Source organism: Lissotriton vulgaris, chromosome 6 (genome assembly GCF_964263255.1).
Source record: "Lissotriton vulgaris chromosome 6, aLisVul1.2, whole genome shotgun sequence".
Lineage (NCBI taxonomy): Eukaryota > Metazoa > Chordata > Amphibia > Caudata > Salamandridae > Lissotriton > Lissotriton vulgaris.
This window is the reverse complement of record NC_141694.1, coordinates 1,745,133,060-1,745,277,238: the sequence shown is the minus strand read 5'-3', so window position 1 is coordinate 1,745,277,238 and position 144,179 is coordinate 1,745,133,060.

Sequence of the window (144,179 nt, the reverse complement as noted above, 5' to 3'; positions counted from 1 at the left end):
TTCCAAACATATTTTTTTCAAGTATTTTTATAAAGAAAACATATATAGACCGACTTTCAGTCAGCCCTCTTCATACATTGGTCTGGCAAAGGGACAACCTTACCTTTTTCTCCAACTTGATGTTTTCCCCAAAAACTATAATTAAAGGATACATACAAATATATGTATATGGTAGTCTCAAACAGCAAACACATAAATGACCTCTACACCCCTGGAGAAAACTCCCAGCATGTCATTGACAGTTATTCTTTGTTTTACGAAAACTAACTCCTTCCAAATAACGTTGCTTGCTCTGCAAGTGCATTGAACATGGCTCCTGTACAGCAAGGCTAAAGTACCTTCAGGTGGCAGCTCCTCAAACAATACAGAGGTCACCACCTGGCAAGCAAACATCCCTAAATATGGTGGGCTGTAGCCTGCCTTGCCTGTGGAGTACATCCCTCTATTGGCATTGACGGAGTGCATCCCTCCGTTGCTCTGGTGGAACAGAGTATAGCCAGGGTTTAAATAAGGCCCATAGTCTCTGAACAGCTAATGAAGAATTTACAGTTACTATATAGCAAGCTGGATTAAAAACCGTCTGGCTTTAGAATGCTTTAGAGATGCGTAGAAGGACCATCTTGATAAGCAACGAACGAGGGATCAGCATTAGAGTTCGTGGACCCTTCCAAAACATTCAATATACATTTTATCATTATAGGAGTGTAAGAGAAATCCATCTATAATAACCCTGGGAGTAGTTCGCATAGTAGCGCTACGCGTAGCTACGCAAAGTGCACTTCGCACTATGTGAGCTACGCATAGCTACGCAAACTGCGTAGTGCACTGTGCAAAATGCTGTTCTTACTGATTGCACAGTGCCGGATATATACTCCAATGTGTATTGGTGATTTAGTGGGTGTATGAGTGTCTGTCTGGGTGATTCAGTGGGTGTGTGACTGTTTAAGTGAGAGTGTAGGTGTCTCAGTGAGTGGCTGATTGTGTGAATGTCTGTATCAGTCTATCAGTTGGTGTCTAAGTGGCTGTATGGGTGTGTGAGTGGGTACGCTAGTGGCTGCATGCTTTGTTTCTGAGTACTTGTGTGGTTGTCTGATTGTCTCTGTGGGTGAGTGAGTGAGTGTGTGACTACTGATATGGATGAGAGAGTGGGTGAATCAGTGACTCTATAGTTTACTGAGTGTGTGTGTTAGGGACTGTATGGGTGAGTGAGTGTGTGTATGGCTGTGTGAGTGAGTGGATGTGTCAGTGGTATAAGGGTGAGTAAATGAGTATGTGAAAAACAATATAGATGAGCAATAAGGTATATGAGTGACTATATGGGGTAGTGAGTGAATATGAGAGTAGCTGTATGAGTGAGTGTGGACTTGTGTCAGTGACTGTATAGGTGAGTGAGTATGTGTTCATATCTGTGTGAGTAAGTGAGCGGGTGTGTATATCTGTATGGGTGAATAAGTGGATGTGTGATTGACTGAATGGGTGAGTGACTAGGTGTGTGAGTAACTCTGTGGGTGACTGACAGTGTGTGAGGGGCTTTATGGGTGTATGAGTGGATATGTCAGTGACTGTATTAGGGAATGAGTGGCTGTATGAGTGGCTGTATGGGTGAGTGAGTCAATATGTTTATAAGTCTGTGAATCAGTGAATGGGTGTGTAAGTACTAGTATGGGTGTTTAAATGTGTTTGTGATTGGTTGTGTGGGAGTGGGTATATGAAAGGTTCAATGGGGTGTGAGTGGATGTATCAGTGATTCTGTGGATGATATTATCAGTGCTGTGTGGGTGTGTTTGTGTGTGTGTGTGTGTGTGTGTGTATATATATATATATCATGAAAAAACAAAGGTTACAGGGATCAGGGATGTTATAGATAGGCTCGGTGTCACTCATCCAAAACCAGTGAGATTCAGCAGTTATATATTTACCTGAGCAACCAATAATATATGCCCCTGCTATGCACTGCTTGTGACTGCACATATTACATCCCTCATGACACGTTTCATCACTTATGGCATCTCAAATGACATCACTGATTACATAAACTGATGACTTCAGTGTTTTCTAAACGTTTATGAGTGTTAAATTAGAATATTGCGTGTACTTGTAATGAGTGATACTACTTCTAACTTATGTAATGTACGTGGCTGTATGGGTGTGTGAATGGGTGAGTGAGTGGTTATATGGGTGAATAAGTGGGTGGGAGAGTCACTGTATTGGTAAATAGGTGGGTGTGTGAGTAGCTGTATTGTTGAGTGAGTGGCTGTATTGGTGAGTGAGGGGTTGTGTGAGTGACTGTATGGGTCTGTGAGTGGGTGTGTGCGTGGATTTATGAGTGGAGTGGGTGAGTGGGTGGCTGTATAGATGATTGAGTGGTTGAGTGAGTGGCGGTATGGGTGAGCGACTGTGTGTGTAAGTGACTGTATGGTGAACTTGTGGCTGTTTGAGTGACTGTTTGTTTAATTGAATGGCTGGGTGAGTTGCTGTATTGGAGAGTGAGTGTCTGAATGAGTGGTTGTATGGATTTGTGAGGACTTGTATGGATGTGTGAATGTGTATGGAAGTGGTTGTATGGGTGTAAGTGGCTCTGTTTAGAGGCTGAATGGGTGAGTGGGTGGGTATGTGAGTGGCTGTGTGGATAAATTAATAGGAGAAGGAATAGCTGTATAAGTGAGTGAGTGGCTGTGTGAGTGACTATATGGGTGAGTACGTGGCTGTGTGAGTAGGAGTATGGGTAAGTGAGTGGCTCTGTGAGTGATTGTATCGGCGAGTGAGTGTGTGTGTGTGAGTGGCTGTATGGATGAATGAGTGGGTGTGTGGGTGGTTCTGTAGATGATGTCATCAGTTAAGTCACTGACCATGTCATGTGTGATATAATATGTGAAATCTTAAGCAGTGCATTGTGAGAGCATAAGTTATAATTAGACCTGGTAACTATAACTGCTGAATTTTTATGGTTTGGTGTTTGTAAAATCTGAACCACACTATAACGTCCCTGCAACCTTTGTTTTCTTAATGGAATTTCTACGTTTTTATTAATACCATTTCCAAACAATAATGGCCCTGTTACTGTTGTTGAGTAGGTTGAGGACTTCTGAGTGGGTTAGTTAGTGTCTAAGTGGACCTGTCACTGTGTATGTTAGTGTCTGACTGGGCCTGTGAGTGGATGCATTAGTGTTTGAGTGGATCTGTAAGTGAGTTTGTCAATCTGTGAGTGGGTCTGTTACTGGGTGTGTTACTGTCTGACTGGGTCTGTGAGTGGGTTCAATAGTGGTTGTTTGGATCTGTAATTGGGTGTGTTAGTCTCTGAGTAGGTCTGTGAGTGGGTACATAAGTGTCTGAGTGGGTCTCTGAAAGGGTGATTTTGTATGTGACTGGGACTATAAGTGGGTGCATTAGTGTTTGAGTGGGTGTAAGAAAGGATGCATGCCTATGTCAGTCGGTCTGCGACTGGGTGCATGAGTGTTTTAGTGGGTCTGTGAATGGGTGCATCAGTCTCTGAGTGGTGCTGTGACTGGGTGCATGAGTGCCTGAGTGGCTCTGTGAGTAGCTGCATGAGTGTTTGATGAATCTGTAAGGAGGTGTATGAGTCTCTGAGTGGGTCTGTGAGTGGGTGCATGAGTGTCTGAATGGGTCTCTGACTGGGTGCTTTAGTATCTGATGGGGTTTGTAAGTGGGTGCATTAGTGTTTGAGTGGGTCTGTAAGTGGGTGCATGACCGTGTGAGTGGATCCCTTACTGGGTGCATGAGTGTCTCAATGGGTCATGAGTGTATACGTCCATGTCTCATTGGGTCTGTGGCCGGGTGCATGATTGTTTGAGTGAATCTCTGAGTGGGTGTGTCAGTGTCTGGGTCTATGCCTGGTTGTGTAAGTGTCTGAGTGAGCCTGTGACTGGGCATATGACTGTCTGAGTTAGTATGTGATTGAATGTAACTCTGCAAGTGGGTGAATGAGTGTCTGATTGCATCTCTGATCGGATGCATGAGTCTGTGACTGGACCTGTGAGGGGGTGTGCGAGTGTCTGTGTGGATCTGTGACTGGGCGTATAACTGTTGGAGGGAGTCTGTGAGTGAGTGTATGACTGTCGGATTGGGGCTATCACTGCGTGAATAAGTGTCTGACTGGGTCTGTGAGTGGATGCATTAGTGTTTGAGTAGATCTGTAAGTGGGCATGTCAATCTCTGAGTAGGTTTGTGACTGGATGAATGAGTGCCTGAGTAGGTCTATGAGTGGGTGCATAAATGTCTGAGTGGGTCTGTGAGTAGATAAATGAGTGTCTGAGTGGGTCTGTAACTGGGTAAATGAGTGTCTGAGTTGGTATGGGAATGGTTGCATGAGTGTGTGAGTGGGCCTGGGAATAGGTGCATGAGTGTATAAGTGGGTCTGTGAGTGCATGTATGAGTCTGTGAGTGGGTCTATGAGTGGGTGCATAAGTGTCAGGGTACACAAGTATCTGAGTGGGTGCATGAGTGTCTGAGTGGGTCTGTGAGTCAGTGCATGAGTCTGTGAATGGGTCGGTGAGTCGGTGCGAAACTATCTAAGAGGGTCTGTGAATGGGCACATGAGTGTCTAAGTGGGGCTCTGATTTGGTATGTAAGTGTCTGAGTGAGCGCATAAGTGTCTTAGTGGGTTCTATGAGTGTCTTGGTGGGTCTGTGAATGGGTGCATTAGTTTCTGAGTGGATCCATGAGTGGGTGCATGAGTCTGTGAGTGGGTCTGTGAGTGGCTGCAAGAGGTTCTGAGTGATCTGTGACTGGGCGCACAAGTGTCTGAGTCGTTCAGTGAGTGGGTGCGTAAGTGTCTGAGTGGGTGAATAAGTGTCCGAATGAGCCAGCGAATGGATGCATGAGTGTCTGAGTAGGTCTGTTAGTAGGTGAATGAGTCTCTGAGTGGGTTTGTGTGTGGGTACAGGACTGTCTGAGTAGGTTTGTGAGTGGGTGCATGAGTGTCTGAGTTGATCTTTGAGTTGGTGTGTGCATCTCCGAGTGGGTCTGTGAGTGGGTGCATGAGTGCCTGAGTGGGTCTGTGACTGCATGCAATAGTGTGTGCATATGCATATGTTTTTTTATTTTTTCGCAAAGGTTTGCGACTCTGGCACAACTCTACATGGGAGGGCCACACTGAGTTTCGAGAAGCATCTGTGATGCTAGCATGCGGAAAAAAATGGGTTAGGGCATTTTGATGCTCTTAAGGGGTCACTCTGAGACCCCTACAATGCACACATGGGGTCAGGGTACCCCTATTCTGACTGCTTCTATAGTTTATAATATTTATTTTTACCCCTGATACCATGTCCTGGTATATAAAATAGAAGGTGCAAATGTCTCCACAGTTTGCGATCAGCCAATCATAGCACTGCTCCCGGCATGTGGGTCATGAAGCTTTGTGTAGGTGTCACAAATGATCTGCATCGCTATATTTACAAACTAAAATAGGTTTAAAACTACTGAATGAATTTAGACCAAACAACAAAAAGCCCTCTTTCTGGACAAGGAGCTAGGTTTCTGCCAAATGTGATGTAATTTCATCGAGCAGTTTGGGACTTTGGGACCCTCTGGGGAACTTCCAGAAGAACTTCCAGATGATTGGAGAAGTTTGGAGCAACTTTGGAAAAAAGCTCCATAAGTGGACCGACTTGACATGGCCAGCCAAGCTGGCAGCCCTCAACCGCAAGCCGGCCTGCTGTCCAGGTTCATCCCGCTGAAAAGCTCCGGAGGTCCGTCTTCTAGACTTTGACCAGGAGCAGGAAGAAACCCAAACAAGCAAACCCTCACCGAAGCTGGCATGGTTAAGAGGGACCCCTGAAGAAAAATGTCAATGAAAGTTTCTAAGTCCAAACGTAGAAAAGGTGACCGGGACCAACCTTGAGAGCCAAGCTGCCCACCTTCAACTGCGAGCCGGCCTGGATCACTGGTTCGTCCCACTGGAAAGCTTCAGAGACGGGACTTCCATAGGGTTGATCGGGAGCTCGCAAGGCAAGCTGGCGAACCCTGGCCGAATTCGGACTGGTTGGAAGCTTCAAGGGACCCTGGAAGAAAAACTCCAGAAAAGTTTCTAAGTCAGAAGGATAAAACTTTGACTGAGCCCTTACGCGAGGGGTAGCAGCGCAGGGCTCCATCGCGGTCGGCCTGAAACTTTTACTTTGACCCTGTGTAGCACACCCAGATGTTCCAATAGCTGCTATAGATTTCTATGTGCTATATAGTGATAAATGATTAAAAAATCATGTTTTCGATTCCCTACGTTGTATTTTTTTTTCGTTTTGGTGTCATTTAATTTTTTTTCTATTTTTATAATTTAGTGTTGGATTTTTATTGTGTGTTGTGTCTTAATTATTTACTGAATTGGTGTTTTTAAATGCTGTACATACCTGACTTTGAAGTTAAGCCTGCCTGTTTGCAGCCAAGCTACCAAGGGTTGAGCATGGGAATCATTTTCTAAGACCTGTACTGAGCTCTATATTGTGGCTGTGGCCTTCTTTCCAGAGGCAGATATACATTTGCCTATACTTATAACCCAATATCCAACAAGTGCACACTACTGTGGTGCATGCTATCATTTTAAATGCCAGTCCTGCCTTGAAGGCTGTTTTTAAATTGAACCTATATGGAAATTCGACTTTGGAATTATAGGTACTTCCAAAGTCCCAAACTACCTTATCTTTTTCCTATGTTACTCCCTAGGATCTCCCCTAGATTCCCCCAGGGGTAGGGTGCCTTCTATTTATGAGCAGGGACATTATAAATATATTTTATTAGCCCTGGAGAGTTAAAAACTACCAAATTTGTTTTTCCTCATTGTAAAAAACTTGTTCCATAGGCAAACATAGATATATTTTAAGTAGTATAAATGTTGACAGGAGTGAGCTAGAAATGTCATTCAAAAACTTAAAATTAAAGTTATGATAAATTCAACAGTTTGCCACTGTTAGATTTATAATACCTATTACTGAAAAGACGTTATAGAACGTTCTCTTCTGTCAGTCAAAATCCAGTCTTCCAGCTTCTTTCTCCTGATTAGCCAGCCTCTGCCAGGCTGAATCAAGCTGTCCTAATGAGGTGTGACGTTACCTGCTAGAGAGACAAAGGAATTCCTGTGGGTAGAGAACTGCAGCTGCAGAAGCAAAAGGCATGATGTGGGTGGAGTGCCCAAACTGGTCTTCAGAGGGAGAATGACACTTTAGGACAGCACAGGCTCACATCCACATCCTGCACCCCCAGTCACACAGGAACACCTGTAATTTGATTAGTAAAGGGACTGGAAGGGGAGTGCTAGTTTAATTTAGCCACACCAATGTGTTGGCTTATCCAGATCTACCCTTCCAGGAGAACATTCTATCTATTTGGGTTTTTGGAAGAATAATGCTTTCTGGGACAAAAATATGCCACGCTTTGGAGGAAGTGGTCTTACCTAAGGGTGGCACCCTGCATCCCATTGGTCAGGGGTGCCTTCCTGCTTGACACCCAGTAACACTGAATACATATGGGAGAGTTGCCAAGCATCTCAGATCTGGTGCTTGAAACAACAAGGAGAAGAAGGACTGCCCTGCTGGAACCCTGATCCTCACCCCAAGGCTGCACTTTGAAGACCTGCACCTGCTGCACAATCTGGCACTACAGACCTAAGGACTTTGCCTGGCTGCACAATGATTAAGAAGTTGGCTCCCGAACACTACAGGTTAACAGAGCCCACCTGCATCATCTCCACCAAGAAGTCCCCAGCCTGGAGTGCGTCCAGTGGACTTTTAAGTATTTAGCTCAGTGCATTGCTGGAATAGTAGTCCCACGTCCCAAGGACTATCTCAGTGATTCTAAACCCATGAATTGGCGTTGGGGACACTTTGAACCCATAAGAGTAACTTCAAAAAGAACCTCCAGAAGTTTGGAGCAACGTTTGTAAAAAGTTACATAATTTGACCAGGTGCATTGTGGGAATTGCAGTCCCAGGCACCAAGAGGCAAACCAGGACACTACATTCCTGGGCTGGTGCTGTAGACCACTTTCCTGAATCAAAAAACACTTCTGGAAGTAAGCGAAAAAGTTTTAAATTGCGGGTGGCCTGAACTCTGCACTTTGTCCTGCTCCTGTGCCGCTTTTTAAAACCGTTTGAGTGCTATTTGTTTTTAAGCACTAGTTTTGCTTTTAATTTTGAAAAAATTCATATCTCTGGTTCCCTACATTGGACTTTTGTCATTTTGGTGTCATTTTAATCATACATGTATTTCCTATTTTTATAAATTAGTGTTGGATTATTGTGTGCTGTGTCTTACTTATTTAATGTACTGGTCTTTTAAAATGCTTTACACACCTGTCTCCTAAGTTAGGCCTGCCTGCTTGCGCCCAGCTACCAAGTTTTGAGCAAGGGAACACATTATTTAGACCTTGACAGGCCCTTTTGTTGTGAAGGTGGCCTTATTACTAGTGGTAGGTCCCTACATCCTCTGCATGTAATGCTGTGTAGAACTCATGGAAAACATCCAAATCCTCATAGGTGTTTGACACCACCTGACCGAGGGCTTCCTAGTACTAGTTATCACATTCTTAGAATGACAAGTATAAGACCCATTTCTTCACTGTTCTCAACGCAAGATGCCTTCTTATTCTGCCATTTTTGCAAGCCTAGCCCAGACCTTTTCTGATTCATCATCCAACCAGAGATTAATTGTTCAAATGTCCGCTATGCATGATGTGCAGGAGGATTAGACTGACAGTAAGAGTATTCTAATTCTAGTTTTGCAAGGTCAGTACATAATTGAGATTTTAAATTTCTGTTCCTGGCAATTTTGCAGGATCAAACAGCAGCTAAGTGTCTGTCCCCTAATCGTGGCTTTAAGAAGCCATAACAGTAACATAGGCTGCATCCTGTAATGTAATAACTTGCAATCAAATGACCAGTGCAAAGGCCCTTTTCCACAGGTAGCAGAGTTGTGGCTGAAAAAAAAAGTGAGAGAGCACTATGATCCCAGAGGATTTGTGGGTGTCTCCTGGCCCAAAGAGATGAGATGATGGAAGGACTAGCTATAATCATATCTTTCCATAACATCATATCATGTGGGGTTGAATAAAATGTGAAGCTCAGCTTTAGCTCCAGACAAGTCCACCATACATCCTGAAGGGCATGCAAGTCCATAACCTGATAAAGAGTGTACCATGAACCCCTTATCCGTCTAGAAGCTAATTCAGTCCAAGAAGTTGAATTCAAATCAGACTCAAATATCAGATTAAAATCCTCACTGATTATATAATTGGGTCTTCCCACTGGCTTAATTCCAAAAGATTTTTTTAAAGGTATCACCTGTGTTAGGAGCAGAAGGTGAGTTGAAAGTGAGCTTTCCTTACTTACTTGAGCAATAAGCCAGCTGCCCATTTCTCGTAAAGTAACTGTAGAAAAACTGACCACTCATGATTCCTAGCCAGTAGAATGGCACCCTTCTGTGATCCCTCGCTGCCAGAATCTGCAATTTTTCTGTAGCTACGATTCTCCACTTTCGTAACCTCATGTAAACAAAGATTGGTCTCCTGTAGGAATACCAGCTGTGGGTTGAGCATGATTAGCTCTTACCTAACATATTGGCACGTGGAGGTTGCTCTCAGACCATTCAAGTTCCAGCTGACTCCCCCTTCTACCATGCTCAACCATCAGAAATACATTTTGGATCTCTTCTTATGAGAAACAAATTTGCGACCATGATTGATACTTTCCCATTTTGAAACATTTCCACCCCACAAGTGAATCCAGTTGACCCTATAACAGTTGAAGGGATATTTTGGGCTCCTTGGGCTGACAACTCTTTGGTCTCCCTGGGCTTTGTATTATCTATAACAGGCCTTCTTGGGCTTCCTCGAGTTCTTTAGACCATGCTCCATGTCGGGTGCCCACTGCTGCCACAGTCCTCCTCATTGACACCAGCTGATATTACTGGCTTGCTGCTGCCTCTAGCACACCTCCTCTTCTTGGGTTAGCCAGCTATGGCCTGGTGCATCTGACAGCACTCCTGCCTCCCAGCCAAAGCAACATAGCCAGAGGTAAGGGCTATGCTCACCCAGCATGCCCTCCTGCAATACCTCACCCTGCCTGAGCAGGTGGGAACAATCGACAGCGTGGTCCAACAGGCAATTAGCAGCGGCCTGCATATAACCAGAAACAAGACCACAGCTCACCGGTGAGTACTGCCATAAACAGTACCATCAGAATTTCATGGTCACATAGCAGTGTAAGGTCCTGGCGCCCTCAACATTCCACTTAGAAGCAGGCAGAGCTGGCCCTAAATTGGATTGACCGGGACAGCGCCCTGGGTGTGAGGAAGATGGGAGGAGGGCGTAGGTTTGATAGGGTGCTAACAATTACGCTGAGGTGCAGTAAGGGCTGATTACATAGGGCCTCATTTATGAGGCCGTGCATCACTTTTACGCCGCCAGTGCGTCACTTTTTGTGACGCACCAGCAGCGTAAAAAATGTGCTCTGTTGCACCATATGTACAAAGTGACGCATCTAGGTAGATGCATCACTTTGTAAACCCCTGCGCCACATTATACCTGCGCTAGGTATAATGTATGCAAGGGGGGCGTTTTGACGCAAGAAAGGGTCATGGAAGTGACGCAGTGAAATCTATAAGATTTCACTGCGCCACTTCTAGGACACAAATGCTTCAATTTCTTACGCCTGCCTCACAGCAAGGGTAAGACTGACGTAGGCCCTTTCACATGGGGCTTGCCCCATTTGAAAGGAACCATTGCTGGAGTTGCGTCACTTTTGCGCTTACAGATACGTCAGAAATACTGACGTATCTGTAACTCCTTGCGACAGGATGCGACATACATTAAATATGACGCATCTGGAATGTCGCAAGGAGTGCGCACTGAGAAGTGACGCATCGCTGCTTTCACGCAGCTATGCGTCATTTCTCATAAATGAGACCCATAGTCTTTTGGGACTTAATTGAGACCAAGTGGGATGGGAAAGCTGCTGTTTGCATAACATTAAGTCACGCAGCTCTCTGCTGCGCCCCTCAGAATAACGGCGCCCAGGGCCTGGGCCAGCTCCACCATGCCCAAGCAGCCGCGCAGCTAGGGGGGCGGGGGGGGGGCGGTCCGCCCCAGGCGGCATGATTTTGGGGGCGACAGCCTTTATAATTTATTTGGGGAAACTCAGAGTCAGTGTCCACAAATAAATTATAAAGGCCGCCGACACTGGGGCCCGCGCGCGGCCCCCGTGTGAAGGAGCAAGCACGCTTGATTGTAACTTATGCATGCGCGACATATTCTGTATATTATGGGTCTCGTCCCAGGGCCGTCAATCTGGTAGCGCGCGAAAGCGCTACCAATGACGGCCCTGGGCGTAATGTTTGGTCAGCCCTTGCGTTGCGCTGAAAAGTAGCGCGGCCGTGACGTATCACGCACCAAGCGCTCGCCTCTTTTCCGGCCCAGGCAGGACAAGGATGTTGCTGCAGGGGTGATTTTCTGCTCACGGCGGTTCGTGTTGGGTCCATCAGCTGGAGGAGAGAAGGTGTTATAGGTGAGCCGCCCGTGACTTTCATGCCACGGTCTCCCTCTGATTTCCATTCAGAGCCTCTGAAGTAAAAGAATTCTACTTTTAAATACTAAGCAAGAGCTAAGACACAAGCCACCAATCACTAGCAGCTTAAAGGCAGCACCACACCATACTTCAGACAACTCTTGCGATGTCAGTTAGCAAGTAAACAGTTAGACCCAGGCACGCCGGCACAGGTAACAGCGGTAGGGTGGGGTGGTGGGGAAGTGGATAGGCCGTGGAATAGGGAAATTTAAATAAAACCACGTGCCCTGCGCTTGCCGCATCGCCAAGTCGGCGAAGCAGCAAGAGGAAGGTACGTGTTTTTTTTGTATCTTACTGTCTGTCCCCTTCCCCTCTCACAGCCCCACCCCACCTCTGTTACCTGTGCCAGCAGTGATTGTTTAGACCGCAATGCTTGTGTTTGATGCATGCTTTGGCAGGAACTGCCCGTGTAGCAGCACCATTCTGCATGAAGCCGCCAGTTTCTGCTGAATGAGCTGCACCACTACATCATCTTAAGAGCAGAAGGAGTTTCACTTATAGAGTGAGTGGTAATTTGCGAGTCCCCTCTTTTAATATTTCAGAAAGTGATACCTATATCTAGGTGTTGTGTCTGAGCGTGCCGAGGGATTAGGGCATCATGTTATGAGAAGGACTTTATCTGCTCGTGTTCCAGTTATTAAAGTTTGTAGAACTGCCTGTGAGCATGCCCTAATGATTAATGTCTCATGCAAATGAAATCGCTTTCTGACAATTTTAGTTTTCATTCATGCTTGACGGTCATTGCCAAAAAAGCTACTTTTTCAAAAGAATTAGTCAAATTTTGTGTTGCGAGATAGATGTGCTATTTTTCCCTCAGTTTGCAAGGTCAGATGCCTTGGGTAATGTTGTAGGTTATGTCTGACCATGCTTGAATAAATGGAAGTGGTAATTTATCAATGCACAGAGAGAGACCGAAGCAGCTTACCTTTGGTCTTTTTGGAGCTGTTCGGTTTGACTGCCCTAGCTGCATTGTGATATTAGCCCTGATACTCCTTGTACAAGCAGTGCGTCTCACACGCTGAGTGTATTTAACTTGTGCGTAGCCTCTTTAAAGGAGCCCAAGGATTAAGTTGATGCATGCTGATACTATATATACAAGTCTTCATTCAGGCACACCACTGTCCTGTCCTTTTGTATGGGTGCTTTCTCTGAACAAGTCCTGGTGACCAATATCTTATATTTATAAGGAGTCATCTCTAAGCACGTATTAGTGACACATGGATAATGTTATAAAAGGAAACCTTCATGGGGTTGTCTTTCAACATGTACTCATTCATGTTTCATTAGTGTTTCATGTTCTATGAGGGTTTTGCACTATTTTTTTGTCTGAACATGTGGTAGTAATTGCTGTAATAGGATTTAAGATGGGGCTTGTATTGTTTTGATTTATGAAAGTGTGCCTTATATTCGTTTTTTAAACCCTGCATCCCCACACCCGGTGTAATTTCCACATTGCAGCTGAAGTACCTCCCGGCAATTCCATGTGGAGGAAGCCCCTTTCCCGCTAGTTGAATCTCTATAGTTCTGACCTCCATACAAATATACTGGAGAGCCTTTACTATGTCAGACTTTTATTGCAGTGACAACTCCACTTACTAGCCCAAACTCACGGCAGTGTTACTTTTGTGCTATCATATTTAACGAATACAGCTGGGGTAAGGTAGGTGGTCCTTAACCTCATGCAAAAAAGAAAAAACATCCTAAAAAAGGTCTGCTTCTTTGTTGTACCTGAAAGGACACTTTGTCACATAATGGCCAAAAGAACTGTGAAACGGGGTAGCCCACTCATTACCGACAGATCACCAGTGCTTCAAACTATGAATTTCACGCCTCTCATGTGCAAGGCTCATGTCTATCTAAGTGTAACCCTAATGCTCTGGGTGTCTGGATTTTCCATGGATGAACAGTTTCGAATACGTTTACAAGTTCTGACTGGTTCGCAGTAAAAGCAAACCAGAAGCCATTAACAGGGTTAGTGGTACACCGTTACCTTCAGAGATTATAAAACTGGAGACAAAGCCATGTTTCTCATAAAACTTGACAGGGGAGTTTTAAAGCAATGGCCATTATCTGTATGACCTGGTACTGCCTAAGTTCCCTTTTCTTTAAAACCCAAGACCGTGGCGTGGACAATGTAATTAAGGGCGTGGCTTAAAACACGTAAGCTAAAAATCTGTGTTTAGCATAGTGTGCCACCCGACTTGTATTTTGCTGTTTCTGTCATTGTATCTAGATGTATGATGTAACATCATGCCCGTTTAGGATGAATTGAGATATTTATAAAAGCAGAACTTGATGCATGGTTGGTAAATGTTATATGGATTTTAAATTGGTGGGCTTGCAATTGGAGATTATATAGGGTTGAAATGTAAAAATATTAAACAAGTCTTCTCTAATACTAGATCTTTCATCTATTCACATGGTTGAATTATTCGCCATTGTCATGCCATGAACTTTTGGTAAACAATGTAAACATAGCAGTGTACATTATGACTCAATAACATTGGGAGACACTGATACAAGTTCAGAGCGTGAGCAGCGGGAAGCATTGGACTCACAAGTTTCACCCAATAGTGAACACTTGTCGGATCTGACTGGACCTGACGGTAGTCCCTTTGAACAGGCGTTGCATCAGTCTTGGGTCTGAAAATTCTCCTCCCCCCCCCCGTTGGCTGCACACATGCACATTGTGTAGTAGTAACGTGTACGACAGAGAAAGGGTTTTTGTTCTTTCTTCTTGTCCTCACGATGTTGAGAGTACACATTGGGCTCCCCTGTCTAGACTCTGCACGCACCACACATACCTAAATGAAACTGTGTCAACTGTAACTATGCTGCAGTGTTAGTGCTTTGTATTTTTTGTTGATGGAAAACTGAATAATCAGATTAAAAGAAACGCTCAACAGAAAATTACAAATACTCTGGGTGCTGTGCGCAGCCGCGAGTTCAGATAGTTAACACTTACTTGCACTAGTTAAAAGACCAATGAAAAACTAGCATTCCAATGATACACGTGGGAAATATTTGGGCTCGAAATTTGACAGTGAGGTGAGATTGAAAATTCGAGTCCGAGACTTAAGCTCACACAATCACAGGGCCACGGATGCCATGGACGGCAATCTGAGGGATAGCCCCGGGCACCACAAGCTCTAGCTACGCCCCTGTGCCCAAGGCTGGCCCTGCAAGCAGGAGCTTTTCCGAGGGTCTTCCAAAAGGCCCCCTATAAAAGGAATGGGAGATTCGGGGGCCGGGAGGCTCTCTAGGGCCCGGCTGATAGAGAGACGATCAACCACACTCCTTCATATTTTTCAGCTGTGCGAAAATCTCTGTCTTCTAAACTGTTTCTCTTAATGAGTAAACTCTTCCCCTATGGTATCCGTTTCAAATGCAGCCTTTGTTAAACACCAAATGGCACTTTTTTATTTCCGGACCCGCCCATGTTCAGAAAGCGTCCCTTCAATGGCTTAACAAGATGCCTGCTGAAAATGCAAATCTGTAGCAACAGCTCTTGTTCTCAAAATAGTACCGATCCGAGGGGATTTAATGCAACGCTTGCAATTTTCATTTAAAATATCCGTGCAGTTCTCCAGAGCATTAGCGCGCAGTAGTTAAACTAAATCATCAAGGATTCAGAAAATGAGTCTGCCTCACATAAATCGGAAAAACACTCGCAACACCGTTCCTGGATAATGATTCAATTATTTGTTTATGTACTTTGTTGTTACATAGTGCCGCGAGCCTGGCCTTGCATCGACCTCAGAGCTATGTCGTGCGGCTTTCATGGCGTTTAGTGCTGAGGTCGAGCAAAGTAGCAGCAGTTTTTACCTTCCTTTACAAAAAGGCAAATAACTGGGGATTCTCTTGCATCAAATTTTCACAAAAACATTTCATTTGACAAGTTGGTGTGGTCCTGCAGGCAAAGGCGGATGGTAAACCCATCCAACTGCAAACTGGGCAAAGAAGGACTTATGCAAAATGTATCCACATCGATAAGAAAATGTTCGTCCTTCCCCTTCCTTTGATAGTGGCTTCTGTGGAAATGTTATTTGGAAGGAAGATATTTCTGAGACTGAGCTTGATTACGAGAACATGGATGAAAATATGAAATGCAGACGTGTGGTCTTTTGTATTTCAGATCATGTTTGAATTGATGTTTTGGCTGCCGGTGCTTCACTGTGACATTGATCGCCAGCCGGGGTTGATCCCCTTTTGAGTACATTATTTATCTGGACTATTTCCTGGAGAGTTGCATTGCTAATGTATATCACTGTGGCCAATGATTAGTGGGTGTGCACGCTTGTGTGTTCTTAAAAATGAATACAAGTGTTGGATACTATAATTTGTTTTTACTATGTGTTATGGTCATGTGTGTTAATCACTGCAATGTTTTTATTCCGGTCTAATGATGTGCTTTACATTGGGATACTGTTGGGTGTAATAGTACCCTCAATAATGTTTAAACACTAAGGGACCCATTAGAATGTCAGGCTGATTGCCCCCGCCAGGCTGGCGGTAACAACCGCCCGCCTGGCTGGGGCAATCCGCCCGACATCCTCTCCTCAATGTCCCCCCGCCATATTAGTATGGCGGGGGGACCGCGGCGGACGGAAAGACCGTCCGCCGCTTTTCCGCCCCGGTCGCCTTGCGGCCAGGGCGGAAAAGGTTTAATATGGTGGCAGTGTCAGTTTGACACCGCCAGCCATATTACAATGGGCCCAATCTGATGCCTCATTGCCGCCACAGAAAGGCATGCGGTCTTCACCTCAGGGGCCCCCTGCGGGCCCCCATGGTGAAGGGGGATGTGGTGGGTGCACACTGGTGGTACCTGGGGTACCCCCCTACATTTGCATACGCAATGCGGCTGGCACCGCGCAGTGCCTGCCGCTTTGTGTATGCAAATACATACATGCATTCTTAGCATTGTGGCGGGCGGTGCTGAGAGCCCCGCCCGCCACAATGTTATGATTGCAAGATGCTCCCGCCACTGTGGCGGGCGCATCCTAATGTCCAGTGTGGGATCGCCGCTCAGCTCGCGGGCAGTCCCGTTTTCCGCAAGGGTGGTGGGCGGGCAAAGTCCGCCCGCCATCCTAATGGGGGCCTAATTTCTAAACAATCCCAGCCTAACTGATCTCCTCTTTGTATTTAATATGTTGCAAATATTGTTAATAGTTATTTGCTGGAATAATGTAAATAATTTTTACAGTTTAAATAATAATGCATATGTTGAATTTATTTTCAAACTAAGTTTAATAACTTTATTAGAATAAACTTCTCTTTACATTTTAAATTATATATGCTTCTATTGTTTTCTGAGGGAGTGTATTGCAGTACCAGTCTGTGCTCATGTATTGTGGTTGACTTACCCCAAGAGTACATTAACACCTGCTGTGACATCTTTGTGGTTGTAGTACCGTTTTAATTGTAAGTTCTGAATAGCAATGGTGTTTCCTTTTGTGCATATGTGCTTGTGATAGTGTGCCCTTCCCGAAATCCCTCTTTACATTTTAATAAACCCCTCCCATTTAGTAAGTAAGTATTTTCTTTTCCTCATTCGCCTCTAACCCCAGCTAACTGGAGATCCGAAGGTCGCCACTGTTACTCACTTTGGAGGGGTAGGTTGTTTGTTTGTTTGGGGTACTGCCCCATCAGTCTGTCGCCCGCCTACCACTAGCGAACCAACTTCCTTCCTGTTGCTGACCTCTCGTTGTTAATGAGAGGGTGGTCATGCTCTCTACTGATTTCAAGGAAACAAAGACTGTTGCTGTAAACCCACCTCAAATCACCATAACCTGAGACCCCAGTGATAATGACAGTGATAACAGCAGGGTCCAGCACAATCTGAGAGCTTCCCATGAGGATTAATCATAGGACAAAAGAAAAAATTTTTACAAAAAAGATTAATCAAAAACATAATAGTAATGGCTGTCTAGGCTGGAGTCCAATTTAGCAGGCAATCCCAAATGGCACTCTTCTTACTATTTTTTAATCTGGCCAGATCGGTTATAGATGTTCTATACACAGAAGAGAGCCAGTCCGAATGTACAGGAGGAGAGGACTCAGCTCATCTCTTGCATATTTCTCGTCTGGCCAGCAATATGGCAAAAAATAGAAAACCTCTATTGGAGCCTGTGATTTAAGTTTGGATGCCAAAAATTATTAAACTAAAGGTAATGTGTACTGAGTATCCTAAAATTGACTTTAAGGTGATCCCAACTTTCTCCCAGTATTCCGAAATGGCAGGTCCAGAACATAGGTGTATCAGGATTGTTTTCCATGTTACATTTTTTACATCTAGCTGGTGGGTCATTGGACATCTTGGAAAGTCTTGCCGGGTTAGATAAGCCCCATATGTGGTGAAGTAATGGTTTCTTCTCAGCCACGCTGGCTCCACAACTGAGAAAAAAGTGCTATAAGAAGTCTGCCATAGCTCAGTCCAGTCCAACTCCAGAATGGGTTCTCCCCATAACTCGCCCGCTAGTCTAAAATCCCAGTCAACAGCCCCCTCAATTGTCCAATAGTAAAAAGATCCCTCCTTCTTCCCTGCTAGCTTTTTTACCAGATGTTCTTCTAGAGCATTCCCCAGCCCAATTTGTTTTTTTAGGTGCTGGGACCTGCTCTTTAATTGTAGGTATTTGAATCTGGACATGCCCTCTTCAATTTTCTCATTAAATGTTGCCCAAGGAAGGAGAGAACCATCTGCAGCCAAGTCTCACATTGTGGATAACCCAGCTGTTTTTAAAGGTACAGCCAGCATGTCTTTCAGGCAACTCAGTGCCCCCGGGCTATCCCACAATGGAGCTAGTCTTGATTGGTATTCTAGACCTATTAAGGCTTCAATTCTGGCCCATATTTGGGCTGCGCCCCATAAAACCTCCAGCCTTACTTTCGGGAAAAAAAAATGTCACCATATTTTAAAAGAAAAACTTCATGTGGAAGCCCCGCCTGATCTAACATGGCTTTGTACATCTTCCCTCTGCCTCACAAGTTTGGAGATTTTAGCAACATTCTTGAGTGGGTTAGTTGAAACGCCCATGCATAATACTGAACATCTGGAAGTGCAAGCCCACCCTTTTCCCTTCTCTGCCGTAGCTTTTTCCAGGAGATCCTAGTTGCTTTATAGGCCCACACAAATGAATTGATAGATTGTTGAAATCTGTCAATTAATTGTTTCTCAAAATATAATGGGATGGTATTAAAAAGGAATGTTGCTTTTGGTAAGATTGTCATCTTTATCAGGTTAACTCTACCTAAAATGGTCAGGGGAAGGTGGACCCAGGATCTCATTAGTTTTTGGCCCTCTTTTAGGATGTTAAAGAGATTCACCTTGGCTATCTTCTCTGTGTTAGGGACGATTTTTACACTACCTAATCTCGTCTTTGGTTTGGTATCAACTCTTCGGCAGGTTCCAAGTTATAATCTTGGTCTTTCCTGCGTTAACTTCATAGCCGGAAACTCAACCAAACTTCTCTGCTAAACTGATGACCTGAGGGAGTGATGACTCTAGGTCTGGCGAAAGAATAAGTATGTCGTCAGCATACAGGGCTACCTTCCTCTCCAATGTGCCACTCTTAAATGGTAAAATATCTTGACTCCTCCCTAAGACACTAGGCAAATTGCTCTATGTACAAGTCAAAGAGGAGGGGAGAGAGGGGGCAGCCCTGTCTAGTTCCTCTCTTAATGCTGAAGGGTTCGGTCAGTTTGCCATTAACCACCAGCCTTGCCGAAGGGTCTCTGTATATAAAATTGATAGTTCGGCAGAATTTTGGACCAAAATTCAATTTCTCAAGCACGGCAGCAAGATAGTTCCAATTAACCATATCAAAAGCTTTTGTTGCATCCAGCGTCATTGCTGCCAAGGGGAGAGTAAAATTGGAGCTAAAATCAATCGCGCATATCAGATCGTGCGTAAGATCGAAAAGGTTTCTGCCTTGTAAAAAACCTTTCTGGTCGGTATGCAGCAGATCTCCTGCAACTGCTCCCAGCCTATCGGCCAAAATCCTAGTTAATACCTCTTAATCAGAATTAAGAAGTGAGATAGGTCTATATGACCTGCAGTTTGTAGAAGGTTTACTCGGTTTTAAAATCAAAGTGATGTTAGCTTCTCCACATGAGGGGGGGATTTAGCCCCATCTACCAGAATGTTATTAAAAATTGTGGTCATGAATAGAATTATCGCTTCACCCAGAGTTTTGTACACTTCGGCCAGAAGGCCATCAGGCCCTGCCACCTTACCAGCTTTGCAGGCGAGAAGTGCCTTCCTAACCTCCTGTTGTGAAATTTCCACTTCTAGATTTTCTCGTTTAGTGGATTCCAAGACTGGAAGCTGGATCTGGTTTAACCAATCCCTTGCCAATGCGATATCTATGCTGTTATCCTCGTCATATAATTTCTTTTAAAAGTATGGAAAGCATCTTTTCTTCTTTGCTTTTTGTTGTATTGGTGTGTAAAAACATCTATTTGTTTTATTAGGTTACGCACTCTGTCTCATTTAGCCTTCCAGGCTAGTAATCTACTAGCCCCCTCGCCATACTCAAAATGAGCAAGCTTGCTTGCCTCCCACCTATTGGAAATTCTAGTCTGAACTATATTTTCCAAAAGAACTGTCAGAGATTCCAATTTGCCTATTAATATTTGGATTTGGTCTTGATCGGTTTCTTTAATAATCTTCTTTTCCACCTCTTTCATTTGACACTCCGTAGATGAAATGTAGTCTCTATACTGCCTGTGTTTATAAAAAGTCCTGTTAGTAACTAGACCCCTCAAGAATGATTTTAAAGTATCCAAAACCACAAAAGAGTCAGCTGAACCTATATTGATACTTAGGAAGGATTTTATCTCCTGGGACAAATAACCAATTTCAGCCTCATCTTCGAGGAGTGTGCCATCCAATGACCAGACCCTCTGCTGAAAATTCCCTGTGAAATCCAAATGCATCCAAACGGCCGCATGATCTGATAGATGGGGGATTCGCTAGCCTATATGTTTGATGTTGCCTCTAAAATCATTACTAATTAAAATAAAATCGATCCTGGATTTGTGTCTATATTTTTTATTATAGGAAGACACCCCCAATTGGGTGCCCAACCTTTCCCTCCAGATATCGAATAGCGCATTTTGCCTCATCATGGTTTTTAAATATGCTCTAGATTTAGACGGGACATTCGCCCTGCTGCTTGGGGATTTATCAAGTATGGGGTTCAATTACTATATTGAAATCCCCTGCTAAGATTGTCCTATCAGGGAACCCCAACAGATTTAAAACAAATGTTTTCAAGGTTGAGGGGTCGTCCTGATTAGGGCCATAATATCCAACTACTGTGATGGGCGTACCTTCCAAAGATATCTTAGCTATGACCCATCTGCCATTTGCATCAGTCATAACATTCAAAAGGCTAACATCCGCTTGTCTTTTAATTAAGAGAGCAACCTCCTAACATTGGCCGATTGACAAGAACAGAGCCAGTGTGCAACCCACCTAAGCTTCCCACATTTATTTCAGTATTTTTTTCTTTCAGAAGGTGGGTTTCTTGCAAGATGATTATATGTGCGGTGAATCCTTCAGGTACTGAAAAAAATGTTTTCTCCTTCTCTTAACTCGGAGGTCATTCACGTTCCACGATACAAATTGGAGCGTTCGCATGGAGGATTAAAAAAAAGTGCTTTGACTCTGTCCCCCCCCTGCAAGATATCAACGCCAACCCAAAAACAGTGGAAAATAGAACATAATAGGGTTGAAAGACGAAAAAGAATGTATTTATTTTCTTTTTTCCCCTCTGCTCCCCCACCGGTGCTAACCCCACATCACCCTTAAACCCCTCCCCTTCTACCCTGGGGAACCCTACGCCAATTTACCTGGACGAGTCCAGATTCTGCCTGCCGGTGAACCCTGCTCTACCTCATTTTTGCCTTATGGTAGTGCTAATACTGAGTAAATACGTTTATTCCATTAAAAACCTTAGTTAGCTCATCTATTACTATTATGGCTAATGTGACTAAGGGGCCCATTAGGATGTCTGGCGGATCGCCACCGCCATGCAGATGGTGGCGATCCACCAGACATCCTTAACCGCCCGCCACCCATTTCCCCCGCCACATTACTATGGCGGGGGGGACCACAGTGGACGGAAAGCGGGCCCCCATAGTGAAGGCGAGGTGGGGGGTGCACATGGGGGTTACCTGTGGTACACCCCTGTATTTGCATACTCAATGCGGCAGGCACCGCGCGGTGCCTGCCGCTTTGTGTATGCAAATGCATATGTGCAATTTTAGCATTGTGGCGGGCGGTGCTGAGAGCACCGCCCACCACAAGGTTAAAAATGCAGGATGCGCCTGCCACTGTGGCGGGTGCATCCTAATACCACCCACGGGATCCCCGCCCTTATAGCGGACGGTCTCATTATCCGATAGGATGGCGGGCAGACTAAGTCCGCCCGTCATCCTAATGACCCCCTAAGTGTTTCATGATGTGTACAATGTGTGTTTACTGGTGTAGTTTCTTAACACAGCCTGATTTTTTTCTCCCAGCAAATGTAATCCAATTGCGCATACTATATCCTAGCAGAGAGTGAATTATTTTAGATTTTTTTGAAATATCATCTGCCTTCTGCACAGTTTGCACATTGTGCATCTTGTTATTAAACATGATTTTCAATTGGGCTGGGAATTTAAGTTGGACAACAGCCCTCAGTTTCTTGAAGTCTTCCATTCTCTTTCCCAATTCCCATTGACGATCCAAGGTAGCACGTGAAAGATCCAACCTAATCTCAAAAGTGACGTCTCTTGGTTTCTGAGATTTCAGTTTGAGAGCAGCAGTTAGTATTTTCTCTTTCAGTTCGAATGTAAGAAAATTGATTAGGATTTTCCTCGGTTTTGTTCAGTTGGGATATCTCCTAAAAGGGTCTCTCTGTATTCTCTGTATGTCTCGCCTTAGTAGTTCGTCTGATTCATTAATCTGTACTGCCTCTTTAATGAGGGTAACAATAAAATATTTAAGGTCCTCGCCCTCTTTACCTTCCGGCACCATCAAAAGGTGTCAATTATTGCGCCTGGAGTAGTTTTCCAACGACGACTCCACTTGGTCTCGGAGTACGGCTTCATCCTTCTTGAGTGTGGAGATATCTGCTTTAACTACTCCCAGATCTGTTTTAATTTCTTCCACAGAGTTCTCTAAAACCACCGTCATGGAGCTTAATATGTCCAACCTTTTCTCTAGGGACTCACAAAAAAGTCTAATATCTCCCTGATTTGACTCAAAGATTGCGAATCCTTTTTTTGAAAATCAGATGCCATTGTGAGAAATAACAGTTCTAGCGAGCTCCCTAAGGGGGGTTTATCCCCTAAGGCCGCCCAACTCCCTCATTGTCACTCCCAGCACCGACCACAACTGCTTCCACAGAGACAGCTCCTTCAGAATTGATTACATCAGCTCCTATTAGTTGCCCATTTAAGCTCATGGCCCCATTATCTTCTGTAGCTTCTGGAAAACCAGACTCATTTAACTGAATGGGCTGCTTAGTCAGTGGCTCAGCCAGTGTCACAGGTAATTTAACGGGGTTTGAAAGCGGACCAGAAGTGGGCAGAGTGGCCAGGCTGACATTAAACAAGGGCAGGGGTGATGGACTCTCTTTTGTCATGCTTAAGAAAGAAAAGTTCTGCTTTTCCAAACCGGACTGACCACAACTTTACCTGAGAGCTTCTCCCTGCTATACCACATCCAAAACTTGTGAAAGAACTTTGAAATATGACCTCAGTGAGGGGCTAACTCTTACTTTAGGATCTACAGAAGAGCCTTTCTTTCTTGTATTTTTGCGCCCTTCCCTTTGTAATCCCGATAGGGAAAAGTACTTTCCTCAGAGTTTCCCACCAGCTTCCCACAAAGTAATTGTTTATTTTCCGGGGGTGCCTTTATAGTATCTCTGGGTAGACGGCCTGCCCTAGGCTCCTGTGTCTCGGGCTCTCGTGCTGCCTCGCGATTCCTGCTTTTTTTTTTTGCTGACTTAACTTTTGGGGTTTTAGCTGTTTTGCCCGTTTTAATCTGATTAACCTGCAAATTATTACTAATGTGAGCTGATTTATTCAGACCCCCCCCCCCCCCCGTCTCAAGCAGTAAGGCGCAGAATAAGGCACAGTGAGCTTACCCGGATGAGGGCTTTATGCATTACCTTCACCGCCCTCGACCCTGTGTTCTTGGGGCCCCAATACCTTGGCCGCCTCCCTCGTTTTTCCGTCTTCAGCCAAACCTTCAATCCGGCATGGACCGCTGTTATTCGCAATGAGGAACTCGTTTTCCAATCTCTCCGACACCACGACTTCAGACTTCCTTTCCACTGTGAATGTGGCGCCACCCGCCCCCTCCCCTGTGCTGGCTCTGCCTGCAACGCTCCCGGAGACACCTCGGGAGACACCGCCTCGGAGCAGCCGATGAGCAGCAGACCTCCAGCCCCTCCTTAGTTCCAGGGCAGGCATGAGACAGCGCGGCAGGTCCGATGAATTACCCACATACATCCACGAGTGTTTAAACACAGGTACCGACCTAACTAACTTTAAGAAGTTGCTCTATCGCGACCGCATAAGCGATTTTAGCGTGCTGCATGATGGCAGAGCAGGAGATCTACCCGCCTCGGCAAGCGACTGCTCAGCTCACAGCCGCCATGTTCTCCCCCCTTTAGTAAGTAAGTATTGTCCATTTTTCAGGTACTTCTCCTTGTATTTCCTCCACTGCAAAAATACAAACTTTTATGTGCAGAGGTCTCTGCCACCTTGGCACAGAAAAGATAGGAGATGCAGAGGGGGATGTCTCCAGCTATAGGCATATAAATAACGTTTTGTAGTACATGATGAGTATACTACTGTAGTACTACGTTATGTTTTACAAAATTAAGGTGTGAATAGGCCCCTAAGTGCCCATGGCATGTGTGAAAATCATACAATGTCACAATCCCTTACATTGTATTGAATGTCAGGCCATGCTTAGCTAAATTGCGTGTTTAGTGCTCCACAATCAGAGTCATATTTTAGAACAGTACTCATCTCAGCATGAGTGATCCATCTTTCTAGGCCTTCTATAGTGTGTGTGTGTGTGTTTGTGTGTGTGTGTGCATAAGGGAACAACCAAGAGGAATCATTTTGTATTTCATAGGTGATGGTAAAGGGCGATTAACCAAGTGAACACAATAGGATTCTCATTTTGTCAATATTCATAGGTGATACTGGCTCAACATTATTCTAGCTACCTGATACTTTGTGCAGCAATGTTCTTATAACGCTATGTATTTCAGTGCTTCTCATTTTGGTGTCTATAGAGACACCTACACACTTATGCATTTATGCACTTCTGTATAATAAGCATTCTATTGTTTTTGCAGCATATCTGGATATTGATAGTGACATCATCAACCAGGGTCATGAAACACAAACAATGTGAATGCACATGTTTAACAGACACATCTTTCACAGACAACAATGCATGTACAAAAGACAGAAGTGGCTGGTGAGGAGGAGATCAATACTGGCACTAGACAGACATGAATACAACTCAATGTGGAACTGAGCAGAACAGGACAAGCAAGCATGACCAAGGCAGAGAAAATGAAGATAAAAGCCCAAGAGTAACAAATACAATTGATAAAGGGGTGAGGAACCCAGAAACAACACCCTGACTGCATTGCACTGTGTATTGCAATGCACTGTCACTGGATCCACAAGGTCTTATGAGGTGAAGAAACAGAAAGTAGAATGGTAAAGAATTGTAAAAGGCATACTGTAATGGTGGAGTTCATCTTGCAAAAGTGTCCATCTTAGGTAGGTCTGCAATAGAGGAACAAGAAGTAGCTAGGACAGGAATAAAATAATTGGAAATGACCTACAGGAAGTGGGAAGCCCATCTTGGCTTGTGAAGTCTGCTGTAACCACTGCTGGCAAAGCATCCATCTTAAATATGTGTGTTAGAGAAGAAGAAAAGTCAGGTATAGAATGACCAGGTCGAGACAACATATGGAAAGAGGGAGAGACCTGATCACCATAACTGCAACACATGGACGAAATGAGGGAAACTGCCAGGCCACCTTGTTTGCAGGAGAGCTCTTATCTTGACCGCATTTGTTTGCAAACCCTCAAGTCCTGGTGTGCCCTGACAGCTACCTTGTATATGAGGCAGAATGCAGTGGCAAGAAGGGAACAAATCAGGGTGAACATTTCTTTGCCTGACAGTATACTCCCGCCCCATAGCCCAAGGCTTATTCAGATAGGTATTAAAAAGGCAGTGTATCAAGTCAGGCAGATGGTAAGAGCAGAGACCAGTTCAGGTATTGCTGCTTCTGATGTCCTCTTCAGCTTTTTTATGTTTATGGAGCCACCCAGGGAATCAGTCTTATGATCGTTGCAGCTCTTTCTGTCCTCAGATTTCAAGGAGAATTGGGCCCAACCTCCTCATGTCCTTCTCACAGATCACAGATGCCACATGCAGCAGGTTCATTTGATCTGGTATCCTTTTTGCAAGCTCAGTAGTGTTCTGATAAAGGTGACTTGAGGTGTCACGTTTAGGCTTGTTACTATCGGCTGACTCCTGGGCACTTGGGCACTCCCTAACCAACAGTGTAAATATTCCTGGAGGCAACCCTTCACACTTTTCAGTAGCTAATGTTTGCCTTACTGAAAACAGGTCCAAAATGTCATGTGCCATGGTATTTGCAAGATGGTGAGAGTCTTTGGCCACACTAAACATGGGCCCTAAGGGATTGGTGTGTGTGTTGGGGGGGGGGGGGGGAGTCTTAATGAAATCACTAGTGTCTCCTTACACTAAACACTAAAACTCCTTAACACTAAATTCTACTTTCGTTTGACGCAGGCACTGTACCCACAAACCCAGAGACAGAATTCAGGTAGGACAAAAGCAGGGACTTCAGCATTCATGAACCGAAATACGTGGGGAGGAACCAGAGGCATCAAGGCTTCAAGGGTTTGCATCTTCCAAAATATGACCACACAGTTGTAACCTATTCATTGACAAGTAGTCTGGCCTTGGGTACCGTAGTTGATTAGGTTTTGCTTTGGTGTTTCTGCTCATTTAGCAACTAGACAGGGTGTAGGAAATTGGTTTTGGGTTTAGGGGAGTGAAAACCCTTCTCAAGCAGAAACCACAATCACTGTCATAGCGAACAACAAAATCACTAAGTTATACTGTGTTTAACCCTATGGTAGCTTTGCTCAAAATCAGGTATAACTTAGAAGCAGTGTGTTAAGTATTTCTACATCACTCAAATAGTAATAAAGTAGGAAAATAAAGAACGTTTGGCATCAGAAAGACAGCAATACAATCAGTAGAGCAGGAATTATGATTTTTTTAATTTTATAATAAAAACAAATGCCTAAATCATCAAAGCGCTAACTGCAGACATCTAGTTGTACAAGACTGGGGTAAAGTTGAAAGTTATGGATGAGGGCAATGGATACATGAGGTGTATTGGACCCAGTCTCCACTTACCTTCAGACTTAGAGGAACCTTTGAAGATAAATGTCTGAGGAGTTAAAGTTCAGAGGAGCAAGAGACCAATCTTGACATTTTCCCAAATAAAGGTTATAACTTATTAAATGTAATAACATGACGTAATGTTAACCTATGAGAGAGGTAGACCTCACAATAGTGAGATTCCTGAGACATGTTTCAAAAGTCTATATAAGGAATATTATACGGAAAGGCAGGTCTTTCATGCCTACTAGGTAGAAATACTTAACACAGTTGACCATGACCTTTCATAAAACACAAATATCTTTTTCAGCTTTGCTATGTATATCTAAAATAACAGAAAACCAAGCACCCTATTTAGGAAACCAACTGCATGCAATAGTATTCTGTTACCCATTAGTGCACATCCAGCAATCACATTTAGGGCTATTCTGTATGGATAGATGCTCCTGGATAGGAGGAATTGTAGTGAAGAGGAATGTGAACAAAATCTTGATCTTATGATCAAAAGAATGACACAGAGGGGTTATAATACAATGGCCTTACAGAGAACCAAACAGAGGGTCAATGCAATTCCTAGAGCAAATCTTACTGAACCAACTGAACAAAGATCTGAAGGTAGCAGTTTTACTATTAATGCAACCTACTCTTCTAAGTGTCAGCAGATTTTCAAAATTTTGAAGAAACACAAGTATCTACTTTTAACTGTACCTGGCTTAGCCAATGTGCTCTCTAACAAGCCCATGATTACATTTAGGAGGGCCCGCACTATTAAAGAAATAGTGTATCCCAGCTTTAGTTCATCAATATCGAGTGTCACTAAGACTTGGATACCAGATCAACCATTGTTTTTTTACCTATACCACGTTTTTAGCATGTAAATTTGGAATGAATAGGATATCGGGTTTGAAATATGTCATACCAAAACTGTTGTCTATGTGATTGTTTGTGGGTGTAAAAAATATATGTGGGCAGCACCACTGTAGGGCTACAATCTCAGATTATGGAACATGTGAGAGCATGTTGGAATAAAGACAATTCACACCCCCTGTACTGCCAACAATGGGGATTTTTTTAAATTCCATGGAATTGATTATATATATAGTGATGTGAGAGGTGGAGATAGGACACAACACTTTAGATAATGTGAGGCAAAATAGATTTGCCATTTGAAATCAGTGGAGTTTGGGTTAAAAAAGAAAACAGATATTATAATTTCTTGTAGCTGGCCACTGGAGAATGAGTATAAGTTCAATATTGAACCCTGTTAAGCCAGTCGATAAATAACTATTTAAAAGGCTGAGATAACCTTTATTGGTGGTGCTTTTTGGGACTGATATGAAGCTTTAAATTAAATTGGAAAGGGTCTTTTGGAAAAGAGTTACAGATAGCGTCATTTGGGTTCCATATAGAGATTTTATACTTCAAGGTGCTATATATATATATCATTGACAAATGTTGGTTTATTCATAATGATTTCAATTAAATTATCGGTTAGATGTACATCATTGGTCACAATTGATGTTTTGGATGAGAGTTGTTGAGTTGCAGCCTGGAATAGTCGACCTTTTTTGGATTAAAGGCTCTGAGATGTAGGTGGAGTTATTGGCTGATAATAGAAGTTATTTAAGTAAATATATATATATATATATATATATATATATATATATATATATATATATTAAAAAAACAACGGTTACAGGGACATTATAGTTAGGTTGACATTTCACTCACACAAAACCATAGAAATTCAGCTGTTAAAGTTAGCTGAGCTAACTATAACTTATGCCCTCGCAATGCACTGCTTATGACCTCACATATTACATCACTCATGGCATGGTCAGTGACATCACTCATGCCATCACTGATGCTATCTCAAATGACATCACTGATGACATTTCAAATGACATAAATGATGACATCATCCAGTGATTGTAACTATTTTCTAAAAGAAACTGGGTGTCAAACATATTTACTAAGGTAGGTGGCTTTGGGAGTGTCTGTAATGGTGACTAAGTGAGTGTGTAAGTGGTGTATAGAAGAATGAGTGGGTATGTGACTGTATACATGAATGAGTGTGTGGGTAAGTTTTTGTATGGGTGAGTAAGCAGGTGAGTCTTTGGGTGTATTAGTAATGAGTGGCTATCTCCATGGGTGAGTGGGTGCGTAAGTGGCTATAAGGGTGAATGAGATGGTAAATGAGTGGATGTATCGCTGAGTGTGCAGATGTGTCAGTAGCTGCAAATGGTGAATGAGATGTTGCATAGTGGCTGAATGAGTGACTGAACAGTTATATAAGTATATGTATGGGTGACTGTGAGGGTAAATGAGTGAGAGTATGGGTGCTTGAGGGCACGAAAAAGGGGTGCCAAAAATGTGTTTTTTCAATGTTAATTTCCCTAGAGATTTTTAGACACAAGTACAGCCCGAACCACAAGACCGAATTAAACCGAATTTGGTAGATAGGCAGCTGTTAGTCCAGAAAAACCCTTTTAGTTATTTGGCATAAATCCTTTCAGTTATTTGGACAATATTAACGAAAAACCCCAATTTTGTATATGTAGGGATGCGAAGACTCCCCAAACCCTCTGATCTGGTGCTGAGATCTGATTTGCTGACAACACTTCAACTAAGAAGTGTTGGCAACCATCTTGGGACTCGGCTTCAGAAAAAGGGTAAGGGTAAGAATACCCTGACCCCTAAATGTAGCTCTGGGATTCCCCTGTGACCCCAAAAGGGCCAAAAAGCACTGTTTATCTTACCGAGCCATAATCTGGGCAAAAGTTTAAAAACAAAACGTGGGCCCCTGAGCTCGTTGTAATAAGAGCCTCAGATATGCGATGTCCCGGGGGCATTAAAAAAAAAAGATGAAAGTGCATGGAGCCACTTTCCTAAGGCTCTTTGAGCCCTGGGGTCCACCACCTCCCAGGGGCTTTATGAAAATATTGGAGGGGGCGTGCAAATCCCCATCCATAGGCAGGTTTGAGCCCCGGGGACCCCCACCTCCCATGGGCTTGATTTTCATAAATGGAGGGGGGTGTGGACCCCCTTCCTGGTACTGTTTGAAGCCCTGGGGGCCACCAACTTCCTGGGGCATAAATTATAAAGGCCACACTCCCTTTGCCCACCACTCTGTATACGCTCCTCCTGGCACACTATTCATTTGGGGATGGAGTCACCTTCTATGCTGAGGGCCCTTGGGGGCTACGAACCTCTCCTGTTACCATTAGTAAGTCCCATACAAAGGGATTGCTGAGAGCTCATTGGAGCCCCCGTCCCCCTACACTGCAGATATGCTTCCTGGTGCGCTACTTGTTCCCTTGGATGCAAAGGGACTTTGGGGGCCAAGAACACCTCTTGTTGACACCAGTAAGTCCCACACAGCGGGATTCCTGAGAGTTCAACGGAGGACCATCCCTTTGTCCAGCACTATGCAAACATGCCTCCTGGCATACTACTGGTTGGGGGATGAAGTCCCATTGGCTGCTTAGGATCGTTAGGCTCCAAGCACCCCTCCTGTTGCCACCATTAATTTCCACACAGCAGGATTGCTGAGAGCGGGTTGGAGGCAGCCCACTTTTCAACACTCTTCAAACACGCCTCCTGGTGCAATACTCATTGGGAGATGACTACCCTTTGGATGCTGACGGTCCTTGGGGGCCAATAACCCCTCCTGTTACCACCACTAAGTCCCACGCAGCGGGATTGCTGAGAGCTCATCAGAGAGTGGATATCCAGCCCCCTTTGTCCATCACTTTGGAAACGCATATCGCGGTGCACTACTGGGTTGGGGATGAAGTCCACTTGATTGCTGAGGGTTGTTGGGGTCCAGGAACCCCTCATATTACATTCAGTATGTCCTATACTGCAGGATTGCTGAGAGGTGGTCAGAGGCCATGCCCCCTTTTCCCACCACTCGGCAATGCACCTTCTGGCACACTACTAGTTGGGGGAGGAAGCCCTCTTGAATGCTGAGGGTCCTTGGAGGGCCAATAAGCCCTCTTGTTACCTCCAGTAAGTACCAAATAGCGGGACTACTGAGAGTATTTCTAAGGCCATGATCCCTGTCTCCCCTACTCTGCAAACGCACCTCCTGGTGCACTACTGGAAAAGGAATGAAGTCTGCTTGGCTCCAGAGTGTCCTTGGGTGCCAACTACCTCTCCCGTAGGTCCCACACTGCTGGATTACTGAGAGGTCTTGTGAGGAAATGTGGCACATTTTCAGAGTGGTGGAGAAAGGGGGCAGGCCGCTAATGACCTCTCAGCAATCCCGCTGTGTGGGACTTACTGAAGGTAACAAGAGGGGTACCAAGGACCATCTGCAGCCAACGGGACATCCTCCCTCCAACCAGTTGTGCACCAAGAGATGTGATTGCAGAGTGGTGCAGAAAGGGTCCAGGGCCTCCGGTGACCTGCTGGTCTGTTTTTTTTCTTCATTTTCTTTAAAAATGGGAGAGGGACTGTGAGACCCCCCTTCCTTTCATGATTATGTCACCGGGGACCCCATTCCCTGGGGCCAGGCCATTTTGAATGGGGGTGAGGGCCATGAGGCCCTTGTGACCACATCCCCCTGGGCATGGCTGCTCCTTTAAATAGAGTCTCCAGTTATTTTTGGCCAGCGGAGCCAAAAGTGGTGAGTGATGCTCCTTCAGTGGATGACACTATGGCCTTCGGGAATTTTTAAAAAAAGCTGAGAGAAGAGCTAAAGGCAAACACAAGGAGATGATGGACGGAGATCTGAAACTTTTCAGACACTCACCCCCAGTCACAGATCTGGGTTAAATCCATCATCATTCTTTAGCTCACTTCACCACCTCAGTTCAGACTCAATTATATGCAAATCAGTCATGACCCTGTGCCTCTTGGGAACAGTCCAGCCCGAACTGCCAAAAGCTTAAAGCAGATATTGATGGCCTAGATCTGGAACCTTTATCATTGGTTTGTTTTCCAACGTCCTGGGAGATAAACATCCAGAGATAAAACTGGAGCAAGTCCACAGTGGAGATGGCTAGTGGCCTAGGGATATCCTTGCCAAATTTTGCTCTTTTAATATTAAGGAAAGAGTCCTTTAACAAGACAGAAAACTGAAATGGTGGAATTTCAGAGAGCTACGTGCTCCCTATTTCAAGACATTACTCCAGATACGTTAGCTCACAGACAGCAATTCCACCCAGTTACCGAGATGCTGAAATCTAAATATATTAAGTGCAGATGGACATTCCCTTTTGGCATTGCCTTTGAATATTTAAACTAAACACTGCCATGTCATGGACTTTGTGGAAGCAGCAGGTTTGTTAGGAACTGATGGAGAGGAATCGTCGGGGTCCGTCAGGATCTTCGAGGTTTCCTCAGTGGGACCCGGCAGGTGACAACCCGCGAGGATCTGACAAACTCTTTAGAAGGGGGGCAGGCCACATAAGAAGTCAAGAGAGCACGTCTCTCTTCATCCAGCTCGAGAACTCTTATAGAGGTCCCGTTATTGGAGTATACCATGTATGGTATCCCTTTATTCTCTTTGATATGAGGCAACCTCATGGCCATGCATAAACTGGGAAACTCTTAGGCGGACATGGGGTATGGCGCTATATGCATGCATTGATGCATCACATTGCCTAACCATGTGAGTCACCTACACAGTAACTGTACTCCCCTCTCTTTGGATAACAGTTTTATATAGTCACCTACTTTTGCTAAATGGGGTGGGTAAGCGGATGTATGTTCACCCCTATCGTACTCAGGGAAGATGGAGGAAACCAGAATTTCTAGTTTATGTGGTTTTTCATAGTCTTGCTTCTATTTGTACTTTTCTTATTTTATTTTGTCTTTGCATAGGGGATCGGGTGATATTAGACTTTGGGGGTATAGAGGGAGATGGGGTAGGCGAGAAGCAGTGGGGACATCTTCCAGATTCCTATGGAGTGTTCGATTAAATGGGAAATGTGGGAAACAATCTATATTATTGAACCATGACTCTTACATTTTGGTCTTGGAATGTTAAAGATTTAAACTCTCCTAACAAGAGGCAACAGCTTTGGAGATATTTGAAAGATCTTATTAGCCATTCAGAAACACATTTGAGGAGGGTCGATGAACATTGTTTGCGTCATAAGCTATATCCCATGGTTTATATGTCCTCAAATGCTACAAAGCACAATGGTGTGGCCTTGCTTATTCGCTCGTCTGTTCCTTTTCAACTACTGGATATCAAAAAAACGTTAAGGAGGGAAGGTTAGTGATAGTTCATGGTCACCTCCATATGCCGTCTATGTACTACAACCATGATTAATGCCCCTAACACTGGCCAATCTGAATTCCTACTACTCTTTCTTTCCTTATTGTGTGGCTTTGCTGAGGGGGTATATTATTAACTGGGGATTTTAATCTGATCTGGAACACCACACTAAACACTACCCACTCCCGAAGGTCACAAGTGGGTGTTTTTCCCAAGGCGGTACAATCCGCTCTTCAACAATTTGGGTTACTAGATATATGGAGGATGCTTAACCCACCACACAAGTCTATCCCCTTTTTTACACTCCCTGAGGTCCTATTCTAGGACGGACTATATGTTTTTAAGTCAGGAGCTACTCCACACAATACAGAAGATGGAAATCCATTCTATATAATTTCAAATCATGCCCCATTGGAGGGTGTCTGTCATTGGCCCCAACATTCGTAGATGGTTCTTCCCTACTTCACTCACACGAGACAGGCTCTTTGGGGATGAAATACGGTAAACGATAAAAGAGTTCTTTCAGTTAAATGACCCCAGTGATTCATCCCATTGTTACACATGTAGCACATTAAAGACAGCTATATGCGGCAAATGTTTCTCACTCATTTCCACTCTCCTCTAACAAAAAGCTGTGGATAGACAGGCCGTTGAAAGGGAACTTTTTCACAAGAGAAAAAATGCTGGCTGCCATAGACTCCCTCAAACTTCATAAAGCTCCAGGCCCTGACGGTTTTAACACCCATTTTAATAAAACCTTCAGTTCAGACCTCTCTCCTCATTTGACTGACCTTTTTAATCATATAGCCGTATCTCAGGAGGTGTCCCCATCGATGAGTGAAGCAATAGTCCTGGTCATCCCTAAACCAGGAAAATATCCACAGCTTTGCTCTTCTTATAGGACAATAACATTGCTTAACCTGGATGCTAAATGATACACCAAGATACTGGCTACTAGAATGGAGGAAATACTCCCTGAATTGATACATCCTGACCAGTCTGGATTTATTACGGGCCTTCAAACGCAAGGTGATTTGAGATGTGTTATTCATCTGATATACAAAGTAAATAAGATTCGGATCCCCTCGGTTTTGTTGGCACTAGAGGGCGAGAAGGCATTCAACTGCATAGATTGGTCCTTTTAAATGAACATGCTTCATCAGTTTGGATTTGGGGAAAGATTTATAAATATGGTAAAGGCTATTTATTACCAGCCCAATCTAAAGTCTTGGTGAACGGCACAGTATTGGAGTTCTTTGACCTGACAAGAAGGACAAGACAGGGATGGCCCACATATTCTTTTTGCTCACTGTATAGAACCCTTAGCAGCAAGGATAAGACCAAATCATGACATCCGGGGAGTCCCATTTGGTCTGGATGAAAATAAAATATTGTCATGCATGGATGATATCCTCCTTCCCATCCCCTTCCTCACACCTCCCTACTAACCGTGCAGCAGGAACTCCAAACTAAGGGGCATATTATCAAGGAACGGTGTTAAAATTATCGCCACTTTAGCAGAAGGAAACTGCCGCTAAAGCGGCAATAATGGGCTTGATAATATGCCCTTGAGAATTCCAATAGAAGCCCATTTTCTGGTGTTAACATGGGCTTCTATTGGAATTATCTGCTGAAAATTATCAAGCCCATTGTCGCCGTTTTAGCTGCAGTTTCCTGCCGCTAAAGCAGCGATAATTTTAACTCAGTTCCTTGATAATATGCCCCTAAGTTAATCTTTCCAAATCCTTTTTTCTGAATTTGACAATTCCCCCAATGGAAATGGAGTACCTTGCAGATACTTCCCCGTTTCAGTGGTCTAGGGAGAAAATTACAACAGATTTATATAGAGCAAACTTCCCCCTATGCTACACCAACTTAAAGCAGATTTTAAGAGATGGGCCCTATTATATCTTACCTGGATAGGCCTACTAAATGTAATCAAGATGATGGCCCTACCTCACATTCTCTACTTATTCCAAGGACTGACAATTGAAGTTCCTAGCTAGGGAATTTATTGGAAAAAATGCACAATAGTTACTAACTTTGTTTGGTATGGCCGACGAGCTAGAATTTCCTACAAAGTTTTAACCCAGCCCAGGGAGTTGGGAGGCCTAACTCTGCCCAATATGTTAACCTACTATAGAGCTGTGCAACTTAGGGTTATATCTGAGTGGTTCCTTAGAGCCTTGGACAAGCATTGCCTCCATATGGACAGGGCAATAGTGGAACAAACAATCTGGGATCTTTTATGGAAGCCTAAACAAGACCACCCACAAAACACATATTTAAGTATACCCACATCCACCATGCTCAAAGTATGAGATAAAGTGGTTAAATCACATGAGCTGATGACCTTTCTGTCCCCATATACTTCTATCCATTATAATCCAGCGTTTCCTCCTGCACCGTTCCCAGGACCGTTTGACAAATGGCTGGATGGGGGTTATCTAACCATTTCCGACCTATTCCATGGTGAGAATATTCTCACATTTTAAAACTGTTGTAGAGATTTTTCATTACTTCACTCTTAAAGAATCTATTATAGCCAAGTGAAACATTGGGTACTATAGCCCCATATAAAATTGGCTGCCAGCAGGGAACTATCGCGGGATTTGTTCGGAATACTGGGACAACCAGGGGTTGTATTTCCTACTTGACCAAGGTTCTACTTAGCACACACACTCTCCTTGCCATGTTCTATTTTAATAAAAACACTTTAGTCTTCATAATTGATGATAAACACTGGTGCACGCTTTACAGCAATAGCTGTAAAAATAATTGCTCCATGGGGTTAATAGAAGAGCATTATGAACTTCTCTATCATTGGTACTTATACCCAGAGAAACCGCACAGAATTTTCCCAAACATGTCGAATACATGTTGGAGGGGGTGTGGGTTGACAGGAGACTTTCGACATATATGGTTGGACTGCCCATCCATTCGGCCATACTGGAAAGAAATCCTTTGAAAAATGAGGGAAATCTTGGGTTAGCCTATCTCTAATAACCCAAAATATGCTATATTAGGCCAATAGGATCCTTTATTGAAATAACAGACTCTATGGGATTGTTCTATTATATGGCTATGCTTGGGGGATGCTATAATGGCCACAACGGCAGCCTGGAAGAAGGCTGACGCCCCGTCAATTTCCCAATGGCATATTCATTTCTGGCATGCCCTGGCATAAGAACGTATGGGTGTTATAGTAAGTGATACTCGGAAGGGCTCTGACTATATATGGGCTCTCTTAGTGCACTATCTATCGAGGGTGCTCCTCCTTTTTTCATGTTACCTCCATATTCAAGCTCTCCACCTCTTCCATATAAAGCCTTATGGGGTATCCCTCGTATGCGTCCTCCTTCGACTCCTAAATCTTACGATCGGGACACACCAGGCCCTTAAATCCCCACGCTTCAATGATACTCTATCATTTTTTTCTTTTAATTTGGCTGTTATTTGTTGTTTTGCATGATTTGAAAAAGGGGTTCTTTATCAGATCAAGATATGATGTTTTGCAATACTTCACATATCTTTGTACAAAATGATCTAATTAAGTTATCTCGCCAAATGTTCATTTGATAATCTGTACCTGTCATTAGCGCAGTGTTGATCTGGATTTGTCAATTTAATGACAATATACTGTGTGATGCTGAAACCCTGCAATCTCAATAAAAACAATTTGACAACAAAACTGTATTTGCAAATATGTTCTTTTATTTTGTGACAGCCCTGAAGAAGTCCCCTTTGCTTTCTGGGACGAAACACGTCGGCTGTATCTCTCATCTTGTTGTGAAATGAAATAAAGGATATTTATAGAAACATATTTAATGCTTTGGACACTTGACAATTTGGGATTTTGGACTCTATTATTTCATTACTAATCTTGGGGTGTGCTCTTTCCATCTGTTTCTTTTGATGTAAAGTTTGTATATCAATTATTTTTCTGGGGGGTGAAAGGAGGGTGAAAATGAGAAGATTATGTCAGAGGATTTCTTCTTTGCTTCTTGAGGGTTTTTCAGAATGGATTTTAGGGGTGTGTTCCTGACTATTGCTGCCTGTCTTCCTTTTGGGGGATGTTAGAGTGCTTTAAATCGAAGTGAGAAAGGAACATAAATACATATATATCACATAGTTTTCATGATGTGTGTAATATTTATAAATTAGAAAAAGAGTTGATTAGCTGACCTCAATATGGGATTATTCTCATGAATGTACAATAATAAGTGCTGAAGGCATTACATAGTCAAAGAGCGAGGAGGGAGTATCCAGAGCTGCATTCCTAATTTATCAGTAAAATGAATTCTGTTTAGAGGAGGTACACTGGTTTTGCTATACATTTATTGTGACAGGTGGACATAGAGGTAGGAAAGAGAAAAGATGGGAAAGTTGCCAGTTAAATAGATAGCCCTGATGTGACCTTTGTTTTTTTCAGTTTTTAAATTCTATTTCCTAACTATAATGTCCCTGTAACCTTTGTTTTTTCAGTGAATTTCTAAGGTTTTTTAAATACTAATTCCTAACTATAACATATCTGTAACCTTTGTGAATTTCTATAAGTTTTAAAGTAGTAGTCATGTTTACAGAGTGGTCGAGAAAGGGGGAGAGCCTCTAAATACCCCTTAACAATCCCACTGTGTGGGACTTACTGGACTTACTGGACGTAACTGGAGAGGTTGTTGCAAACTGCAATGTCCCTGGCATAGGCACCCCAGGACATTCCTAGAGCCGTCCCTGGGGGGTGGCAGTCCCCAGGGCCATGTAGAGCTCTACAATGGGGGCCGAGGGTCCCCCTCCTTTGTGAAGTAAGCCTTGGGGAGGTGGTGACCCCTGGGGCTGCATGAGGGCGCTGGAGCCCCCCATGCATTATTATTTATTTGCGCCCTAAGGCCTCCCCCGCATTGTATTTAATGGAAGTGCCCCGGGAAGGTGAAAAAAAATGCGCTTTGCCCCCACATTTTTATACAACAGTGCTCCAGAGAGGTGGCAGTCCCTGGTGCAGCCATGAGGCTCCCTCGCATATAAGTAAATGACTGCCCCGGGGAGGTGGTGGTCCCCGGGGCTGCCGGGAGACCATCTGGCCTATGTGGTGGCCGTCCCTGGGGCAGCGGGGGAGAAGAGAGGCTCTCCAGTAGATATTAATGTTACTGTCCTGGGGAAGTGCCAGTTCCCGGGGCTTTGATATGCCCTAGGAGGGGAGCCCTGCGCGCAGCCTCCTATATTTATTATATGTCCCCGGGACCTGGCCCACCAGGGGGCTATTTAAAAGGAAGCATGGGAGACACGTTTGCTATTAAAAAATGAAAATTGCCACGAATGTTGTGATTTTGCAGCACTTTTCTTTTTTTTCAAAAATTCTTTTATGCTGTGGCAGAGTCCCAACGGGACCCGAACTGCATTGTTTAGGGGGTTAGGGTATTCCTACCTAGCCCCCTTTTCTTTATTTCCACTTTTTTGTGGCACTTGAGTCCCAAGATGGCTGCCTACACTCCCTGGTTGAAGTGTTGGCAGCCAATCCGAGTTCTGCATTTCCTTGCATGAGCTCGTCTTTTTTTTGCAGAGGCTTCACAACCTGAGATATCACTATAATTTTCAGTTTAAATTTCAGAAAAACTACTAAATGGATTTACACCAAATAACACAAATCACAATTTGTGTATCAACATCAACCTTTCTGCCAAGTTTGGTGTAAAAACATCTAGCAGCGCGGGCTGTAGGTTCAACAACGCAGTCCTATAGGTATTAACATTACAAACGCACCCTTAGTTCGCGCCCCTTATTTTTAGGATGTCACCGCACGGATCACACCCAAACTTTCCGTGGGACACAAAACCTACTTCACATTTTAACTTCATAAAGATTGGTCAAACTATGCCAAAGTTATAGGCAGGTCAAAAAATGCTTTTCCTATGGAATCTTGATCCTAACTATAACTGCCTACTGGTGACAGTCATAAGGTAATATATATATATATATATATATATATATATATATATATATATATATATATATATATATATATATATATATTTATTTATATATGTATATATATAGTTTATTAGACCATGATGTGCTCCATCCATAACAACAGAGAAGGCTCATTAGGAAGCACAATACAACAGAATAAGGGCCTGATTATGATGTTGCTGGTCGGACTGCCGACAGTCATTGAGGTGGTCTGGAGATCCCAAGACGAGCATGCTGTGGTGTGGCCTCAGTATTGTGATTGTGTTTTGGCAGTCCGAAGTCGGCAGTGCCACGGTAGGGGCATGCTGCGGCCAAGGAAAAAGGCCACAGCACATGCTGCTGCCATGCAGCACCTCCTGCATGTCCGTACATGGCACACGGTGCACGGCGGTCAGTACCACACTTTTTGGGGGGGGGTCGGATGGCAAGGGGCCCTGTTTGTTGCCCCTCTGCCCCTTTCCAATCACCTTTTCATGGCGGGGTTCCTGCCATGAGAAGGTTGTCTGAAATAGGCATCGTAATAGAGACGACGGTGCCTGCCTCGGTACCGCCACCATTCCATGGCGCTAATCCGACTGCCGCACCGTCGGGATCCAGGATCCAGGGGGTGGCTGTGGTGTGGGGCTGATGTTGGTCTGACCACCACCTTTCAAATGCAGCAGGAGGACCGAAGGGCTGTTGGTGGTCGGACCACCACCAACGGGATATCAGCAGTCCCACCAACAGAATGATAATCAGGCCCTTAGCTTTTAAATCACTTATAAAATTAACATCGGAGCAGGAGGGGAGTAGTTCATTATCAATTCTAAAGAAAATTACTCAGCGCAGTGATATAATCTAATGTGCTAAAGTAAAACAATCCCAGAAATTAAAGAGTACACTTTAAAAAAATATTAAATTCATACTTCAGACTTCTTTGAAGTCAACAAGACATGTAGCACGGGAGGTCGAGACTGAGATAAGAGTAGGATCTCTTGAATTCTCAGCCTTATCGGTGCTGTTCTTGCAGTCAGGCATCCTGTCACAGGCTGTAACACAGACAAGGACACTGCAGAGAATTATGGGACCTGTTAACGTTGTCATAAGGCCTGCTTATTGGTGCTGGAAGCCAGGTGGAAGAATGTAGGGCATTGAGCTTAAAGTAACCCATACTATCAACTATGCAACGTCTGTGACTTGCTGCCTGCAAACTACCTTGCCATTAGACGAGACCTTCTTGAAGCAGCATGGCATGAGGGATAATACCCAACCTCTTTCCCCTCTGCTGATCTAATTACTGAGTTCCTAGGGGTACAGGATGTGGGGGTGTACCTGTGTCCTGTACTAACTGTCATTTCTTCTTTGAAGGCCAGTTTGGCCACTCCATCCTTTCCTGCCTTTTGCTCTGCAGCTTGCAGATCTCCTCTCACCAGAAGTCCATTGTCTCTTTGCAGGTAACTTCACACCTCATCAGAGAAGTTTGGCTCAGCCTGTCAAAGGCTGGCCAATCAGGAGAGGCTGCTGGAAGGTTGGATTTTTGTATAACAGCAAAGCAAGTTCTATACCTTATTTTCTGTAATGGTTATAATAAATCTGACCTTGGCAAGTTGATAGATTTATCATAACTATTCTTTAAAATATTTAAAATAGTAATTTAGCTCCCTTGTGCTTAATAATTATGCGTTATTAAAATATTCCCATGTTAGCCTAGAGAGCCATTGCGTTACAATGTGGAAACAGAACATTGGCAGTGTTTCCCTCAGCAGGGGATATAAAACATCTTTTATAATGTCCCTGCTTACAATTACATGGCACCTACCCCTGGTGCCCCTAGGGGAGACCTTAGTGGGTGACATATATATATATAAATATATAAGGTAGTTTAAGACTTTGGAAGTACTTTTAATTCCAAAGTCGAATTTGCATATCGTTTCTATTTAACCGCTTCCATGCTCGTGATGGAACCGCTCCGTCACGAGCCTTGGTTGAGCTGTGCTCATGACGGAGCGGTTCCGTCATGGCCCGCTCGGCGCGCCTGCGCGTCGCTGATTTCGCGCCTGCGAGGCGCGTTCTATTGAGTGGGTGGGGCCATGACGGAACCGCTCCGTCATGAGCACAGCTCAACCGAGGCTCGTGACTGAGCGGTTCCGTCACGAGCATGTGAGCGCTGCTCGGCCCACCTCCCCCCTAGCGCTGCGGCGGAATTGCCGCCGCAGCGACGGGATGAAAAGGAGCCTGCAAAGCAGGCAACACAGCAGTGTACACTTAATACATTAAACCCACTGGGCCTCTAAACCTACATGCCTTACCATATAATAGGGACTTGTAGGTGGGTTGTCAGTACCAATTGCAAATATACCTAATTACCATGTACCTTTTACACAGAGTACCTGGGTTTGGCTATCGGAGCCCAGGGCACAATCAGAGTCAGACAACCAGCATGAAGTAGTCAAAACGGGGGCATAACATGGGGAGACACTGCAAAAAGCCCTGGTTTCTCACAGCCCGCATGTGGCTGTAAGTGCTCTGGCACTCAGGACAAATTAATTGGGAGCAGCAGAGGAGACTTCCATCTGGAGTCTGTGATGGCGTGCTGACTCTGGCATCATCACAGGTCTATGACTGGTTGCAAGCCTGCTTCTAGGCTTCAGGTGGGTTGATTGGTGAGTAGTGGGGTCAGAGGTCACGATGCTATTTTGAAAGTGCCACATTCCCGGTTCAAGTCATATTTCTGGTTTAGTGGTGCTGTCTGCTTAAGTTCACTCTGTAGTCGCAGTGGCACACTCAGTCTGGGTACACTCCAGGCTCTTGCAGCTGCACAGTCCACCTAGGCACAACATTGGGATTTTGCAGCAGCAAGGCCCATTCAGTTACAACTTCATGATTGAAGCACCACAGTTTGCTCAGGACCAACTGCAGGATAGCGCTCCGATGCAGGCCGCTGGAATTCCACTCCAGGATTGCAGAGGCAGAGTCCACTTAGGAAAACCTTAGGACAGCACTGCAGCACAGTCAGGTGAGGCACAATTTTAAGTTCACAACAGCAAAGTCCACTCAGGCACAGCTTCAGAACAGTGCTGCAGTATAGGCTTCTCAGCGGTGGTGACGGTGCCCAATTTGGGAGTGTGCATGTATTTCTCCTGAGTCTCTATGGGTGGGCTGATAATCAGCTATGGAAGTTGCTGCTTTTGGCTTGCCCTGGACAATCACACCTTCTGCAGGTTTGGCAGACCCCTTCACTCTCTCAACAGGCAAGTTAGCATTCAGGCAAATTTGGACGTGGAGAAAGATCTTCCTTTCATGTCTGATTCCAAGTGATGTCCTCTCACCTCTGAAAAGCTGTCTGTCAGGCAAACACCAGTTCTGGCTGCACAGCAGTTGTTAGAGTACTATGCAGAACATTCCCTTCCTTGGTCAAGGGAAACATGGAACTGGAACAAATGTGTCAGCAACTCCCATTTTTCTATTGCCAACAACACAGGAAGGATGTGGATTCTCTCCCTGCCGATCAGAACCAGTTTGTGGGGCTTCTTCTTTCATGTGTCTTCTTTAGGTTAATCTCCAGACACAGACTTTGTGTAGAGTGATGTTCTTCACAGAAGTGTAATCTCCAGTTTGGAGCCCTGAACACTAGAGGCACAAAGAGGTGCGAGTTTTATACAACTGGCTATCAGCAGTGACACTGAACCGTGATCAAGAAAGGGACCAAAGGCTGGCCTCATCGAAAGGGTCCTTCACACTACGGATAACAGAGACTGTAGTCCCACCCTTCACCCTCCACCATCTACCAAGTGGTAGTGCTCAAGAAGACTAATCTGCAGTCATCTTGTGCAATGGACAGACCGGGAACTCTAGTGCACTAATATACTCAATCCCTGCGCCATGCAGGCTACACACATATGCAAATGCATAACAAACACTGGGATTTCAGAGCTAGGACTAGAGTTAGTTAGTAGAAATGGAACTTTGAACAAGTATGCCAATAGGTCACCACTCCTATGACACAGATAAAAAGGTCAGATCGCAACTACTGATCCGGAACTGCACTCATGTTGAGGGACAGGCCTAGGCCTTTGCATATATAGATATTGGTGTGAGACTGGGGGAAAAAATAAAAAACAGGATACCAGATACCGGCAATGGGGCACTCAGGGCAGGCGAACAAGGCTGTCCACCATCCAGGGAACAGCGTCGTCTGGTATTTGAAGGCCGTTGGGGCAGGGGACGAGTCGCAGGGGGGAGGGAATTAAAGAAAAAAGAAAAATAATTCACCCTTACCTGTCTGCCGCTGCCGTCGCCGCCCCCTCCTCCATGCCCTCTTCTCTGCTCCCAGGTCAGGATGCAGGAAGCAGGATGCACCCGGCTCACAGCCTCCCGATAGCCAGTCACCAAGTTGCAATGCTGCATTGTGATTGGTCTTTGCTCCGTGGACTGGCGCTCAGCCAGAGAATGGAAGGCTGGGCATGTTCTCAATGCTGTGATGCAACCTGCATGGAGAACATTCAAAGTGCGCATGAATGTTTGGCCGATGAATGTTTGGCTAGCCCCAGAGGGCCGGCCAAACATTCATGCGCACTTTAGAGAGGGCAAGCCACTCCTCCTCTCCCCTCCCCTGCTCTGTCAGCAGAGCAGCCCCGCCCCTTCCCGCCCGCAAACCTGCCTAGTGACACTGCTTGAAAGCAGTGGGTGAAGCTGATCCACTTCATCAGAGGAGTTGCCACTGCCAGGGAACAGTCATGCTCCAACACTCCTTCAGCGTTGTTTTTTCTTACTGACAAAAAAGTGCAAGGTTACATCAGTGTTTTCCTTTCGGCGGAATATTTCAACATATGTGTAGAAAATGTGTTTGGAACATGCAGAAAATGTGAAAAATGGGATTTAAGTGCATGCTACTTCTTTGTGGAGTTAATTGTCAGTGTAAGGCTGCAGCGTCAAAACCTTAAAAATGGTTCTACACAATAGTGATGCTTCAGTACATTTCATAGAATGATATTATTCAATCATCTGAATGTATGTGTGGAGCTGCCTGACCTTGACTTGCTTTTTTATAAATACAATGTGTAGAGCTGCGTGTAATAACATTGGATTCTGCCATGTCTGGTCCATTTGCTAAAGAGAGTTCAGGAGAAATGGCAATCTTCCTAATTATGTCATAAATTATTACATGACATCCTATTGCTGATACATACTGAGCACACTTTGGACAAAGAAGACAGTGCGTTACTCAACCTCTTGATGACAACTGCAGTAAATTACTGCAATTACTGCCTCTGTGCGAAATTCGATTAACTGGTCCTATAATTCAGATAACTTTGAGGATGTTCCCGACTCCCCATTATTCATTTTGAAAAGGGTAGAGCAGGTCAGGAAAGCCACTGACTAGTGATTTCACTGGAAACAAGGCTGAGTCACAGGCTGCCTGTCTGCATTTATTTTAATATGCAGATTGGGTCAAACCCCAAAACATAACTGCGGGCTGTAAGTTTAAGGGAAAGGGGTGGGGAAGATCGGGAGAGAAACAAAACAGAGGAAACAAAAGAGAGAGAAAGAGAGAGACAGAACGAGAGAGAGAGGAAGGAAAAGAGAGCGAGGATGGAGGAGAGAAAGATAGCAATTGAAAGAAAGCGAGCGCGTAAAAAAGAGGTGGAATGAGAAATAGAGGGCATAAGACAGAGAGAAGAGAGAGAAAAAGCCAAAGAAAGAGAAGAGAAAGAGGTAGAAAAGGGAAAAGAGTAACATAGAAATTTAAAGAGCAGAGCGACACCTTCAGTTCTTTTCTAAAACGATTATGTCCCTGCATTTTTTCTTACTGCTTCTTTGTCACAGGTAATTCATTCATTTTGTGTAGCCTTTGGTCAAAAGATATAATCAACATTTCACAAAACAAACAGGTATACCAAATAAAGACTTAAGCTCTCATTAGAGGCGTGAGTGGGGAGGCTGATGAGAAAACGTGTAGACAAAGATTCAGAGATGCGCAGAGCCAGAGAGGCGAGAGATGACTTCCAGACATAGGCCCAGATGTAATACTTTTTCACACAGTCCAGCACCTAAATTTACTGTACTGCGTTGCACAAAAGGGAAAACACAAGTCCTGGGGCCATATTATCAAGAAAGGGTGATACATTATCGCCGCTTTTATCGGCAGGAAACTGCCACCAAAGCGGCGATAACGGGCTTGATAATATGCCCTTGTGAATTCCCTTAGAAGCCCAGGTTCTGGTGTTAACCTGGGCTTCTATGGGAATTCACAAGGGCATATTATCAAGCCCATTATCGCCGCTTTAGCAGCAGTTTCCTGCCGATAAAAGCGGCGATAATGTATCGCCCTTGCTTGATAATATTGCCCCTAGTCCTACCTAAAAGTCTAGCCTTCTGCTGCTGCCCTCCCCTGCACTGGTGAACTAAATGGCTGTTTTGTGTGACAGACACACAGCACTGCTCAGGCCAGTTCTCACCGCTGTCTGGCACAGGATGTTGAATCATGCCCTTCAAGTACAAATTCCTATGTCTATGCAAACCTAGAATAATCGCACACACTGGTTGCATGCTGTGCACTGCAGCACAATGCAATGTACTGCATTTTGTGAAAAAAAAACATTCAAGGAGGTCTATGTATTGCCACAAAACTTGGTCCACATATCTTAGAAGATCGAGCATAAAAGCCTTGGGGAGTTGGCGCTGATCCAACAAAGTAACACCCCAATATTGCCCACTTGATGCAAAGCAACACAAAGCACTTCTCAGTGGTTTTTGCTGGGAGGAAAGTGCATCTTTCCAGCATGAAATGCCTTTTGCGCTGGAAAGTAAATACTGTAGGCTTATTCATGAGGCCTTGCAACAGTTTTCACTGCGACCTCCTTGTGACACCATAGATGCGCTGTATTTATTGTACGGTGCTCCATGTCGCAAGGAATGACCGATACGTCAGGAATCCTGACATATCTGTTGGCGCAAAACTGATGCATTCCTGGAGTTGTGTTGGAAGCATGACACACCTCCAGCAATGCATGGGACAGGGCTATAATTATAGCACTGTGTCACCCTTACGCCTGCCATGAGGCAGGTTTAAGGATTTGAGGCAGTGGCATCCTAGAAGTGGCGCAGGGAAATCTGATAGATTTCACTGTGCCAATTCTACTAGGCTTTCTTTTGTCGGAACGCTCACCCCGCATACATTATACCTGATGAAGGTATAATGTAGTGCAGGCCTTTACAAAGTGACGCCACTTATTTTAAATAGAGCGCAATATGGTGCATTTTTTTCGCCATCAGTGCATCACAAAAAGTGACTCAACGGTGGCGCAAATGTGTTTCAAGGCCTCATAAATAAGGCCCTATGTACTACTTTGCTTTGCACCGGCTCGGGTCCTTATAAATCTGGGTCAGAGATTTGAGAGGGCAAGACTTCAGAGATAAAGAAGTGTGTGTGAGAGCTAAAGAGGGATTTGGAGATACAGCGAATGAGAAAAACTGACCTAAGAACTCAAAGGAGAATGAGTCAGTATCATTGAGGATTCAATGGCGGAAAAGCAAGCAGAAACATATTGACGCAGAGAGGAATAAATGGAGGAAAAGGTGTGGGGATTTGAATGAACAATATAGAAGTAAGATTGAAATGCAAAAGTTGAAATGATCTAGTGGGAGAGAGTATGTATTGAGAAAAGAAGGCGACTCAAAACTGAACCTTAGCTGTCCCATACTAAACATTAACAAAGTCAGAAAGAGAGCCTTTCTATGAGAGTGTTGAAGAATTAGGGAGCTAATCTGAAAACCAGACACAAATTCAGGTTATTGCAGGGGGAGGAGATGGTGCATGCAATAGTGGAGAATAGAAAGTAGGCAAATGACACCGGGATCTAAGCATCTACATGAATAACTTTCATGAATAACTTTCGTGAATGGGGTCACGGCTGCCATTGCAGCTCTGAACTACCGTGAGCAATGTTGCTGCAAGCGCGTCAAAGCAAACTGATTTTGACATGTTTACATGGCTGCTTTGACATTAACTAAGGCACCTAGAAGCAGTGTTTTAAAGCTACATGTTCCTGCAGAAACAGAATATAAATTCATATTTTATCATCTTATTCCTATATTACAAATCTGCTTATGACTAAAAGCCATATTTTCCAAGTCAGCTTAGGAAATTGTATCTATATGGCAAGGAACAATTTATTAAACATTTACTCTAGTGGTGAACTCTGACTTTAGTTAAATAGGCTATAAATATGGTTTTATAAAACACTTGCCTTTCTCTGCATGATATACTGGACCTTAAATAATTCAGTTCTGAACAGGCCGTTCAAGTAAGTAATTCTTTGATACTTTGCCTATGAGAAGACAAAAGGCCTGACCTACTGGCAGGAATACATGGACGAGTTATTCATAGGGCATCCACTGTTAGTTTGCTTGGCAGGTGGGAGTGAATAGGAACAACACACAGCTTCACAAAGACCAGCTGGGGTCTGAACTTTCCTTAACTATATTAGCGGGCTCCTGGAAGGAGTGCTGCGGGGCAGTGGGGTGGGGCAGGGTGGGGGAGGGGGCAAGGTGGGGGTAGTAAACTCCGGCATACGGCCTATCGGAGTTAGGTAAATAAATAAATAAATAACACAAATTAAATTGGGGATGCTGCAACGCATTTGGCGTTGCAGCGCACGCAATTTAATTTGTTTTATTTGTTTACCTAACTCTGATCTGTTGTATCCCGGAGGTTACTTCCCCCACCCTGCCCCTCACCCGCCTTGCAGCAATCCCTCTTGAGCCGCTACTGCGTAACTAATACACTTCACTTTGGAAACATGAGTCGTACGCACCAGGATGCTGCCAGAACCACACTTTGTTAATTTGGCTGCTCGTCTGTTGCATTTCAGCTACCAAAGCTTTGCTCATCAGTATCTGAAAGCAAGGCTATCCTCTGCATATCAGACAGCTACAAACTGACAAGTCTTTGCAGTTACCCAGTGAAGCACTTGTTTGGAATACCAATATCAGAAACAAAAGTGACTGAATCCCTTTTGCGGTTGTCTGTCATCCATCATCTCCCAACCACAGAAATATAATGCAAAAAACATTTCCCTTACTGTCCACTTGTAAAAAATTGCAAAAGGTTTTTTCAAAACCACCAGTCATTGCTTACCGCAGAGCTCCCAATTTACAATCTACTATTGTGAGAGTTGAACTCAAGCAAGCTGTAACAATGCAGGCATGTATTGCTGTGACTAAAAGGTGCATCACATGTTAATACCTTTTACAAACATCATCAGTAATTAGTTCTGTTATGAAAAGGACCTATAGAATAAGACAGCATCTTTCATGTCACTAAACATGCATTATTTATGTTATTCAGTGCCAATGCCTAAACTGTAAAACCAAAATGTAGGCCAAACAGTAAAAACCATCCGTACAGAAACCAAAAATCTGCAATAATTAATAAGAAATTCGACCAGACAGTAGACAACCATTTTAACCTTGTTGATAATTTATTATCAGATTTGAAGATTTTCCCTGTAGAACATGTCTTAAAGGAAAAACTACTGGACTCCAGAGAAAATCTCTGGATATACCATTTAAAATCATTGCATCCAGATGGACTGAACATAACTGACAATACCACTTGATTACTACATATCTTGAGAGATATCATGACCTTGTTGATTCCACATTCCAAACATAATCTTCACTCATGATGATTTTTGAAAACCCAGCAGTGTCAGCTGTGCAGCCACTGAGCAAACTATCTTGTACTACTTGAGGAAGGTGTAAGCCAAAACATTGTATTTGCAATATATTTTTGTTTTTTGGTGAGTTCATTTGTTTGCAACACTTCTTTCTCGGAAATTTCATTTCTTTGTGACTCATTGTATTCTTTGGGATCTGGATTTGTGCCCTGGCTGGCTCTTGTTTTCTTGTAATCCTCCTTCTTCTAGTGTACTGCTTTGGGGATTACAAACCTGTATCATCCTTTGATCCAAAACTCAAGCCAGAAGCAACTACCATGTCAAGAACAAATCTACATCCTGTATATGCACTGTACATCCAGTAGAAAATCAGTAAGTGCCAATTTACAATAGCGCATCCTCAGATCTATAAAAAGAAAACGTCATCTCAAACCCCATGGAATAAATGGAAGTCTAAGCCACCATTTAAACTGACAAACTGTGAATGGTCTGCTTCATAGAATATTTTACTGTATAATCATCAATGATCCTACTAACAGCATCTGTTAACCCCTTCACTTCTAGGCCTTCTAGTGCCGTCCCTCCTCCGTGCCAAGCCTTTTTTGGGCTATTTCGGGTAGTTCACACCTAGACCCCCATAAGGTTCTGTCCACATGACATATCCACGCCAAATTTGCATCCATTTTTCCCAACACAATGACCATTCTAATAGTACTCAGGGTTTGTAGATTCCCCTGGAGGGAACCGAGAAACTAGCCAAACTACAGTAAAAGTTTGTTTTTTGGGGGGAAAAAAGTGCAGCAGAAAAAAGTGTCTGTTTTTCCCTGCAAATGGTATCAATAAAGGGTCTGCAGTGCTAAATTCACCATCTACCCAGCTTTCAGAAACCGGCAGACGTTTGTTTGAAAACGAACATTTTCTGCACAGTTTTGGCATTTTACTGGAACATATCCTATTTTTCCTATTTTTCTGTGTTTTCAACCTACTTCCAGTTAGTGGTCAAAATGGGTATAAAACCAATAATGGATCCGGAAAAACTATACATTTCAGAAACATCGATAAACTTCTGAATTCAGCAAGGGGTCATTTGTGTTGATCCATGAAGGTTTTCTCATAGAATATAACAGTTGAAATAAAAGAATATTGAAATTGAGTTGAACAAATCAGCCATTTCTGCCTATGTTTCACTTGTAACCTCTTTTAACTATGGCAGATCTTTTAAAGTAATCTACTGTTATGCCCCTGGATCCTTCTGGCTATTGGGATATATAGGGCTTAAAGGTTCACCAAGTACCCAAGGTACAGAGAGCCGATAACTGAGTTGCACCTCGCAATGGTTTTTCATTGTGTACCGAGTATACAGCAATTCATTTGGTAAAATATAAAGAGTGCAAAATAGGTATCGAGGAAACCTATATATTTCCAAAATGGGAAGATTTGGAGTTCAGAAGCAGAGGTTATTTGCACAGCTCTGAATTTGTGGGTACCCATACAAGCATGTGAATTAGAGGGAATTTTTCAAAATGACTTTTTTTTACACACCGTCTTACATTTGGAAGGGAGACATGCATAGAAAGACAATTGGTAATAACACTTGTTATATTGTTCTGTGTTCCCCTAAGTCTCTGGATAAATATGGTACCTCAGTTGTGTGGGTAGGCCTAATGCCCGTAACAGGAAATGGTCTAAATATGAAGTTTGCAGGGGATACTGGGAAAGAAAACATTGGGGGAACCCGCAGGCCACACCTCCCTGGACTCGCCCAGGTATCTAGTTTTCAGAAATGTGTGGGTTTGGTAGGCTTCCCCAGATGGCCGCTGAATTCGGGACCAAAAATGCAGGTGACCCCCTTGCAAACTCAGGTCGTTTTGTGATAAATGATTTTGATGCCTCCACAATATGTTTTGGGGCCCTCCCTGTCGTGGGCACTTGGCCCACCCATAAAAGTGAGGTAGAATTTGTATCTGCAGACCTGGGGGGGAATCTGGTTGGTAGGAAATGTATGCTGACTTAGTGATCCCACAACTTTCCCACAAAGAAATGTGATAAAACAATATGTTTTTGTCAATTAATCAAATTTACAAAGGCTTCTGGGGAAGAAAACCTTTTGGGATCCACCCAAAACACACCACATATTATTCCCTTAGTGACCAGTTCCCAAAAATATGTGAGGGCAGATGATGTACACTACATAGAGAGAAAGGATTAATGGTTAAATAGCAATAAAACACCAAAACATGATTTCAAAACCATCCACTGGTCAATCACAGGCACACTGGTTGGATTTGGCACACAAGAAGCTAAATGGTTCATAAAAAAACTTGCTTCACCAATGACTTTACAATTTAAAATATACAAAAGTCATTGTTAATAATTTCAATCTTAGATCCAAGAACCACTGACTTACAGCTTGTGAGCTGTAAGCCACATCAAAACACCAATCACTTTATGGTCCATTCACCCTTTTATGCATCTCATATGCCAACAGGACTAATGCCAATCATGCCACCAAGCACCAAACATCAGAAAACTGAAAAACACACCTCAAGCAAGTCAATATACATACTGGCTACCAGCCATCAACACACCGCCAGTCCACACACACTGTCAGTCAAGATCCAGTCTACACACACCGCCAGCCAACTGCCAGTCAACAGACACCACCAGCCAAGCACCTGTCCGCATGTACCGCCAGCCAAGAGCCAGTCTACACGCGCCACCAGCCAAATGCCAGTACATGCAGACCATCAGACAAAAACTCCAGTTCACACACTCACATAAACTTTCCCTGGTGTCTAGTAGTTTTCTGTCTGGGAGCAGATAGGCATAAAGAAAATGGCCAACATATTGCTCCAAAAAAGGGGAGCAACCCTTGTCGCTCACCGACATGTAAATATAAAACTTGTTGGTGTTTAGTGGCGTTTTGCTCTCCTTTGGAGCAGAGTGGCCTAAAAATATGGCTGACATGCCCCCGGAGGGGGCAGAAAGGACCTAAATAGTGCACAAAAAAGGCGGAGAGCCCTTGCCTAAGGGGCCGCTCACCCGCATGTCAAATATCAATATCCCAGGTGTCGAGTGGGCTTCTGTCCCTCCTTGGGTAGAGTGTGTCAATGGGAATCAATCAGAGGAGTACAAATTATAACAGTAAGTTAATTACGGAAGAAACATGTAATCACATTTTTTATATTCAAGAAGACTTATTTATCAAAAGAGCTTATTGAGTGTATATTTCACAAAGAGAACTGAACGAAGCATCAATAATACTTTTTAAAGTGTGTTCAAAGTGCAAGGTGAAGACATAGTCACCACAGCAAACAGCTTTCATCGCGAATTGGCATATTTTGAGTGTTTGCTGTGCACGACGATGCCATCAGATCGCCGAGGGAGTGGTTGGCAGCGGAAGCACATCCGCTGCTACCCCCAGTGGGGGCTCATAGATGGGAAACCCACGGGGAGCTTCAACTCTTACCTCAAGCGTGGGTGCCAGACATAACTGTTGCATCCTGAGCATGTGAGCGCCATGGCTGAGGAAGTAACCGTTCTGTCCTTAGCACCCAAGGGGTTAAAGTAACCATTTAACAAATCCAGATGCTTAAAACAAAGCTACAAAAAGAACAGAAACTTTTAAAGAGCACAAAAAGTGACTCTGAAGAGCCACACATACTACAAAGGAATGCAGACGTAAAATAAATGGCCATCAAGAATGCTTTTAAAATTACATCTGCAAAACTAAAAAGAGACCTGTTAAGATTTCCTATAACTCTTCTTCCAACTCACCACTTCATAAATCATTCAGTTTTTGGAGATTCTCTTGTCAGTGTGTAGAAACTAAGATGAGGTACAGCGTGCAGAGAGTCCAGTGGATCTCCAGAGGCTTTACAGAGGCTAAAGTAGATAATACTAATGCTCTCTTTTGTGGAGGTGTGGGCGGGTAGTTAGGCTTATCTAAGGGTAGTGTTAAGCATTTGTTTTTACACACAGTGGCAATAAATGAGACACACACTCAATGAAGAAATCCCAGACCAATTTAGCAAACATAAGGCTTAGTTAGATTTATTTTGTAGTACCACAGAACTTCGTCATAGGATTAATCCGTTTTTCAATAGAAATACTTTTCCGATTCAAAAATGGACTCAGTGCAATTTTCAGACTTTGCAATGGTAACCTATGGGAGGGAGAAAACATTCAGCATACATAGGAAGAACATTGACTTACAAGACCTGTCTTTGGTAGTTAAGGTCAGTATTGGGAATGGTTCAGTTCAGCACTAACAGTGCACCACTAGGGACACACGGGTGGCCAGGTTCAGGGTGCAAGTTCGAGGTAGGGTGCCCAATACAAATCAATAGGGGTTGGGGGAATCGGTCAGAGGCTGCTTACAGGTAAGTAGCAGCAGCTAGGCGGGGGCAGTCCCCAGGGGTTGAAGCAACCACTTGTCAGGGCCCGAAGCAGCACCAACATTACACCACCAGCGGCACAGGGGCGGCCGCGTGCAGGGTGCAAACAAAGCATTAGGTGCCCCATGCAAAGCAATTGAGAATGGCTAAATCGAACAAGGGCTGACAGCTCAGGCCAGGAGGCTGGTTGAAGGAAACCTACAGCGGCAGTGGTGACTTGTGATGCTCAGGAACGTTGGGGCACCTTTTGTACTCTTCACCAAGGCCATGGATGGATGGGTGCAGGTGTGCCTTTTGGTATCAGAAACGGCTTACTGGAGCAGGTCGCGTTTGGGGGGGTCTCCATGCATAGGCTGCAGGTAACGTTGAGGAGTCCAGGAGAGGTCCGCTCGTGGTGGACTCAGGCTCTTGAGCACTGGGAAACCTTGCTGGTACTGGTGTGCCACTTGGACTCGGGCCAGTGGCGTTGAGTGCAGAGGTGGAGCTGGAGGCAGGCTTCGATGTTCTTCAGGTCACAGAGTCGTTACTTTGAAGACGGTTGCTTGGTGAACAGGTCCGCTGTTCTTGGGAGTCTTGATATTTATTGAAGGCCGTCAGTCCTGCCAGGTCACCCGGCTGCTGGACAAGTCGTCTTTTGGTGCAGGATCGCCAAGAGCTGTAGACAGGCCAGTAGGGCTGGGGCCAAGTAGGTTGGTCTCTGCAGTCTTCTCTGTTGGTGCTGCTCAGTAGTGTCCAGCACTTCTTATGTCGTCAGGTACTCAATTTCAGGGCTCAGTATTAGCCACCTAAATACTACATTTAAGTATGTTTAAAGGTAGTGGCAGGTAGTAGCCAATGGGGTACCTACCTTAAGGGTGACTACACTCTCCAAGTGCTCAACCCACAGGGGAGTGGTCATATCCCTGCTCCTGATTTGAGGAGTGCCACCATCTTCAAAATGGTGGGCACTGAAAAGTGTACTTCACCTCAACTCCAGCACGTGAAGTATGGAGTTGTCAGAGGGGACACACTTCCTATTCTTTCGGCATTTTGCCGCCTGCCCTCCTGCCAACAAGGGGGTGGGGACAGGAAGGGAGCCTGATCCCTCTAAGAAGAGAGATGGCTCACATTACAAAGGTCAATTGGGGTCTCTTGGGTGTTGTTTTCTTGGTCTTAGATTGAAATGTGAGTTTTAATTTTGTCTCTGAGAACTTGGTCTCTAAGTATCGATGGATGGCAAATCCATCTATTACTACCCGGGGGGTTTCCCGACAGTTTATGGTAACGCGTATCAGTGCATGGTCTGAAATAGTAATTGAACCTATGTCAGATTGGACGACCAGTTGTATGAGAGGAGTATAGGGAAATACATTGGCTATTCTAGAAAATGTTCTGTGAATGTGTGAGAAAAACATGCAGTATTTTGCTTTTTTGTTGGGTTCCCTCCAAATGTCACATGCGGGCCTAGCTCCCCAAACGTATTTTTAAGTTTCTTGGCAAAGCCTGATAATGAATCCAACATTTTGTAAATTAAGTCATCTTGACCTGTGCTAATGTAAACATCTTCCACTCTAACGATCCGTTAAGAAAAAGGTTTCTTCCTTCCCTGTCTTTTTTACTGTACAGCTATACGAAGGATAGCTTGTTGTTTAAGAAAGGGGCTACCCCATTGTGTTTACTTTGGCTTAAATAGTAGATGGCCATGGGGTAATGTTTAATGTTAAAATGTTGTTTCATCGAAAGTCTGACAAAATATCGAAATCAAAAATATCGAAATACAAAAATATCGGAACAAAAATATCGAAGTCAAAAATATAGGAATCCTATCCCTAACAAGGTAAGTACAAAAATATCGAAAAATTAATATTGTAGTACAAAAATATCGAAATTAAAAATATCGTTTTTTTAAATGTATTAATAATAATGTAAAAATAATTATAAAATACATATAATGTTACAAATATTAAATAAAAATATTAAAACATAAGTAAAAAATTAAAACTAATACATATACATTTAAAATAAATTAAAAACTTAATAATTTAATGTAATTTTATATTTTTTAATTTCACATAATTGATTTAATTTACATTTATTTTATTTTTACCCTGTACGACTGTACGACTGTACCCCAAAACTGACCCTGAACCCTAAAAATACCCCTTTACCCAAAAACCCAAAACTGACCCTGAACCCTAAAAATATCCCTGTACCCCAAAAACCCAAAACTGACCCTAAACCCTAAAAATACCCCTTTACCCAAAAACTGAAAACTGACCCTGAACCCTAAAAATACCCCTTTACCCAAAAACTGAAAACTGACCCTAAACCCTAAAAATACCCCTTTTCCCAAAAACTGAAAACTGACCCTGAACCCTAAAAATACCCCTTTACCCAAAAACTTAAAACTGACCCTGAACCCTAAAAATACCCCTTTACCCATGAACTGAAAACTGACCATGAACCCTAAAAATACCCCTGTACCCATGAACTGAAAACTGACCCTGAACCCTAAAAATACCCCTGTACCCAAAATTAATTAATATTATTTAATTACCAATTAATTATTAATTAACAATAACAATAAAGTAAATATATTAGCACATTTGCTGTAATTAATTAAATTTAATAATTAATATTATTTTGCCCAATTAATTAATTAAGAATAACAATAAATTATATATAAAAAAATTACTATAATTAATGTTATAAAATAATTAATAATAATTAATTACCAACTAATTAATAATTATAAATATGTAAAAAAGTATAATAATTAATTAACTAATTATTAGAAATTAATTACCAATTAATTATTAATTAAAATATGTACAAACATATATCAATTAATTAATTATTATTAAATTACTTCCCACCCTATTCCCCTATAAACCCATAACCCGCTACAGAACATATTTATCAATTAATCAATTAATTAAAAATAATTAAAAATTAATTAATTAATAATTCCTACTAATTATTAATTAATTTAACATAATTAAATTACTTCCCACTCTATTCCCCTATAAACCCACAACCCGCTACAGTAGTAAAAGACAATATTTAATTAAATTACATTAAAAATAAATAATAAAACATAATAAATACAATATAATATACACTAAATTTATTTAAAAATTGATATTAGTAACATCAAAGTTATTAATTTCGATATTGTTAACATCGATATTTACAACTTCGATATTACTGATATCATACCAATATCGATATTTAGACTGTCGATATTACTTACCTTCGATATTTTTGTTTATCGATATTTAAACTTCGATATTTTGGTATATCGATATTTAAAACTCGATATTTTGTCTGTGTACCGTCTCATCAGTGCTCTTCAGATGGGTTTCGTGTACGGCCATTATATCGTAGTTCCCTGCCCCATGAATTGCTAACTTTTAGTCCATTTTGAAGGGGAATTTAGTACTTTTACATTTAGTGAGACAGTCTTAATTATAACACCGTGTAGGTGCAGAAGTATGCTCGTCACTTTTCGTAACCTTGTCTCTGAAGCTATGTGTTTGTAAATGAGAGTTGTGGGGCTTGGAATCTCACCCCAAGTACATGGGCTGATGTATTTCAGTCTGTAAATTGGTGGGATTGATTTCCCATTTTAAATGCAATGCCAAAGGTGTGGCTCCATCTGTAGCATCATTTATTGTGTCTCAAATAGTTTGTTACTGTGCAGAGTGTTAGCTGCAAAAAAGAGTGGGTGAGCAATGTCCTGAAATCTTAAGAAGTGGTAGCCCTCGCGTCCTAATGTGTCTTTGGCTCTGGCTGCTTTCGAGATTGACTCTTTGCACTGAGAGTCATGGAATTTCAGCAGCATATCTCTAAGCCTATTTGCTTCCCCCCCAGTGTATCTTGGTCCCATCCAATGTACTCTGTACAGGTGGATTTTGTGGGCTCTTGTTAGGCAATAGAAGCTAGGAGGATTTTGCTGAACTTATCAATGTCCTTTCCCCAGTGCTTATTTTGTAAAAAATTAAGTCCAGGTGCTCACATTTTTGCAGGAGGCCACACCCACTGCCCCTGGCCCCACCCACTTCATCCACTGACTCCACCCACTTCCTCCAGTGGCATTGCTGAAAGCCAGATGTAATACCCAATCTGAATTTCAGCAAGGTAGCCTTCCTCAAGTAAGGTTTTGATATGAGGTTTCCCCCCACACGTGAACATTTTGAAAAAGATGAAATCAACAGTGCATTTAAAGGACAATTTAGGAATTACAGCGAATATAATGGAGGTCTGCAAATTTCCTATACCCAAGTCAGAAATGTCCACCTATGAAGGCTTCTGTTTGATTAGCTTATTACATATTTCATGCTGTTAAAGCCTCTGGCATATGCACATCATAGGGCAGCTGATATTTGCCCAGTGTCTCAAACCTTTTGCAAATGTATAATTTTGTGGACAATTAGTGTCCAGTAGTGCAGGCTGCAGGCAAATGCACATCATGTGACCAAGGCACACTTATCCAAATTCTAAATGAGTTTACTAATCTAATATTTAGAAATAGTGACCTGTGTTTTCAATGCAGTAACACAGCAGCATGCACTAATATTGCTGCAAATAGTCTTTGTGACACCCTCCCATTTCTTATTTGCACTGTGTTGTTTTGAGCTAAAAGAAACTTTAACGACATAAAACATAAATGCACAACGTGTCTCTGCAAAGTGTCCATAATAGATATCACCCACATTAAAAAGGAAAACAGTAGTTTAAAAAACTGTTTAAGAATTAGTCAAGGTAATCAGGGCTAGACTCTCTGCAGAACATAGCTGCCTTTATAAGCCCCCCCCCTGAAAGGCTTGGGCCATGGGTCTAGGGTGACCAACTGGCATTGGTGCAAATTCAGGACGGTGAGTGTAAAAATTCAGGACAAAGGGTCAAAATTCAGGACACAAATTCAGGACAGGAGGTCAAAATTCAGGACAAAACTTCAGGACAATCGGTACGTTTTACAGACACATCAGAGGTCGCGCAATAGTATATAAGTAAGCCCAGCCATTTCCAAACATATTCAACCATTTGCAAACCTATCCATCATGTATCCTTCCATCTATCATTTCACTCACCCATCCCTTCATCCATCCCCTCATCCATCCTTTCACTCATCCTCCATTATCTATCCATCCATCCACCCTTTCACCCTATCCACCTGTACACTTATCCATCCACTCTTCATCCCATCCATCCATTCACTCATCCATTCAGCCGTTTACCCTTTCACCAATCCAGCCATCCTTTCACTTACTAATCCTTCCACCCATCCACTCTTTTAGTCATCCATCCATCCTCCCTTTCTCTCTCTATCGACCCTTTCACTTAGCCTTCCTTCCATCCATCCATCCACCCACCCATCCATCCATCTACTCATCCACTCATGAATCCATCCATTTCCCCTATCACTCATCCATCTATCATTTCACTCCTTCACACATCTATTCATCCTTTTGTCCATCTACCCTCCCTTTCACTCACTCATCCATCCTTACACCCACCCTTTCACTCATATGTCCATTCATTCACCCTTGCACTTATCAATCCATCAATCCATCCGTCATTTCACTCATCCACCTACCCCCATCATCCACCCACCATCCACCCACCCACACATCCATCCTTTCACCCACCCACCATCCAATCCACTGATCTATCCTTTCACCCACCCACCATCACCCACCCACTCATCCATCCATCCTTTCACCCACCCACTCATCATCCATTCATCCATCCTTTCACCCACCCACTTATCCATCCATCCATCCTTTCACCCACTCTCCATCCATCCATCCTTTCACCCACCCATCATCCATCCATCCATCCATCCATCTGTCCTTCCCCTCATCATCCATCCATCCCCTCATCATCCATCCATCCATCCCCTCATCATCCATCCATCCTTTTCCCTCATCATCCATCCATCCTTTTCCCTCATCATCCATCCATCCTTCCCCTCATCATCCATCCATCCTTTTCCCTCATCATTCATCCATCCATCCATCTATCCTTCCCCTGATCATCCATCCATCCTTCCCCTCATCGTCCATCCATCCTTTTCCCTCATCATCCATCCATCCTTTTCCCTCATCATCCATCCTTCCCCTCATCATCCACCCATCCTTCCCTTCATCATCCATTCATCCTTTCACCCACCCCCTCATCATCCATCCATTCCCTCATCATCCATCCATCCATCCATCCATCCATCCTTTCACCCACCCCCTCATCATCCATCCATCCACCCTTCCCCTCATCATCCATCCGTTCACCCACCCCCTCATCATTCCTCCATCCATCCATCCATCCATCCATCCATCCATCCTTCCCCTCATCATCCATCCATCCATCCTTCCCCTCATCATCCATCCTTTCCCGTCATCCATCCATCCTTCCCCTCATCCATCCTTCCTTTCATCCATACTTCCCCTTACCCATCCATCCCATCCATTTATCCTGCCCCTCATCCATCCATCCTTCCCCTCCATCCATCATCCCTCCCCTCATCCATCCTTCCTTTCATCCATCCTTCCCCTCACCCATCCATCCTTCCCCTCATCCATTTATCCTTCCCCTCATCCATCCATCCTTCCCCTCCATCCATCATCCTTCCCCTCAACCATCTTTCCCCTCATCAATCATCCAGCTACCCTTCCACCCATACATCCAGCTATTTACATTTGCTCTCATCCATCCTTCCCCTCACTCATCAATCCATCCATCCTCTCTCATTATCCATTTATTCAATCTTTCATTCATCCATTCACCCTTTCACTAATTCATCCAGCCATTCACACATCCCTTCACTTACTTACTCGCCCACCTGTCCATATTAATTTTGAGCTGAGCCCTTCTGAGAAGAGGCCCATCAAGAACTTCACCCTCGCTGCAGGGGCTGTTCCAGGACTGGGACAGAAGCCACCCAGGGCCGAGACAGGATCCACTACAGGAGGGGACAGGAGCCATCACAGGGGGTGGGGGGGGGGAGGGGGGGAGGAAACAGGAGCCACCACATGGGGGGACAGGAGCCATCACAGGCGGGGGTTGGACTGGAGCCACCACATGGGGGGACAGGAGCCATCACAGGAGAGGGAACGTGATCCACCAGGGTGGGCACAGGGGTGGGCATGCAGTATTCTAGTATCATCTTGGGCTTCTCGCTCCCTCCTGCACAAGACAACAAGAAGACAGGCTTTCTGTCCAAAATGCCATCCCCCACTGTGATATACAGTACTTACAGGAGATACTCTAAGAGAACTGATTGACCTGATTGTCCTCCAAACTTTGTTAATCAGTGTGGGTGCGATTGTGCCATTTCTTTATTGTATTACATTATGCATGTTTGAAGAACCGAGGTTTGCTTACAAATTAGTGACAGTAATTAAGCTCGGTGAAGAGAAGCAGGTGCTGCCTCGGTGTAATCAGGGGTGTAATCTGGCCGAGTCTCGGATGTTTGGGGCCCGGGTTAGAAAAGGAATGTGTGAGCCCCCTCTAAATAGCAGATACAAGACGCATTCAGGGCTGTTTGCATCTGAATGGATGCCCCCTGCTCCTGAACCTGCAGCCCCTCCCTCTGTCACCTTCGAAGCACCTCTTAACAGCTCATCAAGGGCTGGAGGTGTGAGGGTTGCCATCCCGCTGTGCCTCTACGGTGCTGCTGGGGGTCTGAGCTTTCATACAGCATCGGAGTCAAGAAGGGAGGTGGGGGCAAGCTGTGCCGGTTAAAATTACGGACAAATGGCGTCCGTTAAAGAATCCTTCACGGACAACGGACAGACAGCCAAAATGACGGACTGTCCGTGAAATTTACGGACGGTTGGTCACCCTACATGGGCCAGAGGCTGAGCCCACTTTCCCCATGCCTTAAAACGTCTGTGCTGCTGGGTAGGCCAGTGGTTTCTGTAGGTGTAGTGCTGCTGAAAGATTATCAACAGCATGTGCACCAGAAATGGTATCTGAAAAGAACAACGAGTGTACGAGGATACACAGATGTGTGCTGCAAACAAAGAGCAAAACGTGAAGCCAAATGGAGGGAGGGAAACTGAATTAAAGGGAGTCAGAAAGGATGTGATAAAAAAAAGTAGATAGAATGAGTGGAGGCGAATGAGGCTTAAGCATACAACAAGAGAGAAGACAGCCTGGAAAAGAGAGACAGACATGGAGAAGAGAAAGAAATCTAGGTAATGAGATGGATGAAGAGAAAATGAGCACTATGAAAGGTGCAAACAAAAGAGAGGGATAGGGTCGGGCTGAACTTCACACCTGCCTCAAATGAGAAGTTTGCTGTCGATTCTTGAAAGTTTCTCGAGCCCAGTGGAAGCCCACCGTGTGATAAGCAAGGCGAAAAAGTGGTTGTGCAGGGACACTGTGTCTAGTAATTGGTTGATGAAAAAGTCACTATAAACAGGGATCATGGCGAAGAAAATGAGGCTTTTGCTCTTTCTTTGTGGATGATGTATTCTGCCTGCTTATATATTTGTTTCTAGGGTGTCTCAGGATGTGGCTGCTGTGCTGCCACCCCAGAGAACTTTTGCTGTCTCACACACATCCACGTTTCCAAGGAGAGTGCACCTTCCCAGGATCAGGGTGCTACTCCCAGGCAGGCAGGAGTCAATGGCCATGATGTTCCACCTGGAGGGGTTGTACATCTGCACTGACTCCGATTTGAGTGGATACTTACTCAGGTGGACCGCCTTCAATGTGTGGGCCTCATTGTCCAATACCCCCAGTAGAGTTCCATGTAGCTCCACTGCAGCGCCTCGAGGCAGATGGTGAAATGGAAGTTCTCATAGCGGTAGTCAGGGCTCAATGCCTTGAAGTTGAGTTGGGAATCAATCAATCAATCAATCAGTGACACTTATAAAGCGCGCTACATACCCGTAGGGTCTCAAGGCGCTGGGTAGCTGGGAAGCATGTGCCCAGCATCTCTGAGCTCCTCTAGTCTGGGAGAGTTGACTGTGGTGGGTGCTGTGGCACAAGGTGGGCTGAATGAACTCCTTGCAGTGCCATTTCTTGAAGATCTCTGCATCTGGGCGCGGAATATGCACCGACCAGCAGGAGACGAGAATGCAGGCTCATTCAATCAGATTTCTGTGATCAACCCAGCTGCCCACCTTTCCAAAATTCAGAACTGGGGAATGAGCTACGAGAATAGTTGGGGGAACATTTTAATGTGGTTACCGCTGCTGGGGAAACCACTTCTTTGGTAACTACAATACTCTACTTTTCAGGCATGTGACATACCTCAAACATTAAACAGTAAGCATATTTGCTTCACACTAGCACATGCATTACTACCAGAATGAAATCATTTTCTTACTTCCTCAGTGCCTTTCGTGTTTTTACAGGCCTGCTGGTGCGCGGCATGCTGCTTGATCTAGAGCCGATTGACTAGCACAGCACTGCACTGCAGCTGCGAAGTATGCTGGGGCGGGCAAAAGTGGGGACACTCATGCATTGGTCCGACTCACTCAGAAGGAAAGGAAACACTTGGCGATACAATGCCAAGGAGGGAGGGGCGGACTATTTTCAAGCAGTCATTCGCATTGGACTAGTGCTACTCTGATCGCTGTTAGTCACGTGGCAGGGACCTCACCCAGACCATTTCTGGCAGTGTCCGTGTGCCTCATGATTAGGCGGGCAGTTGCGGGGTACAACTTTAAATATTTCTCGCGCAATCCAGCCCAATCAGGCAAAACTGAACCCAGGCAGGCATGGATTTACCGTGCAATATCAGCTTTTCACCTGGGAGACCGGGTGAACTTAGTGAGCTGATATTGCATGTTTCGACCCAGCCCTGAGGAAAAAGTGCCAGCGATATGCACCAGAAAGCACCAGCACAAATTAAGCACTGCCTTTCCCTCCGTCCCCTCACTCAGGGCTTTAATCTGCAGGTTCTCTCTCCTAGATCTGTTTTCTAAATCTTGAATCCTCTGCGCCAATGCCTCATTTTGGAAGTGGATGGCTGAGAATTTGTCCTTAAAAATTGAGCTTTGAAACTGCAGGGCTGCTAGTTACTGTTCTGCCTCAACCAACCTAAAACCTGCTGAGTCTACATCAGTCTGTAGGATCACAATTTTCTCTCCCAGGTCGAACCTTAGAATTGCAAGCTCCATGGATAGGTCTGTCTTGTGGTCTTCATGCAGTTCAGCTTTGAAAGTTAATAAAGTGGCTAACAGGTCCGCTTTTGTGAGGGCCATGTGTGTAACTATCTCTCCGTTTGTATCTTAAATCGTGGGGAGCATCAAAAAAGCCTGTGACATTTCTTTGGGCCTGTCTCCTGGGTGGCCTGGGTGAAATGGGGCCGGTCTGGGTGATTATGGATCAGCAGGTTAGTACAGTGCCACCTTCAGTGTAGCCTTGGACGAAATATTGAGCCGTCAACTTATCACCCACCTCTTGTTGCCCCTCATCCATGGTTTTCAATTATTCACCAGCAGGGGGCTTAACTCTCAATGGGGGTCCCTGTTTGTTACGAAAAAAAGAGATGAATTGGAGACATCCCAAGGCTCCCTTGCTCTACTCTGTAGTGCCGGCCAGCTGGTTCTTGTTTCCCCAAGGTGATGGGACAGCAGCCCACAGTTGGTGGGCAGCACACAAGTGTCTCTCTCAATCACCACAATGGTTTTTAAGTAGTTAGCCATTGAGGGCCAGAATTCTCTCTGCGCCACTCCCGGCTCTTCCTTGACCTTTATCAGTGTAGTTTCAGACTCTGTCCCTCAGAACCGTCAGGAGCAGATGGTTCACTCATTTATTTACCCTTTTGGGTCTTATTGCTTTCAGCTGCTTTCGGGATGGAACTGCCAGTGAAGGAGGTGAAGTGTTCTCCATATCTCAATAAAGCTCTTTTCTCCTCAGGAGTTCTGCCATCTGCCTCACTCCACCACTACCACCCACTCAATGTAGGATCTGATCACCTATTCTATGGTGTTGGGTCGCTGGATTCAGCCACACCATATCTCTGCCTCAGTCTCCCATGACAACAGCCAAGGTAGGCTTTGAAGGGATGTTTGCACCCCCAACCAGTTGGATTTTCACTCCCATGGGTCTCTATAGCCTATTGTTGGAACAGATTCTCTTCAGGTAGTGTTTCCCTAAACCTTTTGCTTTTTCCTCCTAGGTTTTGCTGACTTCCTTGTAGTGGCCACAGGCCTCTAAGCACTTTCGCACTGGAAATGCAGTGTGAAAGTGCGTACGCCCTTCCTACACATGTTACGAAGTGGTGCTTACCTGATGTTTCTAAACATGTGTCAGGTCTGCCATTGGTGTGCACACTTGCACCTGGGATGTTCTAAAACTTGTGTCCATCCTGAAATTGCAGGCCAGTCTGCACACTTGCACCAGTGATGTGCTGGAACATGTATCCAGCCTGTCATTGCAGGTTGGTTTGTTCACTTTCCCCAATGGTGTTTCTAAACATGTGTCCAGCCTGCCATTGCAGGTCTGTGAGTACGCAATTGCCCTCCTACTGGGATTTCTAATTCACTAGTCATCCTGAGAGGACCTTTCACTACCACTAGACCACCCGAGCGTATGTCTTAAGGGATGAAGCGAGTGTTAGGTGAAAGGCCAGGTAGGTAAATATTTGTGTCGCCTACCCAGGTTTGTGAGGAATACCCATTTGTGTTTTCACTACCTATGAGGTTTGCCCTTAGGCTAACATGGGAAAATGGTTGAATGTACTTCAGGGTGCAATAGTGGATTGCTTGCTAGCAGCCTCATAATGTTTTCTATCATAGGATTTGCAACGAAAACCCCTTTCCAGTAGTAAATGGGGTTTTGTCATTACTGGAGTAGAGATGCCACTTCTAGAAAGTGGGTATTTCTCTGTTCTAAAACTCTTTGTGTTCCTTGTTACTTGGCTCCAGTCCACACTTGCGTCTGGGGGAGCTCGCATGGGCATTCTCCAGTGATAGCTATAAAACACTGTGCATGCAACTGGAACAACAGATCTCTGCCATTTGAGGTCCTGGCTAGATAGATTAGAGGGAGAGGTTGTGACAGTTGGCTTCTGGATCCAGATCATAGCCCCACTAAAGATTAAGATGTGCATTCCATGGCCTCAAGGCAGACAGGACTGACATTTAGGGGAGACCTCTGTGGTTCAAATTGAGACCCTTTGAACCACCCCCAGCTTCAAAGGCATACTGCAGCAGTGCGGGGGATACACTTGTGGGGACATGGGACCGGAGAACCTCGAACTGTGTGGTGCACATAGTCAGATGAATCTGTTGTGCACAAGGAGTATTACTGCCATTGAAAGGGAATAAGTGCCTCTTAAGTGCCCACCTCATCAGCTGGATCCCAACTGGTAGAGCGGGGTGAGTGTGGAACTAACAAATATGCCTGGAGACTGGATTGCCTTGTGTGGCACTCCAGAAGTCTTGCCAGCATCTAAGGCGTGTGGCCCCTGCATCTTGGAGAACTCTGCATGCATAAGCATCATGTTAGCGGTGGACAGGTTCTCCGGTTCCAGGATCCCACGTGTCCTGCTTCATGAATCATGCTGCATCTCTCGTGCGATATGCCACTTGCATGCTCATTGCATGCAGTGTCCGATTCGCAGGTTGCAACTTTTGGAGGTGGGGGTGCAACCGTTGTAGTGCCTCATTCTTCCGAATGAGGCATTGCTAAAGTTGCACCTGTGTGTGTGGTCGGAATTGCCTGGTGCGACCCATATCAACGTGCACTAGATATTATGCCTCATTTCCAGGGAGGTACGGAGTTTGCAACTCTTCATAATGTGTGACCGAATCGTTTGGTGCAAACCATATCAACTTGCAACGGACGTTGTGCCTCATTTTCACAGAGGTACGGAATTTGCAGCTCTTCAGTGTGTGTGACCTGAATTGTCTGGTGTGACCCATATCAACGCACACTGGACATTGTGCCTCATTTTCAGAAAGGTACGGAATTTGCAACTCTTTGTTGTGTGTGACCTGAACGATCTGGTGCAACCCATATAAACACTCAGTAGATGTTGTGCCCAGATTACCGGGGGGCACCTCTGATCGACGTGTACAAGACGGGTGGCCTCCTTCTTCTGCAGTCTCCTGAGCTTCATTCTCCATTCATCGATTGTTCCTCACCTGACCCGACGATATTGTGTTGCCAGGTATTGTTGCTTGGCTCTGGCTTGGGTACTGTGAGTGATTGACTGGTCGGGAGGAACACTTCCAATAGTGACTGGAAGTGGGTCAACTGACTGTGTGACCCTCCCTGGTCTTTGCAGAACTGGGTTGGTGCCGGAAGGCCCTAGTGGTACCCTTTTGAGTGCCCGACTATTGAGCTAAAACTGCTTCTGCTCCGCATCCTGTGGGTGAACTTCTTGAGTGGCTGCCAAACCCCCCTTTGATGACTGCCTGATAATTAATCCTACTACCTACTCCCACATGTTTTCCTTGGACCCCGATAAGTGTGACTTCGGCTGCCTGCGGCGTAGTATCTGGGGGGAGGGCTGGTTATCTTCCATCTTGTGGCGTAGGACAGTTGCGGTGAGTTTAAAGGTGGGGAGAGGCCTAGGCCAGTGGTCTGCAGTGTGCTATCAATTGACGTGCTGGATATCAGTTGCACTGCTTATGGTGCTGAGTGTGCATGTGTGCGAGCACATTCCCGATGGACATGCCTGATATCTGTTGCACTGTGTATCGGTGCTGATGGAGTAGGTGTGTGGGAGTGACAGTCTGAGGTCTCACTGTGATTTACGAACACTGACTGGTGGTGTTGCTTTACACATTGATTCCTTGCCAGAAGAACAATACGTTGGAGATTGGGTTTACCTGCGCTGCCTCGGTCCACAGTGCTGCTAAAAAGTGTTATATTTCTTTGTATGTACATATTTCTGATATTGTTGGTACTCGGGGTGAACCCTTTAACTGTGTACTATTGAATTATAATAATTGCTATGGTGCGTCTGGGTTTGACAATGTGTTGCACAGCCTAAGGGTGCTGGCAGGGCGTTAGAATAGGATCTGTATCAAGTGTGGATATTACTGATGTCATTTCAACACGGTTGGGCCGAGTATTACTAGTAATATTTCCAAGTGGGATTTATGCCCTAAAATACATTATGTTAATGTTGTGTTAATTATTGTGTGTTTTGAATACAAACGTTATTTACATACATCATGTGTGACGTCTCTTTTGTGACGCTCAGTGTATTTATCATGAGTGAGTGCTGTGCCAGTGCTCAACACATTGCCTTTGAGATAGTCCTGACTGCTCAGTGCCAAGCTACTCAAGGGATAGTGCAGATAATACAGTGTGTGTAATCACCCACCCTTGAAGGGAGTGGTAGATTCTGTCTGGCTAGGGCATTGCCTTAGCCAAACAGAAAAAGTCAGTACGAACACCTAGCCATATGTCAGTTTCCCTGGGGTCCCCTGTAGAATTCTTACACACAAAAGAGGGGAGAGGGTCTATATGTAGTTCTACCACCCGAACCCCCAAATCAATCTGATATACACAAAAGAGGGGTGGAGAAGATACACAACTAATCAAAAGTGTACAAGCATTGGCACACTTCTGTGTGATGAAAAACTGCCCTCACTCACACACAATGTGTGTGACATGCTTCATCATCGGGTCTGCTACAACGCCCGGGCGTAGCCACGCTCTGGGTGGAGCATAGGGAGGGGGGAACAAAGAGCTACAAGGACAACTTATAACACAAAACTGAAAGTGACAACAATGTTCACAGACAAACAAGCCAACAATAGATCAAGACTGAGTACAGTGATAGACAAACAATTGCAGTAGGGAAAAGTTAAAACTGGCTCCTAGATACCACAAACAAATTTATTAGTAGGTTCCAAGGTCAGGATTAAAAATGAGTGGATGGTGATGCTAGAGTAGGGTATTAGGACCCCCTAGCGCCTCACCTTTACTGCTCTAATCTGTATTCAACATGTTTCGACCTCTCTTTGCCCTAAAATAATGGGTCACTTGGGTCTTCTTCAGGACGTCTTACTGTCCCAGTCTTATGTAATACCCCCCTTACCTTAATTAGGTGTTTAAAAAGGGTATAGGTCACTCTTGCCCATCAATGTAAGGCTATGTGGAGGGAATTCCGCCAACACGGTGACATAACAAGTTTATTGACACAAATCACTTGACCTGGCGCATGGAGGGTGGAGTCCCAGAGAACACAACTGTTCCGTAGAGAAGCTCCCGCACCAGTCGTGCCCCTCTCTGGTGCGCCGCGATGCATCACACAGAATTGTCCCCTGTAGAATACCACAATTGTTGCCTAAAGGGGTGTCAAGCATGGTGCTCTACTAGTTTGTGGTCATGTTGGTCTACTAGGCCCCATCCCCAACACAATATTTTTTAGATGATATTCATGTTACACAATATGTATAATTCTATATTTTGTTCAATCACCCTCAGGTGCAGGGAGTCGCAGTGTGTATACACAACAGGATACTATGTGAAGAGATGAAGTGTGTAGTGAAGATACTGCAAGTCACCTCAGAGGTCGAAGCACCTATATTATCATGAAAGGCCACATTGAGTGCAGTATCCTGATTACAGTGTAAATTTAGAATAATGCATTGTATCCTGTTCAAGGGATACTGTTTTACATATATATTTAGAATCAGAATCAGATAAGATAGCCCTGCGGACTAGTGCATTTGTTGTTGAGATCTGTGTGTAAGTCACAGAAAACTAAAAAAAAGCTTTAAAAAAATGGAAGTCTATGGTTTCAAAAAGAATGGATAATCATTGAGTGAAATAGATGACTGGCATGGATTGTAAAACAGAAAACAATAAAACATAAAAAGGACAATTGTGCTGAGCTATCATGTACTCTTACCTCGGAGACTGTGTATTTTTTTAATCCAGTAAATGTGAATGTTTAGATTGGCCCTATAATCATCTGTGTAAGTAGCTGTGCTCCAATTACACATGGCATTTGTTTAATCAGATTGGATGAGCGCGTGTGATAGCCGTGGTCGGGCACACACCTAAATACTATCTTGTCCTAAATAGGTTTCAAAACTGACACGAAACCAAAAAACAGACAGTTTTGAAATAGACTTTGAGGCAGTTAGTTTGTACTGGATTACCATTAGTCTGTTTGAGACCCTCTTCTTTATTTGCGACCAAGAGACAAAACCGTTCTATTTCCTTTGCAATTTTTGCCATCATTTACACACTTTCCAAATCTTTTGCGGAAAGAACTTCCTATGTGCACCCGAATCATACAATGGATGCCAGTCGAGTGCACTAGCAGGAAAAGTTTTAAGTGGGATTAAAAAGCAAGATAATCTCTAAAAGGAGTGTGGCCGAAGAAGCAGAACTAGGGATCCATTCCAAGTGACATGTCCCATGCAATTAAAGGGATGGATTAAAAATGTGAGAACTAAGGGGCATATTACCAAGAAATAGCGATATTTATCGCTAAGCAGGGTTAGCCGCAATAATTTTATCGCCGCGCTTCGACGATTTTTATCACTGTGATACCTTGCTATTATCAAGGTTTATCTCAAAAGCGATAAAAATCATGCGAAATGCATGAATATCGCTAAAAAATCAGCGATATTCATGCATTAGCGACCAAATGCTCTTAGCCATGTTATCCACCTCCGATTGGATAACATGGCTAAGAACTGGTCAGAGCAGGTGTTAGTTTTTGGCGATAGCGGGAATATTTCCATCGCTACGCCTGTGTTGGTAATAGGAGATAGTGAGGTTAGCGACTGTTTCTGTCGCTAACAGGTTTGGAACGCCCACTTTGCATGTCATTAGCGATAAATATCGCTGACATGCAAAGCGGGCCCCAAACCGCTCGCTATCGCCTAAAACTGTTGCTAACATCAGTTAGCGACAGCTTGGTAATAAAGCAATAGAATTATCGCCGCTTAGTGGCCGAAAACAGCCGCTAAACCGGCGATAATTCAATATCGCCACCCTTGGTAATATGCCCCTAAAATCCTCTGCCTCACACAGCGAGTGACCTGACCAATATTTAGGGGATCTCTGTGCGTTTTTTGTTATTGCATCAGAGATATAAGACAACAAAGGACGAGCACCTATATAAAGTCAGGCCGCTTGTTAGCAGTATCAAACAAGCATTTGCAATGCAATAGATCTCTCATTTACGAGAGTTTGTGCTATTATCATTGTAAATGACAATGCCTTTTATTTATGTGTTGTTTTCAAAACAGATAATTAAAAAGGCATTTACAAAAACCAATAGCCTAACTCTCGCAAATGAAAGACCTATTGCATTGCAAATGCGTTTGGCGCCCGTGCTATAAAAATGTAAAGAAAGAGTTAGGAGAGAGCGTGTCCTGCAGGGCAAATATATTTGAGAAAATAGTGCTCAGAGGCTGTATTTAAAGCCTATCAAGTAACAACACTCATAACAGGCGGAAATAAGGAGGGGCTACTAAGCCTATTGACCAATGAACAGCCACAGATTACAGTGGACAATGACATAAACAAATGAATAAATTTGGGGGGGAAGGTGGGAGGAGCTTCAAGTCCCTACCTCACAAAGAAGCACGTGTGCTGCCCAGGCCTGTCCTAAAAACGAGTAACAACAAAGATTTTTCTATGAATATTTACATTTTAAAATATTTATAGTCTGAAAATATGACACTGTGAATTAAGTATTATTAAGGCCTGTGGAGGAGGCAGTGGTTGCGTAGGTCGCTTGTTCCTGTTCTCCCCTGTACACCACTTTCCACTGCAGTGTCTCACTCTGTTAGACACTTGTGAGCTTTCCCACCACATCTATTTCCAATCTTTTTACCCCATATCTCATTTCATGTCAACTCTTTCCTCTTCACCATTTTCTTTTCACTCTCTCTGTCTAAAGGTACCTACCTTCAAGTGTGCCTGCCTCAATATTGCTTTTAAAATCATCTTGCAAACGCAAACTCAAAAATTATGCAATTGAGTATTTCAGCACCAATTGCAGCACTTTATATTTTTCTTTCTAAAACTCATGCCTTGCTCACCGACAGTGAAGCTGGCCGGGGGTAGCAGCTGTGAACTGCTCCCCATCAGGCCCAACTGTGCATTCTGCAGCACTTTCACCCACTTCTGCAGATCTCATAACTCCTCTCCAGGGAGAGCTCCCCTACAATGAATTTTGATCCAACTTGAATTCTCCATTAAAAATTGGAGGGAATACATTTATTAATGTTACAGCAAGCACATATATTTTGTTTAATTAAAGTAGGAAGGAAAATCCATGCCAAGTCGTTTGATATAAGGCATTTTGAGCTGTGTAATTTGCAGCATGCGACAAGAGCCAAGAGCATGTATCCCATGTAAATATGTATTCAGACTTGTAAACATTAAATCATTGGCATATAAAAACATCTCTGTTTATTGGAGATTGACTTTACAAGCATTTCTGATTTCAGGATGCTAAAGGCGGGAGAATAAGGTTTAAGTTCACCCTGAAGGAGAGACTTACAACATTAATTCAATTTTATATGTTTTTTCCTGTCGCGCGTCCTACTTGTAGGCGCATTAACAGCACCCCGCTCACCTACAGGGCTGGGTGGAGGGACACGGCTATAGAGCCTAAATGGGACACAAATGCTGCATCAACATCACCACTGTGCTCCATCTTTAATGATGGCATTGAAAATCATAAAATGCTGGACCGTGGGGCAAACGAAGCACTGCGCACTGAGCTGAAGATGCTCCGAAAGCCTCCAAGCTCGTGGAAGTACATCATGCACAGAAATAATTGCATGCTACCAGTGCACGCCGCGATGTGATAGCACACATTCTGGCCGTACGAATCTCAAGCCATTCCATGGAACAGTTTTATTGATTGCTAAGATCCCAGCAGAAGGCATATTATTTTATTGAGGACAATAAACTTAATGGTGCCCTGACAAAAGTCAGTTGGAGCCAAGTATCACAAGCAAACACTGGGGGTCGCAACAGAATGCCTAGGTGTCACAGTTGGGACCCCTTATAACTCCTAGTTGACATATGTAGACTAATAAAAAAGCATTGCTAAGTCAAAGATTTTCATGTGAGTAAATCTACTCCAAGGGTTGAAGAGTGGGAGGTCCCGAGTGGTATGAAGGTTTGTGAATTCCCATAGATTTAAATGTTTGTGGGGATTCATAAAACCTTTCTCTTCTCATTCCTACTCTCAACATGGTAGATTTGTGCGTCGCGCACCGCACCTTCCTCATTGCCGTTTGCTGCTGCCCCGGGAGGTGAACTGCTAAAACCTGCCGAGCCGCCACTGAGGGGACATAATTGCCAAGATCACGCCGCACAGGACTCCAGGGACCAGGAGCCCGTGCGTGCTTGCACCTGTGGGGAGGCCCGCTCCCAGCTCACCGGGCTATATTACCACATCCGGTGCACGTAGCGCGGAACGCGCGCGGGACTAGCCGGGCTAAGCCCGGGCAAAGGGCGGGCCCTCTAATGCCCTCCAAGGCCTGAGGAGGACGGGACGGGCCACCTCCCTTGGCATTCTGACAAGAGAAGGTACAGTGATCTACTCTACATATTAACTTTCCAAAAACACCTTATCTCCCAGTTTAAAGACATTAATATTGATTAAATTTTATCTAACATGACACGCAACAGGGCTTAAAACAAATCTATCCCACAGCGGGGCCGGGGCAGGAGATGGAAAAGTTAATCCCGAGTGGGAGGACACTGCCCACTCTAAGTGAAGTTGATATTACTGATTCTTGCCAACCCCTAGATACTACGCAACCTCGCAATCTCCCCCACTAACCCCGGATGGTTTGCAAAACTTGTCTTATTGGGAGGAACTTAATGCTTTGTGTGGTACTAAGTTCGTTCCAGTAGTAACCCCTTCTCCTGTAAAATGCTCCAGTATCGACACCCCCGTTGACAGACTGTGTGAACCATCCCTATCATCTAAGGAGGCCAACACCCAAGCTGCTGCACTGCCTCAGAGGCCAAGCGCTGAAAGGAAGCATGATGGGGTAATGACTATGGAAATCAACCTAAAATACAAAAACTATGTGTTGGTCCCTCATCGCCCGCCATTATTTCCATCTTATCTAAGGGGGATACTGAAAGTTTGGATGACCAAGTATCATCGTCCCAGTTGCCACTGCTCTTCCAGTTTGAGCAAATGTTAAGAATTATAATAGTACCCTTGGTAGAAAAAATTAATATCCTGGGGGATAGACTGACAAGTATAGAGAGAATCATTAAAGTCAACTCTTCACCTCCTATAAAGACGGTAATATCCAATTGTTCCAACCCACCCACTGCACCCGAAGTGCCTATGCCAATTAATACCAGAAAAAATGTCCCAGCTGAAAGTCAAACTCCTAACATACCACCCCCTACTTTTACTAAAATTGCCCCCAAATCTGTGTTAACTAACTACACTGTTGCCAGAACGGAGCGAAACAGAGTAGCATGTATACATTTACCTCCAGAAGCAGCCCCCTTTGTGGTTGTTCTCTCAGGAATACCTGCACCCAGTTATGGGAAACCCGAAAGACATCAGGACCTATTAAATAAGGTCATATTTTGGTTAACTAAAAATAGACCACTGTTACCCAATCAAGATGGTGGAATCCTGAGCGTTAGAAGGGTGGGCTGGTTAGGGTCACTACCTAAAGACATCCCTGGGGACTTAATTCTAGTTAAATTTAGGAATCAGAACATTGTCCCCTATCTACGATCCTCCCAGCCCCAAGAAGGAGATGGCCCCATTTCCATTTGGAACTTGTACGATTTTTACCCAAGCACCCCACATATCCCCCTACCAAGATCAACGGCAGTACACAAATATCTGATGGGAAGGGGACCTCGTGCTTTTACTGGTAGTAACTCTCCTGCCCTCAATAGATTTGATTTAATGTATAAAAATTGTAATTTCTGAAGACCCCTTTATAAAGGGACAAACTTACGTATTAACTCAGACGATAAATGCTCATTTTATGTACAGTGCGATAAAATTAAGGAAATGTTCCAACAGGCTGGGCACACGTCCTTTTTTTTTAACTTGTAGATATATTACTGTATGTATGTTCCTTTGTTTTTATTCTAAAATTGTCTTTTTTTTATCTGTATGCTTTTATGATTTTAAATCAAAATCGAATAAAGCTAAGTGACTGACTGGTAGATTTGTTCTTGTCATGTCCAGAGTGAAAATAAGAAGGTCAAATCCCCAAAATAGCTGAAGTATAGACAAAGGGCTTCCTCCTTACTCTAAAAATGTTCCCCCCATGGAGAAAAAAAGAAAAGAAATGTTAGCAAGCGAATTTGCACTTGCTCAGTGATGTTTGCATGAACATAAATTAACATTTATTTTCCTCATGAGATAACAAAACTCACAAAGGTATTTCTTGAGGAATATGCACCCATGTGGGGTATTACAGCTAGGGGTGTAGCCTACATTTTTTAGGTTGAGGTAGACATCGCATGCGCTGTCTCTTTGAGGCCTGATGTAATCAGTCTGTGTAAGTCAATCCATCCCCTTTTTAGGTCTAGCATTCGAGACCTCTTGTATATACTTTAGAATATACTTTAATATATACTTTAGTATATACTTATATTTGCATGTACTTTGTCGGCTCTGGAGATCAGCCCTAGGAAGTGTCTGCTTCCGCTTAAGGGCTTCTTTTTCTGCTCAACTGCCTCTATTTAACTGTATTGATAGAAAACGACCAGCAGAGGTCAGTAAAATACCAGAAAAACGTTAGCATTCTCTAGATTCCAGTCCATTGAAATTGTCTTCAACGAGCACCCGTAGACAATAATATTTTTTTTAAATCTTGTATTTTCAGTGATATGACCACCGAAGGCCCTGGTTTTATATTATAAACAGAGCTTTGGACTATACCATTTCCAGCTGAAAGGCAATTTTCTCTCCATGTGTTCCTGTATCTGGCGTGTCACACAGTTTGGTGCTTACTTTCCCTCCATGTTAAAGAAGAGTAGATGTTTCAGCACCCAGGCTAATGTGCTGCATAGCTAAATACATATTAGGTCCCAAAGGCGAGATCGATTGCATTGCAAATGCTTCTTTTTCTCTCTCTCACTAAGTATTGTATCAATCTTATTAAGTGTTAAGAAAAAGCTCTTCTTTTCTTTTATTGTTTTTTTAAGGTATTATACTAATGGCTAAAAAAACAAAATATAAACAATTAAATAAAAAAAGTAAGCTTAGATTTAATTGTCCCAATTGTAAATGAATACCAAATAAATTGCATCCATTTCTATAAACATATGAAGAAAATATTGTTAACATTACATATTTATTGCAGATTTATTTATTGCAGATAACTGCAAACCTGAAAATTATATAAACTAAAAAAGTCAAATTATAGATTTAAAATAATTCACACTCTATTACCGTAAAATTCCAACAACCACAAATATAATAACATAAAAAATAAACATAATTTTAAAATATAGTAACAGTATACAGTAAAAATAAATATGCCAAAATATTAAGCATGATATACAGTGTTTGTTATTTTAGAAAAACATGAAATACCCAGAGCCAACAGCTAAACTGAAACTATTTTTCATTGATTATCGACCATGTAGCAATTCATATGGTAAAATCTAATAAAAATGGGTATTATGAATATTATGTATTTTGGAAATTTGCACTAAATACTGAGTTCCGGAATAATGGGTATTTGTAAAACACTGATTTTAAGGAATACTATTACGTGATTCAGACAAAATTTTGCAAAATGCATTCTTTCTTGCAAACTGACTTAATTTTGGAGGTCAAAGATGGAGAGAAAGCCAATTGGTAATAACAAATGTTTTACTACTCTGTGTTCATCACTACTCCATATAAATCTGCTACTATTCTTTATAAATCTTCGCTTGCAACAGGAACGACCCCAATTTGTGATTTGACGACATCACATTTTTGTCATGAAAAACAATCACTTTTGGTGATATGGGTAGCTGCAGAATTCGGGACCTGGCTTGACTACTACCCAGGGAAACGTCAGGACCCCAGACATTTCTTAGAAATAGCCTACCATGGAAGTCAAGAGTTTTCTTACCCAAAATGCCCTTCACCGTCAAGCATTGTCTAAAATCAGGCATTTTCCTGACATTTCTGTGAAGGAAAGTTCTGTAATCTGTGTGGATCCAAAAAATCCCTAGCACCCAGCCTTCCAACACTTATCACATTATTAACTGTATCCCACTTGTGTGGCTCAGCTTTATGACTGCAACAGAAAAGGCCCAAAACATGACATGGAATAGTTTCCCAAACATTACTATTGGGTCCCAGCTGCTCCTTGCAGTGCACCTCATACCTTTCCAGCACTGGTAATGGCTTACATTTTTTTAATTGATTTAAACCCACGACTGAATGTGTGCAGATAGACACATGCAAAGGCCGCCATCTTTGAATGCTTTTATAAAATGTTTTTACAAAATCTGTCAAGGACACTGTCTGAGTTTTTCTGAATAACAGTATTGTACATATATTCAGTGACGGCCGCTGGTGCATGCATACATGTGTACATATAGGAGTCCGTCATTTAAAATGTTTTTGTAATAAAGACTTACAAAAGATTTGTTTTTAAAAGCATCAGCAAAGTCATTAGGCTGGCAGACAAAGACAGACTTATTCAAAGCCAATGCTTCTTCTTTAATGGATTTACTACTTAGGCAAAAGCCACTTAGGGATTTATCTGCTATTAATAATGGGGCTACATTATTACTCATCTACAGTGTGCTGATAGTAGTTGGACTGAATGTTTAGCAATTCAATATATATGCCAAGCAAAAGATGACTTGATGACCTCAGTGTAATGAAGGTGCCATATATATGGGGATAACCTACCCTTACAGTGCCTACTTCTTAGTTTCAATCTTAGATATAGAAATGCAGAGATTCTGCAGGGACAAGCTATTATTCAACACTAACTATGCACCTTCTGAATCAAGCACTTCATCTTGATTCAATGACAACATAACCCAACTCTTTCTATTTTGTTTTTTGTATTATTTTTATTAAGGAGCTTCGAGTAGCGACATTTCATAAAAATATATAAATACAATAGGGAATTGATATGCAAAAATTGATTACACACTACATGATTAATACAGAGTATAACATATCAGACCGTTAAGTTGCCTTTAGCATACTTCTTCATTTTGCTGAACTTCCATTCTCCTTTCAAAATTCATTAATAGATCTAATATCATCCATCTTCAGCTTGCAAATCTACTACTTCAAGATCGTTCTGTCTATCATTTCGTCACTGGTGCCGATATCAAACTTCTTACAATGATTCAGATTGTTCACATGATGATACATCGACGGACCTTTAGATAACAATTCATGATATGTAGGAGGTTAGGGTTTGGCCATGATGTAGCAATTGAGGTGTAATCTCAATCTGTACACTAAGAGCAGTTCTTATAAAGACCCCAATTCCATCCATTAGAGTGCTTAGCAGGGGAGTAGCCAGAAAAAATGACCACCCCCCCACCCCCCACACATTGACCCTCGTTTTTACCTTGATGCAAATTGTACAAGCCCAAAATTTATCTAGGGAATTTCAAAAGAATGTGCTTTGTACAGTATAATTATTGAAGAATTTAGAAAGAAAGGTTTTATGTTTTCCACATATTTCTCTAGGAGTGGCAAAAAATGTAAAGTCTGCTTACTCGCTTTTCACAGGGTTTTTTGTGGGTTCCTCCCAAGAAAGTTGTGCTTCCTGTAACGCCAAAATATCCAAATGGCACTGGTGGCTGCTGTAAAAGAAAAGTTATTTTTTAAAAAGACAAAGGTCCTAAACTTTTTGATGCAATGTAGAACAATAAGCACAGACTTAAAATAAGAACTGTGTATCTTTTTCTCCAATGTCCTGCCGGACAGAGGGATATTTATTTCAAAAAATTAAATGAAACGAAGATTCAGGATTAAAGTGAAACACAACACAACATGATAACTGGGCACAAGCCTGTACCAAGTAAGAAGGAAACAATACATGGGGGAGAGAATGACAGGCAAACAGATTGGAGCAAGAGGTGGCTTACAATACAATGCAATCTTGTGTAAGCTCAAACCAACAGTAACTGCAACAGATATTACACAATTGAAAGAAGCAGTACTGTTAAAACAGTCGACGTGACGTTTCGATCCCTATCTCCAAAAAATAATAATTGGGATCATCTTCAGGACTGTCGAATTTACTTTTGCCTGATTATTTGTATAAAAGCCTGTGGGAATAAACAGGAGGAGGGAAGAGGGAAGAGAGACAAATTTATCTCAGGAAGGAATTCTGTTAAGATTAAGCATGTCAGACGCACTTTAAGTGATAAAGACGCTCTGTGTCATAAGGTGCTAATAGCATCACATAATTAGGGTGACAATAGTGCGGTGTGCACTCGTGGTGACTGGTGTTCAGCGGCGTGTGCAGCGTGCTACTGAGTTGCGGCGCAAGTGACGTGACTACTCAAAGAAAAGTGGTGAAGCAGAACAGGGGAGAAAAATAAGTAATAAAATAGTACTTACCAGGCACTGCCTCGATGCTCTGCTCCTCTCGACTCCCAGCAGTCCACGCACAGGCTCTCAGACTCCCCTACTTCAGTTCAGATGCTGCTCTCATGCTGGCGATATCCAGCATGAATGTGGCACCTGGATTGGTCTGCGCAGGCTGGTTTGACGCTCAGTCAGGGCCTGGAAGCCAGTGTCTGTTCTACACTTGACTGTGCTGCACAGATCGAGTGGAGAGATCTAAGTGTGCATGTCGGTTTGGTTGACCTAAGCCAGCAGGCTAAACTGACATGCGCACTTGCAGCAGTGCCCACCACTTCTCTCAGCTGCAGCTACTGTCCATCAGAATAGTCCGCCCACCCCTCTATACTCGGCTCAGCGAAGAAAATGAAAATGATAATAACCTGTTTAATTATTTTATTTTTCATGTTTTCACTGCTGAGAGAACAGTGGGGCGACGCTCGTCCGCTTTAATTGAGGAGCCGCTGCTGATAAAAGTGGATCTAATTAATTTACCCAGATCACATATCTAATTTGCTATCATCCACTACAGTTTTCAAATTTCAGTTTTTACAAGTTTGAAATGCAGCAACCATTGTACTTGAAATTATTATTCATTACATATCAGCAACTAAATACCTTGGCTTAAACAATCTCTGAAGACCAATATCTTCTCTTTGTTAAATGTTCAAGGCAGCAAGCTCTTCACGGGGTTTTTGGATATTCAAGAACCATCTTACTTTCTGGCAACGGGTTTGCGCAGCAAAGTTTAACAATCTGCTGCATATACAACTTAATCTGCAAAATTGGGAAAGAAGAAAAATAACAATTCACTGTAATACAGCCAAATATGAAGGGATACAGTTTTGCAGAAGTGGATGTAGGTTTAGTTATGCCAATATTTCAGTTTTAATTTTAATCCAAATGAGAGAAAACATCGGACAAATGAGTGTTGCTTGCTTCGGGTCTCCAGTCACTCGGAGGTGCGACCCGAATTGCCGCTGGTAGTATTGCTCCCTTTGGTGCCTGATCCTCTCTGCCATCCTGGATGGTTCAGTAGGAGTTAACCAGCCCCATGCTTAAGCTGGTGGAGCGGGAGTCGCACGATACCACTGGTGCTCAGCCTTGACCACATACAATCCATATCCAATACATCTGCTTCGTCCGCCACCACACCGGAGGCAGCTAGAGTCAGGCCATCTCCAGCTAAACATCTTGGCAGGTGTATAACAGAGATTGAAAAGGGTTTTGTAAAGCTGACTCTTCAGTCCTCCTGGTATTAGCACGTTCTGGTCTACCTCCAATGATTTCTGCAACTTTATTTCACAGACCCTGAGTCTCTTCATCCATTGTACTACTTGGATCTCAAGGTCATCCACCATTAATTCAATCATAAATGTATAGATTTGCCTTGTTCTGCCTCCCTCGCTGCCACTCATCCTTTCGAGGAGTGATATCTTTTGAGTGATAATTGATCCCTGCTTATTTTCAAAACAAAGGGGCACATGCATCAAAGGATAAACCGGTCGATCACCTCTTGACGGTCCGCCCGGGTGCCTCCTTAAGGCCTTCAGTGAGCTGTTGTCCTGTATTGTTGATGTGACCAGACCAGTGGGTGAGATGAGGGCTGATCATCCTGCTTTCCACTACTCACACATCGAATTTCTTTTAAAAATTTCAATAGCTGCAATAGTTGGCCCAGCCGAGTTTGCAAGGTCCCTCCCCTCATCCTCAATCACCCTAATGCTTGAGGAGACGCTGCGGGAGGTGACCCTTCCAGGCTTTCTGTGCACCGACGCAGCCCTCATTCCGAGGGCCATTGTGTTGCGAGTCTTTATGGTGCCGATATTATTGGGGGCCATTTTATAGCGTTTTATATAGCAAACTAGACACGAGGCATCAGAGTGCTTTACATTTGCACCGGTTTTTTTTACAGATTAACAAATTCATTTTTAGTAGGCACTTGGAGATTAAGTGATTTGCCCAGAATCACAGGATGTTGAGCGTTATTGCCAAGACTTGAACCCTGTTCCCCAGGTCCGAGTGCGACCGCTGTAGCCGTAAGCCGACATCCTCTCCCCAAAGTCAGCCTTTAGACCAACCGCTGACTCCCAGGGATCCCTTCACTTGGAGCTGCCACCCCTCCTCCCATGCTCCTGCCACTACAGAGAGCACGCAGCAGACATCGTATTGCACCAGCGAACTAACAGCTCACTACCCTTCTCTTCAAGTTAAAGAGATCTGTCTCTGTTTCTTTTGTTGCAGATAATAGAAGAAAATGCTTGTGGACGGAACACAATGGAAGGGGGATACTACAATGCTTGAACAATGGTCTGGATCATTTTAATCCGACATAAAAGTTTCTGGACCATTGTATATTTTACGCTCCTGTCAGGAAACTTTTCATGTCATGCCCAACTTGGACATGGTGCCATATGTGGGGCTATTATATCCTTATTGGAGACATCATCATAAGAAACTTCAATAAAGTAGCTGTACATCCTTATTTGTATATGAACCTGCAACTCAACCTGAGGTGAACCTACATGCTATTCAGAGTGGGTATGATCAAAATTCCTATAGATTCCCAAGCAAATATTGGTTGTACCATTTGTGTGGGATAGATATGCATATGTATTCTAAGTCAAGGGAAGTGTAGCCCAAAAATATTTAACAATAGTGTCTGCTTTGGCATTTTCTGGAAATATGCTTAAATTACTCCAAAAGATATGGAGTCCAATTCAAAAATTGTTTTTTTTTGTACTTGAAGTTGTTTTACAAAATGCTACTCACAAACCTACATGCGTAAACCTTCTCTCCACCTGCTCGTCTCTGCACATGTAAATGTATGGTGTATAGATGTTACAGTTGAAAGGAGCAGGGAATGTGGTAGAACAAAGGGGAATAATTACTCAAAAAATTAGGAAAGGTTTAGGATTAGAAACTGTAGATAGGGGATTAGAGAGGCTCATGCTAATGCAAACACAAACCGACAAAAGAGTAAACAAGTGCTGTTCATAAAATACACTTCAAAAGTTAATTCAGCTGTAAAGTTCGCAAAACCAGAGTAAGCATTCGCTAGTGTGGTCTAAAACTAGATTTTGCCACTCAATGGTACTGCAACACACTCCCATAGAAAATAATAGAGGCAGGGACTTAACATAATACCCCATAGGAGACAATAATGTTAAGATAATTAAACTATTTTGGCTTTTATATATATATATTCAAATGATATTCCAAAACGATGTAGTTTTCTGGAAGCTAATAATTTTTTTGTATGTGGGTTTGTGTGTGGATGAATGAGCTCGAGGGATTGGTAAAAAAGGGTCTGTGTGAACTATGGGAGTTGTTGGTATTTGTCAGAGTGGTGTACAAAAATTGCATGCATCACAGAACAGCTTAATCAGTGTAAATGGTTTTCCTTTACTTAAATGTTTGCTGGTGGTGTTGGCTGGTGGATTCTGCACGTGTGTTATAGAAATATTTGTATTATTGAAGTAATAATGGCTCTTTTTTTAAAGTGCACTCTACAAATTGTGTTGTTTTTGTTATCTATTAATATTACTAACTTACTTCTTAACATCCTTTTTAGCAATAGTTTTAGAATAGGATTTTTAAATAGGATTGAAAGTACTCAAACGTATGCAAAGTAGGTCTCTTGCACATGTCAGCAGCGGCCCACTGAACTATTGCCCAAGAATGAAACTTTGGACCATCTGACCACGATCTTTAAAACAACTGCATTAACCCACTGATCTATCTTACTAGGATTAGAATCGTTGATCTGCATATTACAGAAAGAGCTCAATGAAAGGAACATTAACCTTTCTACTAAACTGCAAGATTTTTAAAACAAATTGGATGTGAAGTTTAAATGTGTGTGTGTGTGTGTGCACCTGTACGGTTTCTTACTGATAGTGCTAAAGGTTAATGTAACTGAATGTGTCACTATCCTATTCGTTTGAACACTAGATTTTTTTAATGCATATCCTAAGAGCATAATGCTATGGTTGTACAGTTAACGCAGATGGATAGACGCTCAGTGGTTGGGAGCCACAGAGACTTGGAGGGCAGTGCAAGGGATTCTGGGGCTAGTGGATTGGTTGTGCAGAGCATGGACAGAGTATTTTAGGACTCAAGGTTATTGCAAGAATGATTGTAGGGGTGCTGCTAGGCTATCTAAGGCGAAGGACTTTAGTGCTGGGGTAACTGGTCTTATGGCCAGTAGATGAGTTCTCATGGCTTTGGTGCCTGGCACAAAGGATGTCTATGGCGGTTAGCTGAGGGTCTGAGAGGGCTTGCAGAGGCAATGTGAGGGTCAGCCAAGGACATCTAAGGGTGAGGTAAAGTTCCCTTGAGCTGGCTAAGTGTCTTCATGAAATGAAGTGACAGCAATTTATAGAGTGCAACAAATAGCTAAAGCCGTCAAGGTGCTAGAGAAGGGAGAGTCCCCGAAGAGATGAGGTCAGCAGGAAGAGAAGATATAAAATCATAAAGAAAGACCACCATTCAGTTAAAGGGTGAAAAGCCAGGCCCTTAAGGCTACTGATAGAGTGAGAGAAAGAGTTCCAGAGTTTTGCTGCAGCCATTGAAATAGATCTGCCTCCCCACCAGGTCTTCCGGATTTTAGGAACAACCACAAGATTATAGCCATCAGACTGGAGCTGACTGGAGGGGATGTAGCACTGGAACATGGTTCTAGTTCCTCCAGGCCCGGTGTTATGTAAATCTCTATGAACAATACATGTTGCTTTAAAGGTTATGCATTTGCTCACTGGTAGCCAGTGCAGTTTGGAAACCTCTGCTGAGGCTGATTGATATTTGGGCATGTCAAGTATCAGTCTTGCAGCCGCATTCTGTACAGCTGTAGTTTGGCCAATGCTGATTTGTTGATCTCAAGGTAGAGTTCATTGCAATAGTCCAACAAGGGAGAGATCAGGACTAGAGCAACTTGCTTGTGTGCCTGCAGAGGAATAAAAGAAAATGCTTTCGAAGGGTCCTGATGGTCCAAAAACAGGTTGATACTGTTTGCTTGATCTTAAGGTCAAACAACAAATTTTTTGTCTACCAACACTCCCTTATTTGTTTGGAGAGTCTGTCGGAGTGGATAATGCACCCAGCATTTTGGGCCTTCAGAAATTGTTCCATATGGATGGGTAATTACTCAAGATCAAGACCTCTATCTATGAAAAGTTTCAGCACTCTGTCCATCAACTCCTTGATTAGCTTTGTTCACCTTAAGTTGACACCGTATGCCCAAATGTGGTTCCCTTGCTCAATTTACCACTGGGTTTCCAGCTAGCCTGGCTGATGAGTTTACCACTGGGTTTCCAGCTAGCCTGGCTGATGAGGGGTGTTACCCCGCAACTAGTCCCAGGTTGCTTGTTCCCAGTTCAGGGAAGACTTGGCTTGGCAGTTTGGCCTGGACTGTTCCCATGAGGCACAGGGTCATGACTGATTTGCATATAGCTGGGTCTGAACTGAGGTGGTGAAGTGAGCTAAAGAACGATGATGGAATGAACCCAGATCTGTGACTGGGGGTGAGTGTCTAAAAAGTTTTAGCGCTCCACTCATTATCTCCTTGTGTTTGCAGTACTTCCTGGCTCATCCATGTCTGACCAAGGAGAGACGCTGGACACAGGGATAAGGTAAGTGGTTTTATTTTTTTACCCATACCCACCCTTCATCCCCAATCCATGCCGGCCACCACTGCAGAAACCCTGGACCCCAAAAAGTCACCAGGGAACAATAGTGGAAGCCCTTGACAGGTAAAACAGAAATGCCCTATCTTAGAAACAGGGTTTCCGGTAGGCTAGGGCGTGCGCCAGAGCCCAGCAGGAACCCCCGTTCTAGTCAGGGCAAGGAAGCTACACCCTGAGGATAACCCCTGCTCACCCCATTGGTAGCTTGGCATGAGCAGTCAGGCTTATCCCAGAGGCAATGTGTAAAGCGTTTGCACAACACACACAGCAGCGACACACTAGGCACACCACGAAAGAGACTCCACACAAAGTAATAAAAAAATAGCCTTTGTATTATGTAAAACACATTAGAGTACAATCACAGATATATATATATATATATATATATACACTGTGCCAACCGGCACCAGGTCACAATTTACAGGGGATTATGTACAGGGCAGCGCCAATCGGGTCGCTGCCAGAACCATCACAAAAGTACATGTAAAAATATAAAACAACCAGTAATAACTGCCAATAGCTACTGGTCGAAGAATGAACCTAGCATTATACCACATTAGACATACCACATTAGACATAGATCATGTTAGCATTAGGCATACCCCCAATAGGCATAAATCACTATAGCCATGATAAACATGATGCATCTCATTAGGTTTAAAACACATTATTCCACAATACATTAGGCATAATCACCTGAGATTGGGGCATAGAACACATTAGATCAGGGATGAACCTAAGCATCATAGTATGACAGGTTGATACTGTTTGCTTGATCTAAAGGTCAAACAACAAATTTGTGTCTACCAATACTCCCTTATTTGTTTGCAGAGTCTGTCGGAGTGGCTAAGGCTAATGCTCCCAGCATTACTGACCTCCAGAAATTGTTCCATATGGATGGGTAAATACTCAAAATCAAGACCTCTATCTTGTCTCCATTGAGTCTGAAATAGTCATTACTGATCAACAGCCTCCGCATCCTTAGTAATTGACACAATCATTTGAGTGTCAGTGGCATAGGAATCTCTGGTGGCCGTTAGAGTTTTTTTTTTTAGTAGGCTGTTAACATTTAAAAATATTTCTTAAAAGGTGGAGACCTATAGCTGTCAAACTAAGAGACAACAAAGTGGGTCTGAACCCCAACAGGGGTTGTAAAGGTGTAAAGGTGAGACGCTAGGCTGGTGGCAGCTGCCTTGCACTCTTTGGAACCTTGTGTCATCTTCCTCTAACAACGCGCAGTAAAGGACTGCAATTGGTGGTGCTCTGGCACGATTGTGGCGCCAGCGCTCTGTGAAAATTTTAAAATTGATTTTATAGCGACATTTACCGCATATAATTTACTTACCTTAATGCACTGACTTATTTACTGCAGCCCGCCCTGTTCCATCGCGGCTGGTGCCGTTTGCGTGGAGGGTGAGGCGAGCCGCCATCTTGGGTAGGACTGGACCGGATCTAGCGGTCTAGCTCCCCCGAGACAGAGGCTACAAAACCAATGTGTATACCGGAGCGCAGCGGACGAGCGCAGCGGGCGCGACGAATGCGCGCCGAAGTCGCGCATAAGTCAAGCCCGTCTGCGCCCGTCCGCGGCAGACCGGGGCCTGGGGCCATAACCCCTGGTCAAAATTACACATATTCCACCTCCTCATTGCTGTCACTTAGGCCCTCTAATAGCGCCGGACTCGCCCCATCCGCTTTTGTCTTAAAGCGTGCCGCCACTTACGGCATTTTGAAGCCAGAATTCTCTCTCGGCAAAGCTCCCAAGCCTAGGTCCTTTGTACCTCATCTGACCCCCAATGACTCTGAGGCCATTCTCAAATGTCTATATCTAAACACCAGATCCATGGTTAAACACCACTTGGATATCTTTTTCCTGCTCCAGGCCGAACAACCTGATTTTTTGTTTCTTTCAGAGACTTGGCTTAACAAGGGTTCCCTACCCGATATTTTAGCGGCAGTTCCCTCGAACTACTACATTCTACATGTCGATAGACCAGCCGGCAAAAGAGGCGGGGGGGTCGCTGCGATTATTCGCAGCACCCATAAAGTTTCTTCTTTACCATCCCTCGACTCACGGGTTCACACTCTGCGACTCTGGGCAATAGCTTGCTTAATCTCCACATCGGCCCTTCGCGGCGGGATGCCTGGCTTTCACCTTGTGGATACCCTTCCAGGGTTATCTCACAGGGGAATACCAGGACGGGTTCCCTAAGCAAGCGTGGAGATGCCCCAGGGTAAGTCCTGCGCTATATAAGTTTCATACATTTACATTTACATTAGGAACAGACAACCTGATCTTTAAAATGGACACTAACACTGGATCATTACTTCTCATCCTCATATATCGCCCCCTCAAAATGTGCCCTCTTTTACGGCATCCCTAGCTGAATAACTTGCCCCTCTGATAATCTCCCATAATAAAATCGCGTTGCTGGGAGATTTCAACCTTTGGTTGGACTCTGTTGAGTCTGACACTCAGGCAGCTACGCTGAAAGAAACCCTCCTGGACATGAACCTCACCCAACATATTCACCTTCCAACTCATGACAAAGGGCATAGCCTAGATCAAATCTGGTCTCAAAACATCTCCCTGGCTATTAAGTCTATCACGCCCTGCATTTGGTCGGATCATTTTCTGATCAACTTCACTATGACCACTGGGAGAAGTAGAAATCCCCTGCCCAAGCTAGGAGGAAAAACTAGAATGTGGAAGAACGTTGATATCCCCGCTTTTATTGGTTCCTTATCTTCCTCCCTTCCCCCATTTGATCAGGATATCGAAGAGATGGAAGAAGCTTTTTCAGGGTGGCTACTCCAGGCAGCGGATGCACATGCCCCCTGTACCTACTTTCCACGCTCTCGCCGCAATGACGCTCATAGGTGGTTTACACCCCTTCTGAAAACCCTTAAACTCGAAGTCCGTCAATTTGAGCGAAAGTGGCGAATAGCCTATTTAGAACAAGATAGGGCTAACTATTGCAAGGCTCGCAAAAACTACCAAAAGCTTATTTTAAAACACAAAACCGACTATTTTTCGGAAAAAATTCTCAAGGCCCATAATAAATCCAAAGAATTGTTCAACATTGTGGAAGATCTTAGCACCAGAGATAGAACCTCCCTCCCGACAGTCCCCACTCAGGAACTTTGTAATTCACTAAACTCCTTTTTCTTTGAAAAAATCTGCACCATTAAACAAAACATTCCTACCACACAGCCTCCCCTTTTATTTGCAGACACCTTTTATAACCCTGCTACCCTGGACTCTTACCCCCCCTATCGAAAGCGCCAACCTATCCAAACTCCTTTCTAAGGTTAAATCCGGTTCCCCTGATGACATCTGCCCCCCTCACATTCTGAAAGAAGTGGGCACCAGCATCCCCGGGGGCCTACTTTCCATGCTGAACGGATCACTTGCTCAGGGTAAAGTCCCAAACAACTTTAAAAAAGCCCTCCTTATTCCCCTTATAAAAAAGGCAGGAGCCAACCCTTTAGACCCGCTCAATTACAGGCCCATATCTCTGTTGCCATACTGCGCCAAACTTCTGGAGTCGTATGTTTGTGACAGCATCTCCACATTTCTGGAAAAATCAGAGTATCTTGCACCTAATCAGGCCGGTTTCCTCCCTTGCCATTCTACTGAGGCGGTCATCCTCTCGGTGCAGAATACTCTGAGGCGGAACGCGAATGAAGGGATCCATCAGGCTCTGGTGCTACTGGACCTCTCTGCTGCATTCAACACGGTCGACTATACCATCTTGGTCGACCGTGTCGAGCAGGCAGGCCTCAGGGGCCCTGCGCTGAGCTGGATCCGCTCATTCATTACTGACCGAACTCAATCGGTCAGACTGGGCTCCTTCACGGCTCCCACCATATCTACCATCTGTGGAGTACCTCAAGGCTCCTCGTTATCCCCCCTGCTTTTTAATTTGTACCTACGCCCTCTTTTGTACTCCCTCAGGAACGCTAAGGTTACCATTTTCAATTACGCCGATGATTTGCAGCTCATCTTTCCTTTGAACACCAAGGACTCTGTGGTAGAATTCCAAAACACCATGTCCCACATTTTGAGCTGGATGAGCTGCAATCATCTGAAACTTAACCCAGGCAAGACCGAACTGGTCTTGCCTGGACAGAGCACTCTCAGTTGGAATCCCAGTTTCTGGCCCACCTGCATGAGCGCCCCCCCATCCAAGTCATCCTCGGTTAAGAGCCTTGGCATCTTCATTAGCGAGGATCTTTCCCTGAAGAAACAGGTTGGAGCTGTTGTTTCCTCCAGTTTTTTTCAGTTGAAGAAAATAAAAAAAATCGCCTGCTTCTTCTCCTCAGCTGCCCTCACTCAGATCGTCATCTCCCTGGTTTTGTCCAGATTGGACTTTTCCAACAGTCTATACCTTGGGCACCAAACTGGAGAGCTCAAACGCCTCCAGCTGGTTCAAAACCAGGGAGCCAGACTTCTTTTGAACATCCCCAGGAGGCAATCAGTCAGACCTGGCCTGAAACAGCTTCACTGGCTTCCGGTTGAGCAACGCGTAGCCTTTAAAGCTGGGTGTATCCTTTTCAAGTCTTTACATGACACTGGTCCCCTATTCATTAGAGACTTATTTAAAAGATACAGCCCCTCCCGCAACCTCCGGTCTGCCCATAAAGCCCTCCTGACCATCCCTCCGTATAAGAAGAAGCGTCTCGGAGGCAGCTGCTTTGACCATCTTGCAGCTGCCTTCTGGAACTCTCTCCCCCTTCATCTGAAACTCAGTGATAACATCCTCAGCTTCAGACACTCCCTGAAGACCTGGCTCTTCTCTCAGGTGCACCACTAAGCTGCTTTATCTCCACCAACTGATGTCCGCGCCTTGTTCCTCCCTACAGCGCCATGAAGCCCCCGGGCGTACGAGCGCTTAACAAATGCCAAAAAAAAAAAATAATAAAATAAAAATAAATAAACTGGGGGTGTATATAACCCTAACATGATGCCTTGCCTTAGGTGTGTGTCGGGAACCTCTCAATACAGACAGATCCAGTTTCAATGATGATGCAGCATTGTTATCAGAGAGAGAGATCGGCTCGGGATTTGTGGTGGATGCAATCTCTCCATGAGTGGAAACTGCCTAACTGGTTCCTGGAACTATTGAAAAAGACCATACTCAGGAAAGATCAACAAGCTCACAGAAGCTGCATGTAAGGGGAGCACACATTCTTGTAAAATACATTGTTAATGTGGTCTCAATGGAACACACACTCTTAGCAGCCCCCTTGGTAAGCACAGCCATAAGTACAACACATGGCAGTTGCAACCTTTGCTAGCAGAAGTCAGGATGAAGAGTTGGAGGAATTTCGACTTTGCACCAGCACAGTGTCTTGCAGTGAGCTGTGGACAAAAGAACTCAGCATTTACCAGGCACCAGGACATTGACCTAGTGCCCACTCAAGAATCAGGTTTTGTTTTCTCCCTAGACCTATTGCACATTTTTGCCGGACCCAACTTCTGGATTTGAACCTCCGAGGACTTTATCAAAAGACTGTTGATTTCAGTGCTATCACTTTCACTGTGACATTGTAACAGCATAGGCCTGGCTGCTTAGTACCTATGATTACTGTGAAGGAAGCAGAATATGAGCCTGGTGTTTGCTGACGAGAATCAGCTGAAATGTATTGAGGTCTTGAAATAGAGTGCAATCAACTGCTGTGGAGTAACAGTGGTTGGTCTAATTCACCTGGAAACTAGTGACTTCATTACATTACCCCACCGTATGTGGGAGTGGAACTCAACTTGAAAGGAAATCTCGATGTTCCATAGATAATGCAAGTGTGATGAAATTCTTTAGCTAAGTACATCTGGTCAGATATAGAACCCGTTTTTGCATGCGGAAAAGGGTTTGGGAACCCTTTTGTGCATGCAAAAACATATTGGGCCATGTACGTAGCCGATTTAGAGAGCCGCAATTTTTTGTGACTCGCTAAATAGGTTTTGCAACTCGCTATTTAGAAGGGGCCTTCCCTTCCAATTAGCAAGTTTCAAATAATGTACTAATGTTTTACGACCGCAATTGCGGTCGCAAAATATTCACAATTACCACCTACTTCAAGTAGGTGGTAATGCATTTGCAAATGGGAAGGGGTCCCCGGGGGACCCTTCCCCTTTGCAAATGCACCAAAATATTTTTTTAAGGGCACGCACCGGTCCCAGGGACCACTGCCTGCCCTTGAAAAATGAAACGAAAATGTTCTTTTTTAAATGCATCCCGTTTTCCTTCAAGGAAAACGGGCTACATTTTAAAAAAAAATCTGCTTTATTAAAAAGCAGCCCCAGACATGGTGGTCTGCTAAGCCCAGCAGGCCACCATCCCTGGGAGGTCTTGCATTCACAATGGGCTCGCAAATTGCGGATATCATTATTATTAATGAGCCTTGCAATTTGCGTCCCCATTGGGAATCTCGAAACAATGTAAACACACTGTTGTACATTTCATTTAGCACCTCGCAATGTGTCGCAAATTGTGAGGCACTTAATGAAAGGGTCATACATCTGGCCCATGGTCTGCTGTAACATTCTACACTCTAGCTTTAAAAGCCAGTGGAACAACTAAGTGATTCTAGAAAGGCTGGCAAGGCAGATTTCTTCTGGTGGCCTGAACAGACCAAGTAGTCAGCTGTGTCAGCTCTTTTTTTATTTCAAATCCATTTTCTCCCTGAAGAATTCCCTGGGAATAAACAATGGTCATTGCACGACTTCTCCTGATCAAACAGCCAAAGTTAGTAGGTTTATGAGAGAAGGCCAGCTACAATTGTGGCTGAGGACTAGTTTATGGTTTGGTTAGCTGAGGTCTACCTTGAGATATAATAACATCTGATTAATGTCTTTAAGAGCTGGCTGAAAGAATAAATGGATCATCCAAGGGTCTTTGACGGCTGGCTGTGAAAACGTGAGAAGAAGCTAAGAGCCCATGAGAATCAGTGGATGATTTGTTATGGCAAGCTGAGAACCCTCTTAACATACATTTAACTGCGCAACAACCAAGTGTTTTGATAACATGTCTTCTCCCTGCTTTTTTAGTTCAAACCCCAACTTTGTTTACATTTCTCTAGCTCTGCTGCCCACAGCCATGTGTCTAGTGGTGTAGTCTCTGCTACTTCTACGGTCAGAAACCCAATAGCGGCTCCTCCACTAAGGCGGAGGAATGTTGCCCCACTACTTTTAAGCAGGGCAACTAAGGAACAATAACATTATAATAACGTGATGTTATCATTGCATTATTTATATCTGCTTTGCAGGGGGCGAGCGGCTGGGCTGCTCTGATTTTAGAGTAGGGCAGGGGAGCAGTGGCTTGCCCACTCCTTAGTGTGCAGTTACGCTTTGATCGGTCCTCCTGGGCTGGCCAAACCGCCATGCACAGTTTGCTTGTTCTCTATGCAGGCTTTATTACAACCTGCGTGGAGAACATGCCCAAGCCCCCAGTTCCCATCTGAACGCCAAGCTACGGCGCTTAGACCAATCATAATGCTGCACTGCAGCATTGTGATTGGTCAGGATAGCCTGGGTGCTCACCAATCAAACGCTGCATTGCAGCATTGTGATTGGTTAGGGGAGCCTGGCAGAGGATACAGCTAGGTCTGAACTGAGGTGGCGAAGTGAGCTAGAGAACGATGATGGATTCAACCCAGATCTGTGACTGGGGGTTGAGTGTCTAAAAAGTTTCAGTGCTCCATCCATCATCTCCTTGTGTTTGCTTTGTTCACCCTAAGTTGGGGGGGGGGGGGGTATGCCCAGACGTGGGTCCCTTGCTCCCTTTGCCACTGGATTCAAGCTAGCCTAGCTGATATGAGGTGTTATCCAGAGACCGATCCCAGGATGCTTATTTCTGCTTTAGTGAAGACCTGGCTTGGCAGTTCAGACTGGATTGTTCCCATGAGGCACAGGGTCAAGACTGATTTGCATATAGCTGGGTCTGAACTGAGGTGGCGAAGTGAGCTAAAGAACAATGATGGATTCAACCCAATTCTGTGACGGGGGTGAGTGTCTGAAAAGTTTCAGCACTCCATCCATCATCTCTTTGTGTTTGCAGTGCTTCCTGGTTCATCCAAGTCTGACCAAGGAGGGAAGCGGGATGCATCGATAAGGTAAGTGGTTTTATTTTTTTACATCCCCACCCATCATTCCTGATCCATGCCGGCTGCCACTGCCGAAACCTAGTCCCCCAAAAAGTCACCAGAGCACAATAGTGGAAGCCTTTGACAGGAAAAACAGAAGTGCCCCAAAGAGCATGGATTCATCAGTGATGTTCCTTCTTTATTGCTCAGACAATAACCATCAACAAAATGGTGAGTCATTCAACATTCAGTTTTGAAATAAGTGCACAGGAGAATTTACTTTCTCCAAAGCTATCCTCGCTGGCATGGGGGTGATCTCTAAATTGGGTGGGTGGTATATCACCTTGTGCTGTATTAAATGCAATGCCACAGGAGCGTAACATGAGTGTGCGCCCATTTTTTGTGCCCTTAGGGCACTATAGCATTACAGCAAGGGTCTCAGATGCTTGTGTGGCTCCTCATGTAATACTGATAGCGCTTGCCCATGTTGTGCCAGTGTATCTTGAGAGGTCATTCAATCATTGGCATGCAGGGCCGGACTGGTAATGTCGGCCACCGGGCAATCCCCCGGTAGGCTGGATGGGGTGGGGGCCGGTTTTGTTGCTGGGGGGCCGGTTTTGTCATGGGGGGCCGATTTGTACACTGAGGGCAGCGTGACCCAGCAAACAAGCACAACTATCTCTATCTGCCTGCATAAAATGCAGTTGCCGTCCGTGTCCATGTCACCCACATTTATTTCTAGCGAGGACTAATTATTTATTATTTATTAAAAATACACTCTGCACCATGATGCGCATTGCGCATGCACCGGTGCCGCGCGCAGCGATCTCTCTTAATCTCCGCCCGCCGCCGCGTCTGGAGTCAGCGAGGCAGAGGACGACACTACGCCAGCGAATGAGAGGCTAGATAATTGAATTATTGTGGCAAATCATGGCAGTGCTGGTGCAAGTGGCGGTAAATTCAAATTAAAAAGTAATGATAAAACCGCCGGCCCCAACCACACGTACAGCAGCTGCTGCGACTTCTGAGCCTGCCATAGTCGGACCATGCCCGGGCGGGGGAGGTGTGGGGGGGACAGCGCACCATCCGTGCATGTTTGCTGAGGGAGTGCAGTGAGATGGAGAGGCAAGGAGTCTGAGGAGTCGACGGCGGGACCATAAACAGAACGGCTCATCTCGCAAGTAAGTGTAACACGAGACTGTGCTACAGTGCTAGCAACTAGCAAGTGTTAATGGGCGGATGCCTCACTCTCCGTCGCTAGCCTCCTGCTCGACTGAAATGTTGAGTGACTGACTGAGCTAAGTAGAAGTATTTTATTTTCCAGATAATAACTCAACAATTGGGATCGAAAATTATCATTAACCATACTGAGCGTTTAGCATAAAATTAAAACACAGGGAGGCCAGACCTTTACAAATAAATCAGCCATGCCCTGCCTGACCTGCCTCTGTCTACTCTGGGCGTGGGTGATCCCCTTGTCTGCAATTTTCCTGAAAAGGCATTCACCCATTTGATGGCCAACAGCACCACGCACTTTGCAGATTGGCCTCAGTTCGACACAATGGTGGGCGTCAGCTTTGTCTTTGCAGTGCCCGCCGTCAGCAATACAAGTAAGTAGTTCTTGCTGTCCGTGACCGTCCCACCCCTTACAGTGTTGTGGGAAGGGTAATGGTGCAGGGTGTTGGTTTGCAGCCTGCTGGGCCCATGCCCTCCTAAGCCCCCAACCAGTCTCGCCACATATTCCCACCGATTGTTGTAAATAAAGTCATATACACAGCTTGACACGTGGTTTCAGAAACGGAGGCAAAGTGTTTGTCCATTCCCGTTATTCCGGGCCTTTTTCAGTAAGCAGACAACACAAGTGTTTATGCGCGACCTTGGCCAACAACTCAAGCCCAGGCTTGTGCCATTCCACAGCCCAGCGAGTGGTGATAAATGTGCAGCGCATTGGCTGGTGACAGTTAAATGAGTTCATTAGAGATCGGAAAACTGAGGTCATTAATTTGGGAAATGTGTATCAATCGCAACACTGAAATACCAAACTACTGTAACATTTTTATACTACAAAATTAATTTAATAATTTACAGATCAACGTGTATATGCAGGCCGACCCTGAGATAGGCAGTTATTTGGTATAGATTACCAGCTGCATTTCATTTAATGGCACTAACAAATATTACAGTTAGGTATGGTAAGGTAGGAAAGGGCACAGGGCCCCTTGCCAAATCTCAAAGTCCCCCATGGTATTTACTTAAACAAGATTTTCATTTTTACCATGGATTTTCTTAATCCACTGCCTGTTATAAAGTGCCACTGAATGTGCTGCAAATGAGACGTGAATATCACTCATAGGTGACTTGAAAACATAGAAATGTCACTAATGTGCATACTGAAAACTTGGTGAGAGTCAGGTGACTCTCATCAGTGGTAACAGAAATAATGTCACTCATAATCATTGAAATGTCACTCATAATTCCATTGAAATTATGAAAATGTCACACATAGCAATCTGAAACTTTGGTAGCTAAGTGGACTAGCGTCGCGACCGGGCTGGAATTAAAAGTAAAATCCTGGTTGGTTAGGCCCCGGCCCAGTTCCCCCATGACCGCAGCGCAGTGGATTACCTGAGCAGTGCTCAGAAAATAAATTCGCTGCGGTCGCAGAACCGGGCTTGGGCCTAAGTAACCAGGGTTAGGGCGGAGGCTCGGAGCGAGGTGGTGGACTATAGACGTGTTGCTCCAGTGCAGGGAGACAACAAGGGCAGAGAGTAGTGGGGTAGGTTTGCATTGTGTTGTGCACAAACTGGTGGCAGCAGTTGCAATAGCCCGAGTGGTGGATGGAGTTGTGATGTGTGCAATTAAGAGATTGGGGATTGAGCGGAGGCGTGGATCTCAGTATGTGTACATTCACAATGAAAAATAAAGTGGCATTTACAGGGGGTTGGATTTTGCCTGCATGTTTTGGTATGTAAGAAGGGGGACTATAATCGAGCACAATGCAGAGCACTTTACTGGCATGAAAATCCAGACATGCACTGCCAAAGTACACACACTAGGTGATATAAACTACAGTTTATACTTTTAGTGGGTTTTTTGTCTTGCTGTTTATGGGCAGTATGTTTTTGATGCTGCCTTTCTTTCGCCCTTTTGAGTCTGCTGGTCCTCTAGACTGTGTTGGTGCCTGTGGCTGATGTTGTCTGTGAGCAGGCTGTTTCTTGGAACCTACTATTTTAGTTTAGTTTAACCCCTTGCGTGCTCCCGTCAGCCATTGGCCCGACGGGAGCACTACCTTCCCAGTGCTGCCGTCGGCCAATAGCCGACGGAGCCCCACCCACTCTTTTGAACTCCTGCACCGCGGCAGAAAAACCACTGCGGTTAAGGCGTTAATGTTTGCACATGGAGGTTTTATGTTTAACAGGGCTGTGTTAGTGTGCCCTTGTGAGTTTGTGTTGATTTGTTTAATGTATCCGTGCCCCTAACCCTGTGCACCCCCTGCCCTTCAGCACCACCACTTTAAAACTTCACCAGTCGCCACTGAAATTAGATCAAAACATTTGCAACACATTACATAATGAAATAAACAGTTTCACGTAAATAACTAAATATCTAAGTGCATCTTGACTTTAATTAACATCTCTCTACGTAATACCATTATTTCATCACTTTAGCACCGAGTGTCTCTCGGATCTCTCTCGTGTCGACTATACTGTATTAATTTACAAAGCAATGGATGTCCATGCTCGATCACTGCAAATGACTTGGTGGGACTCCCTCTTCCTCTGGAAGTTACAAGCTATGCAATACCCATATTATTAAATATAGATAGTGCTGACTAATTTTGAACATGCTTATCATTGCCCAGTAGAATCAGATGTACCATTCTCTTGACATTGCAACAACGTATATCCGACATGTGGAAAAAATGCAACGTCAAACATATTTGTTGAGGGACAGGTTGTTAAGGCCATGAGACAAGCTGCCCCCATCCACCCCGCATCTATTAGAATTTGAGGTAACATTTGCATTTCATTACAGAGATTGGCAGATGTTCTGTATAAATGACGCACAGTAAAATAATTTTACATTCACAGATTTGACGACATCAGCAGGCTTCTATGTTATGAAATGCGCTTGATGAATGACTTTGTAATTTTGAAATCGTATTTATTGCTTCATTTATTGCAGACATTTTCTATAGCATTTGTGCAGTTTTATAAAAAAAATAAGCATAAAAAACTCCTATAATATTAGGCTCTAAAGGGGTATCCATCTTCTCACAATGGTACTTTAAGATACCCCTCCTTTCAAAGGTTGACAAACAGAATCTGGAGATATTGAAAACCAATATACCTTAGGGAATTTGGACTGAACAGCACATGACCCAGGGATAGATGTCTTATGTGCAAATACTTCAACTATGGAAGTGTAGATCTCCACAAATGGAGGTATATGTTTTTTGTAGTAAAAGTGAGAGGGATAAAATGGTGGTGATGGCTGCACTGGCTCGGGCCTCGGCTGGGCTGGCTCCTGGCTCTAGTCTAGGCTATAAGGTCGGACTCGGAGCAGAGCAGGCGTCGTATTCGCACATTCTAATGGAATAAGAGGGGGCTTGGGCTTGGATTTCCATACTGTACTTGCTACTAATTGAAAACTGGCAACTAGCTTAGACTCCATTAAAGCCATTTGGGGATGCTTTTCTGCTGAGTCAGAACTGTGTTTCACTCCAGGTGTTCACATTCACCCATTTGCATGTATAAATGTGGAATCACCAACTAAAGCTGCCATGGCAATACATATATACTGTAGTTTCTAAGCCTCCTCCTCTGGTCACATCCCTACAAATAAACGGTCTCTAGCAGCCACTTCTTCTCTATTTCCCCAATCAACTATGCAGGCCTTGTGCAGTGCACTACTTAGCTGAAAAAAAATACACTATCAGATTTTTTATCACCGCTCTGCACTACATAGGGGCTAATGAAGTAATTTTTGGCTGTCAGACCATCCAGTGTGGTTTGCGCCTCGCCAGGATCACTGCGCAGATTAAAAGCACAGTATAGGCTACCACTCAAACCCTCAGATTAGAGGAAACAGTGCTCATAAGTACACTCTGCCTGTAGGATAACATTTTGAGCCCGGGCTGAGCTGAACACAGTACCACTATGTCATTTTCCAAATAGACCACAGGCAAGATGGCTGCTTTCAGAGCAGGATGGGTTCCCATTACCTGCACATTGCCGCATATCCCAATTACAGACATCTTCCAATCCAGCCCTGCCTGAGCTCTAAATCTAAATCTGTGCATAACCAAGAGCCAAAGCACTTCATTTTTATGATGAGAATTGTAGGTTTGAGTTGAGTTGTTGTTGGAATGTTGCCTAACTGGAAAAGGGAAAGTGAGAATGAATGTGGCTTGATTTTTGGAATTTAGAATGGTCAGGGAATTTGGAGTGAGTGGTAATTGAAAGTCAGTTGGAAAATAGCCTCTTATCCTGCACCAATTTATTCCTGTTTTAAATTTTGAAGTACTGAAGGGGCGCCAAAGGCAAGGCTGTCTGCGCCCATCCATGTCTGTACAGTAGACCTGGGTCTGATCACCAGGTGAGCGGCACGCACAGCAGATACAGCTGAAGTTGTTTTGTGAGGGCAAAGGAAGCAGAGTCCATTGTCCACACTTTGAATGGGGCCTGAGAAGTGAGAACAAAAAGGGATAAAACTGAGCGAAATGCCAATAACACCATTTCTTATTGCGTTACTAAAACATAGCGCTTTAAAACCTGAGGGTGGTGCAGGCGCTCAAGGCGTGCACATTCATGCCAAGCAGGCCACAAGAAGGACTACTCTAGTTGTAGCTTTAAGGGCATATGTTTAATGACCTTAATTAAATGTCATGATGTGTCTTGCTTGAGTCACACTCACAGCTTTGAAGATGTGCTCAGGGCAAACACCTATTAGGCCTGCCTCTCTGTGTTAGAGGCTGGTCTGTTTGTGTGATCTGTATTGTCTCTCTAGTAACACTTCTATGCATTGATTTGTCGAGAGCTGATTTTAGTCAGTTTAACTTTGTTTACTCCCTCTTTTTTTGTTTCTACCTTAATATTGATTTCACACGTTCTTTCTTCGATATACTCTGTTGTACGCATATAAGGTCATTTCCTTCCTATGGATTCTACAATCTAATATGTAATGAAAAATGTGTTGAAAAATGCTTCGTTTTGACCTTTCTGTCTCTAAACTCCCCCTAGTAGTGGTTGCTCACTGTGCTTGCTCGCTACACACCATGTGTGGGCTGGTCTCACTTTTACTTTGTTCTCTCTGATTCACTACTCATGTCTATGTTTGGTGCTCTCTGTAAGAATGCCTATGGGTAGATATGAGTGGGTGGGTAACCTAGTGCTCTTTAAGGTCATCATATACTATTTACTATGCTTTGAAAGGTGATACAATTGAATATGTAATGAAAAATGTGCTGTAAAATTCACCATTTTGTTCTGTCTTTTTCCAAAATTTTCTTGGGGGTTTAACTCCCCAAAACCCCCCTAGTAGTGGTCGTGCTTGCTCGCTACGCGCCGGACGGGGGCTGGTCTGGCAACATTTGCCAGGGCTGCTTTCAGTTCCCAGTCCGGCCCTGTTGGCATGCGGGCGTGGCTCCAAGCTAATGAGAGAATCACTCTGCCTCTGCACTTGTGCCTTATTATAGACACGGGCACAGAGGCAGCAGGCTCCTAGGATGGGCTGGTGAGAGTGACACAAAAGGTGGTGCATTGTTAGTGTGCTGCCTGAGAGCAGCTCTCTGGAGGGGGCAAATGGGGTTGAATGGTCCACTTCATACACCCCACTGCAGGCAAATGCGGCCACTCACTGCATCTTCTTGCAAGGGCATCTCTGTCCCCTCTTGGAGGTGGAAGAGACTTACCACCTGCAGCGAGAAAGACGAACTGGCGGCTTCAAAAACATCCGGTCTGCCTTTCCCTAAAGCGCTGCCCCCAGAGCAGGACGTGTTTCAAGCTGCCCAGGAACACTTTCAGCCAGATTCATAAAGCAAAAATCGGCTCGCAAAGGGCCAGATTCGGCAAATCTGGCCCTTTGCGAGCGCTTTTTTTGCATTTGGGATTCATCATCCCAAATGCAAAAATTGCAAAATTTGAAATCGCTAAATTGCGAGGAATTGCATTTAAGGAATCTGTATTTGAGATTCCTTAAATGCAATTCATGAACCATTTTAGAATTGCCAATTCGCAATTTTTGGCCGCTATTTACCGCGAAGTCTGACTTCGTGGTAAATAGCGAAAACTTAGAAAAATGCACTTTAGTGCATTTTTCTAAGTTGGATGTTACACACACACATGTCCTTTGGACATGTGTGTGCGCAACACCAGTGTAAATCATCATTTCAGGGGTGCTACAGGGTGTCCTTTGGACACCCCTGGCACCCTTGAAATCGCATCCTTATTTGCGAATCGCAAATAAGGAAGCAGTAGAAATTGCTATGAATTTTGCGAGTTTTACATGCATCCCGTTTTGCGAGTCTTTAATAGCGATTCCTTAATAATCGCTATTAAGGACTCGCAAAAGAGGAGCATGATGAATCTGGGGGGTTTATCTGTTTAAAGGTGCGCCATGGCGCAAACAGGGACAGTGCACCTGTTACGTAATACGGGTCCTGGTGTGTGGAGGAGGAGGCCTCGACACCACTGTAAGCCTGACAAGACACTCACCAAATGGAAAAATAGAAGTGCATGTACTCTGTAGCAGAGTACCTGCTTGTTTCTGAGAAGTGCAGGTACTCTACAATTAAAAGTATAGCATTTCTCTTGAGAACTGCCGGTACTCTCCTTCCCAAAATAAAAAAGTGCTGGTACTCCGTACCGGACAGTACCGGCCCATTTAAAGCACTGGGTGTTACTGCATTCGGATATTACGGCTGCATTTTGCCTTAATTCCTAAAAGCATCCGGTAGGAGGTTGCAGTCTGAATGCAACAGCGCAGCTTTCCTCCGTCCAGAGATCACCTTAGCCTGCCTTTGAGACGCCCCATCATCATCGCCGCAGCACGGAGAGGAAGGTCGACACAGCCCCGTGAGTGCCGCTCACTCCATCCAAATCCCAGCGCAGACATGAGTTACAGAACAGCACTTCTTGCCATAAATCAGCAAACTGTTTATTATTTTTCATCAAAAATAAACCGCGTATTACCAGCGTGGTCACTTTCATGCAGTAAATCAGTGTGGCTGCAGAATGAAAGCGACACACTGTAATACGGGTTAAGGCTCCGCTTTTTACCCTTGAAATATTGGCGAGTGGAATAAGCTTTTACGCTCCGCATTTTGACGCCTCGCCGGCTTGACGGCCTCCTAATTAAAAAATGAAGCGGCTGCTCGTGTAATGCACTAATGGAATTTTAATATGGTTATACGGGGGGAGGACAAGCCTTTCTGACAGCCCGCGCGGATACTGCAGCTGGCGACCATGACACTTGTCTAAGTAGATTTTGGTCTGCCAAACGCAAGTTAATTTTCAATTTGTTACTGTTTATTGCCCATATTTATAACGTTAGCTTTTATTCTGGTGAATTTATTAGCATTTGAAGGTAAATAAAATGAGCGCAGAGATAGTCCGTTATGATAGCTCTCTTTTAATATATAAATATGACATATTCATGCAGGTTCAGCTCCTGGAATTGTCCTAGCCTGGATTTTCAATCTTACATTGCCCATAGTAAGAAAGAGAAAGAAGTAGAACTTTAATTAGGTCATGAGAGAGAATCGAGATAATCAGTGGCGTAACGAAACTTGAGGGGGCCCCCCTGCAAAGAATATGGAGGGGGCCCCCCCATACTCGGGATTCAGTCAGGAGCCCTCAGGTCAAGGGCCTGCTGCGCGTGCACCAGTGGCGGCCGGTGGATCCCAAAAGTGGTGGAACGAAAAGCAGAGATCCAAGCCGAAGGAGCAAGTGAGTACAGCAAGTATACCAAAGTGAAAGTGGAGTTCCCAGGGCTGTCCTTCCCAAGTCGGCCCCCCAACCACTCAAATCTCAGCTCCAAACAAATTTAGTCATTTGCCTCCAAAACATCAGCCCGTCGGTCCATGAAAGCAGACACGCCCTGCCACCAAACACTAGCTTTGCATTTTGAAAAACAACCCAGATTCCCTAAATCAAGAAGTCATCTGCTCTGTGAAAAAGTTCAACCACTGGCATGAACCACTGCAACACATGGATAGACTCTGCCCTGAACATCTATGTGTCAAAGTTGCATGTCATATGCACCAATCCCATGCCAAGAACCACCACCATCAAGCCGAAGCTAGCACGAGGGCTGTGCACCACCACGCAATCAGACAGGAACCACCACTATTATGCCAGGGCCCGCGTTCCACCCGGCCAGGGCACCACCATAACATGGGTGAGCACATTGGGCCGACATGTACCACCACCATGGCAGGGCCAACACTATGCCATGTCATTCCATCTATCAAGTACACAATCATAGAACATCGCTGGTGTTGAAATGGGGCAGCTCTGCAGAATCTCACTAGCGGCCGCGACAAGCTCCCCTCTCTAGCCAGTGATAGCCCTTTCCACACAAAGGCATGTCGCAGGTACTATGGAAAAGAGAGAACAGGACATGAATGGCTTCCTCGCCTGTCTCTAACAGTCTACCCACTCCCATCACAGCCCCCCCACAGTACACAAGGTCACCCACATGTCGCCTGTACCCCTCCACAGGTCAAATGCATATCAACCATCCTGGAATGGCTACCCACCTAGAAAAGTAAGGAAGACATCACAGACAACAAAAACAGCTTGACCCATATGCGAGATGCAGGGTCTGCAATAGGCTATGGGGCACTGGCGCACAGCTCCCTGCAGGACAGCCGAGGTCACGACTTCAGAGCCCACCGCGTTTACTCCCTGCCCCATGCCAATTCATGGTCTATGTAGTCCAAGCCCATCTACGCCCTGTAGTATTTCATTGTCTTCTATTCACCACTGTCCACCCACTGTATTTACACCCTGTATTTCATTCTCTCGTACACCGCTGCCCATCCACTGTATCCACACCCAGCAGCACCTCACTGACTCTCATCCACCACTGTCCACCCACTGTACCTACACCTCACTGTCTCATACACCGCCGTCCACCCACTGTATTTACACCCTGCACTTCATTGTCTCTCACACACCGCTGTCCAGCCACTGCATCTATACCCTGTATCCCATTGTCTCCCATACACTGCTGTCCACCCACTGCACCCACACCCTGCAGCACTCAATTGTCTCTCATACACCACTGTCCACCCACTGCACCCACACCCTGCATTTCATTGTCTCTCATACACAACTGTCCACTCGCTGCATCCACACCCTGCAGTGCCTCAATGTCTCTCATACACCACTGTCAACCCACTGCATTTACATCCCTTCGTATTTCAATGATTTCTTCATGTCTCTCTTTTCTCAGCCTCCACTAGCCATCTTGGAACAACAAAGTCACAATAAACTACAGCAAAAGAAACATACTTTGGCACAGTCAATAGCTCTGCAACCAACGTCAGACCCATTGGCTTTGACAACGCTTATTAGATATGACATCCCACATGGATCCTCCCCTTCCGACCCACAATGTCCTTCCCTTCCCATGTGTGTCCCACTCTCTCCCATATGACTCCGGCGACAATTTGCTACACTCCAGGCCCATCCACTTCCCCGAATATATCTCTATCATTCTTGGCACACTGTTTCTGCTCTGTGGGCTCACTCAACGCCCCACTAGACTTTAACCACCAATCCATAACAGGCTCTCTATTGGATTCCTCAACAAAAAAACATTACCAATTTGAACACCAAGAAATAGAATTCATAGGAAAACAAACAAAACAAAAAGTGCACAGCATGGGCGGAAACAGAGTACCCAAAATGCTTTAAAAAAAGAGAAAATGTGCTGTGGAACCAGGGCACGACCCTCCCCAACTCCATAGCACTCCGGAGGCCCCCAAAATGTGAGCCTCTCAGCCAAGCTGGAGTCAGTGGCGTAGCACGAGCCCCATGCACCCAGTCTTCATGATTCAACAAGCGTCCTGCTGGCTGGCGAAAGTTACAGATCTGTGCGTCCTAGCTGCTTTCAATCCATGCTGCTGCGCCCTGACTGCTGAGTGTTAGAGAGGTCGAAACTTAGCCACACATCATCCACAGCCAAAGCCTTACCTGTGAAGCGGAAGCAATTCCAGGGGCCTCCCAGGTCCGCTTTTATTTCATTTCAACTGTTGAATTCATCATCTTGGCCCTCGGCGCGCGCAGCAAGAAGTGAAAGTCCCTGGTGGCCCCGCCCAGCTGGGGCCTGGGCATGCGCGTGTGCACCACCACTCCACCATTACTAACCAATTGGAGGCACGTCGGGACCAATACATAATGAAGATGCTGTGCGGCTGGCCGTGGCGTGCGCTGTGCGCACCATTTAATTTATGATTGAACTTCAATCATGAACTAAATGATGCGTATGGCGTGCGCACACAGAGTCAGACTTGAGGCTTGTTGGGTTGAGTGAGGGGCCCCTATCTGGAGCGTGGGGGCCCGAGGCCCCCCCCGCACTGCGGGGTCTGCGGGGGCCTGTGTTACGCCCCTGGAGATAATCGCGATCGGTCTTTTAAATTAAAGTTTCCCGCCTGTAGGGTTTTATTGTACATTCGGAAAATTCGTCATTGCCTACAAAAATAAAAAAAATATATTATGACATCTGTTCAAGGTCATTTTTATCACATAATAAAGTGATGGGGATCTTCAACGAAGGTTTTGGAGACTCTGAGTCGCATCTATGTTGGAGTTTCAAAGTCATTTTTAGAGTTTCAAAGTCATTTTTGGACCTGTCAGCCTCAGGGTGAATTTTCCCCCCGAACTTTTTGCCTTCTTCCCTCCTGTTTTGCTGTATGCGTTTTTGTTGGCCTTAGGGCACTTTACCACTGCTAGCCAGTGCTAAAATGCTTGTGCTCACCCCTAAAATATGATAACATTGGCTTTTTTAATTTACTTATAAGTCTCTAGTTAAGTGGTTTATCATACACCCAGGCCCGGTAAATTAAATGTTACTAATGAGACTGCAGCACTGATTGTGCCGCCCACTTAGGTAGCTCCTTAAAACATGTTTCAGGCCTGCCATTTTAGCCTGTTTGCAGTTTCAAGCTGTTAGTTCGACTTGGTAAAACAAACCCCTTGCCCAACTTAAAACTCTTCTTTTAATACTTATGTCAGCCCTCAGAAAGGCTCTAAACAGCCCTTAGGGCAGGGTGCAGTGTATTTAATAGGGTGGACCTGTACTAAGTTTTACATGTCCAGGAATTGAAAAACCTATGCATTTGTTTTTCAGTGCAGTGAGGCCTACCTCTCCCATAGGACAATGTTTGGTTACCTTATTACATTTTGCTAGTGACTAGATAAAAATGCCATGTTTGGTGTCTAAAGAATTATAGTTTAAAATACTATTTAACTGAAAAGTCTGATTTTATGTCACAATTCCTATAATGCCACTTTTAGAAAGTTGCCATTTTCTTGTTCTAACTACTTGGTGCCTGCTGTTTGGACTTGTCATGCCCTGCACACTGCACATACCCAAGGCTTGTTTTCTCATTGTGTCATTTGTGCCCTGCGACAAAATCCCGTAGTCAATCATGTTTCCATGCCCTGGCCTCTCTCACCTTAAAAGCTATTGATCTCTCTTTTTGTGTCCCCGTTAATTCAAGGCCTCTTGTTAATCGTAGCGATCCCCTGGAGCTATTTGTCATTGCGGCGTCTCTGGTATTCAAAAGGCCTCTTTCTCATAGTACCGATCCCCATTGGAGGCATATGACATTGTACCAAGTTTTTGGGCCCATTTCTCTATGAGTGACCAATGGCATCCAAGGCCTTTTGATAATTAGTGAAATTTCAGGTGTCATGTGGTCACAGGCCATCTTGGTTTGAGTGTGTTATTTAAACTGGGCCCAAGCCACAAGGGCTCGCTTGGCTTTCTCCATCCTCCTGCCTGGAATCCTTTCAATTCTGAGGATTTCCTTGCCCCTGTGCGCTGCATCAACACCAAGAAATCAAGTCACACGGGCTTTTTCAAGTTCCTGCATCCAACCACACCTGAAAGAAAATACACAAAAAGGTCAACAACATCAAGTAATCCCGCATCTGACAACACATGAAAAATTCAAGGCTAAGTTAGTGGCAAGGTTAGTGTATCAATGAGTAATTTTTTTCTGTTATACATTTGGAACTTCCCAGGAATTGCCCAGTCTTCCAGAGAAAGAGAGACACACCGGAATCAATCGTAGAGCGGAACTCAACTAACTCAGGCATTATAAACTCATAATAATGTGATAACTCTTGATCAACCCTGAAGAAGGGATCTAAAGACAGTGAGCTGATTAGAGTCATATGATCAGTAAGTGCATTAGTAACTGTTCCATAATAGGAAGATGTGTTTGTGGTACTGTATATCTGCTTGATTTTAACGTTGGTTATTTCTCTTGTCATCACGTATAGTCACATCACAGTGATCTAGCCTAGTTTGAGACATGATGCGATGTAACAGAAGAGCCACACCAAGTCAGACGTGAGAAGAGCTACTTGTGGTATACCAGACACAAGATCTTGAGAGCTAGGATCTTTCTCTCTTTCTTACCATTCCCTCCTTCCCTTTGGGATACCTGCTGACTTTGGGTTCCATCCCAGTTCGAGAGTTGTCTTAGAGGTGAGTGGAGGTCCAGCATCGTTTTTGCGGACTAGGTAATTCTAGGTGAGTGGTCACACATGCAGCCTGCTCTTGGATCAAATGACTAGGTGTAGTTGGCCTTTGTGTATTCTTCTCAGACAGCTACACAATAGAGGGACTGGGTGTTGGCAGGACAGGCCATCCTGGTATTATGAGTTGGCAGAGTTGTGCACAGCCCCACTTGCACATCAAAGACACTGCCTCAGCTCACACACAGAGAACTTCAAACTAGTCTTTTGTAATTCCAGACATTCTGGGACCACTTCTGTGGGGGAAAAACTCCAGACGTTTCTTCCTCTTCAAAGCTGGCACCACGTATAAAATTAGAACACTCAGACCAACTCTTCATTTCACTTCTGGACTTGTGGAGGACTCTCAGAGAACGGCCCTCTGCCTGTAGCCTGCTGTTTACTTCAGTGGACTGCCCTGCTACTTCAAGAGGACAGTCCTGCTCCCTGCAGTCTGCCTTGTGCCCTCAGAGGACTGCCCTGCTATTTGAGACCTGCTTTTTTGCTTGAACCCAGGACTACCAACGTGACACCTAGGGCATGTTGGATGCCTCTTGACTAGAGTTTCAGGGATGGAAAAGGCTCTAACCATCTTGAACCCGCACCTGGACCTAGCCTGACTAATTCCTCATCCACTAAGTGGTACCCCTCTAGTCCTGGACCCTTGTAAGTGGGGCTCCAGGTGACCAAATCTAAAACTTGGAACTCAGAACATTTTCAGCCCACAAAATTCTCTGGGAACAGACATGATATGGGAGTGTCCGGTATTGCAGGCCTATTGGTTGAAACTGGTGCGCTGTATGCAAGATGTTTGGGGGGTAGAATTGCGCCAAGAGGTGAAGCGTTGCATCCTGAACAATTGGGAGCCAACGGACCTACCAGCTAGAGGCAGACTATGGTCCACAATCGGCCAGATGGTTGCGAAACGCAACATTGCGAGACTCTGGGGGGCAGTCACGTCTTCGCGTCTCGTGGAATGGAAGCGTGACATGGACTGGTGCATGTTGCAAGAAAGAACGTATATGTAGCCCGGGGGGAGGGCCCAAAAAGGGGGGAGATATTGAGTAAATGGAATGACTACAGAGACAATATTATCGAACCCCCCCCCAGCCTCGACGAGCAGCGCTTGAAGTAGATGATTAAGTGTCTAGATGTACTGCAATCCCATTGGTATACTGATTGACCCTCATGTGTTCTACTGTACGCCTTTGTAGCTAATTTGTGTGACCATAGAGTTATTGTATGTTCTTAAATATAATAAAAAGATTTAAAAAACAAAAAATTCTCTGGGTACCGAACGGAGACCGGGCCCACCTCATTGCCGATCCACCCAAGGTGCATCGCCGGTCACCTGAACTTCATGATAGCTGCCCCAACATTTATCTCTGCAGCAACAAATCCCATTCCATGAGTCCTTGCAGAGGGAATATCCAGCCTTGTGAAGCCCTCTTCGGCCACAGCTTGCAGCTTTGTCACACTGGAGATTTTTGAGAGACTAAGCCTTAATGTAGAAATTCTTCACAGCAACTTTGTCCAGTGCTCCCCAACGATGATGCCTCCTTCTCAGACACTGCTGGCTGCCTAGCCTTCTGAAGTGATTTGCAAAGTATGTGGTTATCCCGAAAATCTGGCAGGGATCCAGCCTTCATGCACCTATTTTGACACACCTGTATTAAAAGGTCAAATGACAGTTGAGATTGAGAATCTGGGGCAAGAGGTGGAAAATGGATGGGATAAATACCATATGAAAGAGATGGCCTTGTTGTCATTTTATTGCAGTTTTAACATGGGACCATGCTGTCTGTTGCTCATGCAGTGACCCGCACTCACCACCATTCAGCTTGGAATCCAGGGCTTTTAACCTAGTATTCATTGCTAACAGGTGTGTTATTTTAATTAGCAGCAAATCGAAATTACGGTACCCACAAGCAAGAGGTTTTCACATGAAAGACCAATGAAAATAGCGTCTGTGATATTAAGGATGGTGGACACCCCACTCATGACAGGCATCTATTTATCACTAAAAGGATGGCAAGTCAATTTTGACTTTTAGGCAGTGTTCTCACTCAGTATATTTCCAGACCTCTTCGTTCACAGCTTAATCACTGTGGGTTTGTGTTCTTTGTTGGGTGTGTGGTATTCTGAACTTTAGGTGTGATTATATGGTGGTGGGACTACCATCATCAGGCTGTCGGTGGTTGTCCCACCGCTATTGGACCCTGCTTGACCGCCCATCACATTATGATGGTGGGTGGATGCAAGGTTGGTGGAGAGACTGACTGCCACGAGTCCAACGGTCTCCTTGAGCCGTCGGACACTCGGAGGGACTGCAATCCCTACAATGGTGGCGGTGCCTGCTCAGGCCCTGCCATAGGGATTACGATGTCCCTTTCCACCGGCCATTTCATGGCGGTTAAACCCGCATGAAAAGGCAAGCAGAAAGTGACGTGGGCCTGTAGCGGGCCCTCTTCCCCCCTTAGGTCTCCGATATGGGCTCTGTGGCAGGCATAGCATTGTGCCTGCCACGAAGTGCAGGGATATGCAAAACGTGTTTTTTTGTATAGCGGCGTATGCTGCAGCCCGCAGCCCATGCAGCAATACAAAATATTCACAGTGTGATCACCTTGAAGGCGGTTGCATCGCAATAGCTATAGTGGGACCGCCGACAACAAGTAGGGCGGTCCAATTCCCTACAGGATGGCGGTCTAACAAAAGTCTAACCACCATCATAACCAGGCCCTTTATTCACATTTTTTTTCTGATCCAGCTTCCTCAGTTTGGGAGTTTGGGGGAGCTGACCAAACAAAAAGATACAAATCACTAAATACTTGTCTCAATGCCTACTGAGCATTATCTTCCTGCATTTCTTTCATCAGCTGCAGAAGTATAAAAATACATTTAGGTTTTCTTGATGTTTCCTATTTGAGGACATTGATGTGCCAGCATGGAAATCTCTCATTAATTTCCTCAACTGATGTTACCTTACAATTACCCAGGGAACCTGGAAGTTCCACGCCTTTCTCTGCCAGTGAATCTTTGCCATCATTTTCAAATGGAGCATTACACATGAAAGGACATTATTATTATTATTATTATAATTAAATTTCTAAAGCGCTCAGCTACCCGTAGGTTTCCCGGCGCTAAAACCAAAAAAAACAAAATGAGAGGAGAGAGTCAGAAGAGAGCTGTTAGATGTCAAATAGCCAGGTTTTTATCTGTCCACGGAACCTGAGATAGTTAGGTTCAGTTCGTATATGATGAGGGAGAGAGTTCCAGAGTGAGGGAGCCAGCCAAGCGAATGAGCGGCCACCCATTCTGGCTTTCTTGATTCTAGGAACCGACAGTAGGTTTTGATTAGAAGATCGGAGATTGCGAGCGGGATGGTATGATTGTGCCAGGGGGTTGAGATAAGAGGGGGCTAAGCCGGAGTTTATTCTGTGAATGATGCAGAGGGCCTTGAATTTTGTCCGATTTTCAATTCGGAGCCAGTGCAGGGAACGAAGGGCATTGGAGGTAGGAGAAGTGTTAGGTAATTTACAGAGAAGTCGTGCAGCCATGTTTTGAACTGTCTGCAGTTTACGCGTCACCTCTTTACTTGCTCCCAGAAGAAGGATGTTCCCGTAGTCCAGTCTTGAAGTAATAAGAGCCTGGACCACTGTCTTCTGAGTATGCAAGGGAAGCATCCAAATGATTTTTCGCAACCACTTAATGATAGTGATGCAAGTGGATGATGTTTTAACCACATGGTTCTTCATAGACAGTTGGTTATCAAAGGTGACGCCAAGGTTGCGAGCAGTTATAGATGGAATGGGTAAAGGGCCCATTTGTGAAGGCCAATACTGGGGTCCCCATAAGGTGGTGTTGGGACCGAACAGAAGAACCTCAGTTTTACCCCCATTTAGTTGTAGTTTGTTGTCTAACATCCAGGCTGCGATGTTACTCAGACCTGTACGGAGGGAGGAGGATGAGGAATGAGAATCAGAGGAAAGGGAGTAAATAATCTGAGTATCATCGGCGTACGAGTAAATAGTAAACATCAATAATTACATTTGATGTTTAGTTAATAAAGAGTGTGTTGGTGAAGTTTTAAATGTTTATTCGCTCATTTAGTAGATAAGTCGATATTTTTGTTCTTTTATTCAAATTAGTTGCAAATCAAAATAAGTTGGTTACAGTAAGCCAATTGACATACACGGGGAAGAACGAGAACTGATGGGTGAGTTTGTACATAGTGAGCGAGGAGCGTAAAAGACGACACTAGGGTCTTTTAGAATTTAACAGCAATCTTTGTATTTATTCAGATATAAGAAACAAGGAATCAACCTGCATCCAGAGTGCCTTGGGATGTAGGTAAGACATATGGCTTATGCTTGAGTTTCCGAAATATTAAAGGCAGACTGGGTGGTGACATGCAGGTTGCCACGATACAGGCGCAAACACAGTGAGCTTTTAACTTTGGCAATGTCGTTGAACAACGGTTTTGTCGCTGGTTGGTGGAGTTTTAGCACTGAAATATTCAAAGGAGGTCTGTGATGCAGTTAGTCTGTAATTGCATAGAGTGGTCGTTTTTAACACATAAGGGGGTTGCGCACACGTTTGGTGCATGTCAGATATGTTTTATGCAAAGGGTTGGAACCACAACTACACAGTAAGTTTATTATATGGCAACATACGCAGGGATTCAGCGAGAATATGCACAGGGTTTCCACACGTCAGTCAGTGGGTTTATCAAGTTTTTCACTTGGCATGCATGGCTGGATTCAGCACAGCACATCTGATTTTTAAAATTTTTAATTTTTGTTTGGGTTGACAAGCATGTTTGCATAAAATTAAACTGCACTTTGTAACATTGAGTAAAAGTCGTACGACGTACAACATATATTGTCATTTGTGTTCCGGCAAGTAACTTTTGAGCATTTGCTTGTTTTGATGATATTCATCCCCATGAAGAAGGGTTCAAGTTACCCGAAATGCATTGGGGTCGTCTAAAGATGCATAACTGAGCATATCAACTGATTTGTTTAATAACGTTTTGAATTTGACAGAACCGTTCAATTTGAAATTAATTTTTAATGATGTACTGATTTCTTTTACAATATTGAATTACAAATATACTTAAATGTTAACTTCACGTCTTTTTTGAGTTGTATATTGTTTCATTTTGGCTAAGTGAGCAATATCTGTGTTGATCCCCTTGATGTAATTAAGTAGTGCGCTTCAAAAGTGTACAGAACTTTCTAAAAAATCCATTTTCAGAATTGTGACTTAAAATCTGACTTTACCATTAAATAATATTTTAAATTACAATCTATTTGAGTCTAAACATAGAATCTCTACCTGCTTCCAATCTAAAGTTAGCACCTATTAAACGTTATAAAGTAACTCCATGTTCTTCAATGGGAGAGAACCCCCTTCCAGTAGTGAAACTTAAACCTACGTGTACCACTTTTTAAATACTAGGCAGCCTGCCCCGTGGGCCTTTGGGGCCTACCTTCGGGATGATGTATATGCATTAAAAAGGAAGGTTTAAGCCTTCCAAAAGTTGTATTTTACCAGGATGAAATGGCAGTTTAAAGTTGCAATGGCAGGACTGAGACATGTTTTAAAGTGCTACTTTAGTGGGTGACACAAAAGGGGCTGCAGGCCGACTAGTAGCGTTTGATTCCAGTACCATATACTAGGGACCTGTAAGTACATTGAATGTGTCAGTCAGGTATAGACCATGTTTCCATTGTTTAAGGGAGGGAACACATACATTTAAGCAGTTGTTGGCAATGGTAAAGTGCATAGAGGCCTAATACCAACATAAACGAATTCAGAAAACAGAAATGGTGAAGGCAAAGCATTTGGGAGAATACCACACCAAGAATGTCAGGTCTAACTTTTTGGATACCTAATCTCTCTCACCTCCTCACCTCCTGCCCCACAGTATGTGGTAGAGCCCTGGGGTTGCCAATAAGTATCCTGGTCGGTTTGGGGCTAGTCACAGCTACCTACTCTGCCAAAACCCCTAAGAAAGAGTGTTCCTCATTATAAACCACAGAGGTCTGTACAACAAATGTTTCTGTGGTTTCCTACTTACCAGGCAGCTGGTCCATGGATTTACCATTTCTCCACCAAGGAGGTTACACAGTACTACTCCCTGTACCCCTTCAATTCTGTTATGAATACATTCGGAGGGCCAACTCCATTCCAGCCTTTCTATCACTCTCTTTCCCATTTCCCCCTTTAATTTCTATAGCAGGAGGGTTGTTTCCTTTCAGCAGGAGTTCATCCCAAGTGTTATTTTGTCCCCAGTGTTCCTGATGACAGGTGCATGTTGTTGACCAGATACATATATTTTCATCTTGTTCGTGCTAAACCCATATTTGAAAGCTGTTTTCAGTAAACTCTGTGCCGATGTTGGCTTTTACTTGATTTTAGTTTATCATTGATCATGACGGAAACAGCTTGCAAATTTAAATATGTATTACAGATTTGGAAATCCTGATAGCGCACTTACAAATCTCAATAGTATGATGCTCTTTACTCCAGTATAAGTAAATAGATTCAACACCTTCTACATTCTTATGATTTTGAAGGAAAAATACATCTCAAAAGCAACCCAGCATCCCATATGACTAATCACTGGTTTGACAACACCCCCCCACACTTCCATAGAAAATAATTAAAGTTCTATAGGAAATAATGTTAGATTAAATTAAATTAAATTAAATGATTTAAAGTAGTTAAATATGTAAATAAATATAATGTAATGTTAAGGAAAAGCTAAACAATAAAACATTAATTTTATTCTAAAATATTTTAGTACCCTTTTTTGAACTTATAAATTAGTACAAAATTACTTTTTATTAAAACATAATTACATAGGGTTTAATACTTTCTATATATCCCATTCAATAATTACTAATTTAAAATATAAAAGTGTTTTTTCTACTTTAGGTGGGAATTTATTCTTAAAAAACTGTAACAAAATAGGGCTCCATTAGGATGTCGGGAGGATCGCCACCGCCATGGTGGCGTTGGCGATCCGACCGACAGAGATGACCGCCCGCCACCCTTTTCCCCCCGCCACATTACAATGGCGGGGGTACCGCAACGGAGGGAAACACCGCCCGCCACTTTTCCGCCCCGGTCGCATTGCGGCCAGGGCGGAAAATGATTAATATGGTGGCGGTGTCTATGAGACACCGCCAGCCATATTACAATGGCAAGTGTGCAATGCCTTTCCGCGGCGGCAATGCCGTCACGGAAAGGCAGGCGGTGTTCATTCTGGGGGCCCCCTGTGGGCCCCCGGAGTGAAGGCCAAAGGGGGTTGGCACACGGGGGGTACCTGTGGTACCCCCTTGCATTTGCATAATCAAATCGGCAGGCACCGCGCGGTGCCTGCCGCTTTGGTTACGTGAATGCTGCTAAGCATTTTTAGTATTGTGTTGGGCGGAGCAGAGAGCTCCGCTTGCCACAATACTATAAATACAGGATGTGCCCGCCACTGTGGCTGGCACATCCTAATGGTGTGTGCGGGACCCCCACCCTTAGGGTGGGCGGTCCCGATTTCCGATAGGATGTCGGGCAGGCAAAGCCTGCCCGCCATCCTAATGGGGCCCATAGTTTTTACTGTATTGAATATATTTAAATTAATGAAAGATTTCAATCAAAATTAAGTTAATAGTGCTATAGAGTTTTTACTGTGTTCTACTAAAACAATACAATTAATCCACAATAATATTTAACATAATTGCTTTAAGAAAAATAAACTTTTTTATTTCACTGTACTTAGCCATAGGGAGCTTCCACAGTCGAGTTGGAGTTCTCCCTATGGTAAAATGCAGGGAAAATGTAAAAAGTGTATTACATTTTGTAATAAATTGATTTTTAACTTTGTGAAAAACCCCATACGCCTCTACATTCTGTCACATACTTGCAACTTTGTGGGCCACTGTTACTCTCCCCTTGAATTACTACACTTTCTACCAGTCTCTGAGTAGTGCAGCCTTTTCACTACACTTTCCATAGAACCTTACTATAGTTCCTCTCTTTGACATACTTGCTTCTTTCGTATTCCACCGATCCTCCATGGACCTTCTGCAACTAACAACTTCAATCAATCAGTTTTACCCCTGCTTGCTGTTGGCGAGCTCACTGCCCAACCTGGATTCTAATGAATGATGTGTGAGCTATCTATGCAAATTTACTTTATTTATCTTGTGCTTACATCTCCTATTGTCACTTTTACTCATTCTTTTCTTCTTCCATGAGTATTTATCGTACTGCTGTCCTTATTTTGAATGTAAACTATTGCACGTGTCTTTCATGCCTATATTTTAATTTTCACTACTGAGTCCGCAGTAAAATTAATTATACTGATTATGACCTGTACCCTAAATTGTTCTATTGTACAGTGTTGTAACACCCTTGGGCCTTATTTTTGCAAAATAAAATTGCATAAATATATACATATATAATGATGCTGGGTTTTTTTATTTGCCTTTTCCCATTACCACCCACTTCTTTCTCTTCTGCATTAAAAAGTCACAATTTTACAGATGTAAAGTCTTCATCAGATGCGGGCTGTAGACATTAAACGTGCAACAGTAATAAACAATGTTAAAAATGCTGCAGTCTAAATAAAGGTTGTGTGAGTGTTTTTGCAAACAATAAGTCATGAAAGTAGCCATAGAAAAAATACATTTAAAGAATATGCAATGAAAGCAGAGATTGACCTAACAGTCCTGACACTGAAGTGAACTCTTTTCTAGGTGGATGTGCCCATACACAAGAGTAAAATGTTGCTATTCACGTTGGAAACAACCAATGGCTAGATTGAACTGATCCATTTCCTCATGCTTTAGTTTGTGCTGTGTGGAAGCAACATATGAATGCCACTTGCACAGTCAAGTTAATGAAGAGGGCCGACCGAAAACCTCTCTGTGAGTAAATGCATGTATGAATTTTTATGATGATTTTAAAGTGTGAGGCTGGTGAAATAATTAAATCAGTCTCTGAGCCAGATCTAAAAAACTCGGGGGTAGAAGGTGTTCCTCAAGAGTAAAGTTCAATTTTAAGGCCATTGAATGTTTGGCTCCTTTTCCTGGGCAGATCCCATTTCATGTCATGCACAGACAGACCTTATGTGACACATTTATTTTTTTTGCCGCAGGGCAGCACTGCAGCCCTTATTGCTGCGCCGTCCTGCGGAAAAAGAAAAGGGCAGGAATGTGTTGTATCTATAAGATACTTTCCTTCCCCCCCTGCCCTGGCACGCAATGGGCTGCCGCGCCAACGCAGGCACCTTTCCACTATGGTGCAAGGGGGCCTGCGTTGCGGGGATGATTATTTTTGTGCAGGACGGGAAACTTTGTTGCACAGAAAAAATCACAAGAGGCTTTTTCCTCTCTATATGTGTTTTCCTCATTGTGCCCCCTTATCCCTCACCTGGGGGAAGCGTACATTTTTGGCGCTGCCTCAGAGTTACGAATTCTCGTAAATCTGGGGCAGTGTCAAAAAGCCATGGATGTTGCTGGGAACACCCCCAGTAACACCCATTGCAAGCCCCTTTAATGTAGAAAACGACATTAAAGGGAACGATATTTACAAGGCAGCGTTAAGCCAAAAAAAAGGGGTTGAATTGAGCTTATTTACAAGCCCCTTAAGCCACCAGTACGGCAATTTTTCCCATATTAAAAGTGACGCACTGACTTGTAAATAAACTCCTTATTTTCCAATAAGCCAGGTCTCTGACCTTAGGCCGAGCGCCATTCCAGGGTATCAGACTCAGCTCTTTGGGGATCCCAATACTTTACCCTGATGTTTCGCTGGAAGTTAAAAATAAAATATCCACCTTAATTTTGGCCACAACAGAAACTACAGTCACAGGAGGATGCAATATACATTCCAACCTAAAACAAACAAGGCATGCAGATGAAAAATCCTAATATGAGGGAGTGTTTTAGCATCCAGAGGCAGGTAAGCCTCATCCAGTCACTTGATTAATAGGGATTGCATGTGGCGCAGGCCCCAGCAATTTGGGAGTAAAACGATTCCCTCTGACAAACGTTGCTTAAACGTAACATTTGTAAGGTCATTATGTTTCATACTCGGTGAGTGTTATTCTCTTCTTTCCGCTCTTAAATTCGCAATAAAGTGACAATGCATCATGAAAAAGAGAAGTGATTTGTCATTAATTTTACCATTCAAACATTACTGCTCGGGGTAATTGTAGTTGAAATGATTTTAACATTATCCTGTCATCTATCAGCCATAATATCGTTCCCGAGTTAATTGAAAATTGCGGAGAAGTCAAACTGTTGTGATAAGCAGCGCAGTGAAATTACGAGTCCCTAATCAGTGTAGGAAATAGAATAGAAGAGACCCGGCGCAGCATCCGTAATTGCTTCTCCTTTGTAACTCTTTAGAAACTCTCTCCTTTTGGAGGGAGTGGGCGACTCACCAAGGGCTGTGCTTGGTGGAAGTCGAGACCATCGGATCTCTCACTCTTGAAAATTGTAATCAGTCAAAACAATTTGCATTTAGATTGGCCACCCCATATAGCACACTTTCACATGCCCTTGACAAAGGAACGAAATAGCTGTGGAGGTCTTTGCTGACGCCACGCTTGGTCCCGCCGCCCTTTTGCAAATGGCCTCTCTGTCTCTTGCAGCGTCTTGTGATCAGGTCGCAGATGGAGTCGCCCCCCATTAAAAGAGAGCGGGACAGCGACAAAATAAACATGAACAAATTAAATGCACTTAATGTGATGTGTATACATTATAGATTATATTGTGTGTGGGTGTGCGTGCGTGTGTGGTGTGGGTGTGTGTAGGTGTGTGGATGGGTGGGTGTGTGCGTGCAGGTGTGAGTGTGTGTTATGTTATGTTATGTTATGTTATTTATTATTTGTTAAGCGCACATACGCCCAAGGGCTTCTTGGCGCTGGTGAGAGAGTCAAACATAACAATACATAGAAGACATACAATCACTGTTTACAATATGCCTGAGAAAAAAGAAAAGTTTTAAATGCCTTCCTAATGGCAAGGAGGTCCTTACTGTGTCGCAGAGTCAAAGGGAGGGAATTCCACAATGAAGCAGCTAAAAATTGAAAACTGCTGCCTCCCTGACGTTTCTTTTTGAAACGAGGGACCTCAAGTAGGTCTTTGTGGATTGATCTCAAGCTGCGCAGGGGTTTGTATTTGCGCAGTAGTAGTCTAAGGAACATGGGACCCTTACCCTCCAAAGCCTTGAACACAATACAGCCCACCTTGAATGTAGCTCTCTGTTCCACAGGCAGCCAGTGCAAAGTCTCTAGTCCATGTCTAATTGATTCCCACTTCGGGACTTTGCAGATAAGTCTCGCAGCTTGATTTTGCAAGTATTGCAATCTTTTAAGTTGGCCAATAGGCGCCCCCAAATAGAGGCCATTTGAGAAATCGATGTGAGATAGGACTAGAGCACTAACTGTCTGAATTAAGGCCAAACCTGTAAGGAGATGTGCTATTTTCTTGATCTTCCTCAGTTGAAAAAACCCCGAGGAGACCACAGTTCCGACTTGACTTTCCAAGGTAAGATCCTCACTAAGAGTCACTCCCAAACTTTTTACTGTACGGGATTTTTTTGGGGGCGAGCCCATGTCCGACGGCCAAAAGCTTGGACTCCAACTGATCTCACTCTTCCCAGGTAGAATGAGCTCCGTTTTTCCCGGATTTAACTTAAGGTGGTTTAGAGACATCCACCTCTGGATAAAAGACATAGTTGCTCGAAATTCCTCGGCAGCATTGTGAGAATTTAGCACAAAAACCAACTGCAGGTCGTCTGCATAATTATATACATCAACCTTAAACTCTCGTAGGGAGAACAACAGAGGCCGCATATACAAATTAAATAATAAAGGGGACAAGGAGGATCCTTGAGGAACCCCACAAAAGGAAATGTTTTTAGGGGCTGTGAAAGAACCCAGTCAAACCGATTGGGTACGTCCTGAAATAAAGGACTTGAGCCAGGCCAAGGCCAAGTCCCGAAGACCGGCCTGTTCGACACGGTTGACCAGGATGGTATAGTCAACCGTGTCGAATGCGGCAGACAGGTCCAATAACACCAAAGCCTGGTGCAAGTCCCTGTCTGCGTTAGACCTTAAAGTATTCTGAACGGCCAATATCACTGCCTCAGTAGAGTGACCAGGCCGGAAACCTGCCTGGTTGGGTTGTAAATAGCCAGAGGCTTCCACAAAACTTGATAGGCAGTTGGTTACATGCGCCTCCAATATTTTGGATAAATAAGGCAGTAGCGATATTGGTCTATAATTAGAAAGGTCTGAGGAGTCAATGCCAGGTTTCTTTTTTAAAGGGATCAATAAGGCCTGTTTAAAACTATTAGGAACATTCCCTGACATGAGGGAGTTATTAAGCAGAGGAATCAGGCTACTTGGGAATGCCTGACCAATTTCTCTCATTACTTGGGGAGGGCAGACATCCTGAGGAGATCCTGATTTAACTCTAGTGAGCAAATCTTGAAGGGTTTGGTCAGTGATTAAGGGGAAGGAAGTAAGAGGGTTTAAAAAGGTATCATCTATCGGGACACAAACTGGAAGCTTGGATAGAGTATCCTTAATCAACACTATTTTATCATTAAAATAGTCATTCAGCGAGTTGCAGAGCAATTGTGAGGGGACAACCGGGGGAGAAGTTCTCTCATCATTACACAACTCAGTCACAATCCTGAAAATTTCTTTCGACTTATTAGTCGCGTTAAGTATTTTAGAAGAGAAATAAGCAGTTTTGTGAGTGTGCAACGTCTTTTGGTAGGCTTTACGAGTTGAACAGTATGCGATCCTTGCTTGAGGACAGTAATTGGTACGCCATGTTCTCTCTTGCTGCCTCACTTCAAGTTTTAATTTCCTCAACTCCGGCGTGAACCACTTATGTGCGTCCGCGCCGCGTGAGTTATCAAAGCGAGTGAGGGGGACACGGACATTAATGGCCGAATTTAGCCAATCTTGAAGCCTACAATCGTCTATCTCCACATCTGAGCTCTGCTCTGGCAGAGTAGACTTTAACAAATTTAAAAAAGCTGACATGTCCAACGAGGACCATTTCCGAGTCAGACTGGTAGCCTTCAGCTTAAATTGAAGAGCTTTCACAACACAAAATGAGAAACTAATGGTAAAATGATCAGACCAGCTACAAGGTTTAATATCAATAAAATCGATAGCTAGATTCAGTGACCAAAGTTGATCGAGACTGTGGCCCTTTTGATGGGTCTGAGTATCTATATGTTGTATTAGATTCAGATCACTCAAAAGGTCCCTCGTCTCAGCTGCTTGGGGATCTAATAGTATGCTGTCAAACCAGAGATTTAAATCCCCAATCAGGAGTAGTTTAGAATTATTGGTGGCTAGCATGGCCAGTTGCTCCGCAAAAATGGCAGGAAACATAGCCATAGTTTGGGGCGGGCGGTATAGTAAAACCACCACAAGTGTCCCATTAACAGTATCCAATTTGGCAACAATATTCTCCACATTAGGTATATCTAAGGAGGGGAGTTGTCTAAGTTGATGTTTCTTATTGGAGATGATGGCCACCCCGCCCCCAATTTTACCTGCCGGTCGTAACACGGAGATAATATAATAATCAGCAGGCAAGGCAGCTAAGATGTCCGGTAATGAATCCGGTGTAAGCCATGTTTCGGTCAACAGGAGTAAATCCGGTTTAGTATCAGATAGTAACAAAATGATGTCTGTCTGATGTTTGGTTATAGAACGGGTGTTTAAATAGACACATTTAAAATTACAGGTAGTACCTGGCGTGCTTTCCGAAACCGCGTAACTAGAGGCAGGGTCCGTAGTTAGATTGATAGGATTAGTGATGCCTAGGCGAAATGTCCGTTTCACCGTGTTGAGGGGTACGGGGGGGCACATCATGATGGAAGGTCGCAGCGCTAGTAAGTCAGCGGATGTGTACACTAAAGGACGAACAAAGTCCTTCGCCCCTAGCCCCGGACGCTCGCGGACGAGCGCAGACGAGCTTGACTCTAGCGCGACTCCGGCGCGCCTCCGTCGCTCCCGCTGCGCTCGTCCGCTGCGCTCCCTCCAACACATTACGTTTTATGTGAGGGAGCCTCGAGCGACTGGACCGCTGCCACAGGTCCCTGCGCTCTCTGGCTCCTCCCAATATGGCGCCCGTTCCCACCACCAGACCGGCACTAGGAGCCGCGGTAGGTGAGCCGCCCTCCACACAATCGGCAGAAGCCGCGATGGACCAAGGCAGAGGGGCTGCTGTTTAAGGTGAGAGTGCGAGTGGCGCTATTTATCAGCCGCCCTGCACGCATACAAATACAAAAGCACTCGCCAGCTATTCCGCCTGCAAGTAGCAGTGTGTGTGTACTTGTAAATTATATGTGTGCACATCTGCACATGCACAGACTGAATGGGGGAGTGACAGACATTATTAGACCTAATTATTCTTCCTTCGAATCCTTAAAGTATATAGTAGTGTGCTAAACTTAACTTCACTAAATGACTATAAGGTACGCCCTCTCTCATAATGTCTCCAGAGTACCTACCACAGCCATAAGCACTCCTCATTTCATAAGCACTAAGATGAGGGTGGCAGAAGATAGGCACATCAAAGATGATAATTGTGGAAAATATAACATGTACTTCTATTATGATTAGGCCTGGGCGGAGTTTGTTGAGTTCCGCGTAAATGACAAAAAAACTCCACAGAGTTACGCAGCTGGTGGAGTGCAGCGCAAACTGCAGCTCGGGCTGATCTTCCTGCCGCTCAAGTAGAAATTCTACCAGTTGGCAAGCGTGAGTGAGGAAAAAACATTGCTACTTTACTCTGAGTTTTCTGCAATCCATGAGCTCCGCGGAGTGCAGAAAACTCCATGAACGGAGTGGAGTTCACCGCCCAGGCCTAATTATGATACTGATTCAGATGTATATTAATGTTACATTGATAATGGTACTCTGGGGCCAAATTTCCCCAAACAACAAAAAGATTATTTTGAGAGTGGTGTGGAGTCCTAGAAAATGCATGTAATTATCATGGACGCTGGTGGGCAACTGTTCCCATGAGGCACAGGGTCAAGGCTGATTTGCATATAGCCATTGTCTGACCTAGGGTGGTGTGGAGTGCAAACAACAATGGATTTAGGCCCAGATCTTTGTACTGGGGTGAATGTAAGACATTGTTCTGCATTCCGTCCATCAACTGTGTTTTTTGCAACTTTTGTGAGAGCCTGAGCAGATTCAGCATCCTAACTATTTACAGTGGTCACCTCCTTTGTATTTAGGGGAATATATATCCAAGCTAGATCAAGATCCCGTTTACTCAAGGCCATCATGGATAAAGTGAGGGTGAAGTGTCTGAGTCCCTTGATCCCGAAATAGCGAGAGGTGCATCAGTATTAAGCTTGCCCGGAAAATCCATATAGCCAACAACTTAGCCAAGCCGAAAACATCCTTAAGGCCAAGTATCAAATTCTGAAAGCATTCAACAAACCCCAAAGCATGCGAATTACAAGATTGCTCTGTGATAGAATAAGTGACTATTTTATACAGAAAATTGACAGCATATATAACAAAATCACCTCAACCAGATCACCCCCCCCTTCTGCAGGCACCTTCCCTGCCCCCCCTCCAAGTCATACACTAAAAACGAAAACAATGCTGAACTTCCCCTCTTTAACGCAAGAAGAAACGGAAACAATAATGTGCAAAATAAAATCTGGATCTCCGCTTGATGTCCTACCTGCCAGGATCCCTGCATCCCTTGCCAAACGACTCTCAGTCCCTATTTGTTCCATACTGAACCAATCTCAGGGAGAAGGACACCTACTTCCCTCTTGGAAGGCGGTCCAGACCATCCCAATCCGGAAAAAAACACCAAAATGCCTATGGAAAATGTTTAAAAACCTCCGCCCCATCTCCCTCCTAACTTATCTGAGCAAAGTCTTGGAAAAAACATGTCAACAAACATGTATCCGACCATATTGAAGCGGCTGGCTACTTGGACCCGGCCCAATCGGGTTTCAGACCCAAATACAGCACAGAATCGGCCCTGGTGGTCATCACCGATACCATCAGACTTGCCCTAGATCAGAACCAACCCACCCTTCTAGTGCTGTTAGACCTTTCCGCCGCTTTCGATATGGTCGACCACCAGACTTTGCTCATGAGAATAAGGGAGGCAGGACTAGGGGGAGTGGCCCTTAAATGGATAGCTAGCTTCCTCTCTATCCACTCCCAGACCATTAACCTTGGCCCATACCGGTCCAAATCACAATAACTAACTAAGGGGGTATCCCAGGGTTCATGTTTAAGCTCAACTATGTTTAACATCTACATAGCACCCTTGGCAGCTCTATTCAGGAACTTCAGGTTCGTCCCAATATCCTATGCAGACAACACTCAACTTACCTTCTCCTTCAACAAAGCCTCGCAGACAGCCAAATCCACCTTCTCCTCCGGCATGCTGGCAATCTCACAATGGATGGAAAATAACTTCCTCCAGCTGAATGCCAGGAAAACAGAGATTTTGCTCTTCAGAGATGCCCCACTCCTGTGGACACCTCATTGGTGGCCACAGGAACTGGGAAACGCCCCAACCCCTGCTACTACAGCTAATAACTTGAGAGTGCATCTCAACCAGACTCTCACCACGAAGAAACATGTTACACACACTGTGGGCTCATGCTTTCACGTTTAGGCCTACTGAGTAGAGTTTTCCCCATCTTTACGACACAATGAGAAAGACCTTGATTCAGACCTTAGTACTAAGCAAGCTGGACTATTGTAACACCTTATAATTGCAGCCAGCGAGGCATCACTAAACCGCCTACAGATGATACAAAATACTGCTGCACGGTTAGTCCTAAATGCCCCCCACAGATCAGCCTCGCTCCTCCTCCTCTTGGTTACCCATACGGAAGCGTGTGAAGTTCAAGATATGCTGCCTAACACACAAAGCAATATGGGGAAAATGACCCTCCTACCTGGCAGAGAGGCTCCACCACCATACCCCCAACCGAGCTCTGCGATCAAGCTCTAAATCCCTACTTAAGATCCCCAGAATAAAAAAGACGCGAACAGGAGGCAAGACATTTTCGTATCAAGCGCCACTAATATGGAACCAACTCCCTATTGCCTTAAGACAATGCCCAGACCATCGAAAATTTTGAAAAGCCCTGAAAACAGGTCTGTTCTAGACTAGCCCCTACCGTTGCCTCTGCAGCATATCCAGAGTGCGGAGATACCCTTCCGAGGCTGATTCAAGCGCTATATAAGACTGTAAACAAAACTGCTTAGTTGGGGTAAACTGAAAGGGCATATTTACAAGACCCTTGTGCCGCAGGAACATCACTTCTTGTGATGCTCTGGCGGTGCAAACCACAAAAAATATTTATGAGGTCGTGCAAAGCCACTCTGCGTGGCTTTAAATGGCCTCATAAATATGGAATATGGCAAAGCAGCACAAATCGCTGTGTTGCCTTACTCTGCCTCGGGAGACGTTCCATGAGCGTTACGGTGGGTTTTCCCATGCAGCACAGATGGATTTTGGCACTTTCCCAGATTTACAGGAACATGTAAACCTGGGGAAGCTTTAAAACCTAATGCCTCCTGAGGTGAGGCGTAACGAGGAGAAATAACTTTATTTCTCCTAGTTTTCCCTCTTTCTGTGTGCGCTGCATTGTGCAGCACACATAGAAAGAGGAAACCACTCTTAGGTTTGTTACTGTGAGGAAGATGTCCCTTCCAACACACAACAATCCTGCCAACAGCACTGGTACCCTTGCACCATGGTGCAAGGCTGCCTGTGCTGGCACTAGGCTGCCGAAATGGCTCAAGCGAAAGAGGGAAAAACAAGTATGCACCGTATTGCATGAAAACAGTGAATTCCTGCCCTTTCACTTTGACAAAGGGCAGCACGCAAGCTGACCTGCTACGCTGCCTTAACAAACTTCTGGACACTTTACCCCCACTTCTAAAGATTTTATTTATGGCAGAGCAGTCAAAAGGTCCTGGAGAGGCATTAAACCCAGAAATATTATGGTGCTGGGTGCAAAGATCTATAATCTATCTAGGGACCACCAATGCGTTGATATCTCCGAAGAGCAGAAAGTGTCAATTAATCAAGAATGACTCAAAACTTGGAGAAATTGGGAAAGTTGATGTTGAATCCATTGCTGTGAGGGTCAGGAACTCCCTCCCCTTAGATGTGTGCACCTTTAACTTGAAATCAAAAAAGTCTCTTATCTTCCTATTATCCAAAATGAACTCCTTCTTGATATCCAAAATAAATATTCATCAATGTTCATTGATCTTTCCAACAAAGATTTTTTGTTCACAGTTTGGTGCTCTTAATGGCACCTATTATTAAATGCTGATAGCCAATGGTCTCTTAATAACCTGATGCATTTCGGGTCGTGTGAGACCCTTCCTCAGGGGTGTGAAAACAAATACATGAACAGCACAGATCAATATAATAAATTCTGTTTTAGCACACCGATAAATCAACAAAATTAAAATCATAATCATGTATACACTCATTGGTACAACAAAATATTTCAATGTCATCTCCATGTTTCATGATTCCATTAAATAAATAAACATCCCCAAAATCATGCTTTACGTATTTCTTAGTGGCTCTTAACATGAATAACCTAACTGGTGTTAGTGTCTGTGAAATAAAACAAAGAGTAGTGTATAACTCGTAAGCCTGAAGGACCGGGTTTTAGAACCCAGCGGCGTCAGGGAAACCGCTCGATGCCTTCGAGTTCCCCTGCCTTGGCAAACAGAGACACGGGACACTTCTCGATGACGTCAAAGACCAAAGTTTATTGGCTGCAACCAGGAACAGAGGTCTACGAAGCACAACACGGGTGGTTCGCTAGAGACTGCACAAATTCAATGAGCGGAGCATGGTCTTTTATGCAAAAAATCAAGCCTCAGGCAACATTCCAAATTAGCATTGGGTTCATACAAACTGACCAATAGAAACGTGACATTTTAAAAGTAGCGTATGACGACAATCCATGACTGACCTCTCACAAGCGTTAGACTCAGACAGTACGGAAGATTTGGTGCGAGGTGGGGGCACACTACAGGACCATGAAAAATCGTTCTCTGATCCTGGACAAGATGAACTAAGTAATCTGGAAGACTCGGAGCCTGAAGAGTCTCCTAACAGACAGAATGGGGAGAGGAAGAGAACGCAAATACTACCATGCAGGCTGCCAACAGACCTATCTCCTCTCCCGTATTCACTTCATCAGAAGCAACCAAATCAACTATAAATGGCTCAGAAGCTCCAGAGATAACACTAGAAGTTCTTTATCAAGTTATGCTGCACCATAGAGAGGAGACAAAAGCTGAGAATCTACGCACTCAGGGAGCAGTAAGGAAACTACAAAATAACCTAAGAAAAGTGATGAAAGTATCTAATGAGACAGTCATGAGAGTTACAGAGACAGAAAATAGAATCTCACAAATAGAAGATACAATGGTCCAGCAGAACTCTCAACTAAAATCAATGGAGGGTTTGAAAGAAGAGATTAATTGGAAACTCGTGGATTTAGAAAATAGATCACGCCGCAATAATCTCCGAATCCTAGGTGTGCCGGAATGGAAGGAAGATTCAAATCCGAGACAATATGTGATAGATCTATTCTCAGAAGCCTTCTCAGAGTTAACTCAGTGGAGATGGGAAACCGAAGTACAGAGGGCTCACAGATTTCCGTTTCAAAAAACTCGACAGGATTCTGTCCTTAAACCACAAGCTATTCTGATTTCCTTGAACAACTTTTTGGCTAGAGAAACCCTCTATGATTTGGCCAGACCCAATAGAAAGCGCAAGGCTAAAGGTGTGGAATTCTTTGTGCGCCCTGACTATTGCCATGTTACAGTCCAACTACGATGGCAGCTTCGACAGCTTATCCCCTTATTTCAGGCTAAAGGAGCGCAGGCATTTCTCCTAAACCCTGCTAAACTTAAAATAGTTCATAAAGAACGCTCCTATTTTCTCACCTCAGAGAGTGCAGCCAAAGAGCTCCTAACTTCATTTTGAAAAAGAGAAGGATACTAAAAAAATGACTAAGTATGGACTATATCTGCTCTATAACCTCATTGTTCCGATGCTATTTAATAAGAATGCAACATAGTGCAGGCGCTTTCTTGTATTACATGGGTTGGTGAAAATGTAAACCATTCCTGCTTGTGCTTGCGCTTATTGTTCTCACCAGGTTCAGTAAATGAATATAGGCTGGTTGGCCATCTCTTTTTTTTTCTTTTGTATATATCTAATATACTGGATCTGAACTGATTTTCATTTGGAAAGGAACAATAATTATGGAGTAGGCCCATGCGATGAGAACCATTTAGCGCCTATCACATCATCAATGCGAGGGACTAACAAGTCCCTCTGCCCCGTTTGTTTTGGGGGGTGGGGTGGGGAAGGAAGGGCTCAGGTGGAGTCCGGGGAAGGTGGGGGGAGGGTGGCCTGGAAAAATGGGGTTGTAAGCAAAAGCAGAAAGACTTCTGATTTGGTATTTGAGAAAATTCTTTTTATTCTCATTTGGTCTTTAAATTTCTATGATATGCTGACATATAAGACGTATTGTTTGATGATATTGATTTACATGATCTATCTTCGATGTCACATTAGGGGGAAAACAGAGGGAAAAAAAGAGGGGGAGAAAAAAACAAATCTTATTTAAATGGAGAAATTGCGAATTTGCTCATCGAATATCTGTGGGCTGAATAATAAGAAAAAAAGAGGGATTGCTGCACAAATTATACAGTCCATGAAACTTGATATTCTTTGTATTCAAGAATCACACATTACATGGAATGATAAACATTTATATAAATATTTGGGTATGAATTTAGCTATTTGTACATCTCAAGGGACAACAACAAAGGGAGTTGCGATCCTATTTAGAAGAGGCTTGGGTACTCTGATCCGGTGTAAAGCAGATCAATATGGTAGATGGGCAATTACGGAATTTAGTATTAGGGATAAAGTCTGGACTGTTTGTGCTGTATATGCTCCAAATTTAGACGATCCATCCATATTGGACTTTCTGAATTTGGAATTAGCCAACTGGGCTCCATCACTAATATTATGTGGGGATTTTAATCTTCACTTAGATTCTAACATGAATGTTTGTGATACTCTTTCCTATCAAGGGCCCAAAAAGAAATTAGTTAAGGCTTTACGCTCATTGACATTGGAACATGGCGTAGTGGATGTAGCTTATGAAAACAAATTACCAATACCTGTGTTCACGTTTTTTTCTTGTCCCCATAAAAAGTTTGTGCGTTTGGATTATTTTTTCATTAAGAAAGCATTCATCTACGATACCAAATTCAACTTATTTCCACGTATAATTTCGGACCACAACCCAATATTGATCGAAAATAAAACTAATATATCAATATCTCAAGTAAGGCCTTGGACTTTTGATCGTAAACTATTACTTGACTCTGAATATTTAGATGTAATGGCAAAATGGATAAAAGAATTTTTTGATATTAACAGAGGGACGGCTTCAACTCAGATAGTCTGGGATACCTTTAAATCAGGGATTAGGGGCGAATCATTATCGTATGTCATTAAGAAACGAAAAAATTGTACGTGAAAAAGTCGAACAAGAGTATAAAAATGTATCATTTTGGGAAAATAAATTAATAACAGCAATTATCCAAAAGCAACCAATATCTGATATTGAAACGAATTTAGCTATTCATAAAGCCTGCTGCTACAAATTCTTTGCATCTAAAGCAGCACAACAGATGGCAACTTTTAGATCTCAATTATATGAGATGGGTGAAAACGCAGGGAAAATTCTCGCAAAGAGAACTAGGCAAAAAGAAGTATTCAATACTATTAATTCAATACAGGACGAAACAGGCCAGATACACAACAAACCTGAATTAATTCTAGAAGCTTTTCGCCAATTCTATCTTAAGCTATATCAACATGATAATGACTCTTACTCGTTAGAATTATGTATGAATTTTGCCAGAGCAAATATTTTACCATCTCTTTCCAATGATCAAAAAGCATTTTTAGAATCAGAAATAACTTGGGAAGAAATAGAAAATGCATTAATCTCATTAGCAACAGGCAAAGCAACTGGACCTGATCATATTCCATTAGAATTTTATAAGATTTTTAGGAATCATATAAGACAGGATATGCTTACTACCTTTCTCGAGGCACAGAGAGGCCTACCGCCGGAATCCTAAGCCCAATCAGTAATTATGACTTTTCTAAAAAAGGATAAGGACCCAATTAATCCTGCATCTTACAGACCAATATCATTAATAAATGCCGATAGTAAGGTATATTCTAAAATATTAGCTACACGATTGTCAAAAATAATATCTTTAATAGTATCCCGATGGCAACACGGGTTTATTCCAAATAGAGATACAGCAGACCACGTACAGAGAATTATAGCCATGATGAACTGGGCAGAGGCCTCTAATACAGCAATAGGGATCACCCTATTGGATGCTGAAAAAGCATTCGATAGGGTGGCATGGCCCTATCTATGGGATCTGCTGTCCATGAAGGGCTTTGGTCCAGGCATAATAACTGCAATCAAAACATTATATAAAAACCCGATGTCAGCTGTAAAAATTGGAACTACGAAATCTGCTCTATTTCCTATCCAACGAGGAACACGTCAGGGATGCCCATCTTCCCCTCTCCTTTTTGCCATCTATATAGATATTTTTCTCAATCAATTAAATCAAGATGAGAATATATTACCGGTCCAGTTAGGTGGCATCACCTGTAGAGCTCTTGCCTACGCAGATGATCTAGTAGTAGTTACCAGGGATATTGAAAGGGCTTTCTCTAGGATTGAAGAATTAGCATCAATTTGTGGCTTCTTCTCAGGATACAAACTAAATTTATCTAAAACACAAATTCTTTTCATAGGTCTAAACCCTCCGCCCATTAATAATATTGTTTCTGAAGCAATCTACCTAGGGATCAAATTAACTACACCAATTCTGAAAATCCCTAGTCTAAACTATATCCCGATCCTGAAGAGGGCCAACTCAACCTTGGAAAGATTAGATCATTTACATTTATCCCTTCATGGTAGGAATAATGTGCTGAAGATGCTGATTTTACCAAAATTTATGTAGCTATTTAGAACAATTCCGTTGGAATTCCCAGCTAGCTTTTTTCAAAGAACTTGAAAAAATGTCAGGAAGATTCCTGTGGGGATACAGAGGTATCAGGAGAGCTTATAAAAAGATGATCATTCCGAGAGATAGAGGAGGTTGGGCTGTCCCATACTTTTTATTTTATTATCTAGCAGCTGTACTACAATACATATCCCCTTTGATTGCTGGTAAAAAAACGTCTATATCATTAGCACATTCCCCGTCGATATACAAATGAGTATTAGGCACTGAAGCTAATTATCATCTTTTAAAAATAATAGAACCAAGTTATTATAAAAAAACTAAATTTAGGATTATAGTGGCTGCATATAAAGCATGGCGAATCATAAAAAAACTGGTTGGGATTACAAAAATCATAAGATATACTCCATTAAATTCACCACATTGTTTTCCCCCTATATTTAGAGATCAGGTGATGAAGGGATGGAACATTAAAGGTATTCGCTATCTTTCTGATTTATATTCAACTAACTCTACCTCTTTAATTTCTTTTTCTGAACTTCAACACAAATATAAACTCTCTCCTCATGACTATTTCAAATATTTACAGATCTATAGCTTTCTAAACTCATTATCTACTAATGATCGACAAGGATTAAAAACGATTCTGGTAATAGATAGCTTGGCTATTAAAAGAAAAATAGGATATTTCTATAATATATTTATGACTCACTTCCCTGATGACCTTAGTATGATTTACCATAAATGGGAAGAGAAATTAGGAATAAAAGATCTGTTGATAAAAGAATCAATTAAAACAGCTAACTCTATATTGTTGTCAGGTCGATCTCGAACTCAACAATATATGGCTATGTGCGATCTCTATTACACACCAGCTAAAGTTATGAAATGGGGGGTCTCGGTTGGTATAACCTGTAATCGTTGTACAATGAGAGGAGCAGACACAATACATATGTTTTTTTCTTGCACCAAATTAGCTGTTATAATTGCAGAAATTCAAAAATTTATCAAAAGAATTACAGGAAAAACAATAATTCTTTCTTCTGACTTAATATTATTTGGCATATCTAATGATTCTATTGAAATAGAACAACAATATTTGATATTCATTATGATGTCTGAACTGCGTGCATGTATCACTCAGGAGTGGATGAGCCCGGAGCCATCGTCGTTCTGTGTGTGGAGGGGTCGTCTATTAGCTAGGTATAAATTTGAACTTGCTATTTATGCAACAAAGGGAAGAAAAAGAAGCAATTAGGCATGAAAAATTGGACTCCAATACAAAAATGGATCGACGGGGAAATGATCTAAAATATATATATATGTGATACAACTAAAGTTAAATATTTACTGACTCCTCTCAGAAATGTATCTGTTATTCTATTGTTTTTTTTCCTTGTAACTTCTGGAGAGCATGTAACTATGTATTATGAACATGTGAAAAATGTAATGATATAATCTGCTTTGCTTGCAACATAAAAAATCAATAAAAAAAAAAAAAAGAAGAACCCAGCGGCGTCAGGGAAACCGCCCGATGCCTTCGAGTTCCCCTGCCTTGGCAAACAGAGACACGGGACACTTCTCGATGACGTGAAAGACCAAAGTTTATTGGCTGCAACCAGGAACAGAGGTCTACGAAGCACAACACGGGTGGTTCGCTAGAGACTGCACAAATTCAATGAGCGGAGCATGGTCTTTTATGCTAAAAATCAAGCCTCAGGCAACATTCCAAATTAGCATTGGGTTCATACAAACTGACCAATAGAAACGTGACATTTTAAAAGTAGCGTATGACGACAATCCCACTTTCCGTTGTCCAGCCCACCAGAAATGACCAAGCACATTCCAATATCCTGTTCGGTCAGGCCGGACAAACCCATCATAAAACCTCAACCCAAATCAGTGATTATGTCGTAAAGGAAGGAGCAGAAACAGATTGGAAACAAGATAGAAAGGTGGGTGCAGTGTACTGTAAACTTCGGCATGTCCTGCTCTTTGATCTTTATCTGACCAGCTGCTTAACAAAGAACTGGCTCAGCAAGGTCAGCCTCGGGCAAGGGAGTCAGTTCGGCCAGGTCACTCATAAGTCAGCTAAGGTGTACGTGTCCCAAAGACTCGTTTGGCCGCAGTCATCGGCCTATTTGAGGGCAACCACAAAATGGCTGCCACACCCAAAATGGAACCCGAAGGTTCAAACGAAATCCCTGAATATGTAGTGTTCTTATTGATCGATTAATGCGAAAACACTCATACACACTACACTTGTGATTTGCAGTCTGCTGACACCATAATTGTCTATTTCCGATGATCTTTATTGAACGGGTTCGGAACCACCGAACCTCACCCACAAACTACGGAACTACAAGCCAATGTGTGCTTATATAACTACTGCAGCCCTTGTAAGGTGGTGCAGGTACCGCTAACTTAGATCCTCCTGTCGCAGGGAGGGTTGCCGCCGATAAAGCGAGACGGCTTAGTAGAAACATAAAGAGATACATAGTCACAACCGCTTTAAAAATATAAACGCGAGTAGAGTGCGTATATTATTGTGACTTGAGACGGGGAAACACTGTGGATATAATGTTTCTTCGGAGTGACAAACGTTAATGCGGTTAACGAATATAAGCGCTTTACAATGCGCCCATTACGATGCAACTTCAAACGAAGAAACATTGTGGATGCAATGTTTCTTCGGGTTAACAAACGTTAATGCGGTTAGCAAATTTAAAGGTTTATAACGCGCACATTACAGTGTCTTAACTTAAATCATCATTAGCTTAACCAGTGCAGGTAAATGGTGCCAAATGTAAAATACTCACTACTTGACCGATAAAACATTCAGGGCGGACGCCTTTCGACCAGCAGTTAGTCGCGCGGCTTCTCCCGATGACCTAATATGTACCCTTACACAGAGCCACAGTTCTTAAAGTTACCACGGTCCAATTACGTGATACAAGCCTCTGAAAGACTACGTTCTCCATAATACCCCATAATGCGCTCATAATGCATCGTGCCAAATAATCATTTGTAAGAAGCGCAAGTACTCAGAATAGTGCCTGCTACGATTAAGTGTATGGAAAATCTAAATGAGAATGTTAAGAAAAATGAAAATAAAATGAATTAAAAGTGCCAGTCCTAACCAATCATAAATATGCCAAAAGACAAAAATCCAAGACCCCAACCTAGCTGCTTTCTCCTCTAAATTGATTGCATGTACTTTAGGTACACTCTAGATTGGAATCTTGGGTACCCTTATAAGTCCCTAGTATATACTATGTACCCAGGGCATAGGTACCCCAGAGGCCTCCCAGGGGCTGCAGCATGCATTGTGCCACCACTTTGAGACCACTCAAACTGACACCACAGGTCTGCTACTGCAGCCCTTGTAAGGTGATGCAGGTACCCCTAACTTAGATATAGGTTCACTATATCTACCTTATATCACTGCACATATAAACCTATCAGTCGCCCCTATGGCAGGCCTTATCAATCCTGAAGGCAGGGTGCTGGGTTTTATGTGAGAGGGTGCCCATACATGAGCAGAGCCCCTCTACAGCCTTTGGAACCTATTTTCCAGGATTGTTTGTGATGCAGCCAATCATATACTTTTAAGTACATTATAACCTTGCTGTAAATGCTAATTTTAAAACGGCTGCTTAGAAACATGTTGTGTTGGTGTCAAACACCTTGGAATCATACCTCCCCACCAGTAACTGGCGGGGGAGGTAGGATTCCACCCTACTAAAGGGACATATGCGACATACCAGTACACCCAGTACCAGCTTTCATCAACCTGGGCATCACAAAATGGATGCTGCCAGCCACAGACACAAGTCTGCCCTCCTGCTCCTAGCCAAGCTCGAGCAGAGGAAGGCTTGACAATAGGCTTCCTGTCACAGGGAGGTGTAACCCCCTCTCAGATAGGCTTTAGTGTATTTGGGGCTGGGTGGGTGCAGTCTGAGAGTGCTTTGATGTTGGCACTGAGGGCACTTTTGGTGTTCATGTTCTTAGTCCAGCTAAACCGGTTGCAGGAGCCATTTGCTCCTGCTCTGGCATGACCCTCCCATAGGTGGGTCCCCAGTTTACACTGCTTCCTTGGGTAGAAAGTAGGAATCCCTGACTACAGGATTTTAGATTTTACCAGGACTAAACTCTGCTACAGAAACCAAGTTCTTCAATGATCTACACTATGCTGGATGACTGAAGAATCTCCCTTGGAATAAAGGAGTTACTCCCCTGCAAGGCAGGAACCTTAACCCATCTGGCCGGTTTGCATCTCCCGTGCTCCTAAGGACTCTGAAGATTTCTGCAACACAGGAGGTGGGTTCCCAAGGACTCTGAGGTTGATCTGTGCTCTCAGCAATTCTGAGGTCCATATCCCTTGTGGGGACCATGCAACCTGAACCCCTGTGCACTGTGCTCTTTTGCAGCAGCATGTACTTTTCAGCAACCCCTGAGGCTATGCTTTGGGCTACTTGTAGTCCTGACCCTGAGCAGTGTTCCCACCAAAGATTTTGCCCTACACTCCACAAGTGTTCCGTGGGCTGGTATTTTGTAATTCAGCTCGAGGTCCCTTCCCTGGTCCGTTGGCCTGTGGGTCCCTGTGAAGGTAACTTTAACTTTCCATGGGCTTTCCTGCTTGCTCCAGACGAGCCATGACTCTCCATTGCTTGGAGAGTCCCCAGGACCTTGCTGTTTCTCACCATAACGTATTTCCTCTGACCACGTGGGTTGCAGTTGCCAAGGCTTGTTGGTGTTCCATCCGGACACTGACCCCCCAGCACTCGACATCCTTCATGGGACAACTCACTTCTGGACTTTGGTTGTTATCGACGTTTCCTGGTCCCCTTGGCTGCAGAGTCAGGCATCGCGTCAACTCACCTGAAGCACCCAACATCAGTGGGTATTCATCTACCGAGCTTCTGATCACCCTGAAGTGACCCAGACTCTGTCCCCTCTGCTTTAAGGTCCTTCTCGCCTTGAATCCAGGCTTGGATTCCACCGGACACTTTTCCTCTTCAAGGCAGCAGCACTTTTCCGCATCACTCCATTGAAAACAATGATGATTCCGACATCACTTGACACCTATGCACCCGGCTTCACTGGGCTAGGTAACACGAGTACTCCAGTACTCACAAGAGTGCTGGCCTTAGAACCTTCTATGTTTGAAAGGGTTTGCTCGAAGTCCTCTCTGAAGTGTCCTTAATCTTTAAAATTCCAACCGTGACTTTCCCATGGAATTGTACGGAGCTCAGGCCTGTGTTTTCACACTGCCCCCGTTCTCCGTGGGTCCCCTGTGTCACTACCCTGGGTAGTTCTCTGGGGTCCCAGCGATTCTACGTGCTCTAGGCACTGTGTCTAGTCAAGTCGTGGTTGTTATACCACTTTCTTAGTCTATGGTTTGGTCTGCCCTTGAGCCCACTTTGTATTGTGCTATTTACTGTCGTTCTAGTGATTTCATATTTTGTGCTTTGTTCTCTAATCTCATATAGAGGTTAGTAGAGAGTGTTTGGTAATAAATATATTTTATATATTCCTTGTGTGGTTCTCCTTTCATTTGGTCATTCAGGAGGTTCTGATCTGGTAAAACAAGCTGCTTTACATTCCTTCGAGACTTAGCCTGAAGGCTGCTCTCCATAGCTACCACTAGGAAAGCTTTCAATAAAGTTTGTCTTTAACCTAATCACAATAAGGGTTGTTTGTACAAAGTGCCCACTATACTTAGTGGTCAGCAGATACCAGGCCAACATCTCACAGGGCCTGAACCAACCCAAGTGCTTTGACGGTAATCAGCCAGGCCACAAGAAGGAAGATGCTGTCGGCACAAAGAAGCCCCCCACTAGTGGGCCATCGCCAGGGATGGCTAGTGTAAGTGTGGAGGTGGGGAGAGCCCCAAAGAGGGGTAGGGAAGTGGCAGAGGCAACCATAGTGGCCTTGTGCCTGACCCTCGAGTGTTGCCGCCTTCGCTGCCCGCTGTGAGCTGTTGAGCCAAGGATCTGGTCTTGTGCATAATTCTATATTTTTAAATATTGCCCAGTATCGTAATTGTTGTGCCTGTTTCGTTCTTGCTCTGTATTGTGATTGTTGTGCCACCTGATTGCTGCCGCCACCGCCGGCCGCTGTGCCTCCTCGGTTTCGGTTTCTGTTGTAGTATTCCTGTTGTTGTGCCCTGCGCCCCTCCACCCTGCTCCCTGCCGCCGCTCGGCCCAACCCCCGTTCCCTCCTGCATCACCGCTCCTCCACTTCTCACTCACCAACCCGCTCCCGCCTCCCAGCTGCTCCTCCCTCCCACTAGTTGCCTAGGTCTGCACCAACGAGACGGGGAGCTGTGACCCGACCTGACCTGGTCAGAGCCGGTCGCTCCACCCGCCTCGTGCCTGACCCCCGAGTGTTGCCGCCTTCGCTGCCCGCTGTGAGCTGATGTGCCAAGGATGGATCACTGAAATATTATCGAGGGACAAAATATCGACTTGCAAAAATATCGTGGACAAAATATCGACAGTCAAAATATCGAGTTTGTATCTACAAACAGGTAAGTACAAAAATATCGAGTACAAAATATCGTTTACAATAATATAGTTGTAAAAAATATCGACTTTATTAAAAACAGTGTTAAATTAAATTAATATTCAACGTTAATTACTAAAATATACTTAAAAATACTTAAATTTACTTATAATAATTAAATAATAAATGAAAATAATAAAAATAATTTTTTAAATCTTATTTGTTAAAACATATATATATAGTAACATACTATAATTAAATAAGATACTATTATATTACCGTACGATACCAGAAGTGTAAAAAATACTATTCCCACTCCAAAGAGTGCAAGCGTAGGGAAAGCATTGGATAGCGTAGTGGTTAAAATTACTATTCCAACTCCAGTGGGTGCAACAGTAGGGAAAACTGACCCTGAACACAAAAAATACCCCTTTACCCAAGAACTGAAAACTGACCCTGAACCCTAAAAATACCCCTTTACCCAAAAACCCAAAACTGACCCTGAACCCTAAAAATACCCCTTTACCCAAAAACGGAAAACTGACCCTGAACCCAAAAAATACCCCTTTACCCAAAAACTGAAAACTTACCTGAACCCTAAAAATACCCCTTTACTCAAAAACCCAAAACTGACCCTGAACCCTAAAAATACCCCTTTACCCAAAAACTGAAAACTGACCCTGAACCCAAAAAATACCCCTTTACCCAAGAACTGAAAACTGACCCTGAACCCTAAAAATACCTCTTTACCCAAAAACTGAAAACTGACCCTGAACCCTAAAAATACCCCTTTACCCAAACATTGAAAACTGACCCTGAACCCTAAAAATACCCCTTTACCCAAAAACTGAAAACTGACCCTGAACCCTAAAAATACCCCTTTACCCAAAAACTGAAAACTGACCCTGAACCCTAAAAATCCCCCTATATCCAAAAACTGAAAACTGTCCCTGAACCCTAAAAATACCCCTTTACCCAAAATCTGAAAACTGACCCTGAACCCTAAAAATACGTCTTTACCCAAAATTAATTAATATTATTTAATTACCAATTAATTATTAATTAACAATAACAATAAAGTAAATATATTAGCACATTAGCTGTAATTAATTTAATGTAATAATTAATATTATTTTTTCACAATTAATTAATTAGCAATAACTAAAAATTATATACATAAATAAATTACTCTAATTAATGTAATTAACTAATTAATATTAATTAATTACCAATTAATTATTAATTAAAAATATTTACAAACATATATTAATTAATTAATTATTGTTAAATTACTCCCCACCCTTATCCCCTATTAACCCAACATCCCGCTCCTAAACATTAACTACAATTTATATTACTATTAATAATTTTTTATTTTTTTTTTAACCTTTTTTCTACATATTATCTATATTTTTTAATTTGACTATTTATCAATATTTTCTCATGTCAATTTTTTTGAGTCGATATTTTTGTGCTCGATATTTTTTTATCATTATTTTATTCGATATTTTGACCAACGATATTTTTGTTCTCAATATTTTATTATTATCGATATTTTGAACTTGATATTTTGTCCATTCCATATTTTGGAGTCGATATTTTGTCTGTGCACCGCCTAGGATCTGATCTTGTGCATAATTCTATATTTTTAAATATTGCCCAGTATCGTAATTGTTGTGCCTGTTTCTTCTTGCTCTGTATTGTGATTGTTGTGCCCCCTGATTGCTGCCGCCACCGCTGGCCGCTGTGCCTCTCCGGTTTCGGTTTCTGTTGTAGTATTCCTGTTGTTGTGCCCTGCGCTCCTCCACCCCGCTCCCTGCCGCCGCTCAGCCCAACCCCCGTTCCCTCCTGCATCACCGCTCCTCCACTCCCCACTCGCCATCCCCGCTCCCGCCTCCCAGCTGCTCCTCCCTCCCACTAGTTGCCTAGGTCTGCACCAACGAGACGGGGAGCTGTGACCCGACCTGACCTCGTCAGAGCCGGTCGCTCCACCCGCCTCGTGCCTGACCCCCGAGTTTTGCCGCCTTCGCTGCCCGCTGTGAGCTGCAGTGCCAAGGATATCTTCTTGTACATAATTCTATATTTTTAAATATTGCCCAGTATCGTAATTGTTGTGCCTGTTTCGTTCTTGCTCTGTTTTGTGATTGTTGTGCCCCCTGATTGCTGCCGCCACCGCTGGCCGCTGTGCCTCTCCGGTTTCTATTTCTGTTGTAGTATTCCTGTTGTTGTGCCCTGCACTCCTCCACCCCGCTGCCTGCCGCCGTTCAGCCCAACCCCCGTTGCATCCTGCATCACCGCTCCTCCACTCCCCACTCGCCACCCCGCTCCCGCCTCCCAGCTGCTCCTCCCTCCCACTAGTTGCCTAGGTCTGCACCAACGAGACGGGGAGCTGTGACCCGACCTGACCTGGTCAGAGCCGGTCGCTCCACCCGCCTCCTGCCTGACCCTGAGTGTTGCCGCCTTCGCTGCCCGCTGTGAGCTGCTGTGCGAAGGATCTGGTCTTGTGCATAATTCTATATTTTTAAATATTGCCCAGTATCGTAATTGTTGTGCCTGTTTCGTTCTTGCTCTGTATTGTGATTGTTGTGCCCCCTGATTGCTGCCGCCACCGCTGGCCGCTGTGCCTCTCCGGTTTCGGTTTCTGTTGTAGTATTCCTATTGTTGTGCCCTGCACCCCTCCACCCCACTCCCTGCCGCCGCTCAGCCCAACCCACATTTCCTCCTGCATCACCGCTCCTCCACTCCCCACTCACCACCCCGCTCCCACCTCCCAGCTGCTCCTCCCTCGCTCCGCCCCCCTCCATTCTCCACTTATGGCGGAGTGGCAAAAGCGCAGTATTCACGCGCAGCGGGCGCGCCCTATGCGCGCCAAAGGCGCGCCAAAGGTAAGCCCGTCTACGCCCATCCGCAAAAAGGACCGCGCCCAGCGCTAGAACCCCTGGCCCCCCATAGAACATACGACACTGCAGCCCTCAATGCCCTCAACACCAGTAGACTCCCCGATTGCCACCGAGCTGCCCCAGGACACACCCATGGACCCTTCACCTGCCAATCCTGCAAGTTCTGCTGCATCAGGACCCACACTACATACCACAAACGCCAAACAGAGCTCCAACAACAACCACCTGAAGTTCATCCTGCTCAACACCCGCTCGGTTCACAGACACGCCATAGAACTATGGAAACTGCTTGACACCACAACTCCAGACAGCGCCTTTCTCATGGAAACCTGGATGAACGCCTCATCAGCACCCGACATCGCCATAGCCATCCCGGACGGATACAAGATCATCCGAAGAGACCGCATCAACAAAACTGGAGGAGGCATCGCGATCGTCCACAAGAACACCATCCGCATCTCGACCAGCTCCGACGACCCCCTCAGAGACACCAAACACCTCCACTTCCAGATACACACCGACCCCAAGACAACACTCAGAGGCACCCTCATATACAGACCTCCAGGACCCCGTACACAATTTTGCGAAGACATCGCCGACCTTGTCAGCCCACACGCCCTCCCTTCCGAGGACTACATTCTACTAGGAGACCTCAACTTTCACCTGGAGAATAACAACGACAACAACACCACCACCCTGCTTGATAACCTCGCCAATCTCGGACTCAAACATCTGGTGAACACCCCCACCCACCTCGCCGGACACACGCTCGACCCAATCTTCTCCTCCAGCAAACACATCTCCTTTAATCACACCACAGGACTCCACTGGACAGACCACAGCTGCGTCCACTTCAGCTTCAGAAAGACAATGACCCACCACCACCCACAACAGGCTCCCCACAGAAACTGGAACAAAATTACCCTCGACCAGCTCACCACATCACTGAACCAAAACCCTCCCGCCAGATCTACGGACCCAAATCAAGCAGCCTTTAATCTCGCACAATGGATCACCCTCTGCGCTGACGAACTAGCACCCCTGAAAAACCGTCCCATCAGACCAGAAAGCAAAAGAGCCTCCTGGTTCAATGACGACCTTAAGAACTCCAAAAAGAACTGCTGCACCCTCGAGAAAATCTGGAGAAAAAACCCAACCGCAGACAACATGACTGCCTTCAAGAACGCCACCCGCAAACACCAACAGCTGATCCGCACCACGAAGAAGTCAGCATTTAAAAATCGACTAGACAACAATGCCCACAACAGCAAAGAACTCTTCAACATCGTCAATGAGCTCTACAACTCCAGCGCCGGCAACAACGACATCACTCCCTCTCAAGATTTATGCAACTCACTAGCCTCGTTCTTCCACAGCAAGATCGCAGACATACATAACAGCTTCAGCGACCTGTCCTCTCCCCCTACCTTCGAACTGAAGCCCCCTACCACCACCCTCCGCGCCTGGACCCAATCAACGTTGAAGAAACCATACGCATGATGAACTCCATCCATTCCGGATCTCCAACCGACCCATGCCCCCACCATATCTTCAATAAGGCCGACTCCGTCATCGCACCCCAACTCCGAGATATCATCAACTGCTCCTTCAACACCGCTACCTTCCTGGAAAGCTGGAAGCATGCCGAACTCAGCGCCCTCCAGAAGAAACCTACAGCAGACCCCACCGAACTTAAGAACTACCACCCCATCTCACACCTCCCGTTCCCCGCCAAAGTCATCGAGAAGACTGTCAACAGCCAGCTCCCCACCTTCCTTGAGTCTAACGGCTCCCTTGACCCCTCACAGTCCGGATTCCGAGCTAACCACAGCACCGAGACCGCCCTCATTGCAGCTACAGATGACATCTGAACACTGCTCGTCAACGGGGAAACAGTGGCCCTCATCCTCCTGGATATTTCCACAGCGTTCGACACGGTATGCCACCACACCCTAGTACATCGCCTCAGGAACGTCCGACTACAAGATAAGGCATTGGACTGGATCATATCGTTCCTCGCCGGAAGAACCCAAAGAGTCCGCCTCCCCCTTTCAGATCAGAGGCCACCGAAGTCATCTGCGGCTTACCACAAGGATCTTAGCTCAGCCCCACCCTCTTCAACGTCTACATGAGCCCCCTCGCATTCATCGCACGTCAACACAACCTAAACATCATCTCCTACGCTGATGACACTCAACTGATCCTCTCCCTCACCAAAGACCCAACCACTGCCAAAACCAACCTACACGAAGGGATGAAAGACATAGCCGAATGGATGAAGAACAGCCGCCTAAAACTGAACTCGGACAAGATGGAAGTCCTCATCCTAGGAACATCCCCCTCTGCCTGGGACGACTCATGGTGGCCCCCGGCACTAGGCAGCGCACCCATACCAACAGACCATGCTCGCAACTTAGGATTCATCCTAGACTCCTCCCTATCCATGACCAAACAAGTCAATGCCGTCTCATCATCATGTTTTAACATCCTACGCATGCTCCGAAAGATCTTCCGATGGATCCCCACCGTAACTAGGAAAATGGTCACCCAAGCACTTGTCACCAGCCGACTAGACTACTGAAACACCCTCTACACCGGAACCACAGCCAAACTGCAGAAAAGACTTCAACGCATTCAAAACGCCTCCGCCCGACTCATCCTGGACATACCTCGACACAACCACATATCAGAACACCTGAGAGACCTGCACTGGCTCCTATCAACAAGAGAATCACGTTCTGTCTCCTCACTCACGCACACAAGGCCCTCCACAACCTAGGACCCAGCTACCTCAACAATTGCCTATCCTTCTACACCCCCACCCGCCAACTACGTTTGGCCAACCTAGCCCTCGCCGTGATCCCACGCATCTGAAAAGCCACCATGGGAGGAAGATCCTTCTCTTACCTGGCAGCCAAGACCTGGAATTTCCTCCCCTCTCACCTCCGTCTCTCCCTGAACCACCTCTCATTCAGGAAGCAACTCAAGACTTGGTTATTCGATCAGTAACAAACCTCTTTCCCTTAAGCGCCTTGAGACCCTCTGGGTGAGTAGCGCGCTATACAAATTTCTGACTTGACTTGACTTGAAGCATGGATAAGTACCAGTATGGGCCTAAAGTCAATGGGACTGGGGTTAAGGCTCTAAGAGACACAGAGGCTAGTGTGGCTATGGTCCTAGAGACCCTGATGCCTCAAGAGAGACTGATACGAAGTGAGTCTCACCAGGTAACCTATGCAGACAGCAGTACCAATCTCCATCCTATGGCTATGGTAGATTTGGAATGGGAAGGTGCGACAGGCCCTATGAAAGTAGCTGTGTCTCTTGTACTCTCAGTCCAGTGTGTACCGTGCAATTATCTCGGAGCATCTGAGGGGTTGAGATGGAGAGAGTGCAGCATATGAGGACATTGGAGCTCCCTGGATCGGTATGCACTGTGCCCAGGTCACAGACTATCTGGAAGGGCAAGGCTGGATACCTGGAGCCTGGAACAAAGGGCCAAGCATCCAAGGACAATGGCACTGGGTCTGATGAGCCAGTCCAGGGAACTCTAGAGATGCAGAAGGAATCTGACCCTGATGGGGAGGATCTGACCTCTGAGGATGGGACTCCATCGCTGCCCGATCAGTCGGACTTGGCAGAACTGACAGGAGCGGGGGAACCTCCAGAGAGAAGCTCTTTCAGGGATAGGGAGACTGTTCCTCCCTTGAGAGGTTGAGGCGGATTGCCTCCAAGCAAGGAGAGGGGGATGACAGTGGATTTCAGAGAATACATGGGAAGATGGAATGAGGCCAGAAACCTCAAGGAAGAGGTCACCAGGAGCCTGATGGTGCCCCAAAAGTAGAGAGTGTATCCTGACCTTGGGTCATGATATCCCCTTGGCAGGGACTTGCAACTGATTGGTGAACCATTTCTATTGGCCCCATATATCTGAGAAGGTAAAGGAGTTTTACAGCTTTTGTGTCACCTGACAGGCCAGGAGCAAGGCAGGGGTAAGTCAAAGGCTCCCTTGATACCACTGCCAGTGGTTGGGACTCCGTTTCAGAGAGAGGGGAAGGACATTGTTGGTCCTCTGGACTCACCTACTGCATCAGGGAATAAGAATATCTTGGTGGTTGTGGACCATGCCATAATGTACCCTGAGGCAATCCTTCCAAGGACAACAGCTGTTTCTGCAATGGCTAGGGCACTGCTTGGTGTGTTCTCCAGAGTGGGTTTTCCAAAACAGGTTGTTTCAGATAGGGGCACAAAGTGTCTGTCCAGCTATCTGAAAGCTATGTGGGATTCATGTGGTGTTAACTACAAGCTCACCACCCCATATCGCTGTGACAAGACCATTCACCTGAATTCCAGGTTATTCCTTCAGGGTGAGATGAGAGATCCGATGCCTCCTGCAACCTCTTTTGGCATAAATGACCTAAACACTGTGCCCAAAAAGGCCTCAAGGGGAAGGGAGAATAGAGGGAGAAACAGGAAAGAGCACATAACCGCACTGGGCTCAAGGAGCTGCCGGAGATGAGGCGGCAACAGGGACTCTGGACAGGATTACTTCAGGTACACAGGATATAATTTTTTATGGGTACTTTTAGTCTGTGGCGGGCAAAATTAAAAACTATTTAACTGAAACTAGAATCTCTATTCGGGTACAGTCGACACATGATTTAATGAGCTGAAAACAATGGAGAATAGAAGCTGGGAATTGAAACGAACCTCAGGATGCGGAGGAGGACGTTGGAGTTCCTAAAAACAAACTGGAGCGTACTGGAACCAGGTAAATGTAGGATGCTCACAGAGAGCAAGCAAGGAAAGCAGCTCCTAGCAGTGATTTATAGCAGACCGCTTGAAGACACTAGAAGGGTGCACATGTGCCCATTGGAAGCAGAAGGCTACACGAAGACCTTGGAAGAAACTCTCTCTGGAATCATTTAGTGAAGTCTTCCACCTTTGTTCGCAAGAGCCGGGGTCTGCCGACCTGGATGCACCTAAAATGTTGGAACGTTTCAACACACACTTAGAAACTGCCTTTGACTACACAATCCCCGCATGCCAATTTAATGCTGCGCAGCGTCGGCACTCTGCACCGTGGTTTACACCGAACTAAAAAACGAGAAGTCGAAATGCAAAACTCTTGAGAGACGCTGGAGAGCAGCAAAGACCTACAGGATAGACACGTTTATAAATCTGCCCTGACCCCCTATCATCGGAATATAAAAACTGCTAGGCGCACCTACATCACAAACCAAATTGATCAGGCTAGTAATTCTGCTGAAGCCCTCTTCAACATAGTCAAAGAGTTTGTCTCACCTGAAGCTTGTAGACAAATTCCAGAAGAATCACAA